Here is a 144,179-nt window from a genome sequence, read left to right as displayed (position 1 = left end):
TACGAGATGCTTTGATAAAACTTTATCAAAATCATACACCTTTCCTTAGATAGCATGCATGTGTGTCTAAACAATTTCAGAACTATGAAAAGGGATGCCGTAATCATAGTCTCAATTGTTTAGACCTTTTGCCATCTGCTTCAAATCTACTTGGTGGAAGTGTTTCCTCACCATCATTTTCATGAATCGGAGAGAAACCTTATGACCCTTAGATTTTATGGTGTATGTGTTCTTATCCATGTGAATCGTCAAAACCATAGTCACAAGACAAGGATAATGACAAATCCAAACTCATATGGACTGAACTTATGCAATCTTAACTTCTTGCCACCTGGCAGTACAGGGCCTGCCATTGCTTCCAAGTTGTTATGCAACCAATTGAGAACTTTCAGAACTCCTATGCAAAGCCAACTTTAACTGGAATGGGCATAGAATATGTCAACATGATAGGTTATAAACCTCAAGTCGTGTGCTAGTGAAGAACCTCAGGTTTTATTCTTGATTAGTTCTTGAAATTCTTTTTAGGATCTTTAAGACTCCCACTGTCCTCTTGACATATAAGACTATCTTGCCAAATATTCAAGAGATAGTGCGGATTCTTTATCAAGACAAACACTTCACACAATTGGCCTTAGTTGGTCTTTGTTTAATCCAAAACATCACAACTTACCAACTTCAAATGTACAAGAGTAGGACACTTTTACTCTTACATTTGACAAGTGTTATAAACCTTTCTTTAAGATATGTCACTCAACTTATAGTCTTGGAGTATGACTCTAAGACTTGTTTTGAAACGAAGTATGACTCATCTTCTTGATTTAACCATTTCAACAATTCATGACTCCTCTTCTTAGTCATAAGAATGCACTAAGATGTCCTTAGAAGACCAATTGTGATGTGGTTCTTTAATCATTAAGATGATCACAAAACATGATACTAAAGTACTCTCCCATCTTTTCAGATTTGAGAAAACTTTTATCTTTCTGCCTAATTTGATTCTTCTCATTCGTTCTGCCATACATTGAGACTTTTCCAATGTTTCAGAATTATACTTAAACTTGTAAGTATAACCATATTTACTAAACTTTAGTAAATCAAATAGTCTTAACCAGCTTTGTGGTGGACATGAACAGTGCACAAGAATGTGTACTCGATCCCTTTAGTCCTTCACTTGACTCACACATCCACGTGAACAAGTAATTAGTCTTGATTTTCCAATGCTTGAAAGTTCTCATTCATCATACTATTCAACTTGCATGATTCCAAGTTTCGGTCCAATTGAAACTTGGGCGATGAGGAACTTTCCTGATTTGGTAAATTTAGACACTACCACAAATGAAAGAATCAAATCCATTTTCCAATATTGCTGTCAGTGGAATCATATAAGCAACAATTTTCCACAAATGCCATTGTAAGGATACTTCAAATAAATAAAATTAAACAATTTTCTTTTATTTTAAAACTTTGCGGAAAAACTTATCCTTACAATCCACATGAAAAATTGTTGTTATCTATTCCTTGCTCAAAATTCTGATGCGATCGAAATCCACCTTCGTGATCAGAATCAACATATACTTCCTTTAAGATTTCTCTCTATTCTTTGATTCTTAAAACATCAACATGTGACCCAGTCACATCATGTAATGAGGATCTCAGAATAGAACTTAACAGAGTTAGATAATGAGCTCTACCTGATGTAGAGTCAAACTTATTGACTTTAACATCCTTAGGTAAATTTGGCAACTTTGCAATCAACGCCCCTTCCTTTGGCAAAATAAACATGTGGATCCTTTGGTAATGAGACTATCTTAGACTTAGCCTTACTCTTTACCATTTGGTCAACCGGGTTGACTATGGCCAATCCCTTTCCATTGGGAAGAGAATGCTTTTTTTGGATTTCCAGTGTCACCATTGTCACTGTCCATAAAGTTTTTGGGAAGTTGATCTTCTAATCAAATTTGCTTTACTATCGTTCCAAATCATTGCTGATTCAGCAGCACCAAGCAAATAGATATGATCATTAAGGTTCATGTCATAGTCTGTTTCATAGTAGTCCCAAAGGAACTCACTATGTGACTTAGAAAGTGATTGAACATCCAACTTTCTCAAGACTTTGACACCCAACTCTTCCAGCTTGTCAATATGTGACTTCATCTCTAAGATGTGATCACACATAGACCTTGCTTGCCATTAGGGCTTGAGTGACCTTGAACTTGTGGGTTAGGGAGAATAATTGGAGGAGGTGGAGGAAGTAAAGTTCCAAGAGATTTGGGAAGATCATAGATGTCTGAACTAGACATCTTTTGGGAGATATTCAAGATAGTTGATCTAAAGTCCTTAATATAACACCCAATATGAAATATTAAGGCTAGGATCCAACAACGTATTTATAACCGGAAGAGGGATGCCGTAATCCGAGTTATAAAATAGTTGAAGGTAGGTAAATGACGATTTACCAATTTCCACCATGAAAAACGAAATAATGTAATTAGGTTTTTAATTGGATTTGAAACTCCTAGATCTTTTGAGATTCATTGAACTTTTCAATGGCATGTTTCAATCTCGAGTGTGCCCTTCAGGTTTTGGTACCCTTAATATTTACCCCTCAATCGATGTGCCGGTTAACCACATGAGCTCCACCGATACTATGATAAATATTAAGTTACCCTTTGCCTACTTTGTTAAATCCAGGTTAGTGTGCCGGTTAACCACACACGCTCCACTAACGGTTTAAACAAAGTGCAAAGTGTAATTTCATGGATTAGCACCTTATTCACATTTTCCTAAGTAACTAAGATTGGGAATTTATAAGTGTTTAGTTACTTAGTATTTATCATTAATACTTTTAATGAAGGGAGAATTATAGTCCTTGTCCTACCCGTTCGGCTAACGACCCTCCACCAGTCAAGGAAGCGGTGGGTGAGAGTGGACACCCATTAAAATGCCATTTTATAGGCAGTAACCTTATACCCCCCTTATAGACCGGCTTCATGAATGAGGCCTACTAACGGTAAGACTGACTTTACTCTTATACATATATTTATTATTAACTTATAATACTATAAAGTATAAGGGTTGAATTTTAACTTTTAAAATTCTAAGGGCTAACTTGGAATTAAAGTATTCATGGGGAAAACTTTACAAATTCCAAAACATGAGAGCAAGTTTTGAAAATATTCAAAACTAATTAATTCCATAACTTATGTGTTTAAAGTAGTTTTAATTAAAAAAAAACTCTTCAAGTTCCATAACTTGAGGACAAGTTATGGAAGACTTTAAACTAATAAAAGAATGTAACTTTTCTTTATTTTTGTAACTTATGGAACTAATTTAGGTTACACATTTTATCATTTAATGAAGTGACTCTTGAACCTCCATAACTTGAGGACAAGTTATGGAGTCATAAAACCATTTAATGAGGACAAGACTCTTCATTTTTGTAACCATTGCCAACTTTTTATGAGTTTTATGAAACTTAAATGTGACTTTTCATATAACTTGAGGACAAGTTACAAAAACACATTTTAGAATCAACTCTTAGATTAAAATGGATTGAAAACACATAATCAATTAACTTTTCTATTAATCTAATAAACTCATATGAACAAAGATAATTCACATCAAATTTTTTTTCAAGTAATTAGCATAACTTTTAAACTAATACTATTCGATTTTTCAGCTAATTTTGCAAGTATAACAAGAAAACAAGCCTTGGCTCTGATACCACTGATGGGTTTTGCGCATTCTAACACTCCTAAGTGTACATGCAACCCTAAATACCTTGGATCTATGTTTTCTCTATTATACATGCAATTATGAACTTTCCAAGGTATTACCCTATCTAGCATACAATACTTGATACTTGGGTAATCAAATGGATAGAATACATACCTTTGTTTGATGTAGCTTGTCTCCATGAAGCTTGAGTGCCTAGTGCCCCAAGTGTGACACCTCAAATGGTTAACACAACACCAAATGCACATGGAATGACTTGAGAGAAATGGAACACTCCTTGAAATCGTCTAGCCCTCACATTCACACATTAGTGCATGATTTCTTGAGCCATGGGATTCTTTTATATGGTGGCTATTAGGGTTACACCATGTAACTCATAACTTTACCCATTCCTTATGCTCCATGGATTTTAACCTCCATGGAGTATCCATGGGTCACCCCATGGACTTAGTCCAACATAAGGAATCTTGGATCACAAGCCCACATATATAAGAATGAATGATTTACACAATCAACCCATATATTTAATTAGTCTCCTTTTGATCACTTAATTAATTCCAAATTAATTCTTGATCAATACTAATTAAATAACCTTATTAATATATTAGAACTTATAATATATTAACCAACCTTAAGTTTTATTTCTCTCATTATAGTCTATCCAAATGCATGATGCCATGCAACCCAAATGGACCATGCCGGGTCGGGTCAAGTCTTACCAATTATAGTTATGGACTTAGACATTAATCCAACAGTCTCCCACTTGGATAAGTCTAAAACTATTATTGCGTATGACTTCAGGAACCGATCAGCAATCGTAGCTCTCAAAAGCTTCTGTCGAACTCTGACCTTGTCGATGAACTCTGACCTTTGTCAATGACTTGTCCATTAGATAAGGGATCATATATTCCTCCATTCTAGATATCATATGGACTGAGACATGGATTATCAATCATTCTCTCTGTCCATTTGTCAATGACTTGTCCATTATAGTTATGGACTTAGACATTAATCCAACAAGACTCGCCGAGTAGGAGGACCTACTCGCCGAGTTGGGTCATGTGGCAGCCTTCTGGTGGTGCCACGTGTCCAATTCTGGTGGTGCCACGTCACCCCCTATCGCGTATCAGCCTTCAAATTTAGAAAAATCACAACTCTCGCATACGAGCTCCATTTTCGATGTTATTTTTTTCAACGTGTAGGTAAAATCAAGATCTACAACTTTTATTTAGACTCCGTCGGCTAATTCTCGACCGATCTCAAATTTAACAGTAGGAGGCGTTTAGACTGTTAAATGACCGCGAAGAATTCGTAACTCCTTCATACGGACTCCGTTTTCGTCTATATTTTTACCGTTGAGTTCCTATTAATGAGATCTTCAACTCTCATTTAGGTCGCGTAAGCCAAAAACCGCTCGAACTAAAATTCGAGTTTCGGGTCGTGCACTGCTAAGCCGAATTTTAGAAAAATCATAACTTCCTCATACGAAGTCAGATTTGGGCGTTCTTTTTTTGGATTTTCTCGGTTTAACATACTCTACGACTTTGGTTTAGATTACTAAGGCTAAAAAGTCTTCTATCATGAATTCACTTTTTACGTCTCCCGGTGTCGTGTCGGTTTTGCCGTAAAAGTTCGACTAGCCATAACTTCTTCGTTATAACTCAGATTTCTGCGTTCTTTCTATGTACGGAACCCTTAAGACATATTCTACAACTTGGTTAAGATTATTTATTCTAAATAATCGTTTGTAAAAAAGTCGTTTTCGACCCCTGTTATCTCTAAATTGACTAGCCCGGATCTACGGGCGTTTCACAAGCGCTAATTGTATACACATATATGTCATTATATGGTTAATAGGATTCGTTTGTGCTCAAGTCCGCAATTGACACTCAACTTCCTAAACTGATCTTACAGTCGCATCACTCGCTACAGGTGAGTTCATACCCCTTAATCAACCTTTTAAATGATTTTAAATGCTTTTATGGGGGGAATACAAGTTGAATATCATATTTATTATATCAATCACATGTGATTAATAACTATCAAACATATAGATTTACTATACTTTCAAACTGTGTTACAAAACAAATGACTTCAAACTGCTTATCAAACCCTTTCACATGTTAAACTCTTTACTAAACTCACTTTTATGTACCAAACCTTTACTATTTCAGCTTTTAAACTTATATATTGTTAAAACCATGTCTATTACATATATAGTTATATAAGTAAGGATTGAAGGACTTAGGACTGCCAACTCACTTTATTTCCTGTTCCTTGTTTGGTTGTGGACTTAGAGTACCCTGTTGTTTGTCCGAGTGTCGTTGGATCCTTAGTTATATATTATGTATATATGTATAGATATAAAGACTTTTATCTCAGTTCAATACATTCAGTCATACAAACGATTCTACTAGTAACTATAATAGGTATAGTTAGGGTTATACTACTCATTACTACTAGTCCAATGAAGCATACAAAGAGTCAGTTCATTCATGAGTCAATAGTTACTATTATGAGAAACTATACAACTATACTATGATGAGAAACTAAGAGAACATACTATTATGAGAAAATATACAACTATACTATGATGAGAAACTAAGAGAACATACTATTATGAGAAACTATACAACTATACTATGATGAGAAACTAAGAGAATTTACTATTATGAGAAACATTACATATACATTTACAAGTAAACAGAAGGAACATACACCAACTTAACAATTAGAATATGAGATTTACATCTACATGACGCGGATTCCACAGTTGTCATGTTAGTAACCAGAGTCTCCTGGAGGGAGAGCGGGAAATGTGTGTATAGATCTATACGTGACAGACTATCCCACACCTCGACTGTTAGCTACAGTCCCCGACCGACCAAGCCAAGGGGTGACAAATGTCACATTTATTTCGACGTCTTTCATCTTCGTGTTTTACAGCCGTCAATGAGTATGGTTACAAATATCATATTATCTTATAATTCATTGGATTTAAGATAAGTAGTACTAAGGTAGTTTCCACATACAAACTACAGTACCATATCATTTTCCCATTGCATTCGCTTTGTGATCTTTTCACGTAAACGGTAATGTATAAACTATATTTTGTTAATGATAGTCACACGTGGGAAAATTACACACTTTTACAAGAAACGAACATACAAAACAGTTGGGCCTTGGTAGAAGGCTACTTTTAGTAGAAAATATAGGATTTTCTAGGAGTTACAAACATTTACAAACATTTACAAACATTCACATACTTTTACTACAAACGTTTACAAACTCATATTTCAAACACTGTTACAAACATTTTGATGCAAACAATGACACTAAAATACTTATGAACTCACCAGCTTTAATGCTGATAAACTCTTTCAAAATAACTTGTATTCTCAGGTCATCAGTAGACAGATACCGATGCCAGGTTTTGAGAAGATGGAGCTCATTCAAGACCCATCTCTTATTTTGATTTACATTTTGATGTCTTATAAACTTCACAGAATACACTTGTATAAAATTATATTATTAATGCAATGGATGATGTTGTTGCTTGTTTACTACTATGCTTTGTTGTGATACTATACATGACGTCCTCCACCCCCGAACGTTTCCGCCGTTCCGGTTTTGGGGTGTGACAGAGTACATTAATACAATATAGATTTCAAGGAACCTACATGACTACATTACATTCACTATAGAAAATATTAGATTTTCTGGAGAGCATACTACAATTTTTAAAGAACAAAGACAAGTTCTCCATCACTAAAACATACTTATGAACTCACCAACTTAAATCTTGATACACTTTCAAAATCACTTGTATTCTCAGGGAATCAGTAGACAGGTACACCCGCAGGATTTTGAGAAGATGGAGCTTTATAGAGTCTCATCTTTTATACTTTTGATATACCTTTTGATGTCAAAAAAACTATGTTATGAACAGATGTAAATACTATATTTTATCAATGTAATGGTTGTGTTGCTTTGATTACTATATTACAATTGTTGTGATACTGTACATGACGTCCTCTGCCCCCGAACGTTTCCGCCAATCCAGTTTGGGGGTGTGACAAATCGAAAAAACACTTAACAAGTAAGAGGACACATGCAACCTATAAGGATCTATGTCATAACACTTTAAGGGCAACACACTATGAATAAAAAAATAACATGAACCCTATGATAATCTAAATCACAGATTAGGGTTACATACCTTTGATTTATTATAGTAAACAAATCACTTCAATCATTCCTTTCTAGAACTAATTGAGAGGGCAAGGGCATCGATATATAATTCAGTTTTAATTATTAATTAAGAAATATTAAGAAATGTTAAAAACTATTTTATGTGATTTGTTGATTAGGGTCCTTACTACGACATCTTCAAACTTTAGTGGTCTCACTCTTGAGGGTTGAATAAATTATTAATTTTACTATCATAACTCATCTTCTACTTTTCATTATAAACACATTTAAAACATACTAGCTAGATGCATGGCATCGATATAGAATTCAGTTTTAATGGATATATTCTTTGATAAAGTTTATTTAATCTCTACGATATATATATATATATATATATATATATATATATATACCCAAGGACGACCGCGAGATTTTCATTTTCCATTGAAAAATACACAAAATTAAGATTCCATTCAAAATAATAGAAAAAAAATAGCTTCTACTTGAAAAGAGCCATACTTCTACTTGAAAACAGGTAAACAATCATCATTCTAATATTTGTTCAAATAAAATGTAAAAAAATCAGAAACTAAATCAGCAAGATATATTAGATTATCCGAAAAAAAAAACTATTATAACAAAACAGAAATGTATCAGATAAAAAAACAGAAATCTGAAAATTACCTTCTAATTTCCGACCTTTCAATAAAATTCGAAACTGTTTTTGGACCCGTCATCCCACTGGCTTCATCCATGTCATTATCTCTAATTACGACGACATGTGCTGATTTTGGCAAACTACCAAATTCTGTTTATTTCGTCGTTTTGCTTCATTTCCATCGACTTTTGTTAAATCCTCACCGCCTACTTCGATTCTCACATAGTATCGTATTACATCCTCAAGGTATGTAAGTTTTTTTTTTGATGTTTATGTTTCCTCTTAAACATCATTTATTCCTTAAATATTGTAATGCAATTGTTGTAAAATACGACAGATTCAAATTGACTTAAATAATATTAGCTCAATGCGGAATGGGATCAAAAATTATCAAAGCGTAATAATCACAACGTAATACGAATAAAATAAATAGAATAGAGACACAGGAATTTACGTGGAAACCCAAATCGGGAAAAAACCACGGGCGGAGGAAGCCGAGAAACAATTCACTATAATTTGCAGTGTTTACAGAGATTATGAAAGAGATTACAAATAGAGTGGGAGAGCTAAAATATACGGTGGTGTATCAATATATATATATATATATATATATATATATATATATATATATATATATATATGTAATGCTTTACTATACATATATATATATATATATATATATATATATATATATATATATATATTTGATTTTGGTTCATGGGTTCTTGGGTTGAGGTTATAAGTTCTATGACTTAGGCTATTTATAGCCAAAACATAAAATATGAAAGGAAAGAAAGAAGATGTCCAAAATTGTAGGCGGAAAAGGTTTGTAGGCGCCTACCATCCATTCTTCATTCCAAAATTAACATATATATATTATAATATTAACCACTGTCCATTCTCATTTCCAAATTCACACTTATATTACTATTCATAGTCAAACTATGAATAGTAAATGATAAGTTACGGAAATAACCCCTGAACTATTTGCCACTTGCTAATTTTGGAGGTAACTTTTCCACAATCTCCACCTTGACATCAAAATTAAGCAAGTCATGCTTTACGATTAGTCAAAACCTATAGCTCATCAAACTCTAAAACTTCCATAAGAACCTGCAATTTTATATAGAGAAAAAATTGTTTCCGAAAATAAATAATACTTCCTCCACCACGAGCCTTCAGGCTCAACTGCGATCAGAAACACCCACCATGTCCAAACATAATTTGAACTTGGCTATAGGAAGACTTTTAGTGAACATATCAGCGGGATTATAATCTGTATGAATCTTGTCCACAACACAATCACCTTTTTCAATGATATCCCACACAAAATGATAACGAATATCAATATGCTTTGTTCGGTCATGAAACATTTGATCTTTACTCAAGAAGATAGCACTCTGGTTGTCACAGAAAACTGTGGTCACCTTTATTCTATCATCGAGTTCTCCAAATAACCCCTTCAACCAGATATCTTCCTTAACTGATTCTGTAATCGCCATGTACTCTGCCTCGGTAGAAAACAGGGCAACTGTAGAATGTAACTGGGCTTTCCAACTAACAGCACTAGAGTATGGAACACGTGCCATGTAAGCCATATCAATCTCATTAGTAGGACTCAAAGCGGATGATAGCTTGAAATGAGCTGCAAAAGGTGTGTTGACAGACTTTGCTTTGTGCATACTGAAGCGTCTTAGGACTTTCTTAATATAACTTTTCTGAGAAAGATGCAAGATCCTAGACTTCCTGTCACGAATAATTTCCATACCTAAAATCTTTTTGGTAGCTCCTAAGTCCTTCATTTCAAATTCAGCTTTCAACTGGTCTTTTAACTTCTGAATCTCCTTCATATCTTTTGCTGCAATCAACATGTCATCCACGTACAAGAGTAAGTAGATCTTTGAACCATTGTCACCTTTCTTAAAATAAACGCAGCTATCATAGGTGCACCTGCTGAATTTGTGACTGGTCATGAAAGAATCGAACCTCTTGTACCATTGTCTAGGAGACTGCTTGAGGCCATAAAGAGATTTGTTCAACTTGCATACGTAGTTCTCCTTTCCAGGAACTACAAAACCTTCAGGTTGTTGCATAAAAATCTCTTCCTCAAGCTCACCATTTAGGAAAGCTGTAGTGACATCAAGTTGTTCTAACTCAAAATCGTTAGAAGCAACCAACCCCAACAATACACGAATGGAAGTATGTTTGACAACTGGGGAATAAATGTCAGTGTAATCAATACCAGGAATCTGACTGTAGCCTTTAGCTACTAACCGAGCTTTGTATCTTGGTTTATCATTTGGGTTGACAGGTTCCTTGAGCTTGTAGGCCCACTTGCATTTAACTGGTCTCTTCCCTTTCGGAATAGGAACTAAATTCCAAGTACTGTTTCGCTGCAAGGATTCCATCTCATTTTGCATAGCGAGCATCCAATCATTTGAGTCTTCAGATTTGATAGCCTCGTCATAATTCGCAGGCTCCGTTGCGGACTCAATATTATCAGCAACAATAAAAGCATAGGCAACCAAATCAGATTCAGCATACCTCTTCGGAGGAATAATCTGTCTTCTCGGTCTATCTCTTGCAATGCTTGGAGTAGTAGCATGTGGTTGTGAAGGTGTTGAATCTTCACCAACAACATGCTCATCCGACGAAGAAGAATCTTGATGCTGATTTGTACTCTAATTAGTGGTAGGTGAAGTAGGAAGCTCCACCTCCATTTGAGCATTCTCTTTATTTGCTTCGGATGATACATCTGATGCATCTGTTCTTTTAGAAGAGTCAGCAACTGGTTGAATCATAGCAGACTCATCAAAAGTAACATCTCTTGAGATGATAATTTTCTTCAAATCAAAGCTCCATAACTTGTAACCCTTTACACCTTGATTGTACCCAAGAAAAACGCATTTGATTGCTCTTGGTTCTAGCTTCCCATTATCAACCCGTGCATATGTTGGACATCCGAATGGTTTTAAATCTGAATAATTGGCAGGTTTACCGGACCATAACTCAAACGGAGTTTTCTTCTCGATTGCTCGTGACGGTGATCGGTTGATAACATAGCAAGCAGTCGAAGCAGCCTCCGCCCAAAAAGACTTTGGTAATTTGGAATTAGAAAGCATACACCGGACCTTCTCCATAATGGTGCGATTCATTCTTTCAGCTACACCATTTTGTTGAGGTGAATGGACTACTGTGCGATGTCGAGTAATGCCTTCCTTTTGACAATAGACATTAAACTCTTCTGAGCAAAACTCAAGTCCATTATCCGTACGAAGATACTTTACCACCAGACCTGATTGCTTTTCAACCTGAACTTTCCAATTTCTAAAGGTAGAGAAAACGTCTCCTTTATTTTTTAAGAAGAAAGACCACACCTTCCTGGAGAAATCATCAATAATAGTGAGCATATAAATAGCTCCACCTTTTGAAGCAACTCGAGCCGGTCCCCACAAATCCGAGTGAACATAATCAAGTGGTCCTTTCGTTGTATGGATACCACTTGCAAACCTTACTCGTTTTGCCTTGCCATATACACAGTCTTCACAGAAATCCAAATCAACAATCTTTTGTTGACCAAGTAAACCTCTTTGACTCAATTCTGACATGCCTTGAAAACTCATATGGCCGAGTCGAAGGTGCCAAAGACGGGACTGATCTGGATCAGAAAGAGACTTTGAAACAACAGCAGCATCACTCGAAATTGTTTGCCCGTCAAGAAAGTAAAGATCTGAGGTTTTTCGTTTGGCTCTTAGTTTGTCGGAACCGTCTTTAAATACCCTGAGAACTCCACCTTTACCAGCAAACTCGTATCCCTTTTTGTCAAAGGAACTGAGAGATAACAAGTTTCTTCTGAGGTCGGGAACATATCTAACATTCCCCATGGTTCGAATAACTCCGTCAAACATATGGATCCTGACTGAACCATGTCCAAGAACTGGACATGTAGTATTGTTACCCATCAACACATAGCCCTGGTTAACCTTTTCAAATGTGTAAAACCAACTTTTGTTGTGACACATATGAAAAGTACAACCAGAGTCGAGTATCCAATCACCAGTGGAATCCAGTTTATCTGAATAAACTATCAAAAGTTCTCCAATACCTTCGACCTCAGCTACATCGGCTTCACCCGAAGTGCTAGCTTGTTTACCATTTGCTGTCGTCTTCTCTTTTTCTTTATTCTTCAACTTGAAGCATTCTTCAAGCACATGTCCCTTCTTGTGACAATAGTTGCAAAACTTTCGTTTGCCTTTTGACTTGGATCTGGTTCTGTTGGAAAATTGAGAAGTTCTACTTCTCTCTGTTGTTCTTCCTCTGGCATTCAAACCTTCGACTTTAGCATCACTTGAACCACCACCAGTAATATGCTTCATCTTCTCTTTTGAATCCAAAGCTGTATAGACTTCATCTAAAACTAGAGTGTCACGGCTATAGATAATAGTATCACGAAAATGGCTATAGGATTCTGGCAACGACGACAGTAAGAATAGAGCCAAGTCTTCATCTTCATACTGAACATCCATATTCTCTAAGTTATTTACTAACTCTTTAAATGTGGATATATGTTCAGTTAAAGAGCCTCCTTCAATCATCTTGAGATTGAACAATCGTTGCTTCAAATGCAACTTGTTTGGTAAGCTCTTGGTCATCAACAGTTGCTCCAACTTTAGCCATAAAGAAGCCGCTGACGTTTCTTTTAGAACATCTTGCAAAACATCGTTTGACAAGTGCAAACGAATCTGGGATAAAGCCTTCAGATCTTTCATCTCCTTTTCTTCTTCGGTCCATGTATCGGGCATCTTATTGAAACCCAAGAGCGCCTTGTGTAAATCCATCTGAATGAGAATGTCTCTCATCTTTACTTGCCACAACGGAAATCGGGTGTTACGATCCAGTAGTGGAATATCGTATTTTACCGAAGTCATGATTAATTACTTGATAAAATGATCCCAACGAGCTAATATCACAACCCGGATGCTCTGATACCAATTGTTGTAAAATACGACGGATCCAAATTGACTTAAATAATATTAGCTCAATGCGGAATGGGATCAAAAATTATCAAAGCGTAATAATCACAACGTAATACGAATAAAATAAATAGAATAGAGACACATGAATTTACGTGGAAACCCAAATCGGGAAAAAACCACGGGCGGAGGAAGCCGAGAAACAATTCACTATAATTTGCAGTGTTTACAGGGATTATGAAAGAGATTACAAATAGAGTGGGAGAGCTAAAATATACGGTGGTGTATGAATATATATATATATATATATATATATATATATATATATATATATTTGATTTTGGTTCGTGGGTTCTTGGGTTGAGGTTATAAGTTCTATGACTTAGGCTATTTATAGCCAAAACATAAAATATGAAAGGAAAGAAAGAAGATGTCCAAAATTGTAGGCGGAAAAGGTTTGTAGGCGCCTACCATCCATTCTTCATTCCAAAATTAACATATATATATTATAATATTAACCACCGTCCATTCTCATTTCCAAATTCACACTTATATTACTATTCATAGTCAAACTATGAATAGTAAATGATAAGTTACGGAAATAACCCCTGAATTATTGCCACTTGCTAATTTTGGAGGTAACTTTTCCACAGCAATTAATGTGATTTGAACATTTCTGTTTCATACGGTCTAAATTTAAGATATATTGGGTAATCTTATTTATTATAGTCTAATTGTAATATTTATGTTTCTTATAGTAATGTAATATATAAACTCCATTTATTAGGCTATTATGGTGTTTGTTGAAAGAAATAAAGACATAGAAGGGGCAAAAGAGGAGAAGAAAAAGTTTTGTATCTCTGTATACAACCGAGATGTAAATGAAAGGTAGTCATGGTTGAGCTTTCTCTTGTACTCACTTGATTAGTAATTTTCTTAATTCTCTTTTTTCTAAATTTTGAAGGAAATTAATTTGTTAGTGGTTTTGTATTATGATGATGAGCTCCCTATATATATTTTGTGTTGCAGGTGTTTGAGTTTGGTACAACAGGCTCCATGAATATCTTAAAGAAGAAATCTTGAAAGGTGGTTACAATTGGCCTTTTCTTATCTTTGTTTCACTTTTTCATGTTATATCTTTTGTTTCTACTATTAACTTATGCAAGTGTTTTCTTATCTTTCTAACCCTTGATTTATTCAGTTTTAATTTGATTTATGTAAGAAAAAGTGAATTCCAAATCATAAAAACAAATAGATGGTGTGTTCTGGTTTCCCACTCTTATTATATATCTCCTGTCCAGGTACCCCGGCCCTCTCTCTTTTCTTTGTCTTTTCATGTAATATGTTTTTGGGTTTATGATGGTTTGGATGAGATGCTTTCGACCTGCAAATTGACAAACCATATCTGATATGGACGCTTTGGAGGGGGTTTAAATACGTGTTTGATCTGATCAACTGTTATTATTTAGAACCACGAAGGGAAGCCTTAAGTATTTTCAACCCAAAGAAGAAATAACATGCGAAGATATGACTGGTAATCGTCTTTCATTAGTTGCAACTTTAAGCTACCAATTATAGAGCAAGAACTTGAGGGGACAAAAAAATTGCAATGCAATTTTTTACCATTACAAAATATTCTTATTTTTAAGGTGTTGTACACTGAGGGATTATGTATGTAGTTAGCTTTTTACCCTTTTTCGAATCATTTACCAGGGCAGTTTTATATCTACATTTACCTTTTTACCCTTTTTAATCATTTAATAATCTTATTTAAAAATTCAATTAGAGAAATCGGAATATGATATTGATATTGTGAAAGAAGAAACTAATGCTTATTTTTCCCTTAGCATGAAAAGTCCAACCACAACGCTTGAAGGTCTGCAAATGTACATGCAGACACTCTTTCATGCTCCTTCCAATGGACTAGATCATGATTCCTAAGCTTCAACAAACTTAGTGGGATGGGTATACAAAGCAAAATGTTCATGCTAATATAAATTACATGTGGATTGAGATCTCGTATATTAATTTACTTATTGCATCATATGAGCATTCATGACTCAGTTGACATGGAATTAGTGCTAAAGTAAAACAACTTTGATTGAGTTTAGAAAATGCCCACATATGTGACATTCATCGAGATTCTTATTTCTCTTACATGCAACTGATTTTTATTCATATATCCTTGTGATTCTAGCTTATGTGTTTGTGCAGTTGTGCGCTCCTGTTTGTTTTCATGTTTTCATTTTCTTTCAATTCATCATTTTTAAGCATTTTGCTTTGAAAGTACAATGCTATAACATTACATTATGTCCTTAACCAACAACGACCACTAGGAACCAAGAATTAACAGATAGATCAAAAAGGACCATTTTTCCCTAGGGAAATAAAACTACTTGGTCATTTCATACCTGTCGCATGACGTGGGTAAACGACTAGCTAGTGTGTGTGTGTATATATATATATATATATATATATATATATATATATATATATATATATATATATATATATATATATATATAAAGAGAGAGAGAGAGAGAGAGGGAGAGGTTATAATTAGAAGAGAAAAAGATTGGCAATGCCAGAACGATTCTGTACCAATGATTTTATAAGGATAATTAGTAATTTTGTATTTTAATTAATTAGAACATTTTAAATTCAAATCACAACATTTTTATAATCTAGCAGCTACCTAAATTATGAATTAATCCATTTTTGTATTTTCTTTCTATTAATGGAATTTAAAAAAAATAACTTTTAGCAAATTTTATCTTAAAAGACAAACAATACTTTTTTTCTTATATCACTTAATTTCTTATGATTTAATTCATAAGTGAATGAATCACAATGTAACATTATGATTTTTTTATCTAGTTTTTTAATCATGCATTCAAGAGATGAAAAATCCAAATACACTTATAATCATATATGAATACATTTGTAAATACAAAATAATATGACACAATGTAAATATAGAAAATTCAATACATAGGTAATCCAGAATTAATAAAAACAATGTCTTAATAAAAAAAAAATATACAAAACCCACATTCATAAAGTTCTAAAGGAAAAAAAAAATCAAGGTCGTTGTCGTTCCTTCATCTTCTGTTGCAATGAGTAAGCAAAAACAACAAATTAATACTATAATGAAAATAATTCTACTGATATACAAATGAGACATCACAAATCCAAATTGTTATTCACTATCAATCATTAATGAATAGACAACATATTGTGCATTATTCAAAATTCATGTAATCATTTATGATTTTAAGCAATTTCATATTTTTAGAAAATTTTATTGCGCATTATCCTAAAGTTGTCTTGGTGATATAATCACTTATGATTATTATCTTATTCACTTACGAATGAAATGATGATAAACATTATTTCAACTTACTATCACATATTCACAAACAATAACCATCGTTCTCCATTCAAATCTAAATGACAATATTAAATTATAATGTATTTTATTGTATAAAGAATAAAAGAAATAAAAGGCATAGACAAATAGACATATGAAGAAAGATAGGGTTGTGCTTGTTTTTTTAGGTCTCAATTTTTCTTTTTCGAAGTACAAGAATAAAGAATTTACGTTCTATAAGCCCATTGATTTCAGCCATTATTAGACCAACTCCAACCATAATAATACAAAAATCACTAAAGTGGTGTTGAATTAACACAAAAATACAGTTGTTATTCCAATCACGTACTAAAAACTTATATACAAACATATATTTTGTACTTTAATAATAAAATAATATATATTATCTATTTGTAATCAATTTTTAATCGAAAAGCTATTTTCTTTGTAGAAATTTATGGGTTTCCACCCATAGCTTTTCATGGCCTTCCATGGTGTTTGATTGAAAAGTCATCGTCGTTGTCGAATTTGTTTTTGTTTGAAACAATCTAACAAATAGGCAAAATACCAAATATACATAGAAACACATTTCTATTACCAAAAAAATCAACTGACTAGACATTTTTAAACTCCAACTCCAGGCACAATCCAAATATCGACAATGCTTCCATTTTATAAAAATGTTGGACTATTGGAGAAGCATTTATATACGTTTCCTCCAAACAAGACGATGCCCCCACCCTTTGTTTCTTTGACACCAGCAAGCCTCAAGATAAATCTACGACCCAGTCCCTTTCTTCCCACTATGGTTAATTTTTTAACAAATTCTAGATTCAAAATCGTTAGTTTCTAATCATTTGATTATAAATTTCTTCATTTACTGTTACAGAATGTATAACTTTAACATCTTAAAAAATAGGTAGAATAAAAATGGTTTAAACTGGAACATGTTACTGGAAAAAAACCAAGGGATCTGATTGCTAGGAAAAATATGGAAAGTTTTCCGATATAAATACGTGCATTTCAAATAGGCATAAAAAAAAATATTGAGGAACAGATACATAAAACCTTACAGATGTTCCTGAAGTATAAGGAGAAATACATGCAACATTGTGGTGGTAATCGGTTCAAGAAGGAAGTTGAGCCCTAATTTAATGATAATTATTTATAATTAAAATTAATAGGATAAATATTCTTCGTATGTGTTACGAGCCATAAATGAAATATTAATTTGAAGATTATTTAGGATAAATATATCTTAACTAAAGATGTAGTAGTCGTAATGACGACCTCATGGATACGAGAAACATTTAAATCTGATTTCGTATGAAGAAGTTAAACTTCATCAAAATTTGGCGATCAACCCAACACATCTATGTGTGTGTAATAAAATGTGAATTAGAGATCGGTTGCTTATTAGCCTAAGGTGTTGTTTGGTTTTTTGAAGCTAAAATTCATGAAGTCTGCGGACCACCTCTGCAACTCTCTACAGCAAAAGAGGTGGACCAAACGGCTGTAGACTGTAATAAGAAGTGTGTTCGTTTTTTAACATCTGTATGTTGTTGCACATATTAAAAAATTAAAAAAAACATTATTTTATATAACGAAAATAGTTTTTTAATACCGAAAATTTAATAATGTATGAAATTTCAGCAAAATATAATGTTATTTCAACAAAAAAACAACGATATTTCAGCAAGAAATAATCATTATTCAATATAAAAAAACGAAAAAATCATTTAGCAAGAATAAAAAAAAAGGTGAAACAAGAATTCAACAAGATTTCAACAACGTATACTCAAAATTCATCAAGATTTCAACAAGAAAATAAATGTGGTTGGAAGGGGTTAAAAGAGGCAATACAAGTGTTACCCTAAGCAAAACACGCGTAAAGGTTTTTTTTACTCCGGATACTTCTAAAAAAACAAACAACTGTGAGATGATAAGTGATGCTCGTGTACTGCGTCGCGTAGCAATAAAAGTTATGAAGAAGTTTTATACAAAAAACAAGCAACAGGTAAGTAATCTTAACGAAAGTCGTAGTAACTGTAAAGCAAAAGCGTACATATAAAGAACGCCCACAACTGATTTCGTATGAGAAAGTTATAAATTTTCGAAGTTTCGGTACAACATTTCACGACATAGAAATCGAAATCGAAAATAAAATTGGTTGATTGTTAGCCAAAAAAATCTAAATGAGTGTTGAAGATCTTGTGAATAGGAATCCATCGATATAAAGACAATCAAGAACGGATATTGTATGAAGGAGTTATGATTTTCGTACAAACTTTAATATGTAATCTCTATAAAAATATAAATTTAAAATAGATTGAGAATAAGCTGTCGACGTCTGAGGAGAGTTGTAGTACTCGGAATTACCTACGCGTGGATTTAATAAACGTCGAAAACGGAGCTCATATGCGAAAGTTATGGCCCTTCGAAGAATTTAAAAAATACATGTTGAGGATGACGTGGCGACAACTGTGCAACATGGCGGAGTTTGGGCCGAATCTTTCACCGACTAGACGACATGCCCACGATGTGGACCACCATATTTTGGACACGTGGCACCGAAAAAGACCGGATGTATCAGTCGAAGGCGCTCTACTCCCTAGTCTGATGCGCGACGTGCCTTCCATTTCAACCTATAACCAGAGGCATCATCCATGCTCATTTCTAATAAAATATCTTCCCCCCTCTTTAAAATCTCAGACCCTAAGCTCTGATATTTTCTTAGTTTTAACCACTTTGGCAAAGCCCCGAGTCGCCAGGAAGCCCGACAGATAGAAGCCTTTGGAGTCAGAATTCTGTCCGTGACTTTTTGACTTTTTACTAGAAAGTCTGTAAGTTAAGCTACACTTATTCCACTTTAAGTATAACTTATATCTATATTCATAATCCATTATTATGAATTTGTAAATAAGATTTATCAGTGATTCCAATTCATAATATTCATTGATCTACTTATGAGAGTGATGTCTAGGTTAGATCTACTGAGGTGTTTAAAGTGGATTTTCCAAACAATATACCATGTACACCAAATGGATCCTACCTCCGATATGATCTTACTTAGTTATTCTTTATTTGAAAGATCTTGATGTAGTTATTGAGATTATGGAGGAATCTAGACTATCATTATTATGGTCGCATAAGACAAAGACTTACTGATATGTATATGTAGGTCTTTTGAAAGGAAAAGCTAAGGTGTTAGGTAAAGCTCTAAACCTAATCACAAGTCATTCACTTTTAACAAGTGAGTGCATAGTTACTTTAAACATACACATAGATAGAAGTATTCTAATGCTTAAATGTTACGTGTGCTCTATAGCTGTATTTATATATTTGTTCAACATGATATGGTTATTACTTGACTAAACTGTATACTTATTTTATCATACGTAAAATGTCATTGGTTAGTGAAGAGTTGTGCGAAATAATAATGAGAGGTTGTGACCATAGTACTATCGTACTGTTGTGCCCAATCATCTAGGGGAGTATAGATGACGACCACTAACTATTCGTGAAAATCATGTAGAACACCGAGAAGCTCATTACCTGTACGTGTTAATGAACCATGCGTTCATTAGTTTTACTCCATCCCCTACATGGCTACCTTATTGATTCATATTTCTAAAGGAATCCCCGATAAGTACTGGATAGGTCCCTTGAGATCATCATTTTAGGATCATGAAGTGAGGATAATGGGAATGGGTAATCACGATATTTGATTGATGTCAAATATATATTTAAAATATATAATATTCTAGGTTGAAAACCCTATGTGCTTACTAGGCTCCCAAGCGTGGCCCACTCAGTTTCTTCATATCACAAGTAGCGATATGAAGGTACAAGGATAACAATGTGTTGACTCTGTCGGGAGATTTAAGGATTTTTAATCCATTAGTAATATAAACTATTGTAAGGCTTGTAATTAATAGTTTATGCTTATGCTTTCTATATCAGAACATCCCAAGTGTTTTTAAATATTAATGAAAAACGTTTCTTTAGAAATGTTTTGATATTGATATTATTGCACGTTAATAATATTATGGGACAAATTCCTCACTAATAAAAGGATACTCTATTTTAAATAAGCTTAATGAAAACGTCTTTTTTTAGGTCGTAAAATTGGGGAGGTCACAGTTCTCATTAGAGCATTAGTTTAAGCGAACTAGAAATTTTGGTAAATTCTAGACTTAAACTTAGAATGCTAAGCGATGATTGTGAGGTGTGTGTCTAAAATATTTTATGTTGTATACATGAATTGACACAAGCACTAGAATACTTTAGGGTACGTACATTAACTACTATTGTGTGCTAAATGATTTGAATTCTTTATGTTGCCTTCCGAGATTGCTATTTGAAAAGGATTTTAGGTCTATTGCCGACCTTGATTTATAAAATTTATGTGTTCATGATTCTAAACTTATAATTAATGTATTAGAACTGGCATACAACTTTTCGAAGTCATGAAGAGGATTATGCGTCTAAATACAAATAAAACCTTCCCTATCACAATATACTCGAGATTCTGATCCACTGAACAATTGTTTGGTGTATAGAACGTCATGGTGAGAACACATAGTGGATTAGGAAATGGTAACAAAAACCAGCAACCCGAGCCTTATGGTGTGATTGGACGTGCACGAGTTGTTTCACCTGCACCTCAACCGATCACAATGGCAAGACTTCAAATTATGATTCGGACAATGCTAGCTGACAATTAGAGGAGACCAGATAACTACTCCACGGGAATAAGAGAGAAGACACTACAATAAGTTTTTAGCCAGTTTTAGATGAAGGTCAGTCTGAAGAGGGAAGCTATATAAGGACTGTAAACCAAGCTGAACCACAAGTGGTTAGGAGGAGCAACCCGAATAGAGGCATTGATAGGAACAAATGCAAGTATAAGGACTTTATGACTTGCAAAACATCAAATTTTAACGGGAAGTAAGATCTAGTTAGAGTTATGGATTGGATTTATGAGATGGAGTTACCCTTTATAACATGTGGTTGCAAGGGCAAGTTACATACCACTTATGAGTGCGACATTTTAGAGTTGTGGCTCTTCGTTGGTGGAACACGTAAGGAAAGGTGAGAAGCCCTAACGTGCCACTACAACTGACATGTACAGAGTTCTTGGTACACTTCAAACGCAAGTTCTGCTCAGCCAAAATATGCTAGAGCTGGAGAACAAATTTTTGACTCTAAAGAAAGGTGACATGTCCATTGATGAGTATACCAATGCCTTCACAGACAAGATGCATTTCACCTTGCATATTGTACTAGATAAACTAGCAAAAGTTGGTAGGTATGTGAAGGGACTACCACGGGAGTACTTTGTGCCAGTACATCAAGCACTTATTCTTTAGGCAGCCATCTGGGTTACAAAGTCTATCGAAGGCATGATCAAAGGGAGGACCATCAACGAAGCTGAAGTTGGAGAGATGAGGAAGAGTAAAGGATTCTCAAAATCAAATAAAAAGAGTAGATTCACGAAGTTTAGCCCCAACGACAAGAAGTCTGGGAGTAACAACGAGGCGAAGTGGTGTGAAAAATGCAGAAAGAAGTATTTTGGACAATGCAAATAAGAAGTGACATGCTAAAAGTGTGGAAGGACTGGTCACTATCCTGATGAATGCACGTACAATAAGAGGGTGTGTTTTGAGTGCATAGAAGGACATATCAAGAAGGACTGCCCAAAGAAGAAACAAGCTGCAAAGCCAAATGTGCAGCCAAAACCAAAGGCACGAGCATTTTAGATTACCCTAGTGATAGCGAGGGAGGAAGCAAACATCCCTTTAGGTACATTTCTAGTAAATAACTTACCTACCAATATTTTTTTCGCCTCTAGAGCAAACTAATCCTTTATTTCACATAAATTTAGTAGATTACTAGCATTACCTGTATGAAAACTAGAAAATGCCTTACTAGTAGACATTGCTAGTGATAAGACTGTGTTCGTTAGTGATAGTGTGAGGAACTCTATTACTGACTTGAATAGTAATACTTTCCATGAGGAATTATTGCACATTAAATTAAATAGTTCAACTTAATACTAAGTAGTGGATTGGCTAAGAACTAACAATGTTGATAGAAGTAGTTTGATGGCGTTTATCTCCATACTACTAGAATAAGTTCTAGTATAGCATGCTTTGTAGACTCGACACTACATAAGAAAGAATTCGTACGGAGAGTTTAGAAGTAGAATCACATTTGAAGTTACGTTGTCTTAAACGATCAAAACTGGAGAAGTAGAAACTGTTATTGTGAAAACAACATTCTAGTTGAGGCATTTCTAAAGACCTCTTTAATGTTGAAAATATGTGTAGATTATTAATGCTGATATAAAGAAGTGCAAAGTTAGAATATGTTAGGTCGAGCATATGCACGAGAAGGATCCTAGAAGGGGAGTGTAGGAAAAATTTGTATGTGTGTGGTAAAACGCATAGTCATTATAAGAGTGCCTAGTAAAGTCTATTTGGACACATTCGTATGAGTTAAATTGCTTTGTGGTTATTATATATAGAAGTGACTAGGGAGCTGCGAGGAAATTCTTGTGACGAGTATGCAAAAGTGTGAAAGGTAGTATAGGCCTGTACTACCAGAAGCATAAGATTCGTACTTTAATAAGGAAGAGTCAAAATGTTACTAAGGCACTAGTTGAGTTTGTTTTTTCTGTCTCTGCCATTGCTTGCGTCTAAGTGATGACTAGGACAGTGACTTTGTTCAGACCCTAGTGGTCATGAAGGATCGATTCCAACTAAAGTAGATCCGCGTAAGTGAATCGATTGATTTAAAGAACCATGTCCTATGTAGTGACCGAATATAGTCAAAGGATTGAAGAGGTAAATAATCTAGGTGATCGAAAGAAGAAATGCAACCATTAGCTAGAAATTCTACCTGCTATGATATGGTTGTACAAACTTAGAACATGAAGGAAGGTATCTTATGTGTTATGTGTTTTACTCGTGAAGACAAGCGACTTGTTCGTTATGCATCTATTGCGTTGTGCAATGAAAGCTCATTGGAGTGTGACCATTCAATCTGTTACTGTAGCTAAAGAAAAAACCTTATCTTGGGTTGAGTCTATAACCTAAATTGAGAAGGAGCAAGAGTCTCTAATTAAAATTGATTTTCAAGTTGAAGTTTAGGACTGAAGTTCTAGCAGGTGATGAAGAGAGGGTGCAAGTTTGAGCACCACCATCAATTAAGAAGTCCAAGAGTTTTAGGCTCAGTTGGCATGCCATAAAAACTACAGTTATTATAGAATGGATGGAAGAACGCACAAGGATGTTTTTTGTGTGCCTGTGTTCAATTATTTCTAAGGTGGTCATGATAATCAAGTGGAGCGCGACAAGTTTGATCATCCCAAAAAAGAAGAAGAAAGAATATCGAGTTCAGAATCCATCGTTGTTGATAGTATTACAATCTTCTATACCATTTTGTACATGTGTACTTTAGTAGATGACTTCGTGCTTATCATAATCTTGTTTAGACCTCAGTTCTGATATAAGAGAAGATCACTTGTTTTGAGTGCAAGCAGTGATACTACGATGAGGATGATCTTACCTTAGATTTATCATCAAGTATCACAGGAAAACGTAGAACCAAGAGATGTCATGAGTCAAAATTAACCAAGTGATAAATGTATGCCTTTCTGCGCATAACATTCATGGAGAATTCTTCTATAGAGAACGTTTTGTAGACTCATTATAATGAAAAAGTAAGGATTATGATTTAAGACTATCCTTTGATTATCTCAGAAATACTTATGTTAAGTGATAATGTGAAGGATACAAAATAGTTAAATTCATGAAGTTTGGATAAAGAGGATGATTGTATATCGAAATCGATGTAAAAAGTCACTTAGATGAAACATTAATCAATAGAGTTTGTGTTATGAAAGTAGGTTAACAGATTGATAAACCGTCATGAAGGAAACTAACATGTGTTTTAAGTAGGTCGGTTTAGTACTGTGGGTGCACGGTACAAAAACAACCCCTTACTTAGGGATCGAAAGGAGACCTAAAGAATCACTACACTGAGCTATTTTGCTACTGTACATTCTGGGACGTAATCATCCTGAAGGGGTGGTAATTATAATGCCTACGAATTTGGGCTAGACATTTTGTAACACCCCAAAAATACTGATAACAATTCTCATTTTCAAACATCAAATCAATACATCAACACTTTTTCCAAAATCAGTCAAAATAATATGTATCACAATTATCCGAGTAAATTAACAATCATCGGTGTGGAAAATCACTAGGGGAGGCGATGCAATCAAGTCGGGCCCTTCCCTGCGGAATTGGAAGTACCTGAAAATGTTTAAACAATAAAACCATATGCACAAAGATTAGTGACTTCCCTAAAATACCACATACCATACATATTAGTAGGCCCAACACTACATGAACACTATGATCGAACCATAGTCTTACAATCACTCCCAGATTATAGCCCAACCGTAACCTTTCTACAATGATCCAACCATGGTATTCTATGCAAGTCACGAAGACAAACATGTGTTGTACTGCAACCACAATCTTTCATACAAGTGTTTTGATATAACCACAGTCTTTCATACAGGTGTTGTGATCCAACCACAGTCTTTCATACAAATGATATAATCCAACCATAGTCTTTCATGCAAGGGTCTTAAAGACAATCTAGCAACCTATATAGTATAGTGAGAAGACTCACCTGTCTCATGAAGTAAGCTAAAACACATCTCAATGCCATGCAGACGATGCTACAACACACTTATTGAATAAAAAAAAGGTCCAACCTTAGGCTATACTATAGAACTAGTAATTTGACCAAAAGTGAACCCAGGTCAACAAGTCAACGATCATGGTCAAAGTCAACAGTCAACATTCCCATAGCCGACCCTCACATCGTTACTAGATCATGGTCACATTATAAGAAAAACACTCAGCTTGGTCCAAACGTGGTCACGATCCAAGTCAACTAACTCAATCTCAATCCATAATACCGTCATGCTTGATGGAAGTGTGATCATGTCGTGACAGTATCTGTCCAAGTTAGCCGTGAAAACCCCAATCGTTAAGTCGTGACAATAAGGGTGTCACTTCGTGAAACTCGTTTTTCTCATCTTAATGGAATCACCTCTGAATTCATTAATCCATCCATCCATTCCTTCCAAAAGTCTTACTAATGTCCATAACAACCTAAAGATTGATGCTTTTCAGCCATGCATGCCTATTGAGAGTCTAAAGCTTAAACAATGTCAAAATTGGAAAATATCACCAAAGATATCATGCATGGGCTCAATACACTAGAAAATTCCATATTTGAACCATATGTGGTAGGAGCAGGGTCCTTTAATCGTATTCAAGATCCTCAAATATTTCTGAAGCCTCGGGATCGTTAAACATATCACGAGATCATTACTGTTACCACTAATATTTCTTACATTTGTAACGAATCTATTTTCTTTATTTTTATCGCATGTGCAGAACTAGTCGACACAAGACCCATTCTCAACGAAAAGTCATATCAACCAGGTAAAAGACCCAAAATACCAAGTCAAATATCATTCATATGTTGAGTCCTATGGATCCCAAAATTATCGGACTTCTTGTCACTTACACTATATTATAAATAACACATGTATCTAGCAAACAATACACACGATTATCTCTAGCATTAATAATGTACTTGCATTATCTTCATCTTCATTGTAATAACAAATTAAAATCAATAAAATACATGAATGTAGGTGATTATTATCGCCTCCAAAGTTTTATGCAAGCAATCCAACAAAAGATTAAGGGCTTTCCTTGTAGCTCATACTTACGTTACACTAACACCATAGCCTCTCATACACTTTGATTGAATTACACTTGATGAATTTTTTACCAAAACAATTTTTTACCAAAACAATTTGGTGCCCGCCCTGGGGCCGTGGTGTTCATAATCGTTAAGGAATCATGTCTACTTAATCGACATTATCCTCTTCCTTCATTCCTCCCATTTCTCTAAAAACCTTCCTCCACCCTAGGGGGAGCTCCCAAGAAATCCTCTGATGCACCAAAGAACAACACCTCTCTGGTCGCTACCCAAGGATTTCAGGATCCTCCTATGCTGATTTCTAATAATGAAATCTTCATTATGATGAAGAGACTAGAACGACAAGTTACTGAACAGCAGGAGGATAACAGGACGACACTCAAGGAAGTAGAGAGAATAAGGTCAGAGATCCACAAGCCTCAAGAAGTAGGACCCTCGATCTTGCAGTCCAAGATCCTAAACTTTAACAACACGAGATCCTCAATGAACCGCCATGAGATACGATCCTAAATATCGGCCTCTATTCCCGCTTGTGGCGCAACTCCAAGAGAGCAAGCTCATACGACCCAAGATCCCATGGTAACCTTCGTTACTCTTAATAACAAGCATCCTGGTAACTTCATAAATAATAATATATTAACTGCTATCTCTATAGATGTTGATCGAGGAATGAGCCCTCTCATGGCCAAAGAACTTCAATAGCTACGACAGATGATCTCAAGTGTACCTATAATAGTACAACCTATACTGAAAGTCTCCCCAACAAGCCACATGATCTCAATATTTTCTCCTGCAATCACTGAAACCGAGGTCCCAGAACTCTTCCAAACTCCCAACATGAAGCCTTATGACGAGACCAAGGACCCTAAAGAAAATGTGGCACAATATAGGGAAAAAATAGAGACCATCCCTATTCCCACACACTTGAAGGAAGCTTGCATGTGCAAGGGTTGTGGTTTCACCCTCACAGGATCAACCTTGAAATGGCTACCAAGTGTTCCTCCCCACTCTATTATTTCGTTTGCACATTTAGTTAATATTTTTAACAACCAATTTTCTTGTAGCAGAACATTCGAGAAGATCACTAGTGATCTCTATCGAGTGGTTCTGTATCCCAAGGAATCCCTTCATGATTTCGTGAATTGGTTTGGCAGGGAAGCTCTGGTTATCCATACATTGACGTGGCAACTGCCATGGAAGCCTTCAAAATGGGCCTAAATAAAGACTCTCTTTTCTACGAAGACCTCGTAATGAATCCATGCAAAAGAAGGAGTAGAGCACTAATGTCACACCCCCAAACCAGATGGCGGAAACGTCCGGGGGCCTGAGCGTGACTCCATTGTTGTAGTATCATCACAGAGTATATAATTGAAACATAACATCATCATCATCACACATGCAATAGAACAACATTCATTGTTTACATCGAGTATTGTATTTGAATATTACATGCCAAAATAGTCAGAGTATGATGAAACAAAATCTAGCAAAATATCCATTAGTTTGTTCCGATCAACCTGCTTTAACAGTTTCCTGACAATACAAGTTAATTTAAAAGGTAATTATAAAAATGTTGGTGAGTTCATAAGCATGTTTGTGGAAATGATTTGTACAACTTTGAAACCACCAGAAAATCCTATATTTTCTTAAAACAGTTTAGTATGTGTGTGTCAGATCTTGTATTAATGTATGTGTGTTATTGTTTATTAGAATATATAAAGATAATGCTGAAAATGTAAAGAGAATGTAAAGAGAATGCCCCCAGACAACCCTATGTTGTCTGTAAAAGAGAATGCTGTCATAACAACCCCCGAGGTTGAGTACCAGTATAAATATGTTCCTGAGTAATCCAAAGAAGAAAAGAAAAGAATGGTCTCCCGTAAATTTACAATGTTAATTCCTCTAAGTGAGCCGTTACAACCATGCTTGATAATGACAATTCCGCCTGTCTTGACGTCTGGAAGACGCTGACTTGTTTAAGGTACGGTTTGTCACCCTAGACTTGACTAGTCTAACTATAGCGAATATCTCAGGTGTGGGGCGTCACCCCCGTATAGATCTATACACAAACTCACGCTCTCCCTCCAAGAGACTGTAGTTATAACTACAGGCTACAATCGTACACTCAATAGGTGTCAACCGAAAAGTCTCACTAGATCCTTAATCAAATTTACGCGAAGAGAAACATATAAAACTTATTCCAGGCCCAATGAACCATGTAAGTGAAGCACTAAGGCATCGCTAACCATGTAAGTCATTTCAAGGCCCAATAGGAATGAGATTCTATAACATGGGCCCGAAATATATGTAAAAGGACAACTAAGGCCCATTTCACATGTAAGGTATTTACAGACCCAAATAGCACGCAAACAGTGTCCAAGGTCCGTCGCACATATTAATGGGTCAATGAGGCCCAATAAACATATAAATAGTATTCAGGACCCATCAAACATATAAATGGGCCATTAAGGCCCAATAACATGAAAATGGCAAAATTAGCTCGTTTATTATTGCATTGCTAGTTTTAGCTCAATTATTTACTACAATGATGTAAAAGGCCCACTTTTTGTAAAAATGACACTCTTGGCCCATCAAGCCAAAAATTTACACTTAAGGCCCACTTTTAGTAAAAATAACATTTTAGTCCCCATGTTGTTCAAAACTTGTATTTATGGCTAGTTTTTGGTAAAAATGACATTTTTAACCCATTTTTTGTCAAAAATACCAGTTTTGGCTTGATTTTTGTGAAAATACACATTTTTCTGGTTTTTGACTTTTCTGACCCGGTTGTTGGAAAATTTGTAGAAAAATTATTGTAAGTCGAAATTTGGATCCGTAAACTCTGGAAGTTTGGAAAGTTTGTCTGCTTTGTTCACAATTGCTCTCATAATTTTTAATAGCCTCAAACAAGTGTGAAATTTCTCACCTTCACTTGCTGGTCCGAGATTATTTCAAATATGATAGGCAGTTTTGTACAATTTGCCAAAAATTGTAGAAAAATCGTATGAAAAAGTGAGAGTATGCATTTTAAAGGTATAAACCTACAATGTTCGCATGTAAAACAATTTTGAAAAATATTATCATTAAGGTGATCAAAACAGTCTAAGATTAGACTAAAACTTTTCTGTCAAAAGCTGATTTTTGAGTTTAAGTTATCCATGTTTGTACACAACACTTGGTTTTGCTATTTTAAGTGTATAAATCCCAGATCTACAAGTTTACATGTATTATATGTGATATCACATACTTTTCTCAAGGTTTTTATGAAGATCCAAGTGATAAAATTCATGTTCTTAACATATTTTTAGATTTATGAAGTAAACAACACATAATCACCAAATAATTCATGAAAACACAAATAGTCATGCATATACACATAGATCTACACAAAACAACTTGTATTTCCTCCAAAACCAAGTAAAAATCGAAAATAGGGGGTATGAACTCACATTTGTTTGGTGTTTTTGGTTCTTGGTGATAACTTGAGTACATCTCGGCCGTAGGAAGCTTCTTGAGGAGGCTTTTCAGAATTCGATGATTCTAAGAAGCATGATTCACGAACACATAGATGTAAGAGGAGTGAATGAGTTAAAGATGAAGTAATACACTTAGGTTTGTAATATCTCACCACAAGGGATGAGTTCTTGATGAAGTCTTCTTGAAACACCCATAAACTCACGAAATTTTTGAGGAGAAAGGAGGAGTTCTAGAGGGAGATTTGAGAGAATTCTAAAAGAAAATGGAGATGGTGAGGCTGTGTGTTTCGGCCGAGAATAGAGAGAGAGGAAGAGAAGAGATTTAAGGAAGTGTGCACGAAGGATAATAGATGTCTAGAAGTATGTGGTTATCTAGATGTATGATGGATAATTATGAGTTGTCAACTTTTAAATCAAACCTTCTTCCATTTTTTTGTGGGCCGAGAATGGGAAGGAAATGGTTTTGGGCCCATTCTTGGCTTGGTCGAATTTATGAAGCCCAATTAAAAGGGCTTATGGCCCATTAGGGCAAATGGAATTATTTATGGCCCAACAAAGCCTATTAGAGATAAAATGGATTATTGTAGGCCCACATGGCCCAAAATGCTAAAGTTTTATGAATGTGGTCCATTTAGATCCCAATTAGGGTTCCCAGGCCCAAAGTGGTCAAGTTGAATGTTTATTGGTCCATTAGGCCTAATAAGAGAATCCTAGTTCATAATGAACTTGAACCGGGAAATCTAGGGTTTTCAACCCATAGTTGAACATATGAGGTGTATTGTATTAGGTCTTGAACCTCTTAAGTGAGTTTCGATTTCAAATGGATGATTTTGATTGAGCATAAGGTATGATATACACTTAGAGTACAAGTTTTACAATAGATGATGCTTACAGGAGAGTAAAATTTCCTAGAAAAAATGCTAGTTATGACAACTAAGGTTCATTAGGCTCGAAGAAGACAAGGAGATCCAGAAGAGGAGCAACCCTGTAAGCTCAGATGATAACTCCAATAGGAAGGTCGAATCCTAGACCTAAAGATCCCATAAATCTGAAACTTATTCCATACCCGATCATCATAGGGTTAATGCCCTTGAGGATGAATGGGAGGAAGAAGAATTCGCTTAGATCACTGACTACTGTTTTTCTATGGATGTTTCAGGTCTGATATTTTCCATGCAGTGTATTGGCAACAAAGCGAGATGGACAAGAATGGGGAAAAAGTTCACCACCTGGAAAGATAAGTCCAAATTTTATACATACCATGAGGACTTTGGTCATATTACTGAAGATTGCATAGCCCTACGAATGGAGATTAGTTACCTACTTAGCAAGGGATATCTCAAAGAGATCCTTGGTAGAAGAAAAGAAAGATCCAAATAAAAGGATCAGGATTCTCATAATACCCTAGAAAGACAAGGATCCCGTCCTTCAGATGCTAAGGTAATCAATGTAATCTCTGGAGAATATGACATTTGTGGCACCTCCTACTCTGCAGCAAAAAGACATGCTAAAGTTGTTGGATTAATGTCTAAGTCCATAACTATAATTGGTAAGACTTGACCCGACCCGGCATGGTCCATTTGGGTTGCATGGCATCATGCATTTGGATAGACTATAATGAGAGAAATAACACTTAAGGTTGGTTAATATATTATAAGTTCTAATATATTAATAAGGTTATTTAATTAGTATTGATCAAGAATTAATTTGGAATTAATTAAGTGATCAAAAGGAGACTAATTAAATATATGGGTTGATTGTCTAAATCATTCATTCTTATATATGTGGGCTTGTGATCCAAGATTCCTTATGTTGGACTAAGTCCATGGGGTGACCCATGGATACTCCATGGAGGTTAAAATCCATGGAGCATAAGGAATGGGTAAAGTTATGAGTTACATGGTGTAACCCTAATAGCCACCATATAAAAGAATCCCATGGCTCAAGAAATCGTACACTAATGTGTGAGTGTGAGGGCTAGACGATTTCAAGGAGTGTTCAAGTTTCTCTCAAGTTATTCCAAGTGTATTTTGGTGTTCTGTGAACCATTTGAGGTGTCACAGTTGGGGCACTAGGCACTCAAGCTTCATGAAGACATTCTACATCAAAGAGGTATGTATTCTATCTTGTTATATTTATTATTTTGTATGCTAGATTAGGATAATACCTTGGATGTTCATAATTGTATGTATAATAGAGAAAACATAGATCCAAGGTATTTAGGGTTGCATGTACACTTAGGAGTGTTAGAATGCTCATAACCCAACAGTGGTATCAGAGCCTAGGCTTGTTTTCTTGTTATACTTGCAAAAGTAGCTGAAAAATCGAGTTGGATGCATATATTCGATTGTTTTGGCTGGAATTGGACTAGGAACATTACCCTAAGATGTTTTTGGACTTATAAACTTGTTTTTGATGTGGTAATGTTCATGCTAATCCAATTTCTAAGATAATTGTCATAATTTCAAGATTTGTATTAGTTTGTATGTTCATGCTAATTTCTTGAAGATTGATGATTTGAATTATCTTGTTCTTATGAGGTTCTTAGATTAATAGAAAAGTTGTGTGAAATAGTTGTTTTCAATCCATTTTAATCTAAGAGTTGATTCCAAAGTGTGTTTTTGTAACTTGTCTCAAGTTATATGAAAAGTCACATTTAAGAATCATAAAACTCATAAAATTTGGCAAAGGTTATAAAATGAAGAGTCTAGTTCTAATTAAATGGTTTTATGACTCCATAACTTGTCCTCAAGTTATGGAGGTTCAAGAGTCTCTTCATTAAATTAAAAAAAAAGTGTAACCTTAATTAGTTCCATAAGTTATAATAAAAAAAAAGTTTTTTTTTTATTAATTAGTTTAACGTCTTCCATAACTTGTCCTCAAGTTATGGAACTTGAAGAGTTTTTTTTTAATTAAAACTACTTTAAACTCATAAGTATGGAATTAATTAGTTTTGAATAGTTTCAAAACTTGCCCTCAAGTTTTGGAATTTTAAAAGTTTTCACTTATGAATACTTTAATTCCAAGTTAGCCCTTATAATCTTAAAAGTTAAAATTCAACCCTTATACTTTATAATATTATAAGTTAATAATATTTATATATATGTATAAGAGTAAAGTCAGTCTTACCGTTAGTAGGCCTCATTCACGAAGCCGGTCTATAAGGGGGGTATAAGGTTACTGCCTATAAAATGGCAGTTTAATGGGTGTCCACTCTCACCCACCGCTTCCTTGACTGGTGGAGGGTCGTTAGCCGAACGGGTAGGACAAGGACTATAATTCTCCTTTCATTAAAAGTATTAATGATAAATACTAAGTAACTAAACTCTTATTAATACCCAATCTTAGTTACTTAGGAAAATGTGAATTTCGTGCTAACCCATGAAATTACACTTTGCACTTTGCTTAAGTCGTTAGTGGAGCGTGTGTGGTTAACCGGCACACTAACCTGGACTTAACAAGGTAGGCAAAGGGTAACTTAATATTTATCATAGTATCGGTGGAGCGTGTGTGGTTAACCGGCACACTGATTAAGGGGTAAATATTAAGGGTACCAAGTATATTTGCATGGTTATTCACACCTTGTTTTGTGATCCTCGGCATCCCAGTCACAAAACCTGAAGGGCACACTCGAGATTGAAACATGCCTTTGAACAGTTCAATAAATCTCAAAGATCTAGGACTTTCAAATCCAATTAAAACCTAATAAATTATTTCGTTTTTCATGGTGGAAATTGGTGAATCGTCATTCACCTACCTTCAAATATTTTATAGCTTGGATTACGACATCCCTCTTCTAAGTTATAAAATAGTTTGTTGGGTCCTAGCCTTAATATTTCATATTGGGTGTCATATTAAGGACTTTAAATCAACTATCTTGAATATCTCCCAAAAAGATGTCTGGTCTAGACATTTATGATCTTCCCAAATCTCTTGAAACAAGCTTTCCTAAATGAAGATGATGTCCCATGGATATCATACTTCTTTCACCTCCTCCAGTTATTCTCCCTAACCCACAAGTTCCTAAAAAGTTTAAGGTCACTCAAGCCCTATTGGCAAGGCAAGGTCTAGGTGTGATCACATCTTGGAGATGTAGTCACATATTGACAAGCCGGGAGAGTTGGGTGTCAAAGTCTTGAGAAAGTTGGTGGCTCAACTACTTTCTAAGTCACATAGTGAGTTCTTTTGGGAATCCTATGAAACAGACTAAGACAAGACCCTTAATGATCTTATCTATTTGCTAAGATCAACTTCCTAAAACGCTATGAACATTGACAATGATGACATTGGATATCCAGTAAAGCTCTCTCTTCCCAATGGAAAGGGATCGGCCATAGTCAACTCGGTTGACCCAATGGTAAAGAGAGAGGCGAAGTCTGAGATAGTCCCATTATCAAGGGTCCATAGGTAACTATTTCCAAAGGAAGGGGCATTGGTTACGAAGCTGCCAAATTTAGCTAAGGATGTTAAAGTCAATAAGTTTGGCTCTACTTCAGGTAAAGTCCATTGTCTAACTCTATTAAGTACATGCTGATTCTGATCGCGAAGATGGATTTCAAGCGCATGGTTCGGTGATAAGAATTTTGGGCTATTACTTAAGAGTTATGATATTTATATTGCTTAGGAATAGATAACAACATGGTTTTCATATGGATTGTAAGGATAAGTTTTTCCGCAAAGTGTTAAAATAAAAGAAAAAGGTTTTGATTTTATTTATTTTAAGTATCCTTACAATGGCATTTGTGAAAAGTTGTTGCTTATAAGATTCCATTGATAGCAATATTGGAAAAATGGATTTGATTCTTTCGGTTGTGGTAGTGTCTAATATTACCAAATAAGGAAAGATTCTCATCACCCAAGGTTCAATTGGACCGAAACTTGGAATCATGCAAGTTGTATAGTATGATGAATGAGAACTTTCAGCTTGGAAAATTAAGACTAATTCCTTATGTGAATAAGGAAAGGGCTAAGGGATCGAGTACACATTCTTGTGCACTGGTCAAGTCCACCACAAAAGATCAAGAAGACTATTCGTCATGATTTACTTAAGTTCAGTAAATATGGTTATACTTATAAGTTTAAGTATAAGTCTGTAGCATTGGAGAAGTTTCAATGTGAGACAAAACGAATAAGAAGAATCAAAGTATGGCAGAAAGATAAAAGTTTCTCTCTGAAAAGATGGGAGAGTACTTTAGTATCATGTTTATGATCATCTTAATGGTTAAGATACCATATCACAATTGGTCCTCTAAAGTCATCTTAGTGCATTCTTATGACTAAGAAGAGGAGTCATGAATTGTTGAAATGGTTAAATAAAAAAGATGAGTCATACTTCGTTCCAAAACAATTCTTAGAGTCATACTCCAAGATTGTAACTTGAGTGACATATCTTAAAGAGGGTTTGTTAACACTAGTCAAATGTAAGAGTAAAAGGTTATCTACTCTTGTACATTTGAAATTGGTAAGTTGTGATGTTTTGGATAAAACAGAGATCAACTTAGGCCAATTGTGTAAAGTGTTAGTCTTGATAAAGAATCCGCACTATCTCTTGAATATTTGACAAGGGAGTCTTATATGTCAAGAGGACAGTGGGAGTCTTAAAGCTCTTGAAAGTTTCAAGACTTAATCAAGAATAAAACCTAAAGTCCTTCACTAGCACACGACTTGAGGTTTATAACCTATCGTGTTGAAATTTGTGTGTTTATTCAAGTTGGCTTTGCATAGGAGTTCTGAGAGTTCTCAATTGGTTGCACAACTACTTGGAAGCAATGGCAGACACCTGAGCTGCCAAATGGCAAGAATTTAAGATTGCATAAGTTTAATCAATAAGAGTTTAGATTTGTCACTAACCTTGTCTTGTGATTATGGTTTTGACAAATCCACATGGATAAGAACTCATACACTATTAAATCTAAGTTTCATAAGGTTTCTCTCCGATTCATGAAAATGATGGTGAGGAAACACTTTCACTAAGTAGATTTTAGCTAGATAGCAATTGTGATATTTGCATTCTCAAAGTCGTTAGTGGAGCGTGTGTGGTTTACCGGCACACTAACATGGACTTGTGAGAAGTGGCAAAGGTCTAAACAATTGAGACTATGATTACGGCATCCCTTTTCATAGTTCTAAAATTGTTTAGACACACATGTGAGCTATCTAAGAGAGGTGTATGATTTTGATAAAGTTTTATCAAAACAATCTAGTATCAGAAATCTGAACTTTGGTAAGAAAGTCAGCTGATTTCTGAGTACATGTCAAAGCTAGTGGGAGCATAAGTGTTATGCTAATAATCATCATGTTAGTGGGAGCATGATAATTATGACAAAGGTTGCAAGTTAGCAATGTTAATTATAGAAAACAAAAGTTTCAATTCGTGAGGTTGCAGGGGTTGAAAAAGTTGTTTTGCTATAATTAAGGGAGAGGAAATTATACTTCATTTCAATTCTAAAAGCTTAGATTGAGATTTTAATCGTATTTAATCAAGGATATATATATGAATTTCATGTTGGAATGGCTCAACATAAGGAAATTCTATATATGGGTCCATTATTTGCGTTCTAAAATTCGATTATGATTACGGCATCCCTTTTCATAATCTGAATTTTGAGAACTTGGCAATTTGAAATGGAAATATTATAGCAAAAGACTGGTTTAGTCTTTATGTGAGACATCATGAATCGTGTCCCATATGCTTCAGATATAGGATCGATTACATGTGCTATATTCATCCTTTCTAAAATTTTCCAAATGCCTGGGGCATTATGAAGGGAAAAGGTCTATAATTGGATATGACTAAAATGATTAAGCAATTGTCGAGGACAATCTAAGGCTTACCAACGATTGGTTGCTCAAGGACAGTTGGAAGTATAATGTTAATTCTGGAAGGACCATATTGACATAATCTGTAAGGAGGCAACTCTTGTTCAGAAGTGATAGTCAAAATGGAATATGGAAATGTTTCAAAGTTAGAAATTATTCAATCTGTGTAAGATTAGGAAACTTAATGAAAGAAGGATGTTTCCAAGGAGCTGATCTCCTTTGGAATGCTCTGTAATGATTGTTGTCAAGTCTTTCTGACTTTGTGCATAATCATTAAGAGGATCAATGCATATAAGTTTAGAATCTAACAGATTTCAGTAAATGGCATGAATTTGGAATTCTTGCATTTGCAGTAAGGATTTGGGACTGTGAAAAGATGATCATTGGAGTGATGTTCAATTGATCTATTTTACAAAGTAAAGATCATAGACAAACATAGTATGCATACTTGGTGTATGGCATGACTAGTGTTTAGAAAACATAGTGTACATGCTTGGAGCATGGGACAACTATTGTTTTAAATTCAAGTATAAAGTTGATAAAACCGAAACAATGAATAATGAGTAATCAGTATGGTGATAAATAAAAGTGTTTATTTATATTCATAGGGTTTGATACCATATTTGATTCATTTATTCTTGTGTTTCACTTTGCATGTTTTGACTTCCAGAATAACTAAGTCGCTCTTCCTGAATGATTAAGTTATTCAAACCATCCACAGTCGGTCATATGTTGGAAGTAGATATGAATCAAGACTGTCATGGGTTGGTTTGTAGAGGTCCAAGTTGGTGGACAAAGTGGTGCTACAACACTCATGAGTGCTCATAAGTTCTGAGTATTGGATTCAACCCGCGCTCATTTGAATCACTTCATGGATTTTATCACTCGTGATCATGAGACGATAATATATTATATTCTTCAAACCTAGAGATATGAGTTGTTACTATGAGTTGGTTATACATTGATTGCACGAAAACGCATTGGTAACTCGATGTTATAAAATGTGCCTTTGTGTATGATTCAACAAGTAGTAGAACAAGCCATATGAGTCGAAGTTTATCCATTCCTTTTACCATCGGGATAAAAGCGATATCTGTGGGCCCCTCGATGATTTAAAGATGATACATGTGAGTGCTTGGCCAAGCCAGGACTGATTTGATTTGTTCAATCAGTCAGTAATCATGAATCGGAAATCGGGAAACAACAAATGGACAGAGAGAATGATTGATAATCCATGTCTCAGTCCATATGATATCTAGAATGGAGGAATATATGATCCCTTATCTAATGGACAAGTCATTGACAAAGGTCAGAGTTCATCGACAAGGTCAGAGTTCGACAGAAGCTTTTGAGAGCTACGACTGCTGATCGGTTCCTGAAGTCATACGCAATAATAGTTTTAGACTTATCCAAGTGGGAGACTGTTGGATTAATGTCTAAGTCCATAACTATAATTGGTAAGACTTGACCCGACCCGGCATGGTCCATTTGGGTTGCATGGCATCATGCATTTGGATAGACTATAATGAGAGAAATAACACTTAAGGTTGGTTAATATATTATAAGTTCTAATATATTAATAAGGTTATTTAATTAGTATTGATCAAGAATTAATTTGGAATTAATTAAGTGATCAAAAGGAGACTAATTAAATATATGGGTTGATTGTGTAAATCATTCATTCTTATATATATGGGCTTGTGATCCAAGATTCCTTATGTTGGACTAAGTCCATGGGGTGACCCATGGATACTCCATGGAGGTTAAAATCCATGGAGCATAAGGAATGGGTAAAGTTATGAGTTACATGGTGTAACCCTAATAGCCACCATATAAAAGAATCCCATGGCTCAAGAAATCGTACACTAATATGTGGGTGTGAGGGCTAGACGATTTCAAGGAGTGTTCAAGTTTCTCTCAAGTTATTCCAAGTGTATTTTGGTGTTGTGTGAACCATTTGAGGTGTCACACTTGGGGCACTAGGCACTCAAGCTTCATGAAGACATTCTACATCAAAGAGGTATGTATTCTATCTTGTTATATTTATTATTTTGTATGCTAGATTAGGATAATACCTTGGATGTTCATAATTGTATGTATAATAGAGAAAACATAGATCCAAGGTATTTAGGGTTGCATGTACACTTAGGAGTGTTAGAATGCTCATAACCAACAAAAGTGTCGAAGACAGAGAAAGAAGAAAGGCCACAAAAGAACACATCGATCACAAACGAGAACGAGATTACCTTTGATGAAAAGGATAGAATAGAATTCAAGGATCCTCATCACGATGGATTACTGGTCACTCTTTACATCGCCAATCATTTTGTTAGAAGGATCCTTTTTGATGGAGTATCCTAAGTTAACATCATAGTTTTGGATGCTTTAAAGAGGATGCACATCGTTGAAGCTGAAACAGTAAAGAGATCCTCACTGCTGATTGCATTTAGTGGCGAAACAAAACATACAGTCGGCAAAATAAAGCTACCTATTTAGATAGATGGGGTAAACTCTATGCAACACTTTTGTGTAATCGATACATTATCCTCCTATAATGTTATACTAGGTAGACCGTGGTTCCACGATATGAAGGTTGTCCCCTCAGCTGACAATCAATGTGACAAAATGCCCACGCCATGGGGGACAGCAAAGATCACAGGTGACCAACAAGAATCCAAGGAATGCTACAAGACTTTGATGAAAGCCTCAACAGTACCACGACAAGGATAACAATTAAAGTGGGGGGCATGCGGTGTGTTGGCGACAATAAAGCATGATCTAAAAGAAGTTCCCCTAAAACTTGAGGATCCTAAAGCCAAAATTCCCATAGGATATTCACTCCTAGAACAAATCGAACATGAATTAATAAAGTTCTTGAAAGATAGAAGCAAAAAAAATCGCTTGAAAGACAGGTATATATAAGAATATTATAACACATAAAGTTAACATTGATCCTTCTTTTAAACCAATACACCAAAAGAGAATAAAGTTTACACTCGAAAAAAACATATCATCCAAGAAGAAGTATAAAATATCCTCAAAACAAGGATGAACAAGGAACTCAAGTTCCCAAAATGGCTAGCCAATGTAGTCGTAGTACAAAAGAAGAAAGGAAAATGGAGGGTATGTATGGATTATACGGGTCTAAATAAGGCTTGGCCTAAGTATCCTTTTCCCCTGCCACACATAGACTCCATGATAGATGCTACGACTGGCCATGAACTGCCAACGTTTATGGATGCATCAGCGGGGTCCAATAAATCTAGATGGAACCATCTGACCAAGAGGATACCACATACATTACCCTAATAGGTATATAATGATATACCGCTATGCCCTTTGGTCTTAAAAATACTTATTCAACATACCAAAGGATAGTTAACCGGATGTTCAAAGATAAACTAAGGGACACCATAGAGGTCTACATCGACGGCATGATGGTAAAATCAAATGAAGTTGAACATCACAACAAGGATCTTGAAGACGCCTTCAACATACTAGAAGAACATAACATGAAGCTGAACCCTTCCAAGTGTCACTTTGGAATGAATTCAGGAAATTCCCTTGGATACTAGGTGAATAAAAGAGGAATAGTAGCAAACCTAGAGCAAATAAAGACCATCATCGATTTAAGATCCCCATCATCAAAAAAAGATGTTCAGAGGCTAATAGGAAGAATAGCAGCACTTAACAGGTTCATCTCAAGGTTCTCAAAAAGGTGCAAGCCTTTTTATGATATCTTGAAGAAGAACAAAAGTTTTGAGTGGACTGAAGAGCACGAAGATGCTTTTCAGGAACTTAAAAATTATCTAAGTTCTACAACCTTGCTAGTGAAACCACTAGATAGGGAACCACTCCTTTGATACCTTCCAGTATCCTCTAATGTTGTAAGTGTTGTTTTAGCCAATGATATCAATAGGGAGCAACATCCCATATACTATCTTAGTAAAAGTCTACTGGATCCCAAGACCAGGTATTCCCATCTTGAAAAAATAATACTAACATCAGTAATTGCTTCCATAAAATTAAGACACTATTTGAAATACATACTATACATTTAAGAACTAATTACCCTATCAAGAATGTTATGTGAAAACCATAGATGTTGGGTAGGATGGAAAAGGGGTCCGTGAAACTAAGCATATATGACATCAAATATGAATCAATGTCAACAACAAAGTCATATGCACTAGCAGACTTTGTGGCTGATTTCAGTGATGATCTACAACCTGAAGCAGAATTGGAGAGAAAAGAACTCCAAAAAATGAAAGCATGGGAACATGGACACTCTTCACTGGTGGATCCTCAATCTTTATAGGAGAAAGCATAGGGATCATACTAAAATCGCCACAGTGGGACATCATACCCCATGTAGTTAGCTGCGAATTCGATGCAACCAACAATGAAGCTGGATATGAAGCATTGATCATGGGATTACAGCTGGCCAATGATCTTCAAATCAAGGATCTTCAGGTACTTTTTGACTCCTATTTATTAACTAATCAGTTAAATGGATCCTATGTATTGAAAGGAGAAAGACTAGCACTATACCTACAAATCCTTAAAAAGATGGCCTTCGAATTCAAAACATTCAGCCTAAACCAAGTTCCCATAGAAGAAAATGTTACGCAGATGCACTAGCCAACCTAGGATCTTCCCTTAAGATCCTGCCAAAAGTTAGGATCCCTCCAATAAACTAGATGATCCCAATCACTGTGGCCAAATAGCCGATGTGGCAATAATCGAGGATCCTGACCCTCAACCGTTTCCTCAGGATCCTGCTCATCAGAATCTCAGCATTCAGTGTCCTCCACAAAAGTCCAAATCTTTGATACAGTCCATAGTGGAATATCTGCAAAATGGCACAATCCTGAAAGAGGAAAAAAGCAAGAAAGCATTCAAGATAAGGGTCTCACGATTTGTGATGATCCAAGAATGTACAAGAATTCCATGGCAGGTGCATACCTTAGATGCTTAGAAAATAACAAAGCTGCAGAAGTCCTAAAAGATATACACGAAGGATATTATGGCAACCACACTAGGGTCAGATACTTATGCTCCAAAGCATTAAGGACTAGATACTATTGGCCAACAATGAAAAAGGATGCTCTCTTGCATGCCCAGAATGTGATGCTTCCCAGAGACACACCAATATCCTACATCAACCTGTAGAACCCTTGCTTTCTATCATTTCCCCTTGGCCATTCATGAAATGGGGAATAGATATAGTTGGCAAGCTACCCAAAGCTCATGGTGGAAATGCTAGTAATGATGTACTACTTCTTGAAATGGATAGAGGTTGTAGCCTTTGTTCAAGTACGAGACAAGGAAGTGGTCTCATTTATCAAGTGTAATATCCTGACTAGGTTTGGGATCCCTACAGAGATAATATACGATAATGGATCCCAATTCATAAGCAAAAGGACTCTAGACTTTTGCACTAGTTGGGGGATTAAAATGATAATGTCCACTCGTTTTCACTCTCTAGCTAATTGTCAAGCTGAATCCAACAATAAGATCATAGTCAATAATCTAAAGAAAATGTTAGATGAGAAGAAAGGAAGATGGGCAAAGGAACTTCCTTTTATCCTATGGGCATATAGGACCACTTCAAAAGCAACCACTGGCCAAACTCCATAATGCTTGGTGTTTGGAACAAAATCTATGATCCCTGGTAAAGTAGTAATCCCACTAGCAAGATATAAATTGCAAGATCGTTAGAGTAATGATATGATCCTAGCCTAGGATCTTAACACTATTGATGAACTCATGGATCTTGCCAGGATCCACATTGCTGCTCATCAATAAAGGATCACTAAAGTGTCACACCCCCAAACCGGAACGAAGGAAACGTTCGGGGGTGGATGACTTCATGTACAGTATCATAACAATGTAAAGTAGTAATAAGCAACAACATCATCCATTGCATTAATAGTATAGTTTAATACATATGTGTTCTTTCATTGTAATATGACATAAAAAGGATAATCAAAATAAAAGAAGAGTCTTGACATAAGCTTCATCTTCTCAAACCCTGGCATCGGTATCTGTCTACTGACAACCTGAGAATATAAGTTATTTTGAAAGCGTAGGTCAGCATTTAAGCTGGTGAGTTCATAAGTATTTAATGTCATTGTTTGTATAAGTATGAAGAAAACGTTTGAAATTGTTCAATGTAATTTGTTTGTATAAAACTGAATAGAATGGTTTGGATATATTTGAAAGTTCCTAGAAAATCCCATATTTTCTACTAGTATAAAAGTAGCTTCCTACCAAGACTCGATTGATTTGAATGTTTACTTCTGGAAATCCGATGTTTTTCCGTAAGTGGGTAGCAGTTTAAAAGTTCCAAAACTGTAACACAATGATGTTTTTCATTCCTAACTAGTAGATTTATGTATGTAATAAATTACTAAAGCACTTGATGACCCCGTAAATCTACATGTGTTTTTGATACTCCATGTGAGTTTTATAACCATACTAATGACTCAGGCTGCCTGTCACAACGTTCTTCAGGCGTTGGAATGTTATGACATTTGTCACCCCAGACCTGCCAGTCTAGTTGTAGCTAACAGCTTAGGAGTGGGATTGTCAATCATGTATAGATCTATACACAAGTACCACGCTCTCCCTACAAGAGATTATGGTATATTATACAGGACTTTAACTGCATACTCGAAAGTACGTGAAGCTGAACGTCTCACAAAACTTAGTATCAAATAGATTTACGTGTGAAAAGTCCATTTGTTCTTGTATATTAAAGTATTTCCTTGATGTAGTACTTATAGTATGTAAAATCTCATGATTTCCTTGTAAACTATACCTATTATAGTTTTTCCAAAAGTGTGATTCATTTGAATAGTAAACCCTAGTGTAGTGTCGGCTTTGTATGTATAGTATAACATTTGTAATAACATCATCGAACATTTATACTCAAAATATAAATAAAGTGTTTGATATTTTTATTAAACATGTTTTACTCCCAAAAAGGGCAAGACATTATAGTGACATGTTTTGCATTCTGTTATAGTATTCTCTGTTATAGTATTTGTATATGATAGTATTTCTCGTAAACTATACCTATAATAGCTTACTAGTAATTTGTGTAATTTGAATGAAAGTATACCTTTGCTACCCAAAGGTATTGAACTGATTAAATAGTTCTTTTATATTTACATATGTACACATAATACATAAGTTTAAAAGGAAGTTCTGTAAAACATTTAAAGAGTTTAATACTAAATATTGATGACTTGATGTTAATGTATAAAATGATTTAAAAAGTAGTTTGTTTGATAAGACAGTGTAAAGTACAAGAGACCTTTGCTCTAAACGCAGTTATAAAGTATATGAAATCATTTGCTTGAAACACAGATATAAATCACATATGATTGATTTTATATAACAAAAAGTATAACAAAAGATTTATGTCTTTCACACGAAGATAATCGTATGTTTACTTGTATTCCCCCCCCCCCTCCCTTTAAAAGAGTATAAAAAGCATTTATAAAGCATTTGAAAGTGTAGTTTATAGGGGTATGACTCACTTGATTGATTGAAGAAAACGAAGCGAAAACCGAGTAGAACTTCGACTTAGAAAGTTGATTTTTCTCGGGATTCTCGGGAATCTCGGGAATCTCAGGAGTGTAGAACCTTCCTTCGGGGTTTAGATATGAAAACCGGGGCTTCGGGATGGTTCCGAGGGATTAAACGCAGAGTTCCGGCACGAGGGAGGAGAGAAATGAGAAAATTTGGCCGACACCCTCGCATCCTATTTATAGGGGTGGGAGAGGCTTCGTACGTGGGGCGTACTTTGGAGTTACGCCGGGCGTAGTGCCTTCGCAGCTCTTACACTGGGCGTACGAGGTTACGCGGGGCGTAACATACGTCACTGCTTACCGCATCCTCGCATGGTTCGTCTGATGGGAGGGCATAGAGGCGTAGGGGGCGATGTGGACGAACCGAGGCCCAGCACCCCATTATGTTGGGCGTACGAGGGTACGCTGGGCGTAAATCCTCTTGGTGTGTGTGCCCCGAACTTGTAAATTCTGTAACTTTCTCATACGAGCTCAGTTTTTGACGTTCTTTATACGCACGCATAGGTGAGAATATAATCTATAACTCTCATTTAGACTTTGTTGGCAAAATTTGAATTTATTTTTAATTATATATATTTTTAACAGGCCAGGACTAGAAATGTCCGTTAAAAATCCATAACTCCTTCATCTGATGTCCGTTTTCGTCAAACTTTTTACCGTTGTAATACCAATGATGAGATCTTCGATTATCATTTAGGTTTTTTCGGCCAAAAGTCTTTCGATCTCTATTTCGAGTTTTTAGCTGTCTACTGCTATATCTGGATCGTGGAAAAATCATAACTTCCTCATATGAAGTCAGATTTGGACGTTCTTTTTATGTATGTTTACGGTTTAATGATGTCTACAACTTTCATTTAGATACCTAAGGCTAAAATTATTGTATTGAAACTTCGCGTTTTACGTCTATCAGTGTTGTCGGTTTTTTTTGTTTACCGTGAATCTTAGATTGGTCATAACTTCTTCGTTATAACTTGGATTTTAGTGTTCTTTATATGTACGAAAACCTTGATACGATTCCTACCACTTTATTTAACCCAAATAAGATTTTAGGAAAGTCAAATGTTGACCTAAATTTGACTGGTGTTACATTATATTGCCTTGAAATGTCGGGTTGTCACATCATCCCCCCGTTAGAGGGAATTTCATCCCGAAATTAGAGTGTAAGCAGAATTGATAACTTTGCTATAGATAGAAGTTTCATTTGATGCTCGCGTTCCCATGTGAACTTAGGTCCTCGCTTGGCATTCTAGCGAACCTTTCACTATTGGGATACGACTTTGCTTCTTTCGTTTGACTTCACTGGTATGATAACTCTTCTTGGTCCAATGTGTGTCAAGTGTTTTTGTGGTCTGTGAAAATATTACACTTTGTACCCTACAAGTAGTGTCTCCAGATCTTCAGAACAATTACCACTGCTCCTGACTCAAGATCATGTGTTGTATAGTTAACTTCCTGCGTCTTAAGCTGTCTTGAGGTATAGGCAGTGACCTTTCCTCTTGTATAAGAACACAACCAAGCCCTTGGTTGGATGCATCATATTATACCATGAAATCTTCTATCCCTTTTTGGGAGGGATAATATCGGTGCGGTGCACCAGGATTACTTTAGCGTTTGGAACGCTCATTCTTGTTTACAGACAAGTCCGGTGCTCCCCAAGGTGAGAATCTTGGCCTAAAGAATCCCTTCTGAGGAGTTTGTTAAGTTGTCCGGACAGTTCTTGTATCTCCGTAGGTGTTAGACTGTAGGGGGATCTGGTTACAGGAGTATCCTTTGATTGGATTCTAAGTTTGTTCGCATCACGATGCGATTACTCGTAGTCTTGGGCAGTCTCCGCCGTGAAGTTCATATTAGAAGTCATACATGGTTCATCAATCACAGTCTCGTGTATACGAGTCGTATATAATTAAGATCGAAAAGGTAGTCGAATAAATGATTCTTCCTTAAGCTCACATCCAAACGAGGAAAAGAAGTTAAAGTGGAATCATCAATTCTAAACCTGTAGAACCTTGATTATATACCACCCTTGTGTATATATTCTTCAGCTATAGATCAACCGTAAGGGTCCTTGGTTTGAACTTGACGTAATGTACGAGTGGTATTTCGGGGAGGTTTGCTGAGTTTTCTTCGGAAAGGATAAGAAACATGAGGTACTCTATGCATGAGTACCTCGGAGTTCTGGAACGACGACTTTGCTAGAAAGGCGCTTTTGGAGAAGGAGATTTACGCACGAAATTGGTACTGTGGGGATTGAATTGACTCAAGTTGAATGATAATGTCGGAATCACTTGGAAATAAAGGTATTAGATTTGATCATAAAGGCGTTACAGACAAAACACAACAGTACAACTTTTAGCAGAGTTACAGTACTTTAGACTTGCTGCAAGACTACTGCTGCGAACAAGGTATACTACAAAAGACAAGTATACGCAGCACGAGGGTCCCTCAATTGACGGGATCTCGCAAAAGATAAGACTCGAGTTGCACTAGTTTTAAACAGTTTATGAGTCTGTTACAACGAATGCCTTAAATACTTTAACGTGGGTCCGGGGTAGTTTCTCCTGCGGCAGTGATCCTTAGTATCTTCCCGTCTGCTTCGGAGTTCTTTGTTATTGGACAATCCTTAATGAGGTGTCCAATTTCACCGCATTGGTGACACATCTGACTTGTACTAGCATTGGTGGTGGAAGTGAGGTGTCGAGTCAGAGTTATGTGGACACGGGTGTTTTCTTTGTTCATCCACTTTGAAAATTTCCTTTTATAGGTTCCGGTTTTACCACCACCATCGTGTGCAGGGTTGATCCCGATGTGAGGGACTTGAGAAATGGGTCGTGCCGGTGCTCCACAGCTACGGGCATGGTGCCCAAATTTGTGGCAATTGCAGAATGGCATTTCATGACAAGCCCCGTTATGATGAAAGCTGCACTTGTTACACTTCGTAAGTTTTCCCTCGTATGGTCTGATCGGTACTGAAATGGCAGGAGTTGCCACTTGTTGCTGTTGCATGGCAAGTCTTTGGGATCGCTTGAGCTCCTTTCGGGCTTGGCGATTTCGTTTCTTCTTGTTGGTTTTACGGCTTCGCAAGTCCGTGACTGTTGTCATTTGTTTGTTTCCCGGATCGGTACGACAATCGGAATTGTCAACTCCTTTGCCAGTCTTGTTTGCGTTGTCAGAGTTGAGGTGTGCAAGGAAAGCTGTCACGACAGCTGTTACCGCGACTTGTAAGGTAGCGGCGTCGATATGAAGGATAGGGGTTTCGTTGCTCGGTTGACTACTTCTGGATGACGACATGATTCTGTCATACGGAAAGAAAAGGAGTTCGTGAGCTATTATGATTAAACCTATATTATTTTGATTCTAACTAAGAGATGAGTTATTATACATGAAAACTTAGCTTATACATGTTATGATATAATCAAGGTTGGGCGGATAGTAAAATGTGTGATTCTACTCTAGTTTCACATCCAAACGAGGAAAAGAAACTAAGTTAGAAATCTCACATTCTATTGTCTACCAGGTCTTCGTTATATATAACTAGGGAATGTATAAGCTAGGAAATCATAATAATAACCTTCTTACGAATCATTTTTAATGAATTAGAATTCTTAGTAAATGTTAATAGAATACTTAGAAAATGTTACCATTGAACCTAGATGTATTTCGATCGATCACGAAAAGAGTAGAAGTATGTTCTCGAAGGTTTGACCTACATCCCTATGATGCAGTCCTAGTACGGAGTTGAAGTAAGTTCACAGAATGGTCTCAAGACGTTTGTCGTCCAAACCAGGGTACCATTGGTTGGTGAATAACATGATCCAACCTTTGAAAGAGAATTGGGAATGATCCCTGAGCTAAATTACCCTAGTCCAATAACTTGACTAGAGTGGGTTTCAGATAGACTCCAACGATAGTATGATGAAAGTATTTGAACAAAGAGTGACACGGAAGTTAGCCGACTGTCAATATCATCGATGTTTAAGATGTAATAAGATTGGGAAAATTGACCTTTTAGTAGGTCTTGCTTCACCTCCGGAGTAGAAAAGTCTTTGACAGCATAAAGGCCTAACTAAAAGTACTTACAGTACAAGGTAGTCACATAGAAAAGTGCTACACGGAACATAGACAGGAACACGGTTCTTTAAAAGAAAGAAGGAAAGTAAAGCTTCTCCTACTGGCGCCGGTCACCCCTATGGTGAACCCTTAGTTCAGCTAGTTGACGTTCCATATCAAGTAGGTGTCTTTCGTACACCCTCTGGCGTACTCGGAGTTCTATGATTTCGGCTCGTGTTTCAGCTAGTGCTTGTAGTAGGGTCTCATGGTCTCTCTCAGATCTCTCATGAGTGTGCTCAAGGCGATTTGGTGCGGATGGTATGCATTCTTGAATTGGCATCAACCTCTGCGATACGATGGAGAGCTGTCCTGCCCTGAATCTCGTTTCGGGCAACTCTACGGACCAGGATTGACACTCTATCTGCTGAGCTTCCTTCGCTTAAGTTGTAGAAGCTTCGGTCTCCATTAAACGACATAGGTTGATCTTGCTCTTCGCTCCATGTTTCCCAGCATTCTACCCAAGGAGGCGTCGGGCCATGAAAAGTCGGGCGAGGGTTAGGGATTGGGTTGGGAGTCATTAGGGGTAGGTTCTCAACTTCGGGTTCGGAGTTAGCATCATCCGAAAGGTCTTCAGCATGGTGATCATTCAAAGGGATTGGATGATCATCCTCTGGTTCTTCTCCAAACCATCCATCATTGCCTTCGTTCGGAAGGTACGGATCGCCGTGGGGATGGAGTCCAGCCATGTTATCTACGTGAGAATTGGGGTAAGGAAAATTATTAGACGAACTATCTAGATAATTATTAGATAATCTTCATTAGTTACATCACTATTTGTAAAGTGCATACTAGTTATATGTAATCAAAACTGGATAGGCCTTCGAATAATTGACCTTAACTCCAAATTCAAGAGGAACAGGGGTAAAGCAAAAATTCACAGGATCTAAGTCTATGGCATCCTAGTTACATATAACCTTGGTGTATCCACTTAGCAACTAACGACTTAGAAATGAAGATCCTTTATAGTTCTCAAGTAAGTAATTATAGTAATACAAAATACTCCAATAGTATTTTAGACTTATGCTCTGTCCTAATGTTCTTATTGTGGTAGTGTTGGTAAGTTTTTAGACTTGTTGCCACATCACAACCATTCTTGGGCATGTGCTAATCACTCCTCGGACCAGCATAGTTGATCAGGCTATGCCACTCCCAGGAATGACCATACATCCCCGAGCTTACTTGTGATATTCAAAAATCATAATACTTTTGTTCTTGTCATTGTGACACGACTTTTAGTATGAATGCAGGTATGTATACTTAGTTAAATATTTTATTATTTAAAAGTATAAATTCTTGGTCAGAGTATTTTTAATCCCATTGTATTTATAGTTAGTATATCTTTTATGGGTTGATATACTCAATTCACTATAAACAATGCTCTGATACCAATCTGTCACACCCCCAAACTGGAACGGCGGAAACGTTCGGGGGTGGATGACTTCATTTACAGTATCATAACAATGTAAAGTAGTAATAAGCAACAACATCATCCATTGCATTAATAGTATAGTTTAATACATATGTGTTCTTTCATAGTAATATGACATAAACAGGATAATCAAAATAAAAGAAGAGTCTTGACATACGCTTCATCTTCTCAAAACCTGGCATCGGTATCTGTCTACTGACAACCTGAGAATACAAGTTATTTTGAAAGTGTAGGTCAGCATTTAAGCTGGTGAGTTCATAAGTATTTGATGTCATTGTTTGTATAAGTATGAAGAAAACGTTTGAAATTGTTCAATGTAATTTGTTTGTATAAAACTGAATAGAATGGTTTGGATATATTTGAAAGTTCCTAGAAAATCCCATATTTTCTACTAGTATAAAAGTAGCTTTCTACCAAGACTCGATTGATTTGAATGTTTACTTCTGGAAATCCGATGTTTTTCCGTAAGTGGGTAGCAGTTTAAAAGTTCCAAAACTGTAACACAATGATGTTTTTCATTCCTAACTAGTAGATTTATGTATGTAATAAATTACTAAAGCATTTGATGACCCCGTAAATCAACATGTGTTTTTGTTACTCCATGTGAGTTTTATAACCATACTAATGACTCAGGCTGCCTGTCACAACGTTCTTCAGGCGTTGGAATGTTATGATATTTGTCACCCCAGACCTGCCGGTCTAGTTGTAGCTAACAGCTTAGGTGCGGGATTTTCAATCCCGTATAGATCTATACACAAGTATCACGCTCTCCCTACAAGAGATTATGGTATATAATACAGGACTTTAACTGCATACTCGAAAGTACGTGAAGCTGAACGTCTCACAAAACTTAGTATCAAATAGATTTACGTGTGAAAAGTCCATTTGTTCTTGTATATTAAAGTATTTCCTTGATGTAGTACTTATAGTATGTAAAATCTCATGATTTCCTTGTAAACTATACCTATTATAGTTTTTCCAAAAGTGTGGTTCGTTTGAATAGTAAACCCTAGTGTAGTGTCGGCTTTGTATGTATAGTATAACATTTGTAATAACATCATTGAACATTTATACTCAAAATATAAATAAAGTGTTTGATATTTTTATTAAACATGTTTTACTCCCAAAAAGGGCAAGACATTATCGTGACATGTTTTGCATTCTGTTATAGTATTCTCTGTTATAGTATTTGTATATGATAGTATTTCTCCTAAACTATACCTATAATAGCTTACTAGTAATTTGTGTAATTTGAATGAAAGTATACCTTTGCTACCCAAAGGTATTGAACTGATTGAATAGTTCTTTTATATTTACATATGTACACATAATACATAAGTTTAAAAGGAAGTTCTGTAAAACATTTAAAGAGTTTAATAATAAATATTGATGACTTGATGTCACTGTATAAAATGATTTAAAAAGTAGTTTGTTTGATAAGACAGTGTAAAGTACAAGAGACCTTTGCTCTAAACGCAATTATAAAGTATATGAAATCATTTGCTTGAAACACAGTTATAAATCACATATGATTGATTTTATATAACAAAAAGTATAACAAAAGATTTATGTCTTTCACACGAAGATAATCGTATGTTTACTTGTATTCCCCCCCCCCCCCTTTAAAAGAGTATAAAAAGCATTTATAAAGCATTTGAAAGTGTAGTTTATAGGGGTATGACTCACTTGATTGATTAAAGAAAACGAAGCGAAAACCGAGCAGAACTTCGACTTAGAAAGTTGATTTTTCTCGGGATTTTCGGGAATCTCGGGAATCTCGGGAGTGTAGAACCTACCTTCGGGGTTTAGATATGAAAACCGACGCTTCGGGATGGTTCCAAGGGATTAAACGCAGAGTTCCGGCACGAGGGAGGAGGGAAATGAGCAAATTTGGCCGTCACCCTCGCATCCTATTTATAGGGGTGCGAGAGGCTTCGTACGCTGGGCGTACTTCGGAGTTACGCCGGGCGTAGTGCCTTCGCAGTTCTTACGTTGGGCGTACGAGGTTACGCGGGGCGTAACATACGTCACTGCTTACCGCATCCTCGCATGGTGCGTCTGATGGGAGGGCATAGAGGTGTAGGGGGCGACGTGGACGAACCGAGGCCTAGCACCCCATTACGCTGGGCGTAAATCCTCTTGGTGTGTGTGCCCCGAACTTGTAAATTCCGTAACCTTCTCATACGAGCTCCGTTTTTGACGTTCTTTATATGCACGCGTAGGTGAGAATATAATCTATAACTCTCATTTAGACTTCGTTGGCAAATTTTGAATTTATTTTTAATTATATATATTTTTAACAGGTCGGGACTGGAAATGTCCGTTAAAAATCCATAACTCCTTCATCTGATGTCCGTTTTCGTCAGACTTTTTACCATTGTAATACCAATGATGAGATCTTCAATTCTCATTTAGGTTGTTTCGGCCAAAAGTCTTTCGATCTCTATTTCGAGTTTTTAGCTGTCTACTGCTATATCCGGATCTTGGAAAAATCATAACTTCCTCATACGAAGTCAGATTTGGACGTTCTTTTTATGTGCGTTTACGGTTTAATGATGTCTACAACTTTCATTTAGATACCTAAGGCTAAAATTATTGTATTGAAACTTCGCGTTTTACGTCTATCAGTGTTGCCGGTTTTTTTTTTGCCGCGAATCTTAGATTGGTCATAACTTCTTCGTTATAACTCGGATTTTAGTGTTCTTTATATGTACGAAAACCTTGATACGATTCCTACCACTTTATTTAACCCAAATAAGATTTTAGGAAAGTCAAATTTTGACCTAAATTTGACTGGTGTTACATTATATTGCCTCGAAATGTCGGGTTGTCACATAAAGCATATAACAAGAACATCAAAGTCAGAAGGTTCTAGGTAGGTGAATTGGTACTTAGGAAAACATTCCAAAATACCAAGGATCCTAGTGCAGGTAAACTGGAACCTAAATCGGAAGGACCGTATCTCATTGATTCAAAAGCAGGAAAGGGGGCATATTGGCTAGCCACCCTTGAAGGCAACGTCATGCCAAAGTCTTGGAATGGCATCCACCTAAAAACATACTTCATGTATGTTATGTCTATCATTCTAAAAAAAACTCCATGTACACTCTCTCTACTCTCTATTCTTATTTGATTCTTTTTATTATTATGAAAGCCAATACTTACTTAAGGATCGGAGGGGCGTTAGCCAGGATAACGCCAACCCCAAGCTAACATTTTCTTTCTGCAACAAATCAAAGATCCTAACATTCAAGGATCCTAACAAGTATGGATACTGATATTTGATGATCCTGACATTCGAGGATCCTAAGATTCAGGGATCCCAATAGATACATGGTTCTGTGTTCTGGACGATTGCAATAGGTACTTATCCAGATAACTACGAATACAGACTGATCATCTCTCATACGGCTAAGGGTACTTAATCCCCTCTAAGTTTTAAAGATATAATTACATCTTTAATATGAGTTAAGTTTTCTACACCTTTCTTGGACGCACGAAATCTTACTGTGGGATGTGAATAAAGGGATCATTTCACACTTTAGTGACTTGGCAACCCTCTTATTTCTGAACATATGTAAAGATTATAACATTAAACATAAGGTCTATAACACTTAAGTGTTATCATAAGTTGGGATCTTCCGCAATGATTTCCTAAGGTTAATAATACTTATGTATTATCCAAAGTTGGGATCTTTCCCAGAAAGAACTTAAGATCTATAACATTTTCATGTTATCATCCGATTTGGGATTTTCCCCAATGATATTCTAACAACTATAACGTTGACATGTTGACTGAATTTAGGATACTCCCCATAAAATATGCATGGCTTGTAGCATTATCATGTTACAAAAATAAGAATTTTCCCGATCTTTCACCAAGATGGAATTATTTCCAATTGATTCTTAAGGCGGGAACCTTCCCAAGTTTACTAAGTTGAGGCCGGTCAAGGCACCTACCTGATTAACTCCTAAAGCGAAGATCATTTCCGTATGGAAGCTTCAATATCATATAGGATTTAAAGACTTCTCCTAACTCAAATGGTCACAAATCATAAGGACAATCAGGTTCTACCTATCCTTTAAAGTTATTTTCACTACATAAAAAAGATTTATTATCCTCAAAGATCTTAACTATTTTACGATCCCAGTTTGATGAATGATCATTTCAGGATATTCAAATCTTAAAAAAGTTCTTAAACTTTTTAGGAACATGGTTATGTAAAGCATATAAACCATGCAAGAAGAAATATAAAACAACCATAGCATAAAAAGGGGTTTCCCACCAACACCAAAAAAGAAAGAGTGAAATATTATTTTATAGGCCCAAATTTATTCAAATTGTTTTTAAGCTAAATCATTATCAAGTTGCAGATTGTTCACCTCCACCCAGAGCCACCTCTGTCTTTCCACCTCCTTCCATCGGTTGCGATGTAGGATGCTGACTGGCAGTTGTAGGCTCGCCAATCAATTTTCTCAGGGCTTCACGCCATCCTGCTACATTATAGGATTTCGCATTCTTGAGATCCTCCATAAGCTTGATTTTTGTTTCCCAAATAGCAACAACAACACATATCCTCACTTCAGCAAACACGTCATCTATTTCAGCCGCATGGTCCTTTTCCTTTTCTATTTTCTCCCTGGACAGCTTCTCCACTATTTGCAGACACTCCTTATTGAGTCCCTACTTTTCCCTCAAAACATGCTTTACATGAGTAAGCTTGGCTTTAAGATCCTCACCGAATCGAGGGACATGATGAACAACCTAAGAAGAACAACGATATATAGGTAGTTAAACTGAATGGAAAAGAGCGCAGAAATACTCATAGATTGGGAGAAGGAGATTAGCTTCTTCAAAGCCTCATCTGTTCCAAGGTTCTCGAGATCCCATGCATCAGATGATTTTCTATTGTGAGATATTGGGGTCTTCACTATAAGGTCGAGTTGAGTCTTCTTAGGAGGAAGAGGTGGTATCTTTTCCTTATTCACCATGAGCAAACCACTAGAAATGTTGTCTTCAAGTTAAGTCAATACAAATCGGGCCCTAGAGCGAATGTTTTTGGATCCTACACACTAAGAAGGATCCTCATAAGCTCAAGGTCCTAATGATAAAACATATAAACTCACTGAGAAGGATCCTTACCAGTAGCCATCGAAGTTGTGGTAGAATAACCCTCTTGAAGACTATGAGACTCGATTTTTAATGATCAGTTTGCAGGAATAGCAAGAAAATGCCTCACTTTGTCCTCAGTATCCTCAGTCATAGAGAAAGCTTCACCAAACTTGTAACCTGCATCAAAATGAACAAAATAAGAAACATAAGTCCTTAGATCCTCAAAATCAGTAAATAAGATCCTACCTTTTTTAACCCAAGCTTTAGGAAAAAGATCCCCACCATTTATAGAGTCTCACCTCAGAAAAAAAAAGTATTTTTGCTTCCAGGCTCCATTGTTGTGCTTGGTTTTCAGAATGAGTGGGGATTTGTTGGTTTTGACCTTAAATAGAAAACGAGATCCCCTAAAGTAGAGAGATCGTAAACATAAGCCAACTCGGTAAGACTAATGTTCAAGTTGTGGGAGTGATTCACTCGCTCAATCTAGTACAAAATCCTCCAAATGATGGGCATTGCTTGGATATACGAAATATTGGTGGCCTGAGACCCAAAGAAAGGGGATATTCGGGGAAGCATACCCAAGAAGGAGAAATGAAATTAGGCTGAATAGAAGGATCAAAGGACCTAAAGATCGCTTTGGAGGGGAAAGCTATGTTGGCCTTAAGGGACTGTATGTCCTCATCATTGAAGGAGCACACCTCATCATAAGCCAGAATCTCCTGATCAACAAAATCATTCTACGGAAGGTCCGAAATACTGGCATGAGAATGAGATTCTTTCTTGCCCACGATTGGAGAAAATAAGAGAAAAAAGGAAAAGAAATTACATGTGAATGTGGTAGGAGACGTCCGTAAGAAGTGTTAGGGAAGGTAAAAAAGTTAATGCGATAACCCCTATTTAACCTAATGACATAAGAGAGAGGGTACGATTTGACCGCGTGATGAATAACCTTGGGCAGATAAACCCTATCTGATTAGGGTTTAAAATTCAAATCTTTTATTTCTTTCACTTATTATTTTTAAATTATACCTTTAAATATGGGAAAACTAACCTCAATATTTCACAGGTATAATTTGGGGGCAATTGTTACGTGAAGGATCCTTGAATTGTATTTAGGATCCTCAAATATTTTTGAAGCCTTAGGATCCTTAAACATATCCCGGGACCCTGACTGTTACCACTAATATTTTTAATATTTGTAACGACTATATTTTCTTTATTTTTCTCACATGTGCAGAACTAGTCAACACAAGACCCATTCTCAACGGAGAGTCATGTTAACCAAGAAAAAGACCCAGAATACCATGTCAAATAGCATTCATATGCTGATTCTGAAGGATCCCAGAATTATCGGTCTTGTTGTTACTTATACTAGACTATAAATAACACATGTATCTAGCACACAATACACATGATTAGCTCTAGCATTACTCATGTACTCGTATAATCATCATTTTCTTTGTAATCCTAGATTAAAATCAATAAAATAAATCAAGGCATGCGATTATTATCACCTCCCAAGGTTTTATGTCGGCGATCCTACAAAGGATCAAGGACTTTCCTTGTAACTTATTTGTCTCACTATGATTACTATTTCATACTTTCATTACGCTAACACCACAACCTCTCATACAATTTAGTCGAATTACACTTGATCATTTTTTGACCAAAAAAATATTATATATAAAGGACCTCAAGGATCCTTAAACTTGCTAACTTTATGGAATCCTACCATTCCAACTAGATTATATTTGAAGAATATGGGAAAAAAAACTTTCGATCTAGCAACCTAGAATAATAAAGTTTGGATATTAAACACTTACAAAGGCCCAAGGATGCCCAAAATGAAGTCCAAAGCTAGCCAAGATGCACACAACACTACCTAAGAGTTCTTTTTCCTTCAAAAGCAACCAAAAGCACCAAAATGAGCTCAAAAATGGAGGGGAGGGATTAGGGTATCTTCAATAGGTTTTGGAGGTGAGGAGGCTAAGGGTGAAGGAAACCTTAACCCCTCACTTCCTTTAAATAGGTTCCAATTCAAAAAATTAGGGTTTTCCCTAGATCAGGTGTCACGTCGTGACACTTAAATGACCAAAAATTAGGGTTTTCCCTAGATCAGGTGTCACGTCGTGACAAACATAGTTTCACGTCGTGACACTTAAATGATCTTCCCGATTTACACGGATATGTCACGACATGACGAGCTTCCCTCACGTCATGACCCACCCAAAAATCATATTTTACTTCAAAATTTCATAGCTTCAGTATCCGGATGTTACAACTCTCCCCCAATTGAGTAAGACATCTTCCTCGAAGTTCGTTATGGCAAACAAGTTGGGATAATTCTCCTCCATCTCATCTTCGAGTTCCCAAGCCCATTCAGAACCCTTCCACTGATACCATTGCAACTTCACCAAGCCCACCGCCTTGTTGTGCAATGTCTTCGTCTTCCTGTCGGCAATTGATATTGGTCTCTTTAAATAATTTAAGCACCCTTCTTGCCCTACTTTCTGCAGATGAGAGACATGGAAAGTGTTGTCGATGCCCAACTTGCCCCACTTTCAACCTAAAACTCGAGGTTAGAACATCGTCGGTCAACATAGCTCTTTTGGAGACTATTCACAGCCTATAGCCGCTCACACACTTGTTGTATCAACCCAGTGGTCTTGAGTACTACCTCACTACTCCCCATAACTCGATGTCTGACATCACCCCAACAAACTGGAGTCTGACATATCCTCCCGTAAAGCATCTTAAATGGAGGTCGATCAATACGGGCGTGACAGCTGGTGTTGTAGGAGAGCTCACCCAATGGAATATAAGTATCCCAACTCCTGCCAAAATCTAGCACACAAGCGTTGGACATTTCCTCGAGCATCTGACTGGTCTGCTCACTCTGTCTGTTAGTCTTTCACACCTAAAACTCCATAAAATTTGTTATGAAACTAATTTTGGGTTATGAGCAAAGCAACATCCCTATGGTTTTCATGCAAACCCTAATGCTTGGATCTAGTTTTTCTAATGATTCATGCATATTTTCCATGACTTTAAAGAACCCTATTCTAGCATACAACAAAAACTTTTAAATATCAAATTAACAAGTTAGATGAATACATTGATTGTTGATTGTAGATCTTGAAGCCTTGAGAACATTAGCACCTCAAATGTTGTGCCTCTAATGAATCACAAACACCAAGAGCAATTGGATTAAGCAAGAGAGAGAGAGAGAGAGAAGAGAGGGAAAATTCGGCTCCAAGACTTCTAGCGTTAGGTGTAACCGAATTGTCGTGCCCAAGGGGTCCTTATATTGGCGTGGGAATTAGGGTTTCAGTCATTATCCTTATCTGGTTACTTAGCCACCAAGCAGCCCATAAGATAACTCTAGAGTCCCCATTATGGACGAATTCTTAAGTCCTTATCCTTAGAATTCGTCCACCCTATCATTTAGGGTTTCCTTGTCCAACCTTGTAACTATCACATAAGTAGAATTCAACCCCCTAGTTCAATTAACTTCTTTTGATCACAAAATTAATTCTTAATTAATTCTTGACCAGTGTCAATTAAACAAATATGATTTCTCTTTTAATATATTATTCTTATAATATATTAATAAACCATAATAACCTCTTTCTCTATTATTCATCCAATCAAGTTGCTTTGGTGAAGGCAACCCAAAAGGACCATGCACAATCGGGTCAACTACATACCAAATAGTTATGGACTTAGACACTAATCCAACAGTCTCCCACTTGGATAAGACTAATAACTACAAATGCAAATGTAACTTCTGGATCCGATTAGCAATTGAAGCTCTCAAAACTCTTGATCTTATCAATAACCTATCCTTTAGATAAGGGATCGTATAGTCCTCCGTTCTAGATATCGTGCGGACAATTATAGGGAACACAATCATACTTATTGTCCAACAGTTTGTTTCTCGATCTCTGATTCGTCTGGCATAGAACTTAGTTGAACACATCAATTCAGTCCTGACCGGGCCCGACACATAAGTCAAACCAAATCATCAAGGGGCCCAGATATCGCTTTTACCATCTTAGGATAAAAGGAACATATAAACTTCGACTTATATGCATTTACTATCCACTAGTAAAATCATACACAAAAATGCGTTTTATAACATCAAGTTACTAATGCGTTTACGCATTATCAATGCACAACCAATCAGTAAACAATAAACCATATATCTAGGTTTTAAGACCATATGATATTATCGTCTTGCGACCACTCGTGATAAATTCCATGAAGTGATTCCAGCAAGCGTCGGTTTATTCCAATGCTCAAATCAAGTTCATAAGCACTCATGAACGTTGTAGCAAACTTTTGCTATGTCTAATACACTTTAGACAATCTACACACCAATTCATGACAGTCTTCATTCATACCTACTTCCATCATATGAACGACTGTGGACTGTTCGATTAATTTTGTTATTCAGGAAGTCAAAACATGCAAAATGAAACAATAGGTAAACAATTAACATAAGACAATAACTTTACTCATAAATAATACCCATTTATTTAATCATCGAATGTTAATTACAATTTATCTATTACACATTTCTAAACTATCTAATCTAAACTAATATCGTCCTTTAGCCCAATACTCCTAGCATGCTGCAAGTGCTTAACCCTGCTTAGTCCTTTCGTAAGGGGATCTGATGGCTTATCCTCCGATGATACCCTCTTCACTACGAGGAGTCGTTCTTCTACCCGATGTCGAATAAAGTGATATTTTCTATCGATATGTCGAGATCTACCATGATCCCTAGGTTCCTTGGTCAAGGTAACCACTCCTTCATTATCACAGAAACTTTCCATAGGCTCCTATATGGCCGTCACAACTCCAAGGTCTCCAATGAAGTTCTTCAACCATATTGCGTCCTTTGATGCTTTGCTCTCTGCAATGTACTCTGATTCGCACGTTGAATCAGCTACGGTCTCCTGCTTGGAACTTTTCCAAGTCACTGCTCCTCCATTAAGGGTAAAGACCCAGCCCGACTGTGAATTCTCCATACTAAAATGTTTTATTACTTTTTCCAAGTAAGTATTCTGACTAAGTCCTATTAGTCTCTTACTTCTGTTCCTCACTATCCTTATTCCCAGAGTATAGGCAGCCTCTCCGAGGTCCTTCATAGCAAAGCACTTCCCGAGCCAGGACTTCACTTCCTGCGGCGTCGGGATTTCGTTTCCTATGAGTAGTATATCATTGACATACAACACAAGGAAGCTTACTATACTCCCACTATCTTTGACATACACACATCATTCATCCTCACTTCGTAGAAAACCAAACTCTTTGACTTTCTCATCGACACAAAGATTCCTTCTGCGAGACGCTTGTTTCAGTCCTTAAATGGAGTTCTCAAGCTTGCACACTCTATTAGGGTGCTTCGCATCGATAAAACCCTCTGGCTGAGCCATGTAAACATCCTCAGCCAACTTCCCGCTAAGGAAGGCGGTTTTGACATCTATTTGCCATATCTCATATTCATGAAATGCAGCAATGGCTAGCATCACCCTAATAGACTTTATCTTTGCAACCGATAAGAAGGTTTCATCATAGTCAACTCTGGGAGTTTGAGTGAAACCCTTCGCGACCAATCATGCCTTATAGGTGTGCACATTCCCATCCATGTCGGTCTTCTTCTTGAAGATCCATTTGCACCCAACCGTCTTACGACCTGGCACATTGTCAACCAAATTCCAAACTTGATTGTGTACATGGACTGAATCTTGCTGTCCATGGCCTCTTTCCACTTTGCAGACTTCGGGCCTGCCATGGCTTCCTTATAGTTGTTAGGTTCGTCCAAAACCACCAATGTACTATCGCTAATGAACGTATCCCCTTCTGTAGTAATATGAAAACCATAAAACTGGGGTTGAACTCTAAATCTTTCGGAACGTCTAAGAGGTAAGGATTCGTCAATCGGTTCAACCGGAGTTTCCTCCTCGGGTTGAGTGCCAGCTTTGGAGGTGCCTTCATCACACGACTCTTAAATTTCTTCCAGATCGATATGCCTCCCACTGTTCCCTTGGCTTATGAGTTCTCGCTCACGGAACACCCCTCTCCTTTCAACGAAGACAACATTGTCACTCGGTCTATAGAAGAGATATCCGAAGGACTTTTCCAGGTAGCCGATGAAAATACATTACTCACTACGAGGTTCAAGCTTGTCGTGAGTCTCTCATCTTACGAAAGCCTCGCAACCCCAAAACTTGATATGTGACAACGAGGGAGCTTTCCCTATCCACATCTCGTGAGGTATTTTAGCAACCTTCTTCGTAGGGACTAAGCTAAGGATATGGGCGGTAGTCTCTAACGCATACCCCTAGAATGAGATAGGTAGCGAAGTATGACTCATCATGGAACAAACCATGTCTATTAAGGTTCGATTACGCCTCTCATCCACACCGTTCAACTGCGGTGTCCTAGGTGGCATCAAATGCGAAACAAATCCGCATTCCTTGAGGTAGTCGTGGAATTCAAGACTAAGGTACTCTCCTCCTCGATCGGATCGAAGCATCTTGATTTTCCTGCCTAATTGACTCTCGACTTCATGTTTAAACACTTTGAACTTTTCAAAGGTTTCTGACTTGTGCCTGATTAAGTAAATATACCCATATCTGCTATAATCTGAAGGGTTTTGAGCATTCTAACAATCCGAACGTGTACATGCAACCCTAGAAACCTTGGATCTATGTTTTACTAAGATACATGCAAACTTGATTTTCCAACGTTATTATCCTAACTAGCATGACATGGGGAACTTTTAAACATAATAGCTAGTTGAAGTACATACCTTTTATTGTTTGGATTCCTTGATAACGTTGTGAGCCTAGCACCTCAAGTGTGATGCCTCAAATGTCTCACACAACACCACAACACTTAGAATAACTTTGAGAGAAGTACACCTACACCTCAAAACCGGCTAGCCCTCTTACGCTTGCTTGTAGTAGTGCCGATTTTGGTCATCTATGGAGTCTTTATATAGTTGTGTCACAAGTAGGGTTACACCATGTAAACCCTAATTGTCATGGATTTTCATATTCCATGATCCATGGGTTTGTAACCTCCATGGACTATCCATGGAACACCTTATGGGTTTTAACCCAATCCATACAAACCATGGATCATTAGCCCAACTATAAAAGAATAGAGGATTTACACAATCAACCCCATATATTTAATTAGTCTATTTTTGATCACTTAATTAATTCTAAATTAATTATTGATCAATACTAATGAAATAATATTATTAATATAGTAGAACTTATAATATATTAATAAACCTTAGGTGTCCTTTCTCTCATTTAGTCTATCCAAGGGTTGCAATGCCATGCAACCCAAATGGAGCATGTTAACCGGGTCAAGTACCTTCCAGGAATAGTTTTGAACTTAGACACCTAATCCACTAGTCTCCCACTTGGATAAGTCTAATAACTATAAATGCAAGAATGACTTCAGGAACCAATCAGCAATCATATCTCTTTCAAGGTCTCGCGGAACTAAGATGATGATGATACGCCAACAGTTTGTTTCCGATTTCCGATTTTTTTTACATAGAAATTAATCGAGCACATCAATTTAGTTCTGACCGGGCCCGGTGCATAGGTCAAAAAAAATTCATTGAGGGGCCCAGATATCGCTTCTAATCCAAGAAGGAACAGATAAACTTCGACTCATATGCTTGTTCTACTACTTGTTGAATTATATACAAAGGCACGTCTTATAACATCGAGTTACCAATGCGTTTTCGTACAATCAATGTATAACCAACTCATAGTTAACAACTCATATCTCTAGGTTTGAAGACTTATATGATATTACCGTCTCACGATCACTCAAGATAAATTCCATGAAGTGATACAAGTGAGTGTGGGTTGATTCCAATACTCAGAACTTATGAGCACTCATGACTGTTGTAGCACCTCTTGCTATGTCCAACAACTTACACATCTACAAGCCAACTCATGACAGTCTTGATTCATATCTACTTCAAACATATGATCGACTGTGGATAATTTGAATAATATGATATACCAAAACATAATTATTTTGGAAGTCAAAACATGCAAAATAAAATGATAGTAAACGATTGAAAAAAGGTAGCAACACTTATACTTATAAATAAACAACAACTTTTATTTATAATCAATTGTCAATTACATTTTACAAATTTCAAAGTTATCTAACTACTAAAACTATATCATCCTTCAGCCCTAGGCGCCTCGCATACTGGAGATGCTTAACCCTACCCAGTCCCTTCGTGAAGGGATCTGCTGGGTTCTCATCTGATGATACCCTCTTTGCCACGAATAGTCCTTCTTCTATTCAATGTCTGATGAAATGTATTTTCTGTTGATGTGTCTGGATCTCCCGTGATCCCTTGGTTCCTTGGCTAAGGCAACTGCACTTTCACTATCACAGCAAATCTCCGCAGGCTCCTTTATAGCAGGTACAACTCCAAGGTCTCCAATGAAGTTCTTTAGCCATATAGCCTCCTTTGCTACCTCGCTTGCCGCTATATACTCTGATTCGTAGGTTGAATCAGCTACTGTCTCCTGCTTGGAACTTTTCCAAGTAATTTCTCATCCGTTTAGGGTAAAGACCCAGCCTGACTGAGAGCGGAAATTATCCCTAGCAGTCTGGAAGCTAGCAACACTATACCCTACTACTCTCAAGTCATCACTCCCACCGAGGGTAAGGACCCAGTCCGGCGAAGGCCACATCAGGACGAGTACAAGTCATAGCATACATGATCGAGCCTATAGCGGATGGATATGACACTCGACTCATCTCAGCTATCTCAGCCTCTGTACTCGGGCTCTGAGTCTTACTCAGTCTGGCGTTACTCTGGATCGGTAACTCTCCTTTCTTGGAATTCTGCACGCTGAACCTATTCAGCACCTTATCCAAGTAGGTACTCTAACTAAATCCTATTAGTCTTTTACTCCTGTCTCTGAAAATCCTTATCCCTAGGATATAGGCAGCTTCTCCAAGGTCCTTTATAGCGAAACACTTCCCAAGCCAAAACTTAACCTCCTTCAAAGTTGGGATGTCATTTCCCATGAGTAGTATGTCATCCACATATAGTACCAAAAAGCGGGGTGCTTGTTTCAATCCATAAATGGATTTCTCAAGCATACACACTCTATTAGGGTACTCTGTGCTGACAAAACCCTCTGGCTGACTCATGTAAACATCCTCAGCCAACTTTCCATTAAGAAAAGCGGTTTTGACATCCATTTGCCATATTTCATAAACATGAAATGCAACAATGGCTAACATAACCCTAATAGACTTAATATTCGCTACTGGTGAAATGGTCTCATCATAATCAACTCCCGGAGTTTGAGAAAAGACCTTTGCCACCAGTTCCGCCTAATAAGTGTGTACATTACCATCCATGTCGGTCTTCTTTTTGAAGATATATTTGCACCGAACTGTCTTACGACTCGGTACATTGTCAACCAAGTTCCAAACTTGATTGTCATACATGGACTGTATCTCACTGTCCATGGCCTCTTTCCATTTAGCAGCCTCAGGGCCTGCCATGGCTTCCGTGTAGCTGTTAGGTTCATCCAGACCTATTAGTGTGTTATCATTGATAAGTGTATCACCTTCTGCAGTAATATGGAAACCATAGTAATGCTCAGGTGCATTCCTAACTCTCGTGGAATGCTTCAGAGGTACAGACTCATCAGTCGGATCAACATGAGTTTCCTCCTCAAGTTAATTTCTAGGGTTTGAGGTTCCTTCACCACTTGACTCTTGAATTTCTTCAAGATCAATTTGCCTCCCACTGTTTCCTTGGCTTATGAACTCTCTCTCTCACGAAAGAGTCCCCTCCTTGCTACAAAGACCACATTATCACTGGGTCTGTAGAAGAGGTAACCGAAGGTTCGAGCATGTCTCTCTCACGAAAGAGCATGTCTTCAAGATCAATGATGCTCGAACTCTCTCTCTCACGAAAGAGTCCCCTCCTTATGAAGGATTTCTATGGGTAGCCGATGAAAATACACCTCTCACTTCGAGGTTCGAGCTTATCGTGAGTCTCACGCCTCACGAAAGCCTCGCAACCCCAAATCTTGATGTGGTCCAGATTTGGAAATTTTCCGATCCACATCTCATGAGGTGTTTTAGCAACCTTTTTTGTAGGGACTAGATTAAGAATATGGGCGACAGTCTCTACAGCATAACCCCCAGAATGAGATTGGTAGCCAAGATCGACTCATCAAGGAACGTACCATGTCCAACAAGGTTTGATTATGCCTCTCAGCCACACCATTAAGCTGTGGTGTACTGGGAGGTTTCAGTTGTGAGACAATCCCACATTCTTTAAGATAGTCAAGGAACTCTGTACTAAGATACTCACCACCTCGATCGGATCGAAGCATCTTAATGTTCCTGCCCAATTGATTTTCAACTTCCTGCTTAAACTCTTTGAACTTTTTAAAGGTTTCTGACTTATGCTTGATTAAGTAGACATATCCATATCAACTAAAATCATCAGTAAAAGTCACATAGAAGTGGTTAGCATCCCTTGTGGCGGTTTTGAAAGATCCATACACATCCGTGTCTACCACATCCAACAAACCTTCACCCCTAGCACAAGAACCAGTTAAGGGTGATTTTGTCATTTTTCCAAGTAGACAAGATTCACAACTATCCTCCGACTTTAAGTCAAATGACTCCAAGACTCCGTCATTTTGGAGTTGGCCTATGCGTTTCTTGCTTACATTTCCAAGACGACAATACCATAATGATGCTTTATCCAAGTTAGTGGAAGAATCAATACAAAATACATTATTTCCTAGGTTATCTACAACCGACACAGCTTCATACACACCATCACAAGGTAATGCTTTAAAATAAAGAACATTACTAAAGAAAGCATTAATACCACTACATTCATTATCAAAAGAAAACGTAAACCCTTGTTTGTACAAAACATGAAAAGAAATAATATTCCTTGCCATTTCAGATGAGTAACAAGATTTATTCAAATCTAATGTTAACCCACTACTTAGCAACAAATTATAAACTCCAATCTCGGTGAAAGGTGATGCTTTCCTATTCCCCATGATTAAGCTTATCTTCCCATGCTCCACATCCTCACTTCTTCTTAGTCCCTGCAAATCAGAACAAATATGAATACCACAACTGGTATCAAGGACCCAATAATTAGAATGGGGTAAGTTATTAGACAATATGTTGGATATAGTGTCTAAGTCCCTAACTTTATTTGGTATGTACTTGACCCGACCCGGCATGGTCCATTTGGGTTGCATGACATTGCAATACTTGGATAGACTAGATGAGAGAATAAGGCACTTATGATCATTAATATATTATAAGTTCTAATATATTAATAATAGTATTATTTAATTAGTATTGATCAAGTATTAATCTAGTATTAATTTGGTGATCAAAGTGAGACTAATTAAATATATAGGGTTGATTATGACAATCATCAATTCTTTTATGGTGGATTAATGATCCATGGTTTATGGGTTATGGATGTAACCATATGGAGCTCCATGGATAGTCCATGGGAGTTACAAATCCATGGGTCATGGAAAATCAAGAGTCATGACAATTAAGGGCATTCATGTGTAAATCCTAATTGTGACAACACTATAAAAGGAACCCTATGGCTAGCAAAATGATGAGCTAGTAGACCTAGTGTTACTAGAGAGGGCATAACCGATTTTGAAGTGCTAGAAGTATTCTCTCAAGTTATTCCAAGTCTTGTGGTGTTGTGTGAAGCATTTGAGGCACAACATTTGGGGTGCTAGGCTCACAAAGTCTTGAAGGAATCCAAGCAACAACAAGGTATGTATTTCTACTAGTTTTTATGTTTTATGTAATCCCCATGCCATGCTAGTTAGGAAATAACCTTGAAAAAGAAATTTTCATGTATATAGAGAAAACATAGATTCAAGGTTATTAGGGTTGCATGTACACTTAGGAAGTGTTAGAATGCTCAAAACCCATCAGTGGTATCAGAGCCTAGGATTGTTTTCTGTATACTTGATGCAAAACTGCTTAAAAATCGAAAATTCTGCATTCTGACGACTGGACTCGCCGAGTCCATGGGGAGGACTCGCCGAGTCCATGAACAAATTCATTCTACTCGCCGAGTAGAATAGTACACTCGGCGAGTAGGAGCGTGCTGGGCAGTTTTTTCGAGTTTTGTTGCTGGAAATGGATTAAGATCATTATCCCAATCTGTTTTGGACTTGTAAAATCTATTTTTCAAAATGATAATGATTATGTTAACCCATTTTACATGACTTTTATCAATTTTCAAGTATTGTATATGTTTATATGATTTCTTGAAATTGCTTGACATGAATTTGTGTTCTTATGAGTTTTTAGAAGATCATAGGAATTATGTGTAACCACCATGTGTGTTTAATTCATGATCTTAATGGCTATGATGGTGTCCATAACTTGTCCTCAAGTAATGGATAACCAAAAGTCACTTCTTTTAATTGTGATTAAAGAACTAAAGAAGTTTCATAAAATGAAGAGTCTTCATTTTATGAACCATTAAAACTCATAAGTTACAAATTGAAGAGACTTGGAATAGTTTCAAATCTTGCCCTCAAGTTTTGGAATTTGAAAAGTCTTACACTTTAATACTTTAATTCCAAATTAAACCTTAGATTTTTAAAAAGTTTAAAAATCAACACTTATACTATTATTATAATTTTATTATATAGATATGTATAAGAATATGTCATTCTTACCGTTAGTAGGCCTCATTCACGAAGCCGGTCTATAAGGGGGGTATAAGGTTGTTGCCTATAAAATGGTGACTTAATGGGTGTCCACTCTCACGCACCGCTTCCTTGATCGGTGGAGGGTCGTTAGCCGAACGGGTAGGATACGACTTTAAATACTCGTTAAAAGTATAATGAATTATAAAGTAACTATACATTATAAATTCCCAATCTTAGTTACTTTAGGAAAATGTGAAATTGGTGCTAGCCCATAAAATTACACTTTGTACCTTACCAAGTCGTTAATGGAGCGTGTGTGGTTAACCGGCACACTAACATGGACTAGTAAGAGTGGCAAAGGGTAACTTGACCTTATTATAGATCGGTGGAGCGTGTGTGGTTAACCGGCACATCGATTAGGTAATATTGTTGAGGGTACCAAGTCAATTTGTATGGTTATTCACACCTTGTTTGTGATCCTCGGCATCCCAGTCACAAACTTGAGAGGGCACAATCGAGATTCAAACATGCCATTGAAAAGTTCAATGTATCTCAAAAGATCTAGGAGTTTCAAAACAAATAAAACCTAATAATAAAATATTTCGTTCTTATGGTGGAAATTGGTAAATCGTCATTTACCTACCTTCAAATATTTTATAGTATGGATTACGGCATCCCTCTTCCAACTATAAATAGTTTGTTGGATCCTAGCCTTAATATTTCATTTGGGTGAATTATTAAGGATTCCTAATCTAATGAAACTTGTCTTTCTTTCCTTTCAGATGTCTTCCAACAATGCTTCTGGCTCAAACCCAACAGGCTCCTTTTCCCTTATGAACTTGTGTGGTAAGGTCATCTTTGATGGATCCAATTTCAATGAGTGGATCAGAAACATCAGAATGATTACCCGCTATGAGGACAAAGAATATGTCCTCGATAGGGAGCTTAAGGTTGTGAATGAAGCCACTGCTACTCCTGAAGATTTTGCGGAGTTTGTTGCACATGAAAAGGATGCTACTAAAGTAGCATGCATCATGATGGCCACCATGACTCCTGAACTTCAAAAATCCTATGAAGATTTCTACCCCTATGAGATGCACCTGGATCTGATGGAAAGGTACCATCAGAGCGCGTGTCAGGAGAGGTATGAAATCATTTCCTCCATGATAACCGCAAGGATGAAGGATGGTGAACCCATCACCGGTCACTTGCAGAAGATGCAAAGGTTCGTTGACCGGTTGCTGAAGCTAAATGTTGACTTTCCTGAGGAAATGGCGATTGACATCATTCTCCATTCCTTACCTCCAAGTTATGATCAGTTTCGTATGACTTATCATATGAACAAGGAGGAAGTCACACTTAGCAAACTTCAAGGACTCTTAAGGACAGCTGAAAATGGCCTTAAGGGTAAAGCGGTTGCTACTTCTACTCCTTCAACAGCCCCTGTTCTGGCTATTGGGCAGGGAAAGGGTAAGAAGAGGAAAAGCCCTTCGAAGGGTACCAAGGGTAAGACTCTTGATGGTTCCTCTTCAAGTGGGACAAAGAAAGGTCCCATTACTCCTTCTTCAAACCCAAAGGAAGCACAGTGCTTCTATTGCCAGGATAAGGGACACTTCAAGCGAAGCTGCCCTAAATATCTGCAAGATGTAAAGGATGCGAAGGTTAAACCCACCCATGCAGGTATTTACACAATATTGTCTAATAACTCATCTAATGCTAATTCTTGGGTGCTTGATACAGGTTGTGGTATTCACATCTGTACTAATTTGCAGGCACTAAAAAGGAGTGAGCAAGTGGAGCACGGGAAGATAAACTTAGTCATGGGCAACAGGAAAGCATCACCTGTTACCAAGATAGGAGTTTATTCTTTATTGCTTAATAATGGGTTAATGTTAGATTTGAATAAGTGTTGTTACTCGCCCGAAATGGCGAGAAATATTATTTCTTTTCATGGCTTGTACAAACAAGGTTTTTCATTTTCATTTGATAATAAAAATGGTGCTATTAATGTTTATTACAATGATGTATTTTACTTTAAAGCATTAACTTGTGATGGTGTATATGAAGCCGTGAATGTTGTAGACAATCTAGGAAATAATGTGTTGTATATTGATTCTTCAGATAGCTTGGATAAAGCATCCTTGTGGCATTGTCATCTTGGACATGTTAACAAGAAGCGCATAGGCCAACTCCAAAAGGCTGGAGTCTTGGAATCATTTGACCTCAAGTCAGATGATAGTTGCGAGTCTTGTATACTTGGAAAAATGACAAAGTCACCCTTCACAGGTACTTGTGATAGGGGTGAAGGTTTGTTGGACCTTGTACACACGGATGTGTGTGGGCCCTTCAGAGTTGCTACAAGGGATGCTAATCGCTATTATGTGACTTTTACTGATGATTACAGTAGATATGGATATATTTACTTAATCAAGCATAAGTCAGAAACCTTTGAAAAGTTCAAAGAGTTTAAGCAGGAAGTGGAGAATCAATTGGGCCGGAACATCAAGATGCTCCGATCCGATCGGGGAGGAGAGTATCTTAGCATTGAGTTCCTTGACTATCTTTTTGAATGTGGGATTGTCTCACAATTGACACCTCCCAGAACACCACAGTTGAATGGTGTAGCTGAGAGGCGCAATCGAACCTTGTTGGATATGGTTCGTTCCATGATGAGTCGAGCTTCGTTACCAATCTCTTTCTGGGGGTATGCCTTAGAGACTGCCGCCCATATCCTTAATCTAGTCCCTACTAAAAAGGTTGCCAAAACACCTCACGAGATGTGGACTGGGAAAGTTCCCAATTTGGACCACATCAAGATTTGGGGTTGTGAAGCTTTCGTGAGGCGTGAGACTCATGATAAGCTTGAACCTCGAAGTGAGAGGTGTATTTTCATCGGCTACCCATAGAGATCCTTTGGTTACCTCTTCTACAGACCCAGTGATAATGTGGTTTTTGTAGCAAGAAGAGAAGTCTTTCGTGAGAGAGAATTCATAAGCCAAGGGGACAGTGGGAGGCAAATTGACCTTGAAGAGCTTCAAGAGTCAAGTGGTGAAGGAACCTCAAATGCTATCGACCAACCTGAGGAGGAAACTCCTGTTGATCCGATAGATGAGTCTGTACCTCCAAGACGTTCCACTAGGGTGAGGAACACACCTGATTTTTATTATGGTTATCACATCACCACTGAAGGTGATACATTTATTAGTGATAGTACACTAATAGATTTGGATGAACCTAATAATTACAGGGAAGCCATGGCAGGCCCTGAGTCTGCTAAATGGAAGGAGGCTATGGACAACGAGATTCAGTCCATGTATGACAATCAAGTTTGGAACTTGGTTGACAATGTACCAGGTCGTAAGACAGTTGGGTGCAAATGGATCTTCAAGAAGAAGACCGACTGATGGGTTTTTAAGCATTCTAACACTTCCTAAGTGTACATGCAACCCTAATAACCTTGAATCTATGTTTTCTCTATATACATGCAAATTTCTTTTTCAAGGTTATTTCCTAACTAGCATGGCATGGGGATTACATAAAACATAAAAACTAGTAGAAATACATACCTTGTTGTTGCTTGGATTCCTTCAAGACTTTGTGAGCCTAGCACCCCAAATGTTGTGCCTCAAATGCTTCACACAACACCACAAGACTTGGAATAACTTGAGAGAATACTTCTAGCACTCAAAATTGGTTATGCCCTCTCTAGTAACACTATGTCCACTAGCTCCACTTTTTGCTAGCTATAGGGTTCCTTTTATAGTGTTGTCACAATTAGGGTTTACACATGAATGCCCTTAATTGTCATGACTCTTGATTTCCCATGACCCATGGATTTGTAACTCCCATGGACCATCCATGGAGCTCCATTTGGTTACATCCATAACCCATAAACTATGGATCATTAATCCACCATAAAAGAATTGATGATTGTCATAATCAACCCTATATATTTAATTAGTCTCACTTTGATCACCAAATTAATCCTAGATTAATACTTGATCAATACTAATTAAATAATACTATTATTAATATATTAGAACTTATAATATATTAATAATCATAAGTGCCTTATTCTCTCATTTAGTCTATCCAAGTATTGCAATGCCATGCAACCCAAATGGACCATGCCGGGTCGGGTCAAGTACATACCAAATAAAGTTATGGACTTAGACACTATATCCAACAGTCTCCCACTTGGATAAGTCTAATAACTATATTTGCGAATATGACTTCAAAATCCGACTAGCAATCGTAGCTCTTTCAAAGTCTCTCGGAACTGAGATGATGATGATACGCCATTTAAGATAAGTGATCATATAATCCTCTGTTCTCATGATATCAGCCGGACAAACACATGGAACATGGTCTTACTTATTGTCCAGCATTTGTTTCTCGATCTCTGATTTGTTTCGACATAGAACTAAATTGAACACATCAATTAGGTTCTGACCGGGCCCGGTACATAGGTCAAAACCAAATCATCGAGGGGCCCAGATATCGCTTCTATTTCTAGAAGGAACAGATAAACTTCGACTGATATGCTTGTACTAACTACTTGTTGAATTACTCACAAAGGCACGTTTTATGACATCGAGTTACCAATGCGTTTTCGTGCAATCAATGAATAACCAACTCATAGTCAACAACTCATATCTCTAGGTTTGAAGATTTATATGATATTACCGTCTCACGATCACTCGAGATAAATTCCATGAAGTGATGCAAGTGAGCGTGGGTTGGATCCAATACTCAGCCCTTATGAGTACTCATGAATGTTGTAGCAACCATTGCATTGTCCAAAGCACTTTTAGACAAATCATACAAGCCAAATTCATGACAGTCTTAAATCAATACTTACTTCCAAAGTTTGACTGACTGTGGATGGTTTGAATAATAACATAATTATTCTGGAAGTAAAAACATGCAAAATTGAAACATAGTAAACAATCAACATAAGATAGTAACACCTTACTCATAAATAAATAACAACTTTTATTTATCATCAAATGTCAATTACATTTTACAAGTTTCAGGAATCTAATTATTGAAACTAATATCATCCTTCAGCCCAATGCGCCTCGCATGCTGTAAATGCTTAACCCTACTCAGTCCCTTCATGAGGGGATCTGCCGGGTTCTCATCTGATGATACCCTCTTAGCCACGAGGAGTCCTTCTTCTATTCGATGTCTTATGAAATGGTATTTTCTGTCAATGTGCCTAGATCTCCCGTGATCTCTTGGTTCCTTAGCCAAAGCAACCGCATTTTCGCTGTCACAGAAAATTTCCATTGGCTCTTTTATAGCTGGTACAACTCCAAGGTCTCCGATGAAGTTCTTTAGCCATATCGCCTCCTTAGCTGCTTCACTTGCTGCTATGTACTCTGATTCACAAGTAGAATCAGCTACTGTCTCCTGCTTGGAACTTTTCCAAGTAATTGCCCCTCCATTTAGGATAAAGACCCAGCCTGACTGAGAGCGGAAATTATCCCTATCAGTCTGAAAGCTAGCATCGCTATATCCTTCCACTCTCAAGTCATCACTGCCCCCGAGGGTAAGGACCCAATCCTTAGTCCTCCGCAGATACTTGAGAATGTTCTTTACCGCTGTCCAGTGTGCCTTGCCAGGGTTCCCTTGATATCTACTGACCATGCTCAAAGCAAAGGCCACATCAGGGCGAGTACAAGTCATAGCATACATGATCGAGCCCACAGCGGAAGCATATGGTATATGACTCATTTCAGCTATCTCAGCCTCTGTACTCGGACTCTGAGTCTTACTCAGCTTGGCATTACTCTGGATTGGTAATTCTCCTTTCTTGGAATCTTGCATACTGAACCTCTTCAGTACCTTATCCACATAAGTACTTTGACTAAGTCCAATTAGTCTCTTACTCCTATCTCTCAATATCCTTATCCCTAGGATATAGGCAGCTTCCCCAAGGTCCTTCATAGCGAAACACTTCCCAAGCCAGGACTTAACCTCCTGCAAGGTTGGGACGTCGTTTCCTATGAGAAGTATGTCATCCACATACAACACCAAGAAACTAACTATGCTCCCACTAGCCCTGACATACACACAAGACTCATCCTCACTCCTAGAAAAGCCAAACTCTTTGACTTTCTCATCAAAGCAAAGATTCCATTTGCGAGATGCTTGTTTCAATCCATAAATGGATTTATCAAGCTTACACACTCTATTAGGGTATCTTGTATCGACAAAACCCTCTGGTTGAGCCATGTAAACATCCTCAGCCAACTTTCCATTAAGGAAAGCGGTTTTGACATCCATTTGCCATATTTCATAATCATGAAATGCAGCTATGGCTAACAATACTCTAATAGACTTAATTTTAGCTACTGGTGAGAAGGTCTCATCATAGTCAACTCCCGGAGTTTGAGTAAAGCCCTTCGCAACCAGTCGCGCTTTATAAGTGTGTACCTTCCCATCCATGTCGGTCTTCTTCTTGAAGATCCATTTGCACCCAACTGTCTTACGACCTGGTACATTGTTAACCAAGTTCCAAACTTGATTGTCATACATGGACTGAATCTTGCTGTCCATAGCCTCCTTCCATTTAGCAGACTCAGGGCCTGCCATGGCTTCCCTGTAATTATTAGGTTCATCCAAATCTATTAGTGTACTATCACTAATAAATGTATCACCTTCAGTGGTGATGTGATAACCATAATAAAAATCAGGTGTGTTCCTCACCCTAGTGGAACGTCTTGGAGGTACAGACTCATCTATCGGATCAACAGGAGTTTCCTCCTCAGGTTGGTCGATAGCATTAGAGGTTCCTTCACCACTTGACTCTTGAAGCTCTTCAAGGTCAATTTGCCTCCCACTGTCCCCTTGGCTTATGAATTCTCTCTCACGAAAGACTCCTCTTCTTGCTACAAAAACCACATTATCACTAGGTCTGTAGAAGAAGTAACCAAAGGATCTCTGTGGGTAGCCGATGAAAAAACACCTCTCACTTCGAGGTTCAAGCTTATCATGAGTCTCACGCCTCACGAAAGCTTCACAACCCCAAATCTTGATGTGGTCCAAATTGGGAACTTTCCCAGTCCACATCTCGTGAGGTGTTTTGGCAACCTTTTTAGTAGGGACTAGATTAAGGATATGGGCGGCAGTCTCTAAGGCATACCCCCAGAAAGAGATTGGTAATGAAGCTCGACTCATCATGGAACGAACCATATCCAACAAGGTTCGATTGCGCCTCTCAGCTACACCATTCAACTGTGGTGTTCTGGGAGGTGTCAATTGTGAGACAATCCCACATTCCTTAAGATAGTCAAGGAACTCAATGCTAAGATACTCTCCTCCTCGATCGGATCGGAGCATCTTGATGTTCCTGCCCAATTGATTCTCAACTTCCTGCTTAAACTCTTTGAACTTTTCAAAGGTTTCTGACTTATGCTTGATTAAGTAAATATATCCATATCTACTGTAATCATCAGTAAAAGTCACATAATAGCGATTAGCATCCCTTGTAGCAACTCTGAAGGGCCCACACACATCCGTGTGTACAAGGTCCAACAAACCTTCACCCCTATCACAAGTACCTGTGAAGGGTGACTTTGTCATTTTTCCAAGTAAACAAGACTCGCAACTATCATCTGACTTGAGGTCAAATGATTCCAAGACTCCAACCTTTTGTAGTTGGCCTATGCGCTTCTTGTTAACATGTCCAAGACGACAATGCCACAAGGATGCTTTATCCAAGCTATCTGAAGAATCAATATACAACACATTATTTCCTAGATTGTCTACAACATTCACGGCTTCATATACACCATCACAAGGTAATGCTTTAAAGTAAAATACATCATTGTAATAAACATTAATAGCACCATTTTTATTATCAAATGAAAATGTAAAACCTTGTTTGTACAAGCCATGAAAGGAAATAATATTTCTCGCCATTTCGGGCGAGTAACAACACTTATTCAAATCTAACATTAACCCATTATTAAGCAATAAAGAATAAACTCCTATCTTGGTAACAGGTGATGCTTTCCTGTTGCCCATGACTAAGTTTATCTTCCTGTGCTCCACTTGCTCACTTCTTCTTAGTGCCTGTAAATCAGTACAAATGTGAATACCACACCCTGTATCAAGCACCCAAGAATTAGCATTAGATGAGTTGTTAGACAATATTGTGTAAATACCTGCATGGGTGGGTTTAACCTTCCCATCCTTTAGATCTTGCAGATATTTGGGGCAGCTTCGCTTGAAGTGTCCCTTATCCTGGCAATAGAAGCATTGTGCTTCCTTTGGGTTTGAAGAAGGAGTAATGGGACCTTTCTTTGTCCCACTTGAAGAGGAACCATCAAGAGTCTTACCCTTGGTACCCTTCGAAGGGTTTTTCCTTTTCTTACCCTTTCCCTGCCCAATAGCCAGAACAGGGGCTGTTGAAGGAGTAGAAGTAGCAACCGCTTTACCCTTAAGGCCATTTTCAGCTGTCCTTAAGAGTCCTTGAAGTTTGCTAAGTGTGACTTCCTCCTTGTTCATATGATAAGTCATACGAAACTGATCATAACTTGGAGGTAAGGAATGGAGAATGATGTCAATCGCCATTTCCTCAGGAAAGTCAACATTTAGCTTCAGCAACCGGTCAACGAACCTTTGCATCTTCTGCAAGTGACCGGTGATGGGTTCACCATCCTTCATCCTTGCGGTTATCATGGAGGAGATGATTTCATACCTCTCCTGACGCGCGCTCTGATGGTACCTTTCCATCAGATCCAGGTGCATTTCATAGGGGTAGAAATCTTCATAGGATTTTTGAAGTTCAGGAGTCATGGTGGCCATCATGATGCATGCTACTTTAGTAGCATCCTTTTCATGTGCAACAAACTCCGCAAACTCTTCAGGAGTAGCAGTGGCTTCATTCACAACCTTAAGCTCCCTATCGAGGACATATTCTTTGTCCTCGTAGCGGGTAATCATTCTGATGTTTCTGATCCACTCATTGAAATTGGATCCATCAAAGATGACCTTACCACACAAGTTCATAAGGGAAAAGGAGCCTGTTGGGTTTGAGCCAGAAGCATTGTTGGAAGACATCTGAAAGGAAAGAAAGACAAGTTTCATTAGATTAGGAATCCTTAATAATTCACCCAAATGAAATATTAAGGCTAGGATCCAACAAACTATTTATAGTTGGAAGAGGGATGCCGTAATCCATACTATAAAATATTTGAAGGTAGGTAAATGACGATTTACCAATTTCCACCATAAGAACGAAATATTTTATTATTAGGTTTTATTGGTTTTGAAACTCCTAGATCTTTTGAGATACATTGAACTTTTCAATGGCATGTTTGAATCTCGATTGTGCCCTCTCAAGTTTGTGACTGGGATGCCGAGGATCACAAACAAGGTGTGAATAACCATACAAATTGACTTGGTACCCTCAACAATATTACCTAATCGATGTGCCGGTTAACCACACACGCTCCACCGATCTATAATAAGGTCAAGTTACCCTTTGCCACTCTTACTAGTCCATGTTAGTGTGCCGGTTAACCACACACGCTCCACTAACGACTTGGTAAGGTACAAAGTGTAATTTTATGGGCTAGCACCAATTTCACATTTTCCTAAAGTAACTAAGATTGGGAATTTGTAATGTATAGTTACTTTATAATCCATTATACTTTTAACGAGTATTTAAAGTCGTATCCTACCCGTTCGGCTAACGACCCTCCACCGATCAAGGAAGCGGTGGGTGAGAGTGGACACCCATTAAGTCACCATTTTATAGGCAACAACCTTATACCCCCCTTATAGACCGGCTTCGTGAATGAGGCCTACTAACGGTAAGAATGACATATTCTTATACATATCTATATAATAAAATTATAATAATAGTATAAGTGTTGATTTTTAAACTTTTAAAAAATCTAAGGTTTAATTTGGAATTAAAGTATTAAAGTGTAAGACTTTTCAAATTCCAAAACTTGAGGGCAAGATTTGAAACTATTCCAAGTCTCTTCAATTTGTAACTTATGAGTTTTAATGGTTCATAAAAATGAAGACTCTTCATTTTATGAAACCTCTTTAGTTCTTTAATCATAATTAAAAGAAGTGACTTTTGGTTATCCATAACTTGAGGACAAGTTATGGACACCATCATAGCCATTAAGATCATGAATTAAACACACATGGTGGTTACACATAATTCCTATGATCTTCTAAAAACTCATAAGAACACAAATTCATATTAAGCAATTTCAAGAAATCATATAATTATATACAATACTTGAAAATTGATAAAAGCCATGTAAAATGGGTTAACATAATCATTATCATTTTGAAAAACAGATTTTACAAGTCCAAAACAGATTGGGATAATGATCTTAATCCATTTCCAGCAACAAAACTCGAAAAAACTGCCCAACACGCTCCTACTCGCCGAGTGCATTATTCTACTCGCCGAGTAGGATGAATTTGTTCATGGACTCGGCGAGTCCTCCCCATGGACTCGGTGAGTCTAGTCGTCAGAATGCAGAATTTTCGATTTTTAAGCAGTTTTGCATCAAGTATACAGAAAACAGTCCTAGGCTCTGATACCACTGATGGGTTTTTAAGCATTCTAACACTTCCTAAGTGTACATGCAACCCTAATAACCTTGAATCTATGTTTTCTCTATATACATGCAAATTTCTTTTTCAAGGTTATTTCCTAACTAGCATGGCATGGGGATTACATAAAACATAAAAACTAGTAGAAATACATACCTTGTTGTTGCTTGGATTCCTTCAAGACTTTGTGAGCCTAGCACCCCAAATGTTGTGCCTCAAATGCTTCACACAACACCACAAGACTTGGAATAACTTGAGAGAATACTTCTAGCACTCAAAATTGGTTATGCCCTCTCTAGTAACACTATGTCCACTAGCTCCACTTTTTGCTAGCTATAGGGTTCCTTTTATAGTGTTGTCACAATTAGGGTTTACACATGAATGCCCTTAATTGTCATGACTCTTGATTTCCCATGACCCATGGATTTGTAACTCCCATGGACCATCCATGGAGCTCCATTTGGTTACATCCATAACCCATAAACTATGGATCATTAATCCACCATAAAAGAATTGATGATTGTCATAATCAACCCTATATATTTAATTAGTCTCACTTTGATCACCAAATTAATCCTAGATTAATACTTGATCAATACTAATTAAATAATACTATTATTAATATATTAGAACTTATAATATATTAATAATCATAAGTGCCTTATTCTCTCATTTAGTCTATCCAAGTATTGCAATGCCATGCAACCCAAATGGACCATGCCGGGTCGGGTCAAGTACATACCAAATAAAGTTATGGACTTAGACACTATATCCAACACCGACATGGATGGGAAGGTACATACTTACAAAGCGTGACTGGTTGCGAAGGGCTTTACTCAAACTCCGGGAGTTGACTATGATGAGACCTTCTCACCAGTAGCTAAGATTAAGTCTATTAGAGTATTGTTAGCCATAGCTGCATTTCATGATTATGAAATATGGCAAATGGATGTCAAAACCGCTTTCCTTAATGGAAAGTTGGCTGAGGATGTTTACATGGCTCAACCAGAGGGGTTTGTCGATACAAGATACCCTAATAGAGTGTGTAAGCTTGATAAATCCATTTATGGATTGAAACAAGCATCTCGCAGATGGAATCTTTGCTTTGATGAGAAAGTCAAAGAGTTTGGCTTTTCTAGGAGTGAGGATGAGTCTCGTGTGTATGTCAGGGCTAGTGGGAGCATAGTTAGCTTCTTGGTGTTGTATGTGGATGACATACTTCTCATAGGAAACGACGTTCCAACCTTGCAGGAGGTTAAGTCCTGGCTTGGGAAGTGTTTCGCTATGAAGGACCTTGGGGAAGCTGCCTATATCCTAGGGATAAGGATATTGAGAGATAGGAGTAAGAGACTAATTGGACTTAGTCAAAGTACTTACTTGGATAAGGTGCTGAAGAGGTTCAGCATGCAAGAATCCAAGAAAGGGGAATTACCCATCCAGGGTAATGCCAAGCTGAGTAAGACTCAGAGTCCGAGTACAGAGGCTGAGATAGCTGAGATGAGTCATATACTATATGCTTCCGTAACATTCTCAAGTATCTGCGGAGGACTAAGGATTGGGTCCTTACCCTCGGAGGCAGTGATGACTTGAGAGTGGAAGGATATAGCGATGCTAGCTTCCAGACTGATAGGGATAATTTCCGCTCTCAGTTAGGCTGGGTCTTTATCCTAAATGGAGGGGCAATTACTTGAAAAAGTTCCAAGCAGGAGACAGTAGCTGATTCTACTTGTGAATCAGAGTACATAGCAGCAAGTGAAGCAGCTAAGGAGGCGATATGGCTAAAGAACTTCATCGAAGACCTTGGAGTTGTACCAGCTATAAAGGAGCCAATGGAAATTTTCTGTGACAGCGAAAGTGCGGTTGCTTTGGCTAAGGAACCGAGAGATCACGGGAGATCTAGGCACATTGACAGAAAATACCATTTCATCAGACATCGAATAGAAGAAGGACTCCTCGTGGCTAAGAGGGTATCATCAGATGAGAACCCGACAGATCCCCTCACGAAGGGACTGAGCAGGGTTAAGCATTTACAGCATGCGAGGCGCATTGGGCTGAAGGATGATATTAGTTTCAATAATTAGATTCCTGAAACTTGTAAAATGTAATTGACATTTGATGATAAATAAAAGTTGTTATTTATTTATGAGTAAGGTGTTACTACCTTGTGTTGATTGTTTACTATGTTTCAATTTTGCATGTTTTTACTTCCAGAATAATTATGTTATTATTCAAACCATCCACAGTTAGTCAAACTTTGGAAGTAAGTATTGATTTAAGACTGTCATGAATTTGGCTTGTATGATTTGTCTAAAAGTGCTTTGGACAATGCAATGGTTGCTACAACATTCATGAGTACTCATAAGGGCTGAGTATTGGATCCAACCCACGCTCACTTGCATCACTTCATGGAATTTATCTCGAGTGATCGTGAGACGGTAATATCATATAAATCTTCAAACCTACAGATATGAGTTGTTGACTATGAGTTGGTTATTCATTGATTGCACGAAAACGCATTGGTAACTCGATGTCATAAAACGTGCCTTTGTGAATAATTCAACAAGTAGTTAGTACAAGCATATCAGTCGAAGTTTATCTGTTCCTTCTAGAAATAGAAGCGATATCTGGGCCCCTCGATGATTTGGTTTTGACCTATGTACCGGGCCCGGTCAGAACCTAATTGATGTGTTCAATTTAGTTCTATGTCGAAACAAATCAGAGATCGAGAAACAAATGCTGGACAATAAGTAAGACCATGTTCCATGTGTTTGTCCGGCTGATGTCATGAGAACAGAGGATTATATAATCACTTATCTTAAATGGCGTATCATCATCATCTCAGTTCCGAGAGACTTTGAAAGAGCTACGATTGCTAGTCGGATTTTGAAGTCATATTTGCAAATATAGTTATTAGACTTATCCAAGTGGGAGACTGTTGGATATAGTGTCTAAGTCCATAACTTTATTTGGTATGTACTTGACCCGACCCGGCATGGTCCATTTGGGTTGCATGGCATTGCAATACTTGGATAGACTAGATGAGAGAATAAGGCACTTATGATCATTAATATATTATAAGTTCTAATATATTAATAATAGTATTATTTAATTAGTATTGATCAAGTATTAATCTAGTATTAATTTGGTGATCAAAGTGAGACTAATTAAATATATAGGGTTGATTATGACAATCATCAATTCTTTTATGGTGGATTAATGATCCATGGTTTATGGGTTATGGATGTAACCATATGGAGCTCCATAGATAGTCCATGGGAGTTACAAATCCATGGGTCATGGGAAATCAAGAGTCATGACAATTAAGGGCATTCATGTGTAAACCCTAATTGTGACAACACTATAAAAGGAACCCTATGGCTAGCAAAATGATGAGCTAGTAGACCTAGTGTTACTAGAGAGGGCATAACCGATTTTGAAGTGCTAGAAGTATTCTCTCAAGTTATTCCAAGTCTTGTGGTGTTGTGTGAAGCATTTGAGGCACAACATTTGGGGTGCTAGGCTCACAAAGTCTTGAAGGAATCCAAGCAACAACAAGGTATGTATTTCTACTAGTTTTTATGTTTTATGTAATCCCCATGCCATGCTAGTTAGGAAATAACCTTGAAAAAGAAATTTGCATGTATATAGAGAAAACATAGATTCAAGGTTATTAGGGTTGCATGTACACTTAGGAAGTGTTAGAATGCTCAAAACCCATCACAATATAGTGTAAATACCTGCATGGTTGGGTTTTACTTTCCCATCCTTCACATCTTGCAGATACTTTGGGCAGTTTTACTTCCAGTGCGACTTTTCATGGCAATAGAAGCATTCAGCCTCTTTAGGTTTGGCAGAAGGAGTGACATAACCTTTCTTGGTTCCACTTGAAGAGGAGCCTTCAAGGGACTTTCCCTTGGTACCCTTCGAGGGGCTCTTCCTCTTATTCCCTTTGCCTTGCCCGATTGCCAAGATAGGGGCCGCGGTAAGAGTAGGAGTGGTAACAACCGACTTACCCTGAAGACCACTTTCGGCGGTCTTCAAGGGTCCTTGAAGTTTGCTGAGTGTAACTTCCTCCTTGTTCGTGTAATATGTCATTCAGAATTGATCAAAACAAGAAGGTAAGGAGTTAAAAATGATATCAATTGGCAACTTCTCGGGGAAGTTCACATTTAGCTTCAGCAAACGGTCCACATACCTTTGCACTTTTTGTAAGTGGCCCATGATGGGTTCACCATCCTTCATTCGGGTTGTTATCATGGAGCAGATGATGTCATACGTCTCTTGGCGAGCACTTTGATGGTAGCGGTCCATCAAGTCCTGGTGCATCTCATAGGACTTTTGGAGCTCGACTGGCATCTCATAGGACTTTTGGAGCACTTTGATGGTAGATGATGTAATAGTCCTCATAGGACTTTTGGAGCTCGACTGGCATCGTGGCCAACATGATACATGCCACTTTCGTGGCATGTCTCTCCTGCGTATGGAATTCAACGATCTCCTCATTAGTAGCAGACGACTCATCAATTTCCTTTAGCTCATTGTCGAGGATATATTCCTTGTCCTCGTAACGAGTGACCATCTTGATGTTCCGGATCTAATCCATAAAGTTGGAACCATCGAAGATGACTCTTCCACAAAAGTTCATCAGAGAGAAGGAGTCGATAGGGTTTGAGCCAGAAGCAGCATTGTTGGAAGACATTTGAAAAAGAAAGACAAGTTTAGATTAGATATAAAGATAGTCCTTAATAAAACACCTAAATGTAATATTAAGGCTAGGACCCAATACAATATTTTATAACTTAGAGGAGGGATGCCGTAATCCAAGCTATAAAATATTTGAAGGTATGTGAATGACGATTCACCAATTTCCACCATGAAAAATGAAATAAGTTATTAGGTTTTAATTGGTTTTGAAACTCCTAGATTCTTTGAGATTCATTGAACTTTTAAATGGCATGTTTCAATCTCGAGTGTGCCCTTCAAGTTTTGTGACTAGGATGCCGAGGATCACAAACAAGGTGTGAGGTAACCATGCAAATTACTTGGTACCCTTAATGTTTATCACTCAATCGATGTGCCGGTTAACCACACGCACTCTACCGACCTATGATAAACCTTAAGTCACCCTTTGCCAACCTTGTTATGTCCAAGTTAGTGTGCCAGTTAACCACACACGTTCCACTAACGAATTAAACAAAGTGCAACGTGTAATTTCATGGGTTAGCACCTTATTCACATTTCCCTAATGTAACTAAGATTGGGAATTTATAAAAGCATTTAGTTACTTTACGTTCATCATTCTTTTAATGAGAATTTAAAGTCATTGTCCTACCGGTTCGGCTACCGACCCTCCACCAGTCAAGGAAGCGGTGCGTGAGAGTGGACACCCATTAAACTGCCATTTTATAGACAACAACCTTATACCCCCCTTATAGACCGGCTTCGTGAATGAGCCTACTAACGGTAAAATGACTTGATCTTTATATATATATATATATATATATATATATATATATATATATATATATATATATATATATATATATATAAACTTATAATATTATAAAGTATAATGGTTGAATTTTAACTTTTAAAATTCTAGGGGTTGGAACTAAAGTTTTTAAGGTGACTTTACATGTTCCAAAACTTGAGAGCATGTTTTGTAACTTTCAAAACTTTTCATCTTTAATAACTTATGAGTTAATGGATTAATAAAATGAGAGACTTTTCATTTTATGTAACCTATGTGTTTAATAATGGAGTTTAAAAGTGTGAATTTTGGTAATCCATAACTTGAGGACAAATTATGGATTCCATTAAAACACATCAAGATCAAGAATTAAACTACCAAGCAAGTTAAAAATAATTCCTATGATCTTTTAAACTCATAACTTCATGAATGTTCATATCAACGATTTCAAGAATCATAATTAAACCATACAAAACTTGAAATTATGATATTATCCATTGAAAATGGATTAGCATAACCATTACGCCATATAAAACAAGTTTTACAACACCAAAACAGTTTAGGGTAATGTTGTTGGATTAGTGTCTAAGCCCGTAACTATATTTGGTATGTACTTGACCCGGTTATGCATGGTCATTTTGGGTTGCCTTCACCAAAGCAACTTGACAAGGTAATTTAAAGAGAGAGAGAGAGAATATTATGATTTATTAATATATTATAAGAATATTATATTAAAGGAGAAATCATATTTATTTAATTAGTATTGGTCATAAATTAATTAGGAATTAATTTGGTGACTAAAAGAGATTAATTGAATAAAGGGGCATAAACTATCAAATGTATGATAGTTGAGTTTTGGGCTAGGAAACCTAATGGACTAAAGGGGGAACGAAATTATGATGGGGATCCATCATATATTCGTCCAAGGCCTTATTCCAGAAGGTTCCTTGGGCTGCTTGGTGGCTAAGCTGTCCATTAGGGTTTAGACTGAAACCCTAACAGCCTACAGTATAAATATGACCCCTAGGCTATGAAAATCGGCTACACTTATTCCAAGAGAACCCTAGGGCCGATTTTAGCATCTCTCACCCTCTCTTATATTGCCTTCTTGCTTGTGGGGTTTGTGAACCATTAGAGGAGTTACAGTTGTGACTCTAAGCTCAAGATCAAGAAGACTACAAGGATTTCAAGCTATTTGAAAGAGGTAAACACTTAGATCTATTCTTATGATGTTGATTTCTAATTTTATATGATATATCTAGGGTTGCAAGTCTTGGATTCAAAGCATGTACAATAGAGAAACCTAAATCCAAGCATTAGGGTTTGTATGAGCACATAGGATTGTTCTTATGCATAAAACCCATCAGTGGTATCAGAGCCTTGATTGGTTTCAATTGTATATGATGCTTTAACTGTTTGATTGCTGAAAATCGTTATTTTTGTGCCAACTGTTTGATGAACTCGATGAGTTCCATGAGGAACTCGACGAGTTGGATGAACTCGACGAGTTCCAATGTGGACTCGACGAGTTTAGCTGTCAGACAGAGGATATTTCGGGATTTTGTTGTTGTTTTGTCATGGGATTAATACCTAAATCGTATTTTGAAGATAAAAATCCGATTTTTATTGTAATTAAATGATTATCCTTGCCAAAACAATAGATAATTTCAAATCTTTTGAATAATAGTTTGTTTATATAATAAATATGGATTATTTATTTTATTTGGTAATTATCTTGTAACTAAAATTGGATTAAATTAAATATAGATAATTATGAAATTAATTGTTTAAATTTAAATTATTTGTTATTTGATCTCTTTTGTTTTGAAAAGTTCAAAACTTGTCCTCAAGTTTTGAAATTTAAATTTTATGATTAAAAGTTTAATTTTAAGTAATTTAAATTTCAAACCGTTAGAGTTTTACAAGTTTAAAATTCAACCCTATACTATTATATTATTACAGGATTAATATATATATATATATATATATATATATATATATATATATATATATATATATATATATATATATATGTATAAGATTAAAGCTAGTCTTATCGCTAGTAGGCCTCATTCACGAAGCCGATCTATAAGGTGGGTATAAGGTTGCTGCCTATAAGATGGTGCTTAATGGGTGTACACTCACACCCACCACTTGCTTGATTGCTGGAGGGTCGTTAGCCGAACGGATAGGATAGGGCACTTAATACCTTATTACAAGTATAATGAATATTGCAAAGTAACTAACATGTTTTTACAAATTCCCAATCTTAGTTACTTTAGGGCAAAATGTGAAAATAATGCTATTCTATGGAATTACACTTTGTACCCTTGTCAAACGTTAGTGGAGCGTGCGTGGTTAACCGACACACTAATTTGGGATTGACATTGGTGGCAAAGGGTGGATCGATACTTATCATAGATCAATGGAGCATGCCTGGGTAACCGGCACATTGATTAGGTGATAGAGATATTGAGTGCACCAAGTTAATTCGCATGGTTATTCACAACTTGTTTGCGATCCTTGGCATCCCAGTCACAAATTTGAAGTGCATATCGAGATTTAAAATGCCATTGAAAACTTCAATGATTCTCAAATATCTAGGAGTTTTCAAACACATTTAAAACTTAATATCTTTTTCGTTTTTCATGGTGAGAATTAGTGAATCGTCATTCACTTACCTTCAAATTATTTAGTTTTAGAGTACGACATCCCTTTCTAAGTTGTAAATAATGTTGTTGGGTCCTAGCTCTAATTTCTCATTTGGGTGTTTAATTGGGGACTCATTTCTAATCAAACTTTGTTCCTTTCTTTTTCAGATGTCTGCAAAAAACAACAACAACGCTTCTGGGTCATTCTCGTTGATGAACCAATGTCAAAAGGTGACATTTGATGGGTCAAACTTCAACGAGTGGATGAGGTACATTCGCATGATCACACACTACAAGGACAAAGAATATGTCCTCGATGAAAAGCTAGAGAAGATCATCCCAGATGTTGCTACTCCTGAAGAGTTGGCCGCCTTTGAGGCCCACGAGCATGATGCTACGAAAGTTCATTGCATCATGCTGGCCACCATGAACCTCGAACTCCAAAAGTCCTATGAGGACATGTATCCGTATGAAATGCATCAGGATTTTCTGGACCGGTACCACCAAAGCGCGAGGCAAGAGCGCTATGAGGTCATTACTAACATGATCACCGTTAAGATGGGGAGTGGAGAATCTCTAACCTCTCATTTGCAGAAAATGCAGAGGTATGTTGATCGTCTTCTCAAACTTAATGTTAAGTTTGATGAGGATTTGGCTATCGACATAATCCTCCACTCCTTGCCTTCATGCTACAACTAGTTTAGAATGACCTACCACATGAATAAGGAAGATGTCTCCTTGAGCAAACTCCAAGGATTGCTGAGGACTGTTGAGAGCAACCTCAAAGACAAATATGTTGCACCATCCCCTGCTGTGGCTGCTCCCGTGTTGGCAATTGGCCAAGGAAAGGGTAAGAATAGAAACGCTCCATGTAAGGGCCACCATAAGGGTAAGACCCAAGATGGTTCCTCTTCTAGTGGAACCAAAGCTGGTTCGCTCAAACCCTCTTCCGACCCCAAAGAAGCAGAGTGCTATTACTGCCACCAGAAGGGCCACTGGAAACGATGCTGCCCTAAATATCTGCAAGACATAAAGGATGGGAAGATTAAGCCCACCTTCGTAGGTATGTATTCTATTAAATCTAATAACTCATCATTTGCTACTTCATGGGTTCTTGAAACAGGGTGTGGTTACCACATTTGTTCCGATTTGCAGGTCCTAAGAAGAAGTAGGGAGATGGAACATGGGAAGATAAACTTGATTATGGGAAATAGAAGATCGTCGCCTGTGACCAGAGTCGGAGTTTATTCTTTAGTGCTGAGTAATGGGTTAGGGTTAGATTTATAAAATTGTTTTTATTCGCCAAATATGGCAAGAAACATTATTTTATTTCATGGATTGTTTAGACAAGATTTTAGATATTCTTTTGATAATAGTAATGGTTCTATTAATGTTTATTTGAATGGTGTCTTTTATTTCAGTGCATTACCTTGTAATGGGATTTATGAATCTGTGATGGTTGTTGATAATTTAGGAAATGATGTGTTCAATATTGATTCGTCTACTAGCCTAGACAAGGCATGCTTGTGGCATTGTCGCCTTGGACATGTCAACAAGAAACGCATAGCCCAACTCCAAAAGGATGGAGTGTTGGAGTCATTCGACCTTAGGGACGATGACACATGTGAATCTTGTTTACTTGGGAAGATGACCAAGTCACCCTTTACTGGCACTTGTGAAAGGGGTGAGGGTCTATTGGATCTCGTACACACCGATGTGTGTGGGCCCTTTAGATCCACCACAAGGGATGCTTGCCGCTTCTACGTGACTTTTACGGATGATTATAGCAGATATGGATATATCTACTTAATCAAGAAAAAGTCAGAAACCTTTGAAAAGTTCAAAGAGTTTAAAAATGAAGTGGAGAATCAGCTGGGCAGGAAAATCAAGATGCTTCGGTCAGACCGAGGAGGAGAGTACCTAAGTCTTGAGTTTCACGACTATCTAAAAGAATGAGGTATTGTTTCACAATTGACGCCTCCGAGAACGCCACAATTGAATGGTGTGGCTGAGAGACGTAATAAGACCTTGTTGGACATGGTTCGTTCTATGATGAGTCGGACTTCGTTACCAATAGCTTTCTGGGGGTATGCCTTAGAGACTGCCGCCCACATCCTCAACTTAGTTCCCACCAAGAAGGTTACCAAGACTCCTCACGAGATGTGGACAGGGAAAGCTCCCTCGTTGGCACATATTAAGGTTTGGGGTTGCGAGACTTTCGTAAGACGAGAGACTCATGACAAGCTCGAACCTCGTAGTGAGAAGTGTTATTTCATTGGCTACCCACATAAGTCTTTTGGCTATCTTTTCTATAGACCGAGTGACAATGTTGTCTTCCTTGCTAGAAGAGGAGTTTCCCGAGAAAGGGAATTGATAAGCCAAGAGGACAGTGGGAGGCAAATTGATCTTGATGAGATTCAAGAGCAAGGTGATGAAGGAACCTCTAACACTAGCACTCAACCCGAGGAGGAAACTCCTATTGAGCCCGTTGACGAGTCCTTACCTCTTAGACGTTCTAGTAGGGTTAGTGTTCAACCCCAGTTTTATGGTTTTCATATTACTGCTGAAGGGGATGCGTTTATTAGTGATGAAACACTAATGAATTTGGACGGACCTAGCAGCTACAAAGAAGGCATGGCAGACCCGAAGTCTGCTAAATGGAAAGAGGCGATGGACAGCTAGATTCAGTCCATGTACGACAACCAAGTTTGGAATTTGGTTGATAATGTACCGGGTCGTAAGACAGTCGGGTGCAAGTGGATCTTCAAGAAGAAGACGGACATGGATGGGAAAGTGCACACTTATAAAGCGCGATTGGTTGCGAAGGGCTTTACTCAAACTCCCAGAGTTGACTATGATGAGACCTTCTCACTAGTTGCAAAGATAAAGTCTATTAGGGTGATGCTTGCGATAGCTGCGTTTCATGATTATGAAATCTGGCAGATGGACGTGAAAACCGCTTTCCTTAATGGGAAGTTGGCTAAGGATGTGTACAGGAATCATCCAGAGGGTTTTGTCGATGCGAAGCATCCAAATAGAGTGTGTAAGCTTGAGAAATCCATTTATGGATTGAAGCAAGCGTCTCGCAGATGGAATCTTTGTTTTGACGAGAAAGTTAAAGAGTTTGGCTATCTGCGAAGCGAAGACGAATCTTGTGTATATGTCAAAGCCAGTGGGAGTATAGTGAGATTCCTCGTATTGTATGTTGATGACATACTACTCATAGGAAACGATGTCCCAACCTTGCAGGAGGTCAAGTCCTGGCTTGGGAAATGTTTCGCTATGAAGGACCTCGGAGAGGCTGCTTATATTCTGGGAATAAGGATAGTAAGAAACAGGGAAAAGAAACTGATAGGACTCAGTCAGGATACATACTTGGATAAGGTACTAAAGCGTTTTAGTATGGAAAATTCCAAGAAATGGGAGTTGTCAATCCAAAGCAATACCAAGCTGAGTAAGACTCAAAGCCCGAGTACAGAGGCAGAGATAGCTGATATGAGCCGAGTACCTTACGCTTCCGCAGTAGGATCTATCATGTACACTATGACTTGTACTCGCCCTGATGTGACTTTCTCTTTGAGCATGGTCAGCAGATATCAAGGGAATCCTGGTAGAGCTCATTGGATTGCAGTTAAGAATATTCTTAAGTACCTACGAAGGACCAAGGAATGGTTTCTAGTCCTCGGTGGGAGTGATGACTTGAGGGTACGAGGGTATAGTGACGCTAGTTTTCAGACGGATCGGGATAGTTACCGATCGCAGTCGGGCTGATTCTTCACTGTAAATGGAGGAGCAGTGACTTGGAAAAGTTCCAAACAGGATACCGTAGCTGATTCAACATGCAGATCAGAGTACATTGCGGCGAGTGAAGCGTCAAAGGAGGCTATATGGTTGAAGAACTTCATTGGAGACCTTGAAGTTATGCCATCCATAAAGGAGCCGATGGAAATTTTCTGTGATAATGAAGGAGCGGTTGGCTTAACCAAGGAACCGAGAGATCATGGTAGATCTCGACATATCGACAGAAAATACCACTTTATTAGACATCGGGTAGAAGAGGGACTCCTCGTTGTGAAGAGGGTATCGTCAGAAGAAAACCCGGCAGATCCCCTTACGAAAGGACTGAGTAGGGTCAAACACTTGCAGCACGCTAGGAGCATTGGGCTGAAGGATGATATAAGTTTGGATTAGATAGATAAAAAACGTGTAATAGATATTTGTACTTGACATTTTGATGAATAAATAAAGTTGTGTTACTTATGAGTAAAGCTACTATTGTGTTGGTTATTTATCTATTGTTTCAATTTTGCATGTTTTGACTTCCTAAATAATAAGATTATTCGAACAGTCCACAGTCGTTCATATTTTGGAAGTAGGTGTGAATGAAGACTGTCATGAACTATTTGTAGATTGTCTAAAAGGTTTTGGGCATAGCAAAGGTTTGCTGCAAAGTTCATGAGTGCTCATGAATGTGATTTCAGCATTGGAATAAACCCGCGTTTGCTGGTATCACTTCGTGGTGTTTTACCTAAAGTGATCGCAAAGCGATAATATCATATAGTCTTAAAACTTAAAGATATGGTTGTTGTTTGCTGGTTGGTTATGCATTGATGATGTGTAAACGCATCAGTAACTTGATGTTATAAAACACATTGTTGTGCATAATTCAATTAGCAAATAATAGATGCATATGAGTCGAAGTTGATATGTTCCTTTTATTCTATGAGAATAAAGGTGATATCTTGGCCACTTGATGATTTGGTTTGACTTATGTGCCCGGCCCGGTCAGAATGGAGTTGATGTGTTCAACTAGATTCTATGTCGAACAAATCGGAGATCGAGAAACAAGTGCTGGACAATAAGTAGTGTCAGCATGATATCTAGAACAGAGGATTATACGATCCCTTATCTGAAGGACGAGTTACTGATCAGAGTTGACAGCGACATGTAAGAACTACGATTGCTAATCGGATCCTGAAGTCATATGTGAGATATAGTTACTAGACTTATCCAAGTGGGAGACTATTGGATTAGTGTCTAAGCCCGTAACTATATTTGGTATGTACTTGACCCGGTTATGCATGGTCCTTTTGGGTTGCCTTCACCAAAGCAACTTGACAAGGTAATTTAAAGAGAGAGAGAGAATATTATGATTTATTAATATATTATAAGAATAATATATTAAAGGAGAAATCATATTTATTTAATTAGTATTGGTCATAAATTAATTAGGAATTAATTTGGTGACTAAAAGAGATTAATTGAATAAAGGGGCATAAACTGTCAAATGTATGATAGTTGAGTTTTGGGCTAGGAAACCTAATGGACTAAAGGGGGAACGAGATTATGATGGGGATCCATCATATTTTCGTCCAAGGCCTTATTCCAGAAGGTTCCTTGGGCTGCTTGGTGGCTAAGCTGTCCATTAGGGTTTAGACTGAAACCCTAACAGCCTACAATATAAATATGACCCCTAGGCTATGAAAATCGGCTACACTTATTCCAAGAGAACCCTAGGGCCGATTTTAGCATCTCTCACCCTCTCTCATATTGCCTTCTTGCTTGTGGGGTTTGTGAACCATCAGAGGAGTTACAATTGTGACTCTAAGCTCAAGATCAAGAAGACTACAAGGATTTCAAGCTATTTGAAAGTGGTAAACACTTAGATCTATTCTTATGATGTTGACTTTTGAATTTTATATGATAGATCTAGGGTTGCAAGTCTTGGATTCAAAGCATGTACAATAGAGAAACATAGATCCAAGCATTAGGGTTTGTATGAGCACATAGGATTATTCTTATGCATAAAACCCATCAAATGTTTCTAGTACATTTCCACCAGCAAAAGTCGAAAAACTGCACTCTAACAAGCCAACTCGTCGAGTGTAAGAACTGACTCACCGAGTTGGTTGAATATAGGCATGGACTCGTCGAGTCCCCCCATGGACTCAGCGAGTTCACCCAGGAAGAAAGCAGTTTTGTCTATTTTCTTAACAAGTTTGCATGAAGTATCAAATGAACAAGACTAGGCTCTGATACCACTCAAGGGTTTTGAGCATTCTAACACTCCTAAGGTGTACATGCAACCCTAGAAACCTTGGATCTATGTTTTACTAAGATACATGCAAATTTGATTTTCCAAGGTTATTATCCTAACTAGCATGGCATGGGGAACTTTTAAACATAATAGCTAGTTGAAGTACATACCTTTTGTTGTTTGGATTCCTTGAAAACCTTGTGAGCCTAGAACCTCAAGTGTGATGCCTCAAATGTCTCACACAACACCACAACACTTAGAATAACTTTGAGAGAAGTACAGCTACACCTCAAAATCTGTGACAACCCGAAATTTCTATCTTGTACAAACCATTCACTTCAATCAAAGTCAGACTTGTTTCTGCTAACTTTTAGCACTATTTAGAGTTTGTTTGAGTATTTTGAGCTTAGTACACCAAAGGAATGAGTGAAAGGAAATGTCAATTGGGGTTTTAACCTAACAATCAAGCTTTAAACTTCATCATGTGGAATTTACGGCCACACCATGTGAGTTTATGGCCGTAAACACATGGTGGCCGTAAACTCATGCTATATACATGATTTTCCATCATTTTTTCCCTCATTCTTCACCTTTCAATCCCAAGAAATCGGATTTCTCTCCCAAGGATCATAAGAATTTTGCTTCCATTCTTCAAAAATGTAAGTAAATCCTTCCATCTATGTGTTAGTACATCACTTCCTCTTGATTCACTCTTGAATTCATCCACAAATTTCATCTTTTGGGTCTAGATCTTCAAGATCATCAAGAACACCAAAAACACTTAAGTGTTTTGGGCTGAAAACACCCTCATTTGCCTTCAAATCGTAAGTACACTACCCTTAGCTTGTTATATACTATAATCACATGTTAAAAACCTTGAAAACATCAAGAAATCAAGATCAAAAGGGTGTTTACGGCCAAGGCAATCTCCCTTGGCCATAAACCCTAGTTTGTGGTGCAAAGTTGCCAAAACACCTTCCTAAGCCTTGGAACTAAGTCTAGAAAACTTCAAGGAAGACCATAGGACCTTAACACACAAAATGGTACACGATACCATGAGTTTACGGCCGTAAACTCATTGGGCTGTAAACCCATTGGGCCGTAAACTCATGGGAGTTTACCATTGGGCCGTAAACTCCAATGTGAGGCCCTACAACCCTTAGATGTAATCCTTTGTACTTCTAGCACTTGAATCAAAGTGTTTTCCATGTCCTAGGGTGTCTTTACTTGCTTAATTAGTTGTTTAATTACTAATTAGATGCATATATGTGTCATTATATGTTAAATAGGATACGTGTGTGCTCAAGTCTTCACTTGACACTTAGCATCCTATAACGATCTTTAATTTACATCACTCACTACAGGTGAGTTCATACCCCTTAATCAACCTTTTAAATGATTTTAAATGCTTTTATGTGGGGGAATACAAGTTGAAACATTATAGTTATTATATCAATCACATGTGATTAATAACTATCAAACAAATGGATTTACTATACTTTTAACTGTGTTAACAAACAAACTACTTCAAAATGTTTATCAAACTCTTTTACAATCTTAAACTCTTTACCAAACTTGTTCTTATATGTCAAACACTTTCTTTCAACTCTTTTAAACTTATATATTGTCAAAACCATGTCTAATGCATATATAGTTATATAACTAAGGTTTGAAGGACTTTGGACTAATAACTCACTTTATTTCCTGTTCCTTGTTCGGTTGTGGACTTAGAGTACCCTGCTGTTTGTCCGAGTGTTGTTTGATCCTTAGTTATATATTATGTATATATGTATAGATATAAAAGATTTTATCTCAGTTCAATACACTCAATTATACAAACAACACTACTAGTAAACTATAATAGGTATAGTTTAGGAAGTCACTATTCACTATTTCTAGTACAATGAAACATACAAAGAGTCAGTTCATACATGAGTCAATACTTACTATAAAGAGAAACATATAGAGAAAACTATAATGAGAAACAATACTTACTATAAAAAGAAACAGATGGAGAATACTATAACGAGAAACAATACATACACTACACTATACAATAGAACATACTTTGATGAGAAACAAAGAGAACATACTACATACTAGACAAAGAGAACATACACTACACTAGTACATACAATACATATACAAGAATACTATAACATAAATGTGAGTCACTACTTCGGGGCATGGCATCACTGCCATGGCTTGTTTTGTAACCAGAGTCTCCTGGAGGGAGAGCGAGAATTTGTGTATAGATCTATACTGGACTGACCGTCCTACACCTTGCTGCTAGCTACAGTGGGACCTGCAGGTCTACGGGTGATGAATGTCATACCATTTCGACGTTTTCGAGCGTCGTGTTTTACTAAGTCAATCAAGTATGGTTACAATCATATCACATTATACCTTAATTAACAATCGGTTTAAGGTAGTTAGTACATCATTAGTTACTATAATACAACACTACAGTACTTTATTATTTTGCCATTGCATTCACATTGTGATCTTCTCACATAAACGGTAATGTATAAACTATATTTTGTTAATGATAGTCACACTTGGGAAAAATACACACTTTTACTAGAACAAACAAACAAAACATTTGATGCCTTGGTAGAAGGCTACCTATGTAGAAAATATAGGATTTTCTAGGAGATACAAACATTTACTACAAACTTTTACAAACTTACACATCAAACACTTACAAACATTTTCATACAAACAATGACACTAAAATGCTTATGAACTCACCAGCTTTAAAGCTGATAAACTCTTTCAAAATAACTTGTATTCTCAGGTCATCAGTAGACAGGTACCGAGGCCAGTTTTTGAGAAGATGGAGCACATTCAGGACTCATCTTTTATTTTTGATCCATATTTCTGGTGTTGTTGCTTGTTTACTATTATGATTTGTTGTGATACTGTACATGACGTCCTCCGCCCCAGAACGTTTCCGCCGTTCCAGTTTTGGGGTGTGACAGATTGGTATCAGAGCATTGTTTATAGTGAATCGAGTATATCAACCCATAAAAGATATATAAACTATAAACACAACGGGATTAAAATACTCTGACCAAGAGTTTATACTTTTAAATAATAAAATATTAAACTAAGTATACATACCTGTATTCATACTAAAAACAGTGTCACTAGAACAGAATAAAAGTATTACGATTGTTCAACAACACGACTAGGCTAAGAGACATATAGTCAAATCTGGGAGTGATATTGCCTGATCAACTATATTTTCCGAGGAGTGACTAGCATGTGCCTAAGAATGGTTGTGAGGTTGCAACAAGTCTAAAAACTTACCAACACTACTACAATGATAACATTAGAACTTATCATTAAACTAAAATACTATAGGATTATTTTGTGTTACTATAATTACTTATTTGAGAACAAAAAAGGTATTTACTAATAGGTCAATAGTTGCTAAGTGGATACGCTAAGGTTATATGAGATTAAGGTGTCATAGACTTAGAATCTGTGATCTTTGCTTTATTTCAAGTTCCTTGTTTGGTTGTGGATTTGGAGTTAGGGTTACTTATTCGAATGTCTATCTTGTTTTGATTTCATATAACTTGTATGCACTATGCAAGTATTGAAGTAACTAGTAAGGATCATCTTACAATTATCTTAAGTAGCACGTCTATTTGTATAAGATTCTTATACCCCTTTTCTCGCGTAGATATCATGGCTGGATTCCATCCTCCTGGCGACCCGTACTTCCCAAATTAAGGCAATGCTGGATGGCTTGAAGAAGAGCCAGAAGATGATCATCAAATCCCTTTGGATGATCACCTCGCAGAAGGCTTTTCGGATGGTTCTGACTCCGAGCCAGAAGTCAACAACCTACCCCAAGAGGGTCAAGAACCAAATCACAACCCCCGACCTGCATTTCAAGGCCCCGCACCCTTGTGGGAAACAAACTTGAACCGTTAGAGTGACGAACAGGGTCAACCTTTACCCTTCAATGGAGACCGAAGCTTTTACAATATAAGCGAGGGAGGCTCAGCTGACCCAGTCCAACCCATCATGGTCCGTAGGATTGCTCGGAATGTCGAACAAGCCCGGGCAGCCATCGACAGAGTCATGGAAATTGACGCCAACTCTAGCGTTAACACGGTCCGCATAAGCCAACTTGAAGAGGCTATGGAAAGGACTAGGAGAACCAATGAGGCTCTGCAGCAACAGCTAGCTGCATCCCGAGCTGAAGTCATAGAATTCCGAGTGCGCAAGAGGGCGTATGAGCAACATCTTCAAGAGGTTGTACGTCAACTGGCAGATCTGAGGGTTCACCCGAGGAATACCCGTCGCCGGTAGAAGATGTATGCCTCATCTTTTCTTTTGGTTTAAGGAATAGCCTTTCTTATGTGTGCTCTATGAAGAACTTTTCTGTAAAATATTCCTAACTTTCATGTACTTTAACTAGACTTCTAAGCTGTCAACATTTTCCCTTTATGGTTTGATGTAAGACCTACTATTAGGTCATTTTTCCGAACTCATTTACATCATTAATACCGGTAATATTGGCAGTTATCTAAACTATTGGAAAGTCTTCACTATTGTGTTTCCCTAATCGATTTTATTGTGTCTCTATTTCGAACATACACTCATTCAAATGGTTGGGCTATGTCAAATTAGTCCATAGATCACTCTCATTTTACTTACAATTGGTTCTTACTATTATCATCATCTCTATAAACTTTCAGTTAAAAGATGCCTCCGCGTAGATCAGCGAGACGCAATCCTCCGGTAACTTCAACATCACCACCACCACCTCCTACGCAATATATGTCACACCCCCGAACCGTCAGAAAGACAACGGCGGAAACGTCCGGGGGCAGCGATGTCATATGTAGTATCACAACAATCGCATCATAGCAATCAAAGTAAACACAACCATTACATTACAATATGAATATTTACATCTGTTTTGAGAACATAGTTTGTACATAACAGTATATAGCAAAAGATAAAGACGAGACTCCAAAATGCTCCGTCTTCTCCAAAATGCTGGTAAGGTAGCTGTCTATCGTTGTCCTGAGAATACAATGGGTTTTGAAAACGTATCAGCATAATGCTAGTGAATTCATAAGCATGTCATATGTAGTATCACAACAATCGCATCATAGCAATCAAAGTAAACACAACCATTACATTACAATATGAATATTTACATCTGTTTTGAGAACATAGTTTGTACATAACAGTATATAGCAAAAGATAAAGACGAGAATCCAAAATGCTCCGTCTTCTCCAAAATGCTGGTAAGGTAGCTGTCTATCGTTGCCCTGAGAATACAATGGGTTTTGAAAACGTATCAGCATAATGCTAGTGAATTCATAAGCATGTTTTTGTGTATTGAAAACTAGTCACTGAGTTTGTATAAATGATTTCTTTCCATTATAAGTAAATAGAGTTTGTATCGAAAACTGTTATTACCAAGTTCTGAAATACGTATGCATGCTTACCAAGAAAATCCAATATTTTCTAACATGTTTGTTGGTTTCTGTATGAAAAGTACATTCTGTTTGAAAACCCTGGCTCCCACCAGTATGTAATGTAAGTTATGTTTGAAAACCCTGGCAACCACCAGTATGTAAAGTAGTTTTATTACTTAAAATAAAACCAAAGATTGTGTCCCTGGAATACCCTCCATTATGTAGAGAGGTAGTTTTATTACTTAAAATAAAACTATGGAAGAAAGAAATCCCATAAACAAAGGTTAGTTTATACTTATTGTGAGTCGTATAACCATACTAATATGACCTGTGACCTCCTTGACGTTCTTCAGGTGTCGTACGATTACAAAATTTGTCACCCCAGGCGTGCCCGCCTAACTATAGCTAACAGTTCAGGTGTGGGATTGTCGGTCCCGAATAGATCTATTCAAAAATTTCACGCTCTCCCTCCAGGAGACTCTACTTATACTACCGGTGAGGATTTATTGGTACCCCGAGGGGCATAATGAAGATAAGTCTCACAATCCTGTATTAACTAGTTTACGTGTTGTTCGGTTGCTCTCAAGTGCAAAATCGTTTGTAACGGCGTAGTATAAATAATTATACATAAAAATAATTATTTAGCATGATACTCTAGTTTTGTATTCATAGTAATGGATAAACTAAATCTTACATAGTTTATATGATTGACTTTGCATGAAGTTTGAATCTGTAAAACTGGTAATGAAATTCCAAACTATACCTATTATAGTTTGAATGGTTTGTTACGTTCATGTATGGTTTTGAAAACTATGCAATTATGATTAGAAAACGTCCCTTATGCTCCGCATATTACAAAAGGGATAATTGTATCTAAATGTTTGATAGAAAACCGTTGTAATTGCATTAGTTTTTAAGTTATGAAAACCTTTATGTTTAGCTTGTATTCCCCCCCTGAAAACATGAAAAACTCGGAAAAGTGTAGGGGTATGAACTCACAGTTTATCGTAGGATCCGAAAGTTCGATTGGTTATGAGCGTCGAGTGTCAACTGATGTTTTGTACGCGAGTGGACCCTATTAACATATATTGCACATATATGTATTAGATTGAGTATTACATGACAAACCATGATAGAAAACCACCCTAAAGACTTGGAAACACTAGAACTAAGTGTTGGATCCTTGTATGATCAAGTAAGGGAGGTGTATGGCCACAAAATCATGGATTTGATGTGTGTGCGGCCAGGGAGTGCAGCTAGACTGTGTGTGCGGCCAAGGAGTGCGGCCAGACTGTGTTTGCGGCTGCACACAGGAGTATACAGCCGTACAGAGGGTGTGTGCGGCTGTACATAGGAGTGTGCGGCCGTACACTCCTCATTTGTGCCCAAAATATCGAATTTTGAGGTTTTCAGGTGCTAAAACCAAGTCCAACTAATAAATGGAGGCCAAACTCTTCACTTCTGGAGAGTTTTACTGTGTGGTCGGCAACCTTATGAAGGTGTGCGGCCGCACTCCTTCAAAGGATGAAGAACACGAAGAACATGATGAGTTTCAGCCTTAGATTTAGGTGTATTACATGTATTATAAGCTAGATGATGGAGATCTTCACGTTTTTGAGGCCCTTAGAGTGTTCTTGGATGAGATTTTTAGAGAGAGAAAGTAGAGTGCAGCCAAAAGAAGAAAAAGTGAATGAAGGGGGGGGGGTCTCCTCCAATATATAGGGTCGGGTGTGAGGCTGGGGGGGTGTGTGCGGCTGGGTGTGCGGCTGGCTGGCCGCACACTCGGGTGTGTGGCCGCACACACCTTCTTTGGTGTGATTGGCTCGATTTTGTGATGCTACACACTTTCTAATCCTTCTTAAGACTCATATCTAGTTTATACTAAGCCTAGAGCACTGATATGGACCCACAATTTCATTAAAATATGATAAATTCGAGTTTAATATTGATATACGGATCACTTGCACAGGATAAAAGTTTCGGGTTGTCACATCATCACCCTGTTAGAGGGAATTTCGTCCCGAAATTCAAGAATATGGATACAAATCATGGATTTGGAAAAAGATAAGGGTACTTCTGTTTCATTGAATCCTCGCGCTCCCAAGTGAATTCAGGTCCCCGCTTGGCATTCCAGCGAACCTTCACTATAGGGATGCGACTTTGGTTTGTTTGTTTGATCTCCCGGTCCATGATTTCGATTGGTTCTTCCACGAAATTCAGATTTTTGTTGATTTCAATTTCGTCAAGAGGGACCATAAGGGTTTCGTCAGATAGGCATTTCTTGAGATTCGAAACACGGAAGACAGGGTGAATGTTGCTAAGTTCATGCGGTAAACGAAGTTTGTAGGCTACGGGACCAATCCTAGCAAGGATTTCGAATGGTCCTATGTACCTTGGATTTAGCTTTCCACGTTTTCCAAAGAGTATCATGCCTTTCCAGGGCGAGACCATCAGCAGAACATGGTCTCTGACCTGGAATTCCAAGGGTTTTCGTCGTTTATCGGCGTAGCTCTTTTGTCGATCTCGTGAAGCCTTTAGTCGTTCCCGGATTTGTATGATCTTTTCAGTGGTTTCGCGGATGATTTCTGGACCAGTGAGAGTGCTATCAGGGACTTGCCCCTTGGCTAGCTGCGTGTCGCCCACCTCAGCCCATCACAAAGGGGATCTGCACTTGCGACCATAGAGGGCTTCGAAAGGTGCAACCTTTATACTGGTATGATAACTATTGTTGTAGGGGAATTCAACCAAGGGAAAATGGGTGTCCTACGATTTACCATGCTCTCAACATGTCTTCCAAGGTCTGGATGGTTCTCTTACTCTGTCCATCTGTCTGAGGATGATAAGCTGTACTCATATCCAACTTAGTTCCAAGAGCTTACTGTAGGGACTGCCAAAATCTCGAAGTGAATGTGCTATCTCGATCGGAGATAATAGATACAGGCACTCCGTGCAGTCGGACTATTTCCTGGATGTAGATTCGTGTGAGCCTTTCCATCTTGAAAGTTTCTTTGATTGGCAGGAAGTGAGATGATTTCGTCAATCGATCGACTATTACCTAGATGGTGTCGTACCCACTCGGAGATTTGGGTAATTTGGTAATGAAATCCATGGTAATCCTCTCCCACTTCCACTCAGGTATCTTTCTGTTGATGAAGTAGAACTGAGGGCTTCTGATATTCGACCTTCACCTTGGCACAAGTCAAACACTTGCCCACGAAGGTGGCGATTTCTGCTATCATGTTTGGCCACCAATATAACTTCTTGAGATCAAGGTACATCTTGTCCGAACCGGGGTGAATGGAATATCTAGTTTTGTGGGCTTCGTTCATGACGACTCCTCTGTAACCACCGAACTTTGGGGTCCAGATCCGATCCATGAAATAGTATACTCCGTCTCCGTTGATCTCTAAGTTCTTTTCCATTCCTCTCAAGGCTTCCTCCACCACGTTCTCTGGTTTCAGGGCTTCCAACTGAGCCTCTCTAATTTGTGAGGATAAGTGGGAATGGATGGTCATGGTAAGTGCTTTCACATTGCGACCTGAGTACTCTTTTCGGCTGAGGGCATCAGCTACAACATTGGCCTTGCCGGGATGGTAGCATATTTCACACTCATAATCACAGAGTAGTTCTACCCATCGCCGTTGTCTCATGTTTAAGTCTTTCTCGTCGAAGATGTGTTGCAGGCTTTTATGGTCAGTGAAGATCGTGCACTTTGTTCCGTAGAGGTAATGTCTCCAAATCTTCAATGCGAAGACCACTGCTCCCATCTCCAGGTCGTGAGTTGTATAACTGACTTCGTGTGCTTTCAGCTATCTCGAAGCATATGCAATAACCTTTCCTCGCTGCATAAGCACACATCCTAAGCCCTGGTTGGATGCATCGCAGTAGACGACGAAGTCCTCCGTCCCTTCAGGCAGAGACAGGATAGGTGCGTTGCACAAGGCTCACTTCAATGTTTGGAATGCAGTGTCTTGCTTTTCACTCCAACAAATGGGTACCCCTTTCTGAGTCAGAGTGGTTAGGGGTTTGGCAATTCTGGAGAAATTCTGAATGAATCTACGATAATAGCCAGCAAGACCCAAGAATTGACGGATTTTCGTGGGTGTCTTCGGTGCTGACCAATTCTCTATCGCTTTGATTTTGGACGGATCCACGTGTATGCCTTCCTTGCTTACCACGTGACCCAAGAAAGTTACTTTCCGAATCCAGAATTCACACTTGGAGAATTTCGCGTATAGCTTTTCTGTTTTTAGAGTTTCCAACACTAATCTCAAGTGTTGTTTGTGATCTTCCTCGCTTCTGGAATAGACAAGTATATCTTCTATGAACATGATAACGAACTTGTCCAAGAAAGGACGACACACGCGGTTCATCAGGTCCATGAACACTGCCGGTGCATTGGTTAGACCGAAGGGCATTACTACGAACTCGTAGTGGCCATATCGAGTCCGGAATGCTGTTTTAGGAACATCACCCTCGTGGACTCGTAGCTGATGGTACCCTGATCTGAGGTCTATTTTGGAGAAATAGCTTGCTCCTTGAAGATGGTCGAAAAGGTCGTCGATCCGAGGAAGGGGTAACGGTTTTTGATGGTGAGCTTGTTCAGTTCTCAGTAGTCAATGCACATCCGAAAAGATCCATCCTTCTTTTTCAGAAATAAAACCGAGGCTCCCCAGGGTGAGGAACTCGGTCTGATGAATCCTTTGTTGAGCAGCTCATTGAGCTGGCTGGATAACTCTTGCATTTTTGCTGGCGCTAGGCGATATGGGGATTTAGCTACAGGGGTAGCTCCGGGGATTAAGTCTATGCGAAACTCGACTTGGCGCTCAGGAGGAATTCCCGGAAGCTCTTCGGGAAAGACATCAGGAAAGTTGCAGACTTCGGGGATGCTCTCGAGGCCTTTAACCTCCTGTTTCTCATTTACAACATGGGCTAGGAATGCACGACACTCCTTTCGCATAAGTTTTTGGGCTTTGATGCACGAAATAATGCGAAGGTTTGAACTGAGTTTATCACCATAGATAACGAGTGATTCTCCAGAGGGAAGATTGAGACGGATAGCTTTTTCGAAATAAAGGATATCAGCACGATTGGGGCTCAACCAATCCATGCCAATGATGACATCGAAGCTTTTTATGGAAACTGGCATGAGGTCGATCGGAAAGGAATGATCATTTAGGGTAAGGGTACAGCCACGAAATATATCTTTAATGCTCTCTTTCTGACCGTTAGCCATTTCAACAGTAAATGTTTCGGTTAAAGATTGAGGTTTATGTTTGAGAAGATGCTTGAATGCATGACTGACAAAACTTCTCTCTGCACCAGAATCGAAAAGAATGCATGCATCAGAGTTGTCCAGGAGGAACGTACTCGTGACAACGCTAGGATCAACGACTGCCTCCTCTTGCCCCATTGTTAGAACTCTCCCGGTGTTGCCAGTTTTTGCTGCCTTGGGGCAATTTCTCTTGTAGTGCCCGACCTCGCCACAACCATAGCAGGCCTGACCGAAACCTGCTCCAGATGCCTGATTGGTTGGTTGGGCTGGTGTTCTGCAGTTTCGAGCAATGTGACCCTTCTTGCCATAATTGTTGCAGAGCATATCACGACATGGGCCGGGAATACGGTGATGATAACTGCACTTGCTGCACCTAGGGAGGGTACCAGTATCTCCACTGGTAGGTGCTTGAGTTGTAAGAGAAGCAGCAGGAGTAGTGGCAGCATGGACTGCCACAGTATATTGTTTCTTGGAAGGCTCCTGCGAAGACTGGCCCTTTCGCTGCTTCCAGAATTTTTTTTTCTCGCCACTTTCTTTCGCTGATTCGGGAGCGGCTGTTACTTTATCCAGATCAACCCCATGATCTATGAGAGTCTGCACTAGGCACTTGACGCTTTCAAAAGTGATTGGCCTGGCAGCCAAGACATTCCCTTGAGTTGGGGGCGTCAATCCCCAAATGTATCTCTCTATCTTCTTACTTTCCGGGGTGACCATTCCCGGGCAAAGAAGTGCTAGGACTTCAAACCTAGAAGTGTAGGCAGCAATATCGGAACCCTTCATCTTTAGGTTCCAGAGTTCGTGCTCCAGTTTCTACATTTCGCCCCGTGGGCAGTACTCAGCAAGCATAAGCTCTTTCAAGCTCTCCCAACCCATAGCATTTGCTACTGGCAGGGTTAGGGATTTGACCCGACTATTCCACCAGGTCAATGCTCTGTTGGTGAAAGTGCAGGCGGCGAATTTCACCTTGTTGGCCTCCGAACAGGAACAAATTTCGAAGATAGACTCGATCTTCTCGAACCATCAAGTCAAGGCAATAACACCTCCAGTGCCGTCAAAAGATGTGGGTTTTGCGTTCATGAAGTCTTCATAAGAGCACTCCTTCTGATGCCCTTGACTCCCTTCATGATTTTGGGAATGAATACCACTCCCGGAACCACCAGAACCACCAGGATTTATTTGCGACAAGGCAGCAATCACGGAGGCAGTAACAACTGCCTGGAACACAGCGGGATCGAACTGGGGAGGAGGTGGTGGTAGCGTTGTATCCGTCGAGGAATTGTTGTTCTTTTTGTTGGGTCTTTTCTTCGGAGCCATCTTGTTCTATATCAGGAAGAAGAAGATGATAAGTCCCTTTGACTTTAGAACCAAGAGATATGAAACAGGATATATCTCTATATGATAGATAAAGTGTTCTACTAAGCGATAAACAGGAAGGAGTTACTAAAGCAAGTAAACTATCGCTAGGAAAGAATGAGTACCAACACTTGGAATGAATTTCTACAATGTATTCTGCTTTGACTAAAATACTCCTATAGTATTTTATGTTGAATGTTTTGTTCTATCAATTTCTTTTGGTAGGAAAACTTGGTAAGTTTTAGGCCTATTGCAACACCACAGTCACTCCCAAGCACATGTTGGTCATGTCTCGAATAAATATAGTTGATCAGGCTATATTGACCCTAGACATGAGTACATAACTTCCCAGGTTTAACCACAGTGTTCAACATCCAAATACTTTTGGTTGGTTCTTTTTACGGTACGGTTTCTGGTATGTAGGTATACTTGTATACTTGGAGTAAAAATACTTATATTTTTAAAGTATACTTTTAGTTCAGAGCACTTCGGCCCCTTAGTGTTTATAGTTGTATACCATGTAAGGTTCGGTATACTTAGTTCACTATAAACAATAGCTTTGATACCAATCTATCACACCCCCGAACCGTCAGAAAGACAACGGCGGAAACGTCCGGGGGCAGCGACGTCATACGTAGTATCACAACAATCGTATCATAGCAATCAAAGTAAACACAACCATTACATTACAATATGAATATTTACATTTGTTTTGAGAACATAGTTTGTACATAACAGTATATAGCAAAACATAAAGACGAGACTCCAAAATGCTCCATCTTCTCCAAAATACTGGTAAGGTACCTGTCTATCGTTGCCCTGAGAATACAAGCGGTTTTGAAAACGTATCAGCATAAAGCTGGTGAGTTCATAAGCATGTTTTTGTGTATTGAAAACTAGTCACCAAGTTTGTATAAATGATTTCTTTTCCATTAGAAGTAAATGGAGTTTGTATCGAAAACCGTTGTTACCAAGTTCTGAAATACGTATGAATGCTTACCAAGAAAATCCAATATTTTCTAACATGTTTGTTGGTTTCTGTATGAAAAGTACATTCTGTTTGAAAACCCTGGCTACCACCAGTATGTAATGTAAGTTCTGTTTGAAAACCCTGGCTACCACCAGTATTTAATGTATGATCGTTTGGAAACCCTGGTTACCACCAGTATGTATAATAGCTTTATTACTTAAAATAAAACCAAAGATTGTGTCCTTGCAATACCCTCCAGTAAGTAGATAGGTAGTTTTATTACTTAATATAAAACTATGGAAGAAAGAAATCCCGTAAACAAAGGTTAGTTTATACTTATTGTGAGTCGTATAACAATACTAATATGACCTGTGACCTCCTTGACGTTCTTCAATCGTCGTACGATTACAAAATTTGTCACCCCATGTGTGCCCGCCTAACTGTAGCTAGCAGTTCAGGTGTGGGATTGTCGGTCCCGAATAGATCTATTCACAAATTTCACGCTCTCCCTCCAAGAGACTCTGGTTATACTACTGGTGAGGATTTATTGGTACCCCGAGGGGCATAACGAAGATAAGTCTCACAATCCTGTATTAACTAGTTTACGTGTTGTTCGGTTGTTCTCGAGTTCGAAATTGTTTGTAACGGTGTAGAGTATAAATAATTATACATAAAAATAATTATTTAGGATGATACTCTAGTTTTGTATTCGTTGTAATGGATAAACTAAATCTGACATAGTTTATATGATTGACTTTGCATGAAGTTTGAATATGTAAAACTGGTAATGAAATCCCAAACTATACCTATTATAGTTTGAATGGTTTGTTACGTTCATGTATGGTTTTGAAAACTATGCAATTATGATTAGAAAACGTCCCCTATGCTCCGCATATTACAAAAGGGATAATTGTATCTAAATGTATGATAGAAAACCGTTGTAATTGCATTAGTTTTTCAGTTATGAAAACCTTTATTTTTAGCTTGTATTCCCCCCTGAAAATATGAAAAACTCGGAAAAGTGTAGGGGTATGAACTCACAGTTTATCATAGGATCCGAAAGTTCGATTGGTTATGAGCGTCGAGTGTCAACTGATGTTTTGTACGCGAGTAGACCCTATTAACATATATTGCACATATATGTATTAGATGGAGTATTCCATGACAAACCATGATAGAAAACCACCCTAAAGACTTGGAAACACTAGAACTAAGTGTTGGATCCTTGTATGATCAAGTAAGGGAGGTGTATGGCCACAAAATCACGGATTTGATGTGTGTGCGGCCAGGGAGTGCAGCCAGACTGTGTATGCGGCTGAACACAGGAGTGTGCGGCTGTACAGAGGGTGTGTGCGGCCGTACACAGGAGTGTGCGGCCGTACACTCTTCATTTGTGCCCGAAATGTCGATTTTTGAGGTTTTCAGGTGCTAAAACCAAGTCCAACTAGTAAATGGAGGCCAAACTCTTCACTTTTGGAGAGTTTTAGTGTGTGCGCGGCCACCTTGTGAAGGTGTGTGGCGGCACTCCTTCAAAGGATGAAGAACACGAAGAACATTAAGAGTTTCAGGCTTAAAGTTAGGTGTATTACCTGTATAACAAGCTAGATGATGGAGTTCTTCATGTTTTTGAGGCCCTTAGAGTGTTTTTGGATGAGATTTTTAGAGAGAGAAAGTAGAGTGCAGCCGAAAGAAGAAAAAGTGAATGAAGGGGGGGGGGGTCTCCTCCAATATATAGGGTCGGGTGTGAGGATGGGGGGTGTGTGCGGCTGGGTGTGCGGCTGGCTGGCCGCACACTCGGGTGTGCGGCCGCACACACCTTCTTTTGTGTGATTGGCTCGATTTTGTGATGCTACACACTTTCTAATCCTTCTTAAGACTCATATCTAGGTTATACTAACCCTAGAGCACTCATATGGACCCACAATTTCGTTAAAAGATGATAAATTCGAGTTTAATATTGATATACGGATCAATTGCACAGGATAAAAGGTTCGGGTTGTCACAACTATACAGAACACACTTGTATTAAATTATATTATTAATGCAATGGATGAGGTTGTTGCTTGTTTACTATTATGCGTTGTTGTGATAATGTATATGACTTCCTCCGCCCCAGAACGTTTTTGCCATTCCGGTTTTGGGGTGTGACAAAATCAGTTAGCCCTCTTACACTTGCTTGTAGTAGTGCAGATTTTGGTCATCCATGGGGTCTTTATATATATGTGTCACAAGTAGAGTTACACCATGTAAACCCTAATTGTCATGGCTTTTCATATTCCATGATACATGGGTTTGTAACGTCCATGGACTATCCATGGAGCACCTTATGGGTTTTAACTGAATCCATACAAACCATGGATCATTAGCCCAACTATACAAGAATAGATGATCTACACAATCAACCTCATATATTTAATTAGTCTCTTTTTGATCACTTAATTAATTGTAAATTAATTCTTGATCAATACAAATTAAATAATATTATTAATATATTAGAACTTATAATATATTAATAAACTTTAAGTGTCCTTTCTCTAATTTAGTCTATCCAAGTGTTGCAATGCCATGCAACCCAAATCGACCATGCTAACCGGGTCAAGTACATTCCAGAAATAACTATGAACTTAGACACCTAATCCAACATAATCATCGGTAAAAGTCACATAGAAGCAGCTCGCACCCCTTGTGGTGGATCTAAAGGGCCCACACACATCGGTGTGTATGAGATCCAATAAACCCTCACCCCTTTCACAAGTGCCAGTGAAGGGTGACTTGGTCATCTTTCCAAGTAAACAAGACTCGTACATGTCATCATCCCTAAGGTCGAATGACTCCAATACTCCATCCTTTTGGAGTTGGGCTATGCGTTTCTTGTTGACGTGTCCAAGAAGACAATGCCACAAGCATGCTTTATCCGAACCATTGGATGAATCAATACATAACACATGATTTCCTATGTTATCTACAACCATCACAGTTTCATATATTCCATTACAAGGTAATGCTTCAAAATAATGACACCATTAAGATAAGAATTAATAGAACCCTTTTCATTATCAAATGAATATCTAATACGTTGTCTATACAAACCATGAAATGATGATGTTTCTTGCCATATCTGGCGAGTAGCAACAATTACTTAAATCTAATCCTAATCCACTACTGAGCATTAAAGAGTAAACTCCGATCTTGGTGACAGGCGAGGATCTTCTGTTCCCCATGATCAAATTTATCTTCCCATTCTCTACATCCGTATCTCTTTTTAGGCCCTGCAAATCAGAACAAATGTGAAAACCACATCCTGTATCAAGTACCCAATAAATTGCATGTGATGAATCATTAGATTTAATAGTGCAAATACCTGCGTAGGATGGCTTGATCTTCCCATCCTTGATTCCTTGTAGATATTTTGGGCAGCTTTGTTTCTAATGCCCTATCTTGTAGCAGTGGTGGCACTCTGCCTCATTGGGGTTTGAGTTGGGTTTAGCAGAACCAACTTTGGTTTCACTAGAAGAAGTACCACCTGCAGCAGTAGGAGTTAGAGTTGATGCAACAGACTTATCTTTGAGATTACTCTCAGTAGTCCTTAGCAAGCCTTGAAGCTTGCTCAAAGTGACCTCTTCCTTATTCATGTGGTACGTCATGCGGAAGTGGTTGGAGCAGGGAGGCAAGGAGTGAACTATGATGTCAATTGCCAACTCTTCATCAAAGTTAACATTCAACTTTAGCAGGCGATCAACATATCTTTGCAACTTTTGTAGATGAGCGATAAAGGACTCTCCATTACCCATTATGGTAGTGATCATCGAAGTGATGATCTCGTACCTTTCTTGCCTAGCGCTCTGGTGGTATCGGTCCAGCAAGTCTTGATGCATTTCATAAGGATACATGTACTCATAGGACTTTTGGAGTTCTGCAGTCATGGTCACCAGCATGATGCAATGGACTTTCATAGCATCACACTCATGGGCATCAAAGACCAGGATCTCTTCAGCAGAGGCAGTGCTGACGTTGATTTCCTTCAGCTTCTCATCGAGGACATACTCTTTGTCATCGTAACGAGTGACCATTCGGATGTTGCGGATCCAATCATTGAAATTAGACACGTCAAAGTTCACTCTCCCACACAAGTTCATGAGTGAGAACGAGTCGGAGGAATTCGAGCCGGAAGCATTGTTGTTGACGTTCGACACCTGAAAAGGAAAAAGAACAATGTTTGATTAGAAATGAATCCCCAATTAAACACCCAAATTAGAAATTAGGGCTAGGATCCAACAACATTATTTACAAATTAGAAGAGGGATGTCATAATCTAACAAGTAAATAATTTGAAGGTAAGTGAATGACGATTCACTAATTGTCCACCATGAGAAAAGAAAAAGAGATGAAGTTTTAAATGTATTGAAAACTCCTAGATCTTTTGAGATTCATTGATCTTTTCAATGGCATGTTTAAATCTCGATATGCCCCTCAAGTTTGTGACTGGGATGCCGAGGATCACAAAGTGGGTGTGAATAACCATGCAAATGTACATGGTGCCCTCATTGTTACAGTCACCTATTCGATGTGCCGGTTAACCACATGCGCTCCATCGAACTATGACAAACAATGAGTCACCTTTTCCACCTTTTTCTAGAACCCAATTAGTGTGCTGGTTAACCATACATGCTCCACTAACGTCTTAGCAAGGGTATAAAGTGTAATTTCATGGAATTACATCAATTCACTTTTGCCTAAAGTAACTATGATTGAGAATTTTTTAAAAAATTTAGTTACTTTATAAATTCATTATACTTTTTAATGAGGAAAGGGTAGCCCTATCCTACCCGTTCGACTACAACCCACCACCAATCAAGGAAGCGATGGGTGAGAGTGGACACCCATTAAATGGCCATTTTATAGGCCATAACCTTATACCCCCTTATAGACCGGCTTCGTGAATGAGGCCTACTAACGGTAAGATTAGCATTTAAGTTATACATATAGAATAATTATTCTTATAATATTATAATAGCATAGGGTGAATTTTAAACTTGTAAAACTCTAGGGTTTGGAATTTAATAATTTAAAACTTAAACTTTTAATCTAAAAATTAAATCCCAAAACTTGAGGGCAAGTTTTGAAACTTTTCAAAACATTACTAGATTAATTTCGAAAATTATTAGATAATCACATTATTAATATTCATCACATAATTTAATCTTTTCCATACAAGATAATTCAATTCAATTTACAAATGATTAATCTTTATCTTATAAAACTAGTAATTACCTTAAATTGACAATTATCCATTAATTTGATTTGGATATCAATCACCAAAATAAAAAATCTGATTTTTAATTTGAAAAATTAATTTATGGTAATTATCCAAAGCAAATCAACGCAGAAAATTCGTAATCCAGCAAACTGTCGAACTCACGTCGTGAACCCCTATGGTCATGTCGTGAGTTCAGTTAAAACAAAAAAAACAAATTTTGCAGATTTGAACAATAAACTTTTCATCAAATACATTAGAATAAACAATCCAAGCTCTGATACCACTGTTGGGTTATGAGCAAAGCAACATCCCTATGGTGTTCATGCAAACCCTAATGCTTGGATCTAGTTTTTCTAATGATTCATGCATATTGTCCAAGACTTTGAAGAACCCTATTATACCATACAACAAAAACTTTTGAATATCAAATAACAAGCTAGATGAATACATTGATTGTTGATTGTAGATCTTGAAGCTTTGAGAACCTTAGCACCTCAACTGTGGTGCCTCTAATGAATCACAAACACCAAGAGCAATTGGATGAATCAAGAGAGAGAGAGAGAGAGAGAGTAGAGGGAAAATTTGGCTCTAAGAATTCTAGGGTTAGGTGTAGCCGAATTCTCATGCCCAAGGGGTCCTTATATAGGTGCGGGAATTAGGGTTTCAGTCATTATCCTTATCTTGTTATTTAGCCACCAAGCAACCCATAAGATAACTCTAGAGTCCCCATTATGGAAAAATTCTTAAGGCCTTATCCTTAGAATTCATCCACTCTACCATTTAGGGTTTCCTTGCCCAACCTTGTAACTATCACATAATTACAATTCAGCCCCCCTAGTCCAATTAACTTCTTTTGATCACAAAATTAATTCTTAATTAATTCTTGACCAATGTCAATTTAACAAATATGATTTCTCTTTTCATATATTATTCTTATAGTATATTAATAAAACATAATAACCTCTTTCTCTATTATTCATCCAGTCAAGTTGCTTTGACACTAACCGGGTCAAGTACATATCAAATATAGTTATAGACTTAGACACTAATCCAACATCTTATAATATCACTTCAAAATAATTAAATTTAGGAAAATATCATCAAGGATAATAAAAATTAAGTCATTAACATTTACCCTTAATTTATAAGCCAAAAATCAAGGTTTTATCGATAAAAGCTAGGTTAAGTTGCATATTTTATAAAAAATTGATATTGTTTTATAAAATATTTAAATATTATAAAGAGAAAAGAGAAATAGAGGGTATTATACCTCAAAATTTTGGATCTCTCTCTCTCTCTCTCTCTCACTCAAAAGGCACACACTACTCATTTTCACTCACTCTTCACCCCACCTCTTTACATCCTTCAAGAACAGGTTTTTCTCTCAAACTCTCTCGTTATCTCTCAAAACCCACGAAATTCTGCAGCCAATAACATCTCTCAACCTTTAAATCTTCATCTTCTAGGGTTGTTCTTCAAGGTAATCACGAAAATCCTTCATCTTCCTTCACTTTCTTTCTTGTTTTAAAGGTTTTTCTTGCACTTCTCCTTCTTATACACCATTCTTTATGAACATTCATGAACATATTTATGAATTTCGAGTTTAATGATGATAGTGGTAGGGTTTCACCCAAGAATAACATGCATGTTGTTTGATGGTGAAATCCAAGGACCAAAACCTATGTCAAACCCTAAAATACGAATTTGTACAAGTTTTGACGATTCATCTACCTTATGTGTCACACCCCGTTAAAGCGGAAACACGAAGAGTGACAGGCTAAGGTCTCATCACAAAGGTAAATAGAAGTACCAACCATAAACATTAAGCGTTTTAAGTTTACATCGCGTACAAAACAAATACATTCAGTTTTCACAATACATAATTTAATACATTGCAAAGGTAACAACTTAAATCATGCTAACGTCTTGTTGATTCACTGACCGTTCCCTGAAAAGCATGCAAAAACGAGGGTCAACTATAAAATAGTTGGTGAGTTCACAGGTTTATAATAATACATTATTTCAAAAATGTAGTTTATTCTATAAATGTTCCAATTTAGAAAACGATGAATGCCATTGCATTCCGTTCACAACCAAGCCTAACGACCGTTCCTGCCCCATTCCATCATGTCCATGGTTCCCATGATGTCAGTTCATGGAAATATGCACTCGCGGTTCTGGGCGAGTGGGGGCTGTCGACCCCAAATAGCGCTATCCATAAGACCATCGGCTCAAATATGAGTTAATAGGTTGTATCGGTTCTCCGGGGACTTAACATACAATTTCATAACACCATATTCATAGTACAAGTTCATAATAAAAGGTTCATACAACAAAGTTCACATCACTAAGTTCATAACACAAGCTCGTAAAATAATGTTCATAGAAATTGTAGCATGCTTTTCACCCCAAAACATTAAAACGTAAAATAGGGGCTGTGAAAACTCACTATAGAAAGTTTGTGGCTCGGGCTTCACGGTTTGATGTTGACGAGGGCGATTCCTACTAGCGTCCTATGGAACAAATAGTTTTAGTGAGATATAATTCACTAAGCTATATTCAACTAGTGATGTCGTAAAAGTGACCAAAGTGTGTACGATTCATTATCGGTACATTAGTTCATATTACATTGTGTTCAAAATTTTACAAAGGCATGGAAATAAATTCCGAAAATTACAAAAATTAGTTTTATGGTTCTAACAAAGGGCATTAGTGTCCAGAAATTTTGTAAACATTTTGAAGGTTATTTGATATATATATATATATATATATATATATATATATATATATATATATATATATATATATATATTAAATTAAAGCCCAAATAATGGATAAAATTCAAAATAAATAGTAAATGGTTTCTAAAATTCTCAATTTAATTTTTACAGGCTCCTAAATTGCTCTGAAGGTTGAGAAAAATATTGTTTAGGGTCTTTGAGTTCAATGACCCAAATTTGTAAGTTCATGCTCAAATTTAATGAAAAATATCGATAAAATATCAAACAGTGTCGAAATCATCTGAAAATTTACATGGCTTTCTTGTTCAATGAATACATTACTACTACAAATTTTCAGATTTTTATCACTTATGAAAACGATTATTTTGAATTTATAGCCATTAAATCATTATCTTTTTAGAAAAATAAGGAATTGGTTTTAGCCATTGGGGTTTTACAGATCATCACTTGTATATATGAACTTTCATAAAATAATTTTCTTGAAATATATTTAGAAGCAAAATAGGGGTATTCAACCCCAACAAGTTAGGCAATGTAGCACAATATAGTGCATGAGTTCTAGATGTAGCTAAAGGTTTACGAATTTGTATAGAAAATGTTGTGACGTTTTAACCCACAAAAGTTTAGACACCATTTGTTGGATATGTTAAGTTTCTAAAATATTTTTCCCCAGATTTAAGGTGGGGTTTAAGACCCTTGATCATGTAAAGCAAAACTAATGATCACAGAAAACATTCTGTTTGCGCAACTGTTTTATAAAAATTGTCTAAAATCATATTTTTAATGTTTTACAGTAAAACCAATTGGATTCGAAAGATAACTCAATGGACTAGCCCTCAGAGAAAGAATATCGTGATTTGGTTTAGTAATGAGTGAGTTGTATCCATTCAAAGATGAACAAAATATTCTGATAGATTGCATGTCATCCTTGGTTGCTTTTAGTGCTCCCTAAAGGTCACTTTTACAAAGACAACATGTATATTTCTTTTATGGTCGAAAATAAATAACAATAAACTAGATTTTACAGAGGAATATGAAACTTTTAGGTTCATACATCCAAGTCATAGATTTAGGGTTATTCTAAGGCCCCCAAAGTGGGTGTTTCATTCATGTGATAGAGAACTCCTTGAAACCACCGAATCTTACACTAGGATTTTACCACAAATCCAATTTCTAGCACATGCATGGAGTGAATGAGCATCCAAGATGTACTAGAAATGGTTTAAATACTTTTTGTCATGTAAGAACACAAAATAAGTGAAGAAGAAGAGGTAAAACTCGATTTTTGAAATCATATGAACATATGTGCATCTTTTCACTCTTTGCATGGGTTTGATCCCGGATTTTCACCATCTCAAACACATGTATTTTGTTATGGTGATAATCTATAAACAACAAGAGGAAAAACAAGGATTTCTAGCCAGATAAGGGCATAGAATCCGAAAAGTAAAGAAGAACTATGAAGAAGAGGAAGTAAAATCATAAAACTATAATAAAGGATTGTGTTGTTTACCTTGGTTTTGATCTTGAGAGAAGCAAGAACACTTCTTGACCTTCAAAAATCCGAAATTAGGATAGAGAATGGAGGATTTTCTGATGTGTAGGAGTGGTCTTGGAAGTGGGAGAGTTTTCTTGGAGAAGGAGTGTGAGATGGAGTGTGTAGGTGGTTCAAATGAGGTGTAATGATGGGTTTTAAGGCATGGGGGAGAGGGAAAAGCCTAATGGACGAAAATTTAAGAGGGATATGGTATTTTTATTGATATTTGATCAAATAATAAAAGCCTCCCTTGAATTTTTATAAATCTAGATTTTATACTTTATAAAAACTCAAACATTATCATAATCTCCTAAGGTTTTAATTATTGGGTTTTGTTGAAATATTTACACTAGGTAATAACTTGTAAATTTATATTTGTTGAATTAATTTAGAAAATGATAACCTATTATTTAATTTTTTTTATAAAAATCAATTTCTCATATTTCAATAATTATAACAAGGATTCATAATATGTGGTTGTAAGATTTTGATATCTTTGGATTTTTCTTTTGTTTCACATTTCGAATCATGAATTATATGAATTTCTCATCAACTTTATAGTTGGTTAATATTATGGTTTAATTTTGTTCATATTAGCTTAAAATACTTAACCTTGTTAAGCATTAGATTTTATTTTATTTTATTTTTATTTTTTTTTTCAATATGGAAATTTTAGGGTTGCTAACTTACCTTGGGTTATGGTCTACCGAACATAGTGTGGTGTTTGGACTTAAGGTTCAAATTTGGCACTTTACCACTCAGTTGGTTCATACAAATATCAATGTGATTGTTCAATACAAGCTAAGATACACTAATTGTTCCGAGGGATCTATTAAGTCGTGAACCTAGTTCAACTTGTAACTCTAGAGCCAAGTTAAGTGAACACAAGAAAATGACGAAGTTCTAGATGAGTACTGACCTGAGCTTTGGTGGATGTCACAGTCTCCCCCAGTTGTGGGAATTCCGTCCCGAAATTCAAATGGCGGTAACACTGGTTCGAACATAACGAATAGTTGAGGATATTTGTTCTTCATGAAATCCTCCCGTTCCCACGTAAACTCGGGCCCATGCTTAGAGTTCCAAAGAACTTTCACGATCGGTATTTTACTTCGTTTTAGTTGCTTAACCTCTCGATCGAGGATTTCTATAGGTTCCTCCAGGAATTTTAGTCGATCATTAATTTGGAGGTCCCCGAGGGGTATGTGTAGGGATTCCTCCGCCAAGCACTTTTTGAGGTTCAACACATGGAATGTGTCGTGTATCGCACTCAGTTCATCCGGTAGCTTGAGCTTATATGCCACTGGACCAACCCTTTCGATAATCTCGAAGGGTCCTACATAACGGGGACTCAGTTTCCCTCGTTTACAAAAACGCACGACTCCCTACCATGGGGATACTTTTAAGAGTACTCTGTCTCCCTTTTGAAATTCCAAGGGTTTCCTACGCTTGTCAGCATAGCTCTTCTGGCGATCACGAGCTGCTTTCAGTCTATCACGTATGATCGAGATCTTCTTAGTGGTTTCTTGAATTAAATCCAGTCTCGTTAACTGCCTATCGCCAATTTCCAGCCAACATAGCGGGGAGCGACATTTACGCCCATACAAGGCCTCATAGGGGGCACACTGAATGCTGGTATGGTAGCTATTATTATAGGAGAACTCGACTAATGGCAAATGGTTATCCCAATTTCCTCCAAAGTCGATCACGCAAGCCCGGAGCATGTCTTCTAACGTCTGGATGGTTCGTTCGCTCTGACCATCTGTTTGGGGATGATAGGGGGCACTTAAGTCTAAACGGGTCCCCAAGGCTTTTTGAAGTGACTGCCAAAATCTAGATGTAAAACGGCTATCTCTATCTGAAATGATGGAAATAGGTACCCCGTGGCGTGCTACAATCTCGTTTATGTAAATTCGAGCAAGCCTTTCCATTCGATAATCTTCTCGAATGGGGAGAAAGTGTGTGGATTTCGTCAATCTGTCCACCACCACCCAAATGGAATCGTGTCCCTTTATGGTCCTTGGCAACTTGGTAACAAAATCCATGGATATTTGTTGCCATTTCCATTGAGGTATTTCTGGTTGTTGAAGCAAACCGGAGGGCTTTTGATATTCGGCCTTCACTTTGGAACAAGTTAAACATTTCTCAATATACAAGGCAATATCTTTCTTCATTCCAGGCCACCAATAGTATTCCTTTAGATCCAAGTACATTTTTTCGGCACCAGGGTGGATCGAGTATCGGGAATTATGGGCTTCCTTTAAAATTACCTTACGTAATTCGTCGATCTTTGGTACCCATACCCTATTTTTGAAGTACTTCACTCCATCTGAACGTGTTTCAAATTGTTGTTCCAGGCCGTGCAATGTTTCACGTTTCAAGTTCTCAGTTTTTAACGCTTCGCCTTGAGCAGCAAGGATTTCGCTCTTCAAACTGGTTTGAACAAGGGCTCCGAAGGCATGTGCTCGTGAGGGTTTCACCCTTTCCTTCCCACTCAACGCATCAGCTACAACGTTGGCCTTTCCTGGATGGTATTTAAGTTCGCAATCATAGTCGTTGAGTAATTCTACCCACCGCCTCTATCCATGTTAAGCATCTTTTGATCCAAGATGTGTTATAGGCTTTTGTGATCAGTATAAATAGTGCACTTAGTTCCGTACAAGTAATGTCTCCAGATCTTAAGGGCGAATACCACCGCTCCTAATTATAGGTCGTGGGTTGTGTATTCAATAACCTTGCCTTTCTGCATCAGTACACAACCCAGACCTTGGTGTGACGCATCACAATACACTGTGAAGTTCTCCACACCATCTGGCAATGCCAAGACTGGCGCATTACACAACTTATGTTCCAGCAATTGGAAGGCATCTTCTTGTGGTTCTCCCCATTCAAATTTCCTATCCTTTTGGGTCAGAATAGTCAGTGGTTGGGCAATTTTGGAGAAGTTCTCAATAAAGCGCCTATAATAGCCTGCCAATCCCAGAAATTGCCGAATTTCCGTCGGGGATCTTGGGGTTTCCCATTTCTTAATTGCTTCAACTTTGGTGGGATCCACGTGTATTCCTTTTTCTACAACCACATGACCAACGAATCGTACTTCCCTAATCCAAAATTCACACTTAGAGAACTTTGCAAATAATTTTTGGTCTTTCAACAGGTCCAAAACTAACCTAAGATGTCGTTCATGCTCTTCTTTGTTTGGGGAATAGACTAGTATGTCGTCAATGAACACGATCACAAACTTGTCAAGGTACGGCCTACAAATCCTATTCATAAGATCCAAGAAGACAGTTGGCGCATTAGATAGCCCAAAAGGCATAACTAGGAATTCATAGTGTCTGTAACTAGTCCTGAAGGCGGTTTTAGGAACATCTTCATCGCGTACCCTTAATTGGTGGTATCCCGATCGTAGATCAATCTTTGAAAAGTACGTGGCACCCCGGAGTTGGTCGAACAAATCGTCTATTCGAGGAAGGGGGTATCTATTTTTGATAGTCAATTTATTTAGTTCTCTATAATCGATGCACATTCGCATCGATCCATCCTTCTTTTTCACAAATAAGATCGGTGCACCCCATGGTGAGGAACTTGTACGAATGAATCTTTTTTCCAAAAGTTCCTAAAGTTGGCCCGAAAGTTCTTGCATTTCAGAAGGTGCCAAGCGGTAAGGTGCTTTAGCTACAGGTGCCGATCCAGGAATTAGATCAATTCTGAATTCGACTTGTCTTGCTGGGGGGAGTCCAGGCAACTCTTTTGGGAATACTTTGGGGTATTCTCGTACTATTGGAATATCTTGAATATGTTTTTCTTCTGATTTCTTTTCCACTACATGAGCCAAGAACGCAAGGTATTTCTTCCTCAGATATTTGTGAATTTTCATGCATGAGACTATCTTCAAGTTCTTGCCTGGTTTCTCTCCGTACACAATAAGGGTTTTATTGTTTTGGAGGGGTATTTTGACAACTTTCTCAAAGCATCCTATGTCTGCTCGATTCTTGGACAACCAGTCCATTCCAATCACTACGTCAAAGCTTCCAAGTTCAATGGGTATAAGGTCAATACTAAAAATTTTATCAGCTAAGTTCAAGGTACAATTAGGAACTATCTCCCTAGCCTTAATCTCATGACCGTTAGCAACTTCAACTACGTAGGCATGTTCCAATATTTTTGATTTCAAGTCGATTAGGGGTCTAAATTCATGTGACACAAAACTTCTATCTGCCCCCGAGTCAAATAATACTGATGCATAGTGGTTGTTTAGGAGGAATGTACCTGTTACCACCTCCGGGTTCTGGTGAGCCTCTTCCGCCTTAATCACAAATGCTCGCCCACGAGCCTGGCCTCCTGGATTTCCACGGTTTATATGTCCCGCCTGGTTCCTGGTATTGTTGTTATTAGGGCCCTTATTCAGATTCGGGCAGGCATTCCTAAAGTGGTCCACACTTCCACACTCATAGCATGCCCGTTTACCATCCTTGAGATCTTTATCTATCCTACAATACTTTGCGAAATGTCCAGTTCGATTGCACTTGTGGCAGATAGGGCAGGCACCCTCATGATGATAACTGCATTTCTCACACTTAGGTTTAGGCCCTCGGTATTGCACAGGTTCCTCTGTTTTAACCGCAAAGTTTGTTGCCCTTTTCTTGTTCTTTTCTGAGTTGTCATTCTTCTTCCTTCCCAGCTGGTTCTCCGATTTTCTTTTGTTACTTGCGTTGCTTATGGTCAATATCCCGGCCCTCACTTTATCATTCGTAAGACGGTGCGCCAGGTCTATAGTGCTATGGATTGAGGTAGGATTTGCTGAAGTAACCATGCCTCGGATTTCTGGTGCTAAACCCCATATGTATCGGTCAATCCTCTTGCTCTCAGGGGTGACCATGTGCGGCACTAGTTCAGCGAGTTCATGGAAACGCACAGTGTAGCCTTCCACATCGGCTCCTACCATGGCATGGTTCCAGAAGTCAGATTCCATTTTTTGGATCTCATCCTTACGACAGTATTCCTTCTTGATTAACTCTTTGAATTCCTCCCAAGCTAATTGGTTCGCTGCCTCCCTTCCACGGTTCTGGACTTGCGCATTCCACCACGTTAAGGCTCTGTCTTGGAGAAGGCATGCAACATAGGGAACCTTGCAGTCATTTGAGCACTTGCTGATGTGGAGTACAGCCTCAATTCCTTCTATCCATTTCAACAATCCCACTGCACCCTCTGTTCCATGAAACTCCTTGGGTTTGCAAGACATGAAGTACTTATAGGTGCATCCCCTTGTTTCCTCATTACGAACTCCGCTTCCTTCGGTGTTCTCAGTAGGTGTAGGGCCTCCATGGTTTGTATGACTAGCATTGATTCCCGCAGTGACTTGAGCCACAATGTTAGGGATAGCAGCCATTAGTTGTTGCGAGACCAGTTGAGCAATATCGGGAGTGGCATTCTCAGGCTGTATTGGGCGTGAGCGGGTGTTTCTTCTTTGGGGAATGGTTCTATAACACACAAACAAAATTAAGGACGTTATTATCATTATTAATTAGTTTTTTTTTTCAAAGAAATAATAATATTAATAATAATAAAATATATTTTCAAGAACGATTTCAAATCATCAAAACAATTTACAGTTCATGAAAAATATAAGTGTGAAATAACATGGTGATTGAAAATCATTAAAATAGATTTCATTCGTAGTTTGTACATAAAAGGTTTAACAAAGCATATTGCTTGATACTGGAAGCTACAAAAGACACTTCAACCATAGTTCTCAAAAGCCATAAACCAAAGGCATTACATCAAAATACATAGACCAAAAACGACAAAACATAAACCATGACGTTTAGATTCAACCCCAAAACACAATCACCCAGACAAGTGCCACTGCCAGAATCAATGCTAGCCCTCCAGCGATAGCGCTAGTGATCATAGCTCTGATTGCTGTCCTCTGGGCGGAGTATGCATAACCACACACCGCATCCACCACGTCTGACATGTCGGCTATGCTGTGATGATGATAAGCAATCCTACTACGGGCATCATGCAGGTCTCGGGCCATGGCATCCATGCTGCGTCGCTCCTGACAAGTAATCCCGGGTGCTCGCATATAAGGCGTCCCTATGACTGGGGTCGAGGCTGACTAGGCTCGGGACGCTCACTCCTTGGTGTGGGAGGTGCTGGCACGGGTTCTGGACGCTCGAACCTCAACACTTCTCTCGGCATTGGTGCGCTCTTTCTCGCTGTCCTCCTGTGGTATAGTCCATAAAGGGGTGGCTGAGGCGTCAGCTGTCACGAAGGCTCGGGTATCGGCGGGGCTGAAGTTTCCTGAGTCGGTTCCTGGCTGCTCACTTCCTCTCCAGTCTCTGATCCTGTAGACGGATCTTCAATCGGTTCGGTGCTCGAGTCGCGGTTGACTTTCGGGCGCGCAGTGACGTAACCAGACTCATCTGCTGATCCAAGTTCTTGAGAGCTAGTGTTTGACATGGCTACGCTGTACACGAGAAACTCTAATGTTTAGATGAATTTTTAGCCTTCTAGAAAATTTCTATTATGTTTGATGTTTATGTTTATCCTAGGGTGTTGATACCATTCACTATAATCAATTCCGGTCTTGCACTAACTCTTCCTTAATTATACATAGGTGATCAGGCTATGTATAATTAAGGTCCAGTAGCGCATTACCGGAATTACTTATACTAAATGGCATGTTTTATTAACTCAATGGTTATAGTTTACGCGTCCCTAAGGGAAAGGGGAAGCCGGTATTCTCTATAACCTTAGGCTCTGATACCAAATCTGTCACACCCCGTTAAAGCGGAAACACGAAGAGTGACAGGCTAAGGTCTCATCACAAAGGTAAATAGAAGTACCAACCATAAACATTAAGTGTTTTAAGTTTACATCGCGTACAAAACAAATACATTCAGTTTTCACAATACATAATTTAATACATAGCAAAGGTAACAACTTAAATCATGCTAACGTCTTGTTGATTCACTGACCGTTCCCTGAAAAGCATGCAAAAACGAGGGTCAACTATAAAATAGTTGGTGAGTTCACAGGTTTATAATAATACATTATTTCAAAAATGTAGTTTATTCTATAAATGTTCCAATTTAGAAAACGATGAATGCCATTGCATTCCGTTCACAACCAAGCCTAATGACCGTTCCTGCCCCATTCCATCATGTCCATGGTTCCCATGATGTCAGTTCATGGAAATATGCACTAGCGGTTCCGGGTGAGTGGGGGCTGTCGACCCCAAATAGCGCTATCCATAAGACCATCGGCTCAAATATGAGTTAATAGGTTGTATCGGTTCTCCAGGGACTTAACATACAATTTCATAACACCATATTCATATTACAAGTTCATAATAAAAGGTTCATACAACAAAGTTCACATCAATAAGTTCATAACACAAGCTCGTAAAATAATGTTCATAGAAATTGTAGCATGCTTTTCACCCCAAAACATTAAAACGTAAAATAAGGGCTGTGAAAACTCACTATAGAAAGTTTGTGGCTCGGGCTTCGCGGTTTGATGTTGACGAGGGCGATTCCTACTAGCATCCTATGGAACAAATAGTTTTAGTGAGATATAATTCACTAAGCTATATCCAACTAGTTATGTCGTAAAAGTGCCCAAAGTGTGTACGATTCATTATCGGTAACATTATTTCATATTACATTGTGTTCAAAATTTTACAAAGGCATGGAAATAAATTCCGAAAATTACAAAAATTTGTTTTATGGTTCTAACAAAGGGCATTAGTGTCCAGAAATTTTGTAAACATTTTGAAGGTTATTTGATATATATATATATATATATATATATATATATATATATATATATATATATATATATATATATATATATATATATATATTTAAATTAAAGCCCAAATAATGGATAAAATTCAAAATAAATAGTAAATGGTTTCTAAAATTCTCAATTTAATTTTACAGGCTCCTAAAATGTTCCTAAGGTTGAGAAAAATATTGTTTAGGGTCTTTGAGTTCAATGACCCAAATTTGTAAGTCCATGCTCAAATTTAATAAAAAATATGGATAAAATATCAAACAGTGTCGAAATCATCTGAAACTTCACATGGCTTTCTTATTCAATGAATACATTACTACTACAAATTTTCAGATTTTTATCTCTTATGAAAATGATTATTTTGAATTTATAGCCATTAAATCATTATTTTTATAGAAAAATAAGGAATTGGTTTTAGCCATTGGGGTTTTACAGATCATCACTGGTATATATGAACTTTCGTAAAATAATGTGCTTGAAATATATTTAGAAGCAAAACAGGGGTCTTCAACCCCAACAAGTTAGGCAATGTAGCACAATATAGTGCATGAGTTCTAGATGTAGCTGAAGGTTTACAAATTTGTATAGAAAATTCTGTGGAGTTTTAACTCACAAAATTTTAGACACCATTTGTTGGATATGTTAAGTTTCTAAAATATTTTTCCCCAGATTTAAGGTGGGGTTTAAGACCCTTGATCATGTAAATCAAAACTAATGATCACAGAAAACATTCTGTTTGCGTAACTGTTTTATAAAAATTGTCTAAAATAGTATTTTTAATGTTTTACAGTAAGACCAATTGGATTCGAAAGCTAACTCAAGGGACTAGCCCTCAGGAAAAGAATATCGTGAATTGGTTTAGTAATGAGTGAGTTGTTCCCATTCAAAGCTGAACAAAATATTCTGACAGATTGCATGTCATCCTTGGTTGCTTTTAGTGCTCCCTAAAGGTCACTTTTACAAAGACAACATGTATATTTCTTTTATGGTCAAAAATAAATAACAATAAACTAGATTTTACAGAGGAATGTGAAACTTTTAGGTTCATACATCCAAGTTATAGATTTAGGGTTATTCCAAGGCCCCCAAAGTGGGTGTTTCATTCATGTGATAGAGAACTCCTTGAAACCACCGAATCTTACACTAGGATTGCACCACAAATCCAATTTCTAGCACATGCATGGAGTGAATGAGCATCCAAGATGTACTAGAAATGGTTTAAATACTTTTTGTCATGTAAGAACACAAAATAAGTGAAGAAGAAGATGTAAAACTCGCTTTTTGAAATCATATGAACATATGTGCATCTTTTCACTCTTTACATGGGTTTGATCTCGGATTTTCACCATCTCAAACACATGTATTGTGTTATGGTGAGAATCTACAAACACCAAGAGGAAAAACAAGGATTTCTAGCCATATAAGGGCATAGAATCCGAAAAGTAAAGTAGAACTATGAAGAAGAGGAAGTAAAATCATAAAACTATAATAAAGGATTGTGTTGTTTACCTTGGTTTTGATCTTGAGAGAAGCAAGAACACTTCTTGACCTTCAAAAATCCGAAATTAGGACAGAGAATGGAGGATTTTCTGATGTGTAGGAGTGGTGTTGGAAGTGGGAGAGTTTTCTTGGAGAACGAGTGTGAGATGGAGTGTGTAGGTGGTTCAAATGAGGTGTAATGATGGGTTTTATGGCATGGGGGAGAGGGAAAAGCCTAATGGATGAAAATTTAAGAGGGATATGGTATTTTTATTGATATTTGATTAAATAATAAAAGCCTCCCTTGAATTTTTATAAATCTAGATTTTATATTTTATAAAAACTCAAACATTATCATAATCTCCTAAGGTTTTAATTATTGGGTTTTGTTGAAATATTTACACTAGGTAATAACTTGTAAATTTATATTTGTTAAATTAATTTAGAAAATGATAACCTATTATTTAATTTTTTTATAAAAATCAGTTTCTCATATTTCAACAATTATAACAAGGATTCATAATATGTGGTTGTAAGATTTTGATATCCTTGGATTTTTCTTTTGTTTCACATTTCGAATCATGAATTATATGAATTTCTCATCAACTTTATAGTTGGTTAATATTATGGTTTAATTTTGTTCATATTAGCTTAAAATACTTAACCTTGTTAAGCATTAGATTTTATTTTTTTTTTCCAATATGGAAATTTTAGGGTTCCTAACTTACCTTGGGTTATGGTCTACCGAACATAGTGTTGTGTTTGGACTTAAGGTTCAAATTTGGCACTTTACCACTCAGTTGGTTCATACAAATATCAATGTGATTGTTCAATACAAGCTAAGATACACTAATTGTTCTGAGGGATCTATTAAGTCGTGAACCTAGTTCAGCTTGTAACTCTAGAGCCAAGTTAAGTGCACACAAGAAAATGACGAAGTTCTAGATGAGTACTGACCTGAGTTTTGGTGGATGTCACAGTCTACCCCATTTGTGGGAATTTCGTCCCGAAATTCAACTGGCGGTAACACTGGTTCGAACATAACGAATAGTTGAAGATATTTGTTCTTCATGAAATCCTCCCGTTCCCAAGTAAACTCGAGCCCATGCTTAGAGTTCCAAAGAACTTTCACGATCGGTATTTTACTTCGTTTTAGTTGCTTAACCTCTCGATCGAGGATTTCTATAGGTTCCTCCAGGAATTTTAGTCGATCATTAATTTGGAGCTCCCCGAGGGGTATGTGTAGGGAGTCCTCCGCCAAGCACTTTTTGAGGTTCGACACATGGAATGTGTCGTGTATCGCACTCAGTTCATCCGGTAGCTTGAGCTTATACGCCACTGGACCAACCCTTTCGATAATCTCGAAGGGTCCTACATAACGGGGACTCAGTTTTCCTCGTTTACAAAAACGCACGACTCCCTTCCATGGGGATACTTTTAAGAGTACTCTGTCTCCCTTTTGAAATTCCAAGGGTTTCCTACGCTTGTCAGCATAGCTCTTCTGGCGATCACGAGCTGCTTTCAGTCTATCACGTATTATCGAGATCTTCTCAGTGGTTTCTTGAATTAAATCCAGTCTCGTTAACTGCCTATCGCCAATTTACAGCCAACATAGTGGGGACCGACATTTACGCCCATACAAGGCCTCATAGGGGGCACATTGAATGCTGGTATAGTAGCTATTATTATAGGAGAACTCGACTAATGGCAAATGGTTATCCCAATATCCTCCAAAGTCGATCACGCAAGCCCGGAGCATGTCTTCTAACGTCTGGATGGTTCTTTCGCTCTGACCATCTGTTTGGGGATGATAGGCGGTACTTAAGTCTAAACGGGTCCCCAAGGCTTTTTGAAGTGACTGCCAAAATCTAGATGTAAAACGGCTATCTCTATCTGAAATGATGGAAATAGGTACCCCGTGGCGTGCTACAATCTCGTTTATGTAAATTCGAGCAAGCCTTTCCATTCGATAATCTTCTCGAATGGGGAGAAAGTGTGCGGATTTCGTCAATCTGTCCACCACCACCCAAATAGAATCGTGTCCCTTTGTGGTCCTTGGCAACTTGGTAACAAAATCCATGGATATTTGTTCCCATTTCCATTGAGGTATTTCTGGTTGTTGAAGCAAACCGGAGGGCTTTTGATATTCGGCCTTCACTTTGGAACAAGTTAAACATTTCTCAATATACAAGGCAATATCTTTCTTCATTCCAGGCCACCAATAGTATTCCTTTAGATCCAAGTACATTTTGTCGGCTCCAGGGTGGATCGAGTATCGGGAATTATGGGCTTCCTTTAAAATTACCTTACGTAATTCGTCGATCTTTGGTACCCATACCCTATTTTTGAAGTACTTCACTCGATATGAACGTGTTTCAAATTGTTGTTCCAGGCCGTGCGATGTTTCACGTTTCAAGTTCTCAGTTTTTAACGCTTCGCCTTGAGCAGAAAGGATTTCGCTCTTCAAACTGGTTTGAACAAGGGCTCCGAAGGCATGTGCTCGTGAGGGTTTCACCCTTTCCTTCCTACTCAACGCCTCGGCTACAACGTTGGCCTTTCCTGGATGGTATTTAATTTCGCAATCATAGTCGTTGAGTAATTCTACCCACCGCCTCTGTCTCATGTTAAGCATCTTTTGATCCAAGATGTGTTGTAGGCTTTTGTGATCAGTATAAATAGTGCACTTAGTTCCGTACAAGTAATGTCTCCAGATCTTAAGGGCGAATACCACCGCTCCTAATTCTAGGTCGTGGGTTGTGTAGTTTTTCTCATGAACCTTCAACTGCCTTGACGTATATGCAATAACCTTGCCTTTCTGCATCAGTACGCAACCCAGACCTTGGTGTGACGCATCACAATACACTGTGAAGTTCTCCACACCATCTGGCAATGCCAAGACTGGCGCATTACACAACTTATGTTTCAGCAATTGGAAGGCATCTTCTTGTGGTTCTCCCCATTCAAAATTCCTATCCTTTAGGGTCAAAATAGTCAGTGGTTGGGCAATTTTGGAGAAGTTCTCAATAAAGCGCCTATAATAGCCCCCCAATCCCAGAAATTGCCGAATTTCCGTCGGGGATCTTGGGGTTTCCCATTTCTTAATTGCTTCAACTTTGGTGGGATCCACGTGTATTCCTTTTTCTACAACCACATGACCAACGAATCGTACTTCCCTAATCCAAAATTCACACTTAGAGAACTTTGCAAATAATTTTTGGTCTTTCAACCGTTCCAAAACTAACCTAAGATGTCATTCATGCTCTTCTTTGTTTGGGGAATAGACTAGTATGTCGTCAATGAACACGATCACAAACTTGTCAAGGTACGGCCTACAAATCCTATTCATAAGATCCATAAAGGCAGTTGGCACGTTAGTTAGCCCAAAAGGCATAACTAGGAATTCATAGTGTCCGTAACGAGTCCTGAAGGCGGTTTTAGGAACATCTTCATCGCGTACCCTTAATTGGTGGTATCCCGATCGTAGATCAATCTTTGAAAAGTACGTGGCACCCCGGAGTTGGTCGAACAAATCGTCTATTCGAGGAAGGGGGTATCTATTTTTGATAGTCAATTTATTTAGTTCTCTATAATCGATGCACATTCGCATCGATCCATCCTTCTTTTTCACAAAGTTTCTAAAGTTGGCCCGAAAGTTCTTGCATTTCAGAAGGTGCCAAGCGGTAAGGTGCTTTAGCTACAGGTGCCGATCCAGGAATTAGATCAATTCTGAATTCGACTTGTCTTGCTGGGGGGAGTCCAGGCAACTCTTCTGGGAATACTTTGGGGTATTCTCGTACTATTGGAATATCCTGAATATGTTTTTCTACTGATTTCTTTTCCACTACATGAGCCAAGAATGCAAGGTATTTCTTCCTCAGATATTTGTGAATTTTCATGCATGAGACTATCTTTAAGTTCTTGCCTGGTTTCTCTCCGTACACTATAAGGGTTTTGTTGTTTTGGAGGGGTATTTTGACAACTTTCTCAAAGCATCCTATGTCTGCTCGATTCTTGGACAACCAGTCCATTCCAATCACTACGTCAAAGCTTCCAAGTTCAATGGGTATAAGGTCAATACTAAAAATTTTATCAGCTAAGTTCAAGGTACAATTAGGAACAATCTCCCTAGCCTTAATTTCATGACTGTTAGCAACTTCAACTACGTAGGCATGTTCCAATATTTTTGATTTCAAGTCGATTATGGGTCTAAATTCATGTGACACAAAACTTCTATCTGCCCCCGAGTCAAATAATACTGATGCATAGTGGTTGTTTAGGAGGAATGTACCTGTTACCACCTCCGGGTTCTGGCGAGCCTCTTCCGCCTTAATCACAAATGCTCGCCCACGAGCCTGGCCTCCTGGATTTCCACGGTTTATATGTCCCGCCTGGTTCCTGGTATTGTTGTTATTGGGGCCCTTATTCAGATTCGGGCAGGCATTCCTAAAGTGGTCCACACTTCCACACTCATAGCATGCCCGTTTACCATCCTCGCGATCTTTATCTATCCTGCAATACTTTGTGAAATGTCCAGTTTGATTGCACTTGTGGCAGATAGGGCAGGCACCCTCATGATGATAGCTGCATTTCTCACACTTAGGTTTAGGCCCTTAGTATTGCAGAGTTTCCTCTGTTTTAACCGCAAAGTTTGTTGCCCTTTTCTTGTTCTTTTCTAAGTTGTCATTCTTCTTCCTTCCCAGCTGGTTCTCTGATTTTCTTTTGTTACTTGCGTTGCTTATGGTCAATATCACGGCCCTCACTTTATCATTCGTAAGGCGGTGCGCCAGGTCTATAGCGCTATGGATTGAGGTAGGATTTGTTGAAGTAACCATGGCTCAAATTTCTGGTGCTAAACCCCATATGTATCAGTCAATCCTCTTGCTCTCAGGGGTGACCATGTGCGGCACTAGTTCAGCGAGTTCATGGAAACGCACAGTGTAGCCTTCCACATCGGCTCCTACCATGGCATGGTTCCAGAAGTCAGATTCCATTTTCTGGATCTCATCCTTACGACAATATTCCTTCTTGATTAACTCTTTGAATTCCTCCCAAGCTAATTGGTTCGCTGCCTCCCTTCCAAGGTTCCGGACTTGCGCATTCCACCACGTTAAGGCTCTGTCTTGGAGAAGGCATGCAACATAGGGAACCTTACAGTCATTTGAGCACTTGCTGATGTGGAGTACAGCCTCAATTCCTTCTATCCATTTCAACAATCCCACTGCACCCTATGTTCCATGAAACTCCTTGGGTTTGCAAGACATGAAGTACTTATAGGTGCATCCCCTTGTTTCCTCATTACGAACTCCGCTTCCTTCGGTGTTCGCAGTAGGTGTAGGGCCTCCATGGTTTGTCTGACTAGCATTGATTCCCGCAGTGACTTGAGCCACAATGTTAGGGATAGCAGCCATTAGTTGTTGCGAGACCAGTTGAGCAATATCGGGAGTGGCATTCTTAGGCTGTGTTGGGCGTGAGCGGGTGTTTCTTCTTTGGGGCATGGTTCTATAACACACAAACAAAATTAAGGACGTTATTATCATTATTAATTAGTTTTTTTTCAATGAAATAATAATATTAATAATAATAAAATATATTTTCAAGAACGATTTCAAATCATCAAAACAATTTACAGTTCATGAAAAATATAAGTGTGAAATAACATGGTGATTGAAAATCATTAAAATAGATTTCATTCGTAGTTCGTACATAAAAGGTTTAACAAAGCATATTGCTTGATACTGCAAGCTACAAAAGACACTTCAACCATAGTTCTCAAAAGCCATAAACCAAAGGCATTACATCAAAATACATAGACCAAAAACGACAAAACATAAATCATGACGTTTAGATTCAACCCCAAAACACAATCACCCAGACAAGTGCCACTGCCAGAATCAATGCTAGCCCTCCAGCGATAGCGCTAGTGATCATAGCTCTGATTGCTGTCCTCTGGGCGGAGTATGCATAACCACACACCGCATCCACCACGTCTGACATGTCGGCTATGCTGTGATGATGATAAGAAATCCTACTACGGGCATCATGCAGGTCTCGGGCCATGGCCTCCATGTTGCGTCGCTCCTGACAAGTCATCCCGGGTGCTCGCATATAAGGCGTCCCTATGACTGGGGTCGAGGCTGACTAGGCTCGGGACGCTCACTCCTTGGTGTGGGAGGTCCTGGCACGGGTTCTGGACGCTCGAACCTCAACACTTCTCTCGGTATTGGTGCGCTCTTTCTCGCTGTCCTCCTGTGGTATAGTCCATAAAGGGGTGGCTGAGGCGGCAGCTGTCACGAAGGCTCGGGTATCGGCGGGGCTGAAGTTTCCTCAGTCGGTGCCTGGCTGCTCACTTCCTCTCCAGTCTCTGATCCTGTAGACGAATCTTCAGTCGGTTCGGTGCTCGAGTCGCGGTTGACTTTTGGGCGCACAGTGACGTAACCAGACTCATCTGCTGATCCAAGTGCTTGAGAGCTAGTGTTTGACATGGCTACGCTGTACACGAGAAACTCTAATGTTTAGATGAATTTTTAGCCTTCTAGAAAATTTCTATTATGTTTGATGTTTATGTTTATCCTAGGGTGTTGATACCATTCACTATAATCAATTCCGGTCTTGCACTAACTCTTCCTTAATTATACATAGGTGATCAGGCTATGTATAATTAAGGTCCAGTAGCGCATTACCGGAATTACTTATACTAAATGGCATGTTTTATTAACTCAATGGTTATAGTTTACGCGTCCCTAAGGGAAAGGGGAAGCCGGTATTCTCTATAACCTTAGGCTCTGATACCAAATCTGTCACACCCCGTTAAAGCGGAAACACGAAGAGTGACAGGCTAAGGTCTCATCACAAAGGTAAATAGAAGTACCAACCATAAACATTAAGTGTTTTAAGTTTACATCGCGTACAAAACAAATACATTCAGTTTTCACAATACATAATTTAATACATAGCAAAGGTAACAACTTAAATCATGCTAACGTCTTGTTGATTCACTGACCGTTCCCTGAAAAGCATGCAAAAACGAGGGTCAACTATAAAATAGTTGGTGAGTTCACAGGTTTATAATAATACATTATTTCAAAAATGTAGTTTATTCTATAAATGTTCCAATTTAGAAAACGATGAATGCCATTGCATTCCGTTCACAACCAAGCCTAATGACCGTTCCTGCCCCATTCCATCATGTCCATGGTTCCCATGATGTCAGTTCATGGAAATATGCACTCGCGGTTCTGGGCGAGTGGGGGCTGTCGACCCCAAATAGCGCTATCCATAAGACCATCGGCTCAAATATGAGTTAATAGGTTGTATCGGTTCTCCGGGGACTTAACATACAATTTCATAACACCATATTCATAGTACAAGTTCATAATAAAAGGTTCATACAACAAAGTTCACATCACTAAGTTCATAACACAAGCTCGTAAAATAATGTTCATAGAAATTGTAGCATGCTTTTCACCCCAAAACATTAAAAATTAAAATAGGGGCTGTGAAAACTCACTATAGAAAGTTTGTGGCTCGGGCTTCGCGGTTTGATGTTGACGAGGGCGATTCCTACTAGCGTCCTATGGAACAAATAGTTTTAGTGAGATATAATTCACTAAGCTATATCCAACTAGTGATGTCATAAAAGTGCCCAAAGTGTGTACGATTCATTATCGGTAACATTAGTTCATATTACATTGTGTTCAAAATTTTACAAAGGCATGGAAATAAATTCCGAAAATTACAAAAATTAGTTTTATGGTTCTAACAAAGGGCATTAGTGTCCAGAAATTTTGTAAACATTTTGAAGGTTATTTGATATATATATATATATATATATATATATATATATATATATATATATATATATATATATATATATATATATATATATATATTTAAATTAAAGCCAAAATAATGGATAAAATTCAAAATAAATAGTAAATGGTTTCTAAAATTCTCAATTTAATTTTTACAGGCTCCTAAAATGTTTCTAAGGTTGAGAAAAATATTGTTTAGGGTCTTTGAGTTCAATGACCCAAATTTGTAAGTTCATGCTCAAATTTAATGAAAAATATGGATAAAATATCAAACAGTGTCGAAATCATCTGAAAATTTACATGGCTCTCTTATTCAATGAATACATAACTACTACAAATTTTCAGATTTTTATCTCTTATGAAAACGATTATTTTGAATTTATAGCCATTAAATCATTATTTTTATAGAAAAATAAGGAATTGGTTTTAGCCATTGGGGTTTTACAGATCATCACTTGTATATATGAACATTCATAAATAATTTGCTTGAAATATATTTAGAAGCAAAACAGGGGTATTCAACCCCAACAAGTTAGGCAATGTAGCACAATATACTGCATGAGTTCTAGATGTAGCTGAAGGTTTACGAATTTGTATAGAAAATTCTGTGGAGTTTTAACCCACAAAATTTTAGACACCATTTTTTGGATATGTTAAGTTTCTAAAATATTTTTCCCCAGATTTAAGGTGGGGTTTAAGACCCTTGATCATGTAAAGCAAAACTAATGATCACAGAAAACATTCTGTTTGCGCAACTGTTTTATAAAAATTGTCTAAAATCATATTTTTAATGTTTTACAGTAAGACCAATTGGATTCGAAAGCTAACTCAAGGGACTAGCCCTCTGAAAAAGAATATCGTGATTTGGTTTATTAATGAGTGAGTTGTTCCCATTCAAAGCTGAACAAAATATTCTGACAGATTGCATGTCATCCTTGGTTGCTTTAAGTGCTCCCTAAAGGTCACTTTTACAAAGACAACATGTATATTTCTTTTATGGTCGAAAATAAATAACAATAAAATAGATTTTACAGAGGAATATGAAACTTTTAGGTTCATACATCCAAGTCATAGATTTAGGGTTATTCCATGGCCCCCAAAGTGGGTGTTTCATTCATGTGATAGAGAACTCCTTGAAACCACCGAATCTTACACTAGGATTTTACCACAAATCCAATTTCTAGCACATGCATGGAGTGAATGAGCATCCAAGATGTACTAGAAATGGTTTAAATATTTTTTGTCATGTAAGAACACAAAATATGTGAAGAAGAAGATGTAAAACTCGATTTTTGAAATCATATGAACATATGTGCATCTTTTCACTCTTTGCATGGGTTTGATCTCGGATTTTCACCATCTCAAACACATGTATTGTGTTATGGTGAGAATCTACAAACACCAAGAGGAAAAACAAGGATTTCTAGCCATATAAGGGCATAGAATCCGAAAAGTAAAGAAGAACTAAGAAGAGAGGAAGTAAAATCATAAAACTATAATAAAGGATTGTGTTGTTTACCTTGGTTTTGATCTTGAGAGAAGAAAGAACACTTCTTGAGCTTCAAAAATCCGAAATTAGGACAGAGAATGGAGGATTTTCTGATGTGTAGGAGTGGTGTTGGAAGTGGGAGAGTTTTCTTGGAGAAGGAGTGTGAGATGGAGTGTGTAGGTGGTTCAAATGTGGTGTAATGATGGGTTTTAAGGCATGGGGGAGAGGGAAAAGCCTAATGGACGAAAATTTAAGAGGGATATGGTATTTTTATTGATATTTGATCAAATAATAAAAGCCTCCCTTGAATTTTTATAAATCTAGATTTTATATTTTATAAAAACTCAAACATTATCATAATCTCCTAAGGTTTTAATTATTGGGTTTTGTTGAAATATTTACACTAGGTAATAACTTGTAAATTTATATTTGTTGAATTAATTTAGAAAATGATAACCTATTATTTAATTTTTTTATAAAAATCAGTTTCTCATATTTCAACAATTATAACAAGGATTCATAATATGTGGTTGTAAGATTTTGATATCCTTGGATTTTTCTTTTGTTTCACATTTCGAATCATGAATTATATGAATTTCTCATCAACTTTATAGTTGGTTAATATTATGGTTTAATTTTGTTCATATTAGCTTAAAATACTTAACCTTGTTAAGCATTAGATTTTATTTTATTTATTATTTTTTTTTCCAATATGGAAATTTTAGGGTTCCTAACTTACCTTGGGTTATGGTCTACCGAACATAGTGTTGTGTTTGGACTTAAGGTTCAAATTTGGCACTTTACCACTCAGTTGGTTCATACAAATATCAATGTGATTGTTCAATACAAGCTAAGATACACTAATTGTTCCGAGGGATCTATTAAGTCGTGAACCTAGTTCAACTTGTAACTCTAGAGCCAAGTTAAGTGCACACAAGAAAATGACGAAGTTCTAGATGAGTACTGACCTGAGTTTTGGTGGATGTCACAGTCTACCCCAGTTGTGGGAATTTCGTCCCGAAATTCAACTGGCGGTAACACTGGTTCGAACATAACGAATAGTTGAAGATATTTGTTCTTCATGAAATCCTCTCGTTCCTACGTAAACTCGGGCCCATGCTTAGAGTTCCAAAGAACTTTCACGATCGGTATTTTACTTCGTTTTAGTTGCTTAACCTCTCGATCGAGGATTTCTATAGGTTCCTCCAGGAATTTTAGTCGATCATTAATTTGGAGGTCCCCGAGGGGTATGTGTAGGGATTCCTCCGCCAAGCACTTTTTGAGGTTCGACACATGGAATGTGTCGTGTATCGCACTCAGTTCATCGGGTAGCTTGAGCTTATATGCCACTGGACCAACCCTTTCGATAATCTTTAAGGCTCCTACATAACGGGGGCTCAGTTTTCCGCGTTTACAAAAACACACGACTCCCTTCCATGGGGATACTTTTAAGAGTACTCTGTCTCCCTTTTGAAATTTCAAGGGTTTCCTACGCTTGCCAGCATAGCTCTTCTGGCGATCACGAGCTGCTTTCAGTCTATCACGTATTATCGAGATCTTCTCAGTGGTTTCTTGAATTAAATCCAGTCTCGTTAACTGCCTATCGCCAATTTCCAGCCAACATAGCGGGGAGCGACATTTACGCACATACAAGGCCTCATAGGGGGCACACTGAATGCTGGTATGGTAGCTATTATTATAGGAGAACTCGACTAATGGCAAATGGTTATCCAAATTTCCGCAAAGGTCGATCACGCAAGCCCGGAGCATGTCTTCTAACGTCTGGATGGTTCGTTCGCTCTGACCATCTGTTTGGGGATGATAGGCGGTACTTAAGTCTAAACGGGTCCCCAAGGCTTTTTGAAGTGACTGCCAAAATCTAGATGTAAAACGGCTATATCTATCTGAAATGATGGAAATAGGTACCCCGTGGTGTGCTACAATCTCGTTTATGTAAATTCGAGCAAGCCTTTCCATTCGATAATCTTCTCGAATGGGGAGAATGTGTGCGGATTTCGTCAATCTGTCCACCACCACCCAAATAGAATCGTGTCCCTTTGTGGTCCTTGGCAACTTGGTAACAAAATCCATGGATATTTGCTCCCATTTCCATTGAGGTATTTCTGGTTGTTGAAGCAAACCGGAGGGCTTTTGATATTCGGCCTTCACTTTGGAACAAGTTAAACATTTCTCAATATACAAGGAAATATCTTTCTTCATTCCAGGCCACCAATAGTATTCCTTTAGATCCAAGTACATTTTGTCGGCTCCAGGGTGGATCGAGTATCGGGAATTATGGGCTTCCTTTAAAATTACCTTACGTAATTCGTCGATCTTTGGTACCCATACCCTATTTTTGAAGTACTTCACTCCATCTGAACGTGTTTCAAATTGTTGTTCCAGGCCGTGCAATGTTTCACGTTTCAAGTTCTCAATTTTTAACGCTTCGCCTTGAGCAGCAAGGATTTCGCTCTTCAAACTGGTTTGAACAAGGGCTCCGAAGGCATGTGCTCGTGAGGGTTTCACCCTTTCCTTCCTACTCAACGCCTCGGCTACAAGGTTGGCCTTTCCTGGATGGTATTTAATTTCGCAATCATAGTCGTTGAGTAATTCTACCCACCGCCTCTGTCTCATGTTAAGCATCTTTTGATCCAAGATGTGTTGTAGGCTTTTGTGATCAGTATAAATAGTGCACTTAGTTCCGTACAAGTAATGTCTCCAGATCTTAAGGGCGAATACCACCGCTCCTAATTCTAGGTCGTGGGTTGTGTAGTTTTTCTCATGAACCTTCAACTGCCTTGACGCATATGCAATAACCTTGCCTTTCTGTATCAGTACGCAACCCAGACCTTGGTGTGACGCATCACAATACACTGTGAAGTTCTCCACACCATCTGGCAATGCCAAGACTGGCTCATTACACAACTTATGTTTCAGCAATTGGAAGGCATCTTCTTGTGGTTCTCCCCATTCAAATTTCCTATCCTTTTGGGTCAGAATAGTCAGTGGTTGGGCAATTTTGGAGAAGTTCTCAATAAAGCGCCTATATTAGCCCGCCAATCCCAGAAATTGCCGAATTTCCATCGGGGATCTTGGGGTTTCCCATTTCTTAATTGCTTCAACTTTGGTGGGATCCACGTGTATTCCTTTTTCTACAACCACATGACCAACGAATCGTACTTCCCTAATCCAAAATTCACACTTAGCGAACTTTGCAAATAATTTTTGGTCTTTCAACAGTTCCAAAACTAACCTAAGATGTCGTTCATGCTCTTCTTTGTTTGGGGAATAGACTAGTATGTCGTCAATGAACACGATCATAAACTTGTCAAGCTACGGCCTACAAATCCTATTCATATGATCCATGAAGGTAGTTGGCGCGTTAGTTAGCCTAAAAGGCATAACTAGGAATTCATAGTGTCCGTAACGAGTCCCGAAGGCGGTTTTAGGAACATCTTCATCGCGTACCCTTAATTGGTGGTATCCCGATCGTAGATCAATCTTTGAAAAGTACGTGGCACCCTGGAGTTGGTCGAACAAATCGTCTATTCGAGGAAGGGGGTATCTATTTTTGATAGTCAATTTATTTAGTTCTCTATAATCGATGCACATTCGCATCGATCCATCCTTCTTTTTCACAAATAAGACTGGTGCACCCCATGGTGAGGAACTTGGACGAATGAATCCTTTTTCCAAAAGTTCCTGAAGTTGGCCCGAAAGTTCTTGCATTTCAGAAGGTGCCAATGTTGGGTTATGAGCATTCTAACACTCCTAAGTGTACATGCAACCCTAAATACCTTGGATCTATGTTTTCTCTATTATACATACAATTATAAACATCCAAGGTATTATCCTAATCTAGCATACAAAATAATAAATATAACAAGATAGAATACATACCTCTTTGATGTAGAATGTCTTCATGAAGCTTGAGTGCCTAGTGCCCCAAGTGTGACACCTCAAATGGTTCACACAACACCAAATACACTTGGAATAACTTGAGAGAAACTTGAACACTCCTTGAAATCGTCTAGCCCTCACACTCACACATTAGTACACGATTTCTTGAGCCATGGGATTCTTTTATATGGTGGCTATTAGGGTTACACCATGTAACTCATAACTTTACCCATTCCTTATGCTCCATGGATTTTAACCTCCATGGAGTATCCATGGGTCATCCCATGGACTTAGTCCAACATAGGGAATCTTGGATCACAAGCCCACATATATAAGAATGAATGATTTACACAATCAACCCATATATTTAATTAGTCTCCTTTTGATCACTTAATTAATTCCAAATTAATTCTTGATCAATACTAATTAAATAACCTTATTAATATATTAGAACTTATAATATATTAACCAACCTTAAGTGTTATTTCTCTCATTATAGTCTATCCAAATGCATGATGCCATGCAACCCAAATGGACCATGTCGGGTCGGGTCAAGTCTTACCAATTATAGTTATGGACTTAGACATTAATCCAACAGTCTCCCACTTGGATAAGTCTAAAACTATTATTGCGTATGACTTCAGGAACCGATCAGCAATCGTAGCTCTCAAAAGCTTCTGTCGAACTCTGACCTTGTCGATGAACTCTGACCTTTGTCAATGACTTGTCCATTAGATAAGGGATCATATATTCCTCCATTCTAGATATCATATGGACTGAGACATGGATTATCAATCATTCTCTCTGTCCATTTGTTGTTTCCCGATTTCCGATTCATGATGACTGACTGATTGAACAAATCAAATCAGTCCTAGCTTGGCCAAGCACTCACATGTATCATCTTTAAATCATCGAGGGGCCCACAGATATCGCTTTTATCCCGAAGGTAAAAGGAATGGATAAACTTCGACTCATATGGCTTGTTCTACTACTTGTTGAATCATACACAAAGGCACGTTTTATAACATCGAGTTACCAATGCGTTTTCGTGCAATCAATGTATAACCAACTCATAGTAACAACTCATATCTCTAGGTTTGAAGAATATAAGATATTATCGTCTCATGATCACTCGTGATAAAATCCATGAAGTGATTCAAATGAGCGCGGGTTGAATCCAATACTCAGAACTTATGAGCACTCATGAGTGTTGTAGCACCACTTTGTCCACCAACTTGGACCTCTACAAACCAACCCATGACAGTCTTGATTCATATCTACTTCCAACATATGACCGACTGTGGATGGTTTGAATAACTTAATCATTCAGGAAGAGCGACTTAGTTATTCTGGAAGTCAAAACATGCAAAGTGAAACACAAGAATAAATGAATCAAATATGGTATCAAACCCTATGAATATAAATAAACACTTTTATTTATCACCATACTGATTACTAATTATTCATTGTTTCGGTTTTATCAACTTTATACTTGAATTTAAAACAATAGTTGTCCCATGCTCCAAGCATGTACACTATGTTTTCTAAACACTAGTCATGCCATACACCAAGTATGCATACTATGTTTGTCTATGATCTTTACTTTGTAAAATAGATCAATTGAACATCACTCCAATGATGCAAGAATTCCAAATTCATGCCATTTACTGAAATCTGTTAGATTCTAAACTTATATGCATTGATCCTCTTAATGATTATGCACAAAGTCAGAAAGACTTGACAACAATCATTACAGAGCATTCCAAAGGAGATCAGCTCCTTGGAAACATCCTTCTTTCATTAAGTTTCCTAATCTTACACAGATTGAATAATTTCTAACTTTGAAACATTTCCGTATTCCATTTTGACTATCACTTCTGAACAAGAGTTGCCTCCTTACAGATTATGTCAATATGGTCCTTCCAGAATTAACATTATACTTCCAACTGTCCTTGAGCAACCAATCTTTGGTAAACATTAGATTGTCCTCGACAATTGCTTAATCATTTTAGTCATATCCAATTCTAGACCTTTTCCATTCATAATGCCCCAGGCATTTGGAAAATTTTAGAAAGGATGAATATAGCACATGTAATCGATCCTATATCTGAAGCATATGGGACACGATTCATGATGTCTCACATAAAGACTAAACCAGTCTTTTGCTATAATATTTCCATTTCAATTTGCCAAGTTCTCAAAATTCAGATTATGAAAAGGGATGCCGTAATCATAATCGAATTTTAGAACGCAAATAATGGACCCATATATAGAATTTCCTTATGTTGAGCCATTCCAACATGAAATTCATATATATATATATATATATATATATATATATATATATATATATATATATATATATATATCCTTGATTAAATACGATTAAAATCTCAATCTAAGCTTTTAGAATTGAAATGAAGTATAATTTCCTCTCCCTTAATTATAGCAAAACAACTTTTTCAACCCCTGCAACCTCACGAATTGAAACTTTTGTTTTCTATAATTAACATTGCTAACTTGCAACCTTTGTAATAATTATCATGCTCCCACTAACATGATGATTATTAGCATAACACTTATGCTCCCACTAGCTTTGACATGTACTCAGAAATCAGCTAACTTTCTTACCAAAGTTCAGATTTCTGATACTAGATTGTTTTGATAAAACTTTATCAAAATCATACACCTCTCTTAAATAGCTCACATGTGTGTCTAAACAATTTTAGAACTATGAAAAGGGATGTCGTAATCGTAGTCTCAATTGTTTAGACCTTTGCCACTTCTCACAAGTCCATGTTAGTGTGCCGGTAAACCACACACGCTCCACTAACGACTTTGAGAATGCAAATATCACAATTGCTATCTAGCTAAAAATCTACTTAGTGAAAGTGTTTCCTCACCATCATTTTCATGAATCGGAGAGAAACCTTATGACACTTAGATTTAATAGTGTATGTGTTCTTATCCATGTGAATTTGTCAAAACCATAATCACAAGAAAAGGTTAGTGACAAATCCAAACTCATATTGATTAAACTTGTGCAATCTTAAATTCTTGCCATTTGGCAGCTCAGGTGCCTGCCATTGCTTCCAAATAGTTGTGCAACCAATTGAGAACTCTCAGAACTCCTATGCAAAGTCAACTTGAATAGGCACAAAAATTTCAACACGATAGGTTATAAACCTCAAGTCGTGTGCTAGTGAAGGACTTTAGGTTTTATTCTTGATTAAGTCTTGAAACTTTCAAGAGCTTTAAGACTCCCACTGTCCTCTTGACATATAAGACTCCCTTGTCAAATATTCAAGAGATAGTGCGGATTCTTTATCAAGACTAACACTTTACACAATTGGCCTAAGTTGGTCTCTGTTTTATCCAAAACATCACAACTTACCAATTTCAAATGTACAAGAGTAGATAACCTTTTACTCTTACATTTGACTAGTGTTAACAAACCCTCTTTAAGATATGTCACTCAAGTTACAATCTTGGAGTATGACGCTAAGAATTGTTTTGGAACGAAGTATGACTCATCTTTTTGATTTAACCATTTCAACAATTCATGACTCCTCTTCTTAGTCATAAGAATGCACTAAGATGACTTTAGAGGACCAATTGTGATATGGTATCTTAATCATTAAGATGATCATAAACATGATACTAAAGTACTCTCCCATCTTTTCAGATTTGAGAAACTTTTATCTTTCTGCCATACTTTGATTCTTCTTATTCGTTCTGTCTCACATTGAAACTTCTCCAATGCTACAGACTTATACTTAAACTTATAAGTATAACCGTATTTACTGAACTTAAGTAAATCATGACGAATAGTCTTCTTGATCTTTTGTGGTGGACTTGACCAGTGCACAAGAATGTGTACTCAATCCCTTAGTCCTTTCCTTATTCACATAAGGAATTAGTCTTAATTTTCCAAGCTGAAAGTTCTCATTCATCATACTATACAACTTGCATGATTCCAAGTTTCGGTCCAATTGAACCTTGGGTGATGAGAATCTTTCCTTATTTGGTAATATTAGACACTACCACAACCGAAAGAATCAAATCCATTTTTCCAATATTGCTATCAATGGAATCTTATAAGCAACAACTTTTCACAAATGCCATTGTAAGGATACTTAAAATAAATAAAATCAAAACCTTTTTCTTTTATTTTAAAACTTTGCGGAAAAACTTATCCTTACAATCCATATGAAAACCTTGTTGTTATCTATTCCTAAGCAATATAAATATCATAACTCTTAAATTATAGCCCAAAATTCTGATCACCGAACCATGCGATTGAAATCCATCTTCGCGATCAGAATCAGCATGTATTTAATAGAGTTAGACAATGGACTTTACCTGAAGTAGAGCCAAACTTATTGACTTTAACATCCTTCGGTAAATTTGGCAGCTTCGTGACCAATGCCCCTTCCTTTGGCAATAGTTACCTATGGACCCTTGATAATGGGACTATCTCAGACTTCGCCTCTCTCTTTACCATTGGGTCAACCGAGTTGACTATGGCCGATCCCTTTCCATTGGGAAGAGAGAGCTTTACTGGATATCCAATGTCATCATTGTCAATGTCCATAGCGTTTTAGGAAGTTGATCTTAGCAAATAGATAAGATCATTAAGGGTCTTGTCTTAGTCTGTTTCATAGGATTCCCAAAAGAACTCACTATGTGACTTAGAAAGTAGTTGAGCCACCAACTTTCTCAAGACTTCGACACCCAACTCTCCCGGCTTGTCAATATGTGACTACATCTCCAAGATGTGATCACACCTAGACCTTGCCTTGCCAATAGGGCTTGAGTGACCTTAAACTTTTTAGGAACTTGTGGGTTAGGGAGAATAATTGGAGGAGGTGAAAGAAGTATGATATCCATGGGACATCATCTTCATTTAGGAAAGCTTGTTTCAAGAGATTTGGGAAGATCATAAATGTCTAGACCAGACATCTTTTTGGGAGATATTCAAGATAGTTGATTTAAAGTCCTTAATATGACACCCAATATGAAATATTAAGGCTAGGACCCAACAAACTGTTTTATAACTTAGAAGAGGGATGCCGTAATCCAAGCTATAAAATATTTGAAGGTAGGTGAATGACGATTCACCAATTTCCACCATGAAAAATGAAATAATTTATTAGGTTTTAATTGGATTTGAAAGTCCTAGATCTTTGAGATTCATTGAACTGTTCAAAGGCATGTTTCAATCTCGAGTGTGCCCTTCAGGTTTTGTGACTGGGATGCCGAGGATCACAAAACAAGGTGTGAATAACCATGCAAATATACTTGGTACCCTTAATATTTACCCCTTAATCAGTGTGTCGGTTAACCACACACGCTCCACCGATACTATGATAAATATTAAGTTACCCTTTGCCTACCTTGTTAAGTCCAGGTTAGTGTGCCGGTTAACCACACACGCTCCACTAACTACTTAAGCAAAGTGCAAAGTGTAATTTCATGGGTTAGCACCAAATTCACATTTTCCTAAGTAACTAAGATTGGGTATTAATAAGAGTTTAGTTACTTAGTATTTATCATTAATACTTTTAATGAAAGTAGAATTATAGTCCTTGTCCTACCCGTTCGGCTAACGACCCTCCACCAGTCAAGGAAGCGGTGGGTGAGAGTGGACACCCATTAAACTGCCATTTTATAGGCAGTAACCTTATACCCCCCTTATAGACCGGCTTCGTGAATGAGGCCTACTAACGGTAAGACTGACTTTACTCTTATACATATATATAAATATTATTAACTTATAATATTATAAAGTATAAGGGTTGAATTTTAACTTTTAAAATTCTAAGGGCTAACTTGGAATTAAAGTATTCATAAGTGAAACTTTTCAAATTCCAAAACTTGAGGGCAAGTTTTGAAACTATTCAAAACTAATTAATGCCATAACTTATGAGTTTAAAGTAGTTTTAATTAAAAAAAAAACTCTTCAAGTTCCATAACTTGAGGACAAGTTATGGAAGACTTTAAACTAATTAATAAAAAAAATAACTTCTTTTATTGTAACTTATGGAACTAATTAAGGTTATACTTTTTTTTTTAATTTAATGAAGAGACTCTTGAACCTCCATAACTTGAGGACAAGTTATGGAGTCATAAAACCATTTAATTAGAACTAGACTCTTCATTTTGTAACCTTTGCCAACTTTTATGAGTTTTATGATTCTTAAATGTGACTTTTCATATAACTTGAGGACAAGTTACAAAAACACACTTTGGAATCAACTCTTAGATTAAAATGGATTGAAAACAACTATTTCACACAACTTTTCTATTAATCTAAGAACCTCATAAGA

At 37.6% G+C, this 144,179-nt stretch overlaps 1 protein-coding gene and 1 long non-coding RNA gene across 2 annotated transcripts; one reads left to right on the top strand and one right to left on the bottom strand.

Moving 5' to 3' along the window:
- The first annotated feature begins 14,342 nt into the window (after positions 1-14,342).
- LOC145111521 (uncharacterized) lies at positions 14,343-15,200 on the top strand. The gene is made up of 3 exons (XR_013710287.1): positions 14,343-14,445; positions 14,587-14,643; positions 14,859-15,200. It is a non-coding gene; the product is annotated as an uncharacterized LOC145111521 (long non-coding RNA).
- Positions 15,201-55,382: 40,182 nt separating this feature from the next.
- On the bottom strand, positions 55,383-127,273 carry LOC145111636 (uncharacterized). The gene is made up of 5 exons (XM_079047898.1): positions 126,840-127,273; positions 119,010-120,848; positions 118,100-118,466; positions 117,125-117,944; positions 55,383-55,465 (listed from the first exon to the last, which is right to left on the bottom strand). Exons 1-5 carry the CDS (start codon positions 127,271-127,273, stop codon positions 55,383-55,385), a joined length of 3,543 nt encoding a protein of 1,180 aa, XP_078904024.1.
- Positions 127,274-144,179: the final 16,906 nt, after the last annotated feature.

The sequence above is a fragment of the Lactuca virosa genome, chromosome 5 (genome assembly GCF_052849685.1).
Source record: "Lactuca virosa cultivar CGN04683 chromosome 5, Lactuca_virosa_CGN04683_v6, whole genome shotgun sequence".
NCBI lineage: Eukaryota > Viridiplantae > Streptophyta > Magnoliopsida > Asterales > Asteraceae > Lactuca > Lactuca virosa.
Note: the sequence above shows the minus strand (reverse complement) of the source record. Positions and strands in the feature narration are given on the sequence as shown.

Bases quoted from the DNA above. Each gene is read 5' to 3' on its own strand.
- LOC145111636 (XM_079047898.1), bottom strand. From the start codon at position 127,273: ATGAGACAGAGGCGGTGGGTAGAATTACTCAACGACTATGATTGCGAA. The intron at 118,467-119,009 runs GCAAGAACTTTC...ATTTTGGATTAG, and splicing joins CGCTTGGCACCTTCTGAAAT to GGAAGTACGATTCGTTGGTC. The intron at 55,466-117,124 runs GTCAGAGCGAAC...ATTTTGATGCAG, and splicing joins CTATCATCCCCAAACAGATG to GTTACAAGTTTGGTGAAGCT.